The following is a 142368-nucleotide window of genomic DNA, read 5'->3' as shown; positions in this document are numbered from 1 at the left end:
GCTTGACCAGGCCTCTCTCTCCTGGCACAGGAGCTGGTGCCACCCCAGTTTCCCCCCATGCTCCCAGGGCAGGATCCCATGCAGCTGTGGGGCGGGGCTTCACTCCCCAGCTCCGGCTGTCATCGAGAAGCCCCCCGCTTTGGGGGCCCCTTCCGTGAGGGCTGGGCCTGGTTTCAGGCTGCTTCAGGAAGTGCTCTCACCCACAACTGTCCCGCCCCCCGTCTCTCAAGGCTGCTTAGGTGGGGACTGCAAAGGGACGGCCAGGGACATGTCGCCTCAGGAACGTGCAAGAGGTCTCTACCTCAACAGCTCAGACAGTAGGAAAAGGACTGCTTAAATACCACTGAATATTTTCATTCAACCTTAAAAAGCCACTACCAGAAAACTCACTTTGAAACACCAGCGAAGTCAATGGATCTTGGCGTAGAAGTGTGAGATGCAGCAGGGAGTTTCTATTGTCTCAGGTATCTCTTAACACTATTAACTAATTACAATGTGAAAAATGGTAACTTCACAAATCAGAAACCTGGCAGAAGTGATCAGAGTCGATCTCCCCGGTAATGGATCCCAAACCCCTGGCCCTGATGCGCTGCAGCAAGATGACAGCAAGAGCGGGGCATGCTTCTGGAAGGTTCCGCCCGAAGTGCAGACTCTGAATCCAGCCAGGAGGAAATGGCAAAGGCATGGGGACTGCCGGGCATTCTACAAGCTAACTGGCCTGACCTCTACAACAAGCTAATGTCATGAAACCAAAGCCAGACAGAAGGAAGAACTAGGAGAATGAAGAGACAGGAAAACAAAGTATGGCATCTGAGCTGGGAATTTCTTTTGCTGCAAGGCACGTTATTGAGACACAGGCAAAGTCACAATAAAGCACTTGAATCAGATAACGGCATTGCGCAGTGTGGACTTCCTGCTTGGGGTAAATACAGGCGGTTCTGTAAGAGGCTGCCCTTGTCTCTTGGAAATATACTCCAAAGTCTTTAGGGGCTGGGGGTTTTCATGTCTGCAAATTTGCTCTTGAGTGGGGGAAAAAATTGGAGCGGATAAAGCTGATATGGTACAATGTTAACATCTGAGAAAGCTGGAAAGTTAAAAAATAAATTATTGTCGGGTTATATCGCAATTAAGCAATTCCTGTCAAGACAAGAGACAAAATGGAATCATCAAAGGAGCAATGGCCTGGGGGTCAGGGCAGCACTGGGTGCTGGGCTGAGCTCCCGCTCACCTGCTCGGTGGCCAGACCCCTGCCAACCCCGCCGTTTCCAGGCTCTGGAAGGCGGGGCTACTGCCACCCTCTGCCAACAGGACAGCCCTCTTGCCAACCACAGAGGGCTGATGCCACATCTGCTGAAGTGAAAGTCTCAGCGCCCCCTCTTCCCCAATCAGAAGAAAAACGCACTCTTTTGGTACAAAAAATCCACACCCTCCCAGCAGGGGCGTGGCTGAGTGTCACTGTGGGACGCCAGGGGGCGGGGGGCCACCTAGGGACGCGCGCGTGTGTGTGCATGTGTGTGCAGACTCTCTCCAGCCATCTCTTCTCACTTGGTTGCGACTGGTTTTGCCCTCCAGTTAATTCAGTTTTAAAGATGGCTTTTTTTTTCCTCTTAAAAAGTAAGGCCGTTGGTGTCCAACATTAATGGTGGAGGACATTTTGGGGGGGCACTCTGTAACTTACGGCCCCTACCGTCGGACATTTAGGGTGCTTCCAGGATCTCACGACTGTAAGTGGTGCTGTCACAGACCTCTGTAGGTAAAGGTTTTGTATATATTTTGGGTTATCTCCGTAGACTAGGTCCCCAGAAACAGAATTACTGGATCCAAGGAGATGAACCAAATACTTTCTGCAAGGACTATTTCAATTTATAATAATGTAGGAAATAATAGCCAATAATAACGCAGGAAAATTTCACTCTCACTGGTATGTAGCATGTGAGCTTTCTACTTAGTATTATATTAGTATTACAATATAATGTATTTTCTTCTAATTTAATGAGAAAATGATGCCTCGTTATAATTAAAGTGTTTTGAGTATTAACAAGACTAAACTTTTTTCTCTATATGTTTAACAACTGCCATTACTATTTTGTCTGACTATCTCCTTTGCCCATTTATCAGGATAGTTATGGTGTTTTTAAACATTGATTTGTATGATATAACTTTTACAGTGCGACTGTGTGATTGTGAAAACCTCTGTGTCTGATGCTCCTTTTATCTAGGGTATGGACAGATGAGTAACAAATATGGATAAAAAATAAATAATGGGGGGGCCAAGGGTTAAAATAAGTTGGGTAAATAGTGGTCAATGAGGGGGGTGGGTATGGCATGTATGAGTTTTGTTTCTTCCTTTTTCTTTGTTCTGGAGTGATGCAAATGTTCAAAAAAACCAATCATAGTGACGAAGACATAACTATGTGACGATATCGTGAGTCATTAATTGTACACCATGTATGGAATGTTGTATGTGAAGAATGTATGTTAAATTTTATCAATAAAAATATTTTAAAAATTGATCTGTAAAAATTCTTTATAGAATAGAGACATGGCCTCTTGGGTTGGGCATATTTAAAATAAAAAGCAAAACTTTCCAAGAACGGATGGTTTGAAAAAGAGGACTGATTTTTCTTACACTAACAGGCCCTTTCAGCCACTACAGACTAATACTCCAAAGTAACACGTCCTTAGTAAGATCTTGAATACATTTTGGGAGGATGGAGGTCGGTAGGTGCACCTGTTATGCCCCAATTTCCTTTGACTAGTAAAGACTGGTTGTTGGCTTCTGAAAGAGAACTCCAAGGAATAAACTGTTAAATTCACTTTCCAGCTTGCATACAGGTAATTTTCTTTTCCTTTTTACCTTTTAAGAAGTGGGTGGGTCACATTCAGCAGGCAAGATGAACAATTTGCTTCTCTGTCAAGGCCAGAAAGGGACACGCAGACTTTTCTAGAAGGAGGCCGTTATTAAGCACCTGAAAATACTGCTAGGAACAGAAAGATCTCCCGACTCAGTTTTGTCAGGAAATCTGTCTTTTGCACAAGTAGTTGTACCAGGGTCTCTTTACCTCTCAAAAAATAAATCGCATTCACTATTTAAAAAAAGGGGATGGGGGTAGAGAAAAGGTTCTAGGAAAGAAAGGTCCGGTTCAGGGCTCCTTTTCCACTGCAAGGGACCTCCTGTGTGCCCGCTATTCCTGCCAGGCCGAGACCCCACCCCCTGGAGCAGACCTGAGGGGTCAGTGGGATTCCACAAGTGAGGACAGACTGGTCCCCGCGGCATCTGCGGCATGGCCTGAATGACCAAGTGGCCCTCTTGACTCAAGCAGCTGAGACGCAGGTCACTAAGCTTCCCGGGAAACAGCTGCTTGTGGGGGCTGGTGGCCAGGGACACTCGACACTTACAGGCTGTGGCCTCACCACTGGGACACCCGGGTGACCTGTCTCTCCCAAACTGCTGACTGTCCTGCCAGTCCCTTGGAAAGCACTCAAGACCTTAATAGAAAGGGCCTATAATTAGGGCAGTGTTTGGTGCACTTATCTGGGGCAGGGTGAACAGGCAACAAGCCCTAAATCTGGGGCCTGGGCTCTCAGGAGGGGATCCGGGAGCAACACACCCCTAGGTGGAGAGAAGCCTTCCTTGTGCCTCCCCTCAAGGCTTGTTTTCACTCTCTGGGCAGGCTGCAGGCTCTCCCGGACCAGCCCTCTGTCCCTAAGCTCAGGGCAAACAGGAAAGGCAGCCCCGTGGGAACTTCACAGCCGTGGGGGAGCTCAGCACCCCTGCAGGGGCCCGGTGCACCTGTGCCCCCACAGCACGGGGCGGGGCGGGGCAGGGGGTGGCGTGCATCGAGGTGGGGTTCTCTGCAGCTAGGGCAGCCACCGCCTCAACTCCCAGCCTAGGGCGCAGGCGCTGCTCCGATGGGTGAGGCCGGTACACAGTGAAGCAGGAGGGGTGGAGGGCACAGAGTGTCCTCGTCAGGTCACCGACTGCTTCCAAGTTACCAAGGCCGGGTCCCGAGGGCGCGCATTCGGCCCCCACCCTATAAGGGCCTGGGCTGAGGTGCCCACCTCGCCGCGGGAGGCGCCCCCTGCCGCCAAGCCCCGGACAGGTCCTCCTCTCCGGCAAGCCCAGCGCGTCCCGCGCCCAGGGCTGCCCTGGGGTCCCGGCGGACACCGCCGCTGGGCCCCGACCTCGGGGGCCACCATCACCTTTAGCCCCGGGAAGACGCGGCCGCGGGAAGAGGGGTCGAGGCAAAGCAGCGCCGCCGGCACCCACCTGGCGACGTGGAAGGCCCAGAGCAGGCCGCCGGGCCGGGGCCCGCGCGCGGAGCGCACGATGCTCAGGTACAGGTAGAGGGCGATGGCCACGGTCCAGAAGAAGGAGCTGGTGTTGGCGAAGGTGGAGAGCGCGCCCTGCAGCACGCAGTCCCACGAGGGGCCCGCGAAGTCCCGCAGCACCCCGTAGAAGTAGGAAACGGCCGAGAGCAGGTCGGCCAGCGACAGGAAGAGCAGCAGGCGCCGCGCCCGGCTGCGCAGGTCGGGCCACAGGGCGTGCGTGGCCACCAGCAGGCCCGAGCCGAGCGCCGACAGCGCGCACGACAGCAGCACCACGGCGCGCTCCGACGGCACCAGCTCGGTGGGCGGCGCGGGCGGCGGCATGGCCGGCGGGGGCCCGGGGCGGGGAGGGCGGGCCCCGCGAGCACAGAGTCCCGATCGCCCGCTGCGGCCGCGGCCAGCGCCGTCTGGGCTAGGAGGGGCCCGCGGCTCGCGTCCCCGCGCCGCCCCGCCCGCGTCCCCGCGCCCTGCCCCGCCCCCGCCCCGCGGCCCCACGCCCCCCGCCCCGCCCCGGCGGGCCCCGCCCCGCCCCGGCTGGCTCCCACCCCCCCGCGTCTCCCGCGTGCCGCCCCCACGCCCCAGCCCCGCGCGCCGCACCCGGGGCTCTCCTGCTTTTGCCACGCGGAGAGGACGCCCCGTCCTGGGCGGGAGGACAGGCATTTTTAGGGCTGACATTCCCTCGCCGCCTCTCGGCCAGCCAGAGGGCGCGTGGGGCCGGGGAGGGCGGGGACATTCCTTCCTCTGGCTGCGAAAAGGGCCGCCAGGTCCCCCAGCGGGGCCGCCGGCAGCGTTCGCGGGCGCGTCTCAGGTGGCAGTTCCTTGGGGGGGTGGGGGCGGGTGTTTCCAAGTTTTCTTACAACAAGCGTGTGCTATTTTGAAAATTAGGTTTGATTTTTTTAAATTAAGTATTAGTTCACAATTTACAGTTTTCTTTTAAAAATGCACATTTTAAATTGAGATATAATTCACATACAACTGAATTCCGCCTTTTAAATGTACAGTTCAGCGGATTGTTATATATTCACATAGCTGAATATACTAAATATTCTCATGTGCAACCATCACCACTAATTCTAGAATGTTCCCATCACCCTAAATGGAAACTGGTGGCCACTATCAGTCACTCTCCATTTCCCCCTTTCCTCTACCCCGGCAGCCATCAGTCTCTTTTCTGTCTCTCTGGAGTTGTTTGTTCCAGACATCAAGTATAAAAGGAATCATACAATATGTGAACTTTCGTGACTTTTTTTGTTTTTGTTTTTTTTAACCTAGCATGGAATTTTCAAGATTCATCTATGTTGGAACACGTGTTAGTACTTCATTCGTTTTTATTGTCTAATAATATTCTCTTGTATGGATTTTGGTTTGCTAATGCTGACGAAATGCAATATCCCAGAAATGGCTTGACTTTTACAAAGGGGATTTATTAACTTACAATTTACAGTTCTTAGGCCATGAAAAGGCATCAGTAGGAGGATACTTTCTCCAAAGACCAGTTAAAAGATGAGCTTGGGCTCCTCTGTCACATAGCAAAGCGCATGTCACATCTGCCTGTCGGTTTGTTTGCTTCCAGCTTCTGGCTTCACCAGCTTCCTCTCAGCTTCTCCGGGGCTTTTTCTGTGAGCTTCTCTTAATTTCGTCTCTTAGCTTCTGCGTGTGTTTTATCCTCTAGTAAAGGATTCTAGCAAGAAGATCAAGATCCACTCTGAATGAGGCACATCGCATCTTAATTGAAATACTTAATCGAAAGGTCCCACCCACAATAGGTCTGCACCCACAGGAATGGATTAAAGAACACAGCTTTTTCTGGAGTCCAGACAACTTCAAACCACCACATATGGATATACCCCTTTTAATTTTCCATTCATTAGATGATCGTCATTTGGATAATTTCCACTCAGTGGCTATTATGAACAGCTTTGCTGTGAACACTCACATACACAGGATGTGTTTTACATGGATGTGTTTTTTCAGTTCTCTTGGGTCTATCCCAGGAGTGGAATTGCTGGCTCATATGGCAACTCTTATTTTAACCTTTTATCAGACTGTTTTCTAAAGCAGCTACATCATTTTATGTTTCTGCCTGCAGTGAATGGGGGTTACAATTTCTGCACCCACTTAACAACACTTGTTATTATTTGTCTTTCTGATAGTAGCTTTCTAGTCGGTGTGGAATGGGGTCTTACCATGATTCTAATTTGCATTTCACTGATGATTAATGATGTTGAGCATCTTTTTCATGTGCTTATTGGCCATTTGCGCATCCTAATTGAAGAAATGTCTATTCAAATCCCTTGCCCATTTTAAAAATTGTGTTGTATTTTCATTAACGAGTTGTAAGAGTTCTTTTATGTATTCTAGATACCAGACTGTTACCAAATATTTAATTTAAAACTTCCTCCCATTGTGTTTTGAAACACAAAAATACAATTTTAATGATGTCCAATTTATTTCTTTTTCTTTTTTGATTTCTCATGCTTTTTAGGTGTATCTAAGAAACCACTGCCTAATCCAAAGTCATGAAGATTTATACCTAGGTTTTCTTCTAAGAGTTTTATGGTTTTAGCTCTTATAGTTACGTCTTTGATCCATTTGGAGTTAAATTTTGTATGTGGTACAGGGTAACAGTCCCACTTCATTCTTTTGCATCTGATCGTCCTGTTCCATTTGTTGAAAAGACTACCTCTTCTTTGTTGAATTGTCTTGACATCTTTGTTAAGCATCAGCTGACCATAAATTATGGGTGTATTTCTGTATTCTCAGTTATCTTCCAGTGATCCACTGATGGTCTGTCCTCATGCGGTACCAGACGGTCTTGATCACTGTCGCTTTGCAGTAAGTTTTTAAATTGGGAAGCACTCTGTTCTTTTTCAGGACTGTTTGGCTATTCTTGGTCCTTTCCACTTATATATGAATTTTAGGATCCACTTGTCAATTTTTACAAAAAGACCAGCTGGGGTTATGATAGAGGCTGTGCTGAAACTGTCGGTAAATTGGTGGTATATGTGATCTTGCTATTAGTAAATCTTATTCATGAACATTGGATGTCTTCCCATTTATTTAAATCTTTAATTTCTTTCAACAATGTTTTGTAGTTTTTGGTGTACGTTAGATTTGATTTTGCATTTATATATCTACCTTTTAAAAATTTTATAAAAATGAAAAGTGCATAAAATACAAATTATTATTTATTACTAATACATTTTATTAATTAATTTATATTAATATATTATTATTAAAATACATTTTTTAATGAGAAGTGCTAATTTATTTTCTACATGCATTATATATTTCCTTATTCATCAAGAAAAATCATCCTAAAAATCTTACTTGTATACCAATATTCACAGCATTATTCACAGTACCCATAAGGTGAAAGCAACTTAAGTGCCTACCAACAGATGAACGCACAAACAAAATGTGGTACATACATACATTGGAATGTTATTCAGCTGTTAAAAGAAATAAAGTTCTGGTATGTGTTACAACACAGAGGGAATCTTGAAGACTTCTTGTTGTGTGAAATGAGCCAGATACAATGAACAAATACTTTCATTCCACTTAGATGAAATATCTATATCAGGCAAATTCATAGACAAAGTTGATTAGAGGTTACCAGGGAGGTGCAGTGGAGAGGTATAATAAAAATAATAACCCATTTCTGATCCTATAACTCTGAATTATAGGTCAGTTAATCAAGGTGCTGCCCCGCTAGCCTTCAGACTTCATTGTCACCAGATTTATTGCCCATTATTTCTCTGGCTAGTTCTGCAAACTGAGGGTTTAGAGAAAGCACAGAAACGTCTTAAGCCGGGTACCCCTAAGCACCAATGCTCCCGGGGGTCGACATGGCCCTCAGAGTCTGAGCCCTGGGCATATAGTCAAATCAGTTTTTTTTTTTTAAAGTTTTTATTAAAGGTCTTTATAAAGCAATATCCAGGCTCTAGACCCAGCTGCCAAGGAAAGCCTGTTACGCAGTAGGGACTGGTCAAGGCATGACAGGCAGCTCTGGCTTCCCACACAAATGAACAATTTCATGAAAAATTATAAAGCAAAAAACCCAATCAGAGTAAGAAATACAATGTTGCCAGCACACCAGAAGTCTTCTCTCAGCCCCTTGGTAATTTTCTTGCTTTTCTTTTGAACCATCTATGTAATCATTCCTGAACAAAATAGCATGGATTGCCTGTCATCGAACTTTGTATAAATGGGATCGTATTCTGTGTTCCCTTCTGGGTCTTATTTTATGGTCCACATTATTTTTGTGAGATGTGTATTCTCACACATAGCTGTAGTTCATTCATTGTCACTGTTGCATAGTATTTCATCGTATAAATAATGTATTTATCCAGTCTACTGTTTTGGGACATTTGTATTGTTTCTAGGTCTTGTCTATTATAAACACAGTTTGAATGAACATATATTATTTTTTTATTCAGGAAAACACATTACTAAAAGAATTCTCGGCATCTTGAGCCAACATATTCATGGAGTTTGTTCTGCAGAGAACTGAAAACAGCTGCTTTCCTTCTGAGTCACTTCTAATCGTTCAGAAGTCCCCTGACCTTCTCTTGAGAGGAACACAGACCATAAATAGACCTCAGCTGGGAGTCCTGTTGTGAAGCCTCTCTGCTTTTTACTGGTATGAATGGTTTTAAGCTTGGATTTTGCATGACCCTGGGTTATTGCATGTGACTAGGCAAAAGCCTCGAATGGCCTCCTTCCCTGGATTATACATCATTTAATCCTCAGGTGTTTAGGGAGAAAGGGAGATACAGCTGATCTTCTGGAAACCTGCTTTGTGAACAGATCAAAACTCACTACATCTGTCTTGCTTTATTGAGGTTAAAGAGCTTGGCCTCCTCCCCAGGTGAGCAGTTGGCTATTTCATAGGTCAGAAGATTGCTTGGCTTTCTTTGCACTGGAAAACAGCTTTCAAAGAGTGTTCCTATTAAATGGGAAAGACATGCAGTGATAGAGCTTCAAGCTGCTTAGACCTAAGCTTGAAGCTAATTTCCCACAGTCCGAGCTCACTGATATTGCCCCGGTGGATCCAGGCATTAACCAGGAAGTGAGAATCATGACTCCCAAGCTGCTCCATGAGGCAAAGCCAGCTCAGCTCCCTCACCTTTGTCCGGAGGGACCACCCCCGAAGGGAGCCAGGACTCCTGACCCCAGCTCACGGCAGGATATCTGGGGCTCTTCAGTCTCGTACCCTGGCCTGACAAAGAGCACAGACCCAGATCAGCCCAGGCTCCAAGCTCCCTCCAATGGTTCCCACCCCATATGGAATGCAATGTCCCATTAACAACATTTTTTTGATTTCCGGAATTTGGATCCTTTTTCCTTCTGCTCACTGGGAGAATTGGTAAGAAACTCAGCTGGAGTTTGACCCTAAGACATTTCTCTAGCAACTGCACCTAGCCAGCTGGCAGTTGTCTTCTGCAACATGTCCAACGCCCAAAAGGGCTATGTCCAATGTCCAGATGCTTCATGACAGCCGCCTCTACACCCCAATGTCTGGCTGCAGAGCTCAGGGCCCAGACCTAGCCCCATAGCTGTGACTAGCTATGCTGCATTTTGCAATCCCCTCCCTTCATTCACCTCAGGAGCTGGCACAAGACGCTCTTCCTCTTGACAACTGCAAAAGCAGTGACAGCTTGACATCTTTAAGCTGGGGGAGCCCTCAACACTCTGCTGAGCTCAGCCTATGATCCAGCCATGTGATGTCTCAAGCTAGAGCACAAGAGGGACTTTGTCCTTGACTTTGGTAGAAACCCCGGCTGGCCACTACTCTCATTTCCCTGTTTGAAGGTGACTATGGTGCAGGCTTTGCCTTCAGCCGAAGCCCACTTCAGGGAGCTTGTCCCACCCTTTCCCATACCAGTGCCACGGAAGAGGAACTTGGCCCCGTGGGCCCCTCTCCATACCACCCACCTCCCAGAGCATGCCACAGGGAGTTTGTGCAACCACCGGGCATGTTCATGTGGCCGTTTGACCACACAGTCCATGTGCTGGTTTGAAACTATTGTGTACCCCAGAAAAGCCACGTTCTAGGGGTAAGGGGTATGGTATGTATGAGTTTTTTTCTTTTTATCTCTTTTTCTGGAGTGATGTAAATGTTCTGAGAGGTGATCATGGTGATGAATATACAACCATGTGATGATAGTGTGAGCCATTGATTGCACACAAAGTATGGAATGTTCATACGTTAAGAATGTTCGTGTTGTATGCTGATTGGTTTTATTAATAAAAATTTAAAAAAAAAGAAAAGCCATTTTCTTTAATCCCAATTCAATATTGTTGCATGGGATCGTTTTGATTCTTTCCACGAGATGTGACCCACCCAGTTGTGGGTAGGACCTTTTGATTAGGTGGTTTCTATGGAGCTGTATCTCCACCTATTCAAGGTGGGGACACTTACTGGAACCCTTTAAGAGGGAACCATTTTGGAAAAACCTTCACAGCTGACAAAGAGAGAGACCTTTGGAGATGCAGGAAAAAAAAAAAGCCCCAGGGAAGCCGTCTAAAGAAGTCAGGAGAGAAAGCTAGCATGTGCCTTCCCAGCTGACAGAGAAGCCCCAACCCATCAGCCTTTCTTGAGTCAAGGTATCTTTCCCTGGATGTCTTAGTATGGACATTTTGATGGCCTTAGAACTGTAAACTTGTAACTTTTGCATTTCCTTTTTAAAAACAGTTCCAGGAGGGCCACGGTGGTTCAGCAGGCAGAATTCTTGCCTGCCATGCCAAAGACTGGGGTTCGATTCCCGGTGCCTGCCCATGGGAAAAAAAAAGCCAAAAACAAGAAACAACTAAGAAAAGCAGTTCTATTTCTGTTATATTGACTTCTGGCAGTTTTAACAAGCCAAAACAGATTTTGGTAGCAGAGAAGTGGGGTGCTGCTGCAGTTTGCAAATACCAAACATGTTGGAATGGCTTTTTAAATGGGTAAGGGGAAGATTCAGGAAGAGTTGTGAGGAACTTGTTAGAGAAGGCCTAGAATGCTTTGAAGAGACTGTTGGAGAAATGAGGACTCTAAAGATACCTCTGATGAGGCTTTAGACAGAAATGAGGAATGTGTCATTGCAAACTGGAAGGAAGGTGACCCTTATTTTAAAATGGCAGATAGTTTGGCCAAATTGAATACTGCTGTTGGATGGAAGTCAAAATTGAAAAGGGGCAAACTAGGGTACTTAGTTGAAGAAATTTTCAAACTAAATGTGGAAATGCAACCTGGCTCTTCCTTGCAGCTTATAGTAAAATAAGACAGGAATGAGGTAAGTAGAGAACTGAACTCTTGAGTACAAAGAAAACAGAAATTGATGGTCTGGAAAATTGTGGGCTCCCAGAAAGTTAGACCTCCAGAGACTAGTGCCCCATGTGAGGATTTAACCAAACATGGAAGCAGCCAGCCATTACAGAAAAGCGAGAACTGGAGATGGAGTTATCCAGAAAGGATCTGTGGAAAGGCCAATTGTCTGATGGGCATGATCCCAGTATACTGCACAAAAAAACCAGTAAGAGTGTTGTGGGATCTGTATTAATGGAACCCCTGCCAGTCTAGACTAAAAGGGACAGAAAGCGGACAAATTGAAGGAGAAATGACTTCCAAAGCAAAACCATGGGAAGCTAAGGTCTGAAGCCAAGAAACCTCTGACCAGGAGAGCAGACACAGACGTGAAGAGAGTAAGTTTTCCCCAAAGGCAGAGAGTGGATCTTCTGCCTCAATGTTCAGGAAGAGTTTTGCCACTCCAGGCTTTGGAGAGGGTGGAGCACATAAACTGGGGGTTTGGGGGAGCCTGGCTGCCACCCCATTGTTCTGGAGAGGTTGAGTGTGTGCCCCAGAGATGCTAGAGATCCCAGGTGCTGCCCCGAGGCTTGGAGAAGGTGGAGCTGAGAGAAAGGTGTTTCTACCAGTGTGCCCCATGTTTCTCGCCCCAGCATGTGGAGAGAGCAGGGCCATTACGTAGGCCCTTGGAAAGGGTGGGATTGCTGCTTTCTAAAGCCCCAAGGATGAATGACTCTCAGACTTTGAAATCCAATGGAGTTTGTCTTGCAGGTTTTTGAAACTGTTTTGGCCAGGTGACCCCTGTTTACTTTTCAATTTCTCCCTGTGGCAATGGAAACATGTACCCTATGACTGTCCCTCCTTTGTGTATTGGCAGCAGATAACTTGTTGTGAGTTTTCACAGGTCCACGGCAAGAGGAGAACTTTGCCTTAGGACAGACCATGCCTGTAATTGACGTTGATGAAATGTTGTACTGTTTCTGACTTTGTGTTGTATTTGTATTGTTTCTGAAATGGTTTAAGACTTTGTAATATTGTAATGAATGAATGTATTTTGAATTTGGAAAGAACATGTCTTTTGGGGGTCCAGAGGGTGGAATGTGCTGGTTTGAAACTGATGTGTATCCCACAAAAGCCATGTTCTTTAATCCTGGTTCAATATTGTTGGGTGGGATCTTTTTGATTAAGTTGTTTCCATGAGATGTGACTTACCCAATTGTGGGTGGGACTTTTTGATTAGGTGGTTTCCATGGAGCTGTGTCTCCACCCATTCAAGGTTGGGACACTTAAAGGAATCCTTTAAAAGGGGATCATTTTGGAAAAAGCTTCAGAGTTGACACAGAGAGAAACCTTTGGAGATGCAGAATGAAAACACCCTGGGGAAGTTGTCTGATGAAGCCAGGAGAGAAAGCTAGCCATACGCCTTTCCAGCAGAAGCCCCAAACCTATCAGCCTTTCTTGAGTTAAGGTATCTTTCCCTGGATGCCTTAGGTTGGACATTTTGATGGCCTTAGAACTGTAAACTTGCAACTTAATAAATTCCCTTTTTAAAAGAAATTCCATTTCTGGTATATTTCATTCCAGCAGCTTTAGCAAACCAAAACAGCCCAGGAAAAGCCTAGCCTGCCACATCTCGGCGGGGCGGGGGGGGGGGGGGGGGGGTGGTTTGCTGCTGCATCTGCTTCAAGGAGCACCGTCCCATCATTTGGGCACAGTTTTCCACAGGAGAAGCTCTCTGGTCTCGGTAGGGGTGAACTCAAATTCTCCCCATTGCCTGGAACCTTCCCTCTCCCCATTCCGAGCTCTGCTGTGCTCTGGCTCTCCTGCCACATGCCCTCCAAGACCTGGTCCCACAGGGGTTCTCACACTGCAGCCACTTCTGGGGCAATGGCATGCCAGCTGCCTCTCTACAGCAAGGCTGGGCAAGTGGGGCAATGGCATGCCAGCTGCCTCTATACAACAGGGCTGGGCAAGTTAAAGGCTATGCCACTGAAGGGGAAAGGGCATTTTCCTTTATCCCCTACTCAGGGGATTGCTTTACAGGTAGGGCTGCAGAGGTCCTATCAGGAGATAGAAATCAGGAAGTCATCAGCATAGCACCAGTATTTTAAAGCCTAGACTTGCGAGCTCCCAGGGCCTGGGAATGGACAGGGACGTCCTGTTGAAGCCTGCGGCGCTGCAAGGGTCAGGGTGGGGGAGGTGGTCAGTGTAAGGGAGATGTCCAAGCAGTGACTCTTTACAGACGTGAGGAAACAAAGGACGTGCACCCCTCCCCCTGCCAGAGACCCTTCAGAACCTTCCAGAAGATGTGGTTTTTTTGTGTGTGTCTGTGCTGTATGGCGGGGTCACATTTTATTATTTTTCCACGTGAGTATCCCATTATTGCAGCACCATTTGTAGAATTTTTGATGGCTTGTTTTGCTTTTTTTTTGGAGAGGGGGAAGTGCATGTACCAGGAATCGAACCTGGGTCTCCCACATGGCAGGTGAGAATTCTACCACTGAACTATCCTTGCACCCCCTCCGAAGATGTTTTGTTTGCCTTTGCTTTATGAAAGTGGGCCATGGGCTTAAGCTTGGTTGAAAGCACTAAAGCAAATGGAATTAAAAGAAAACTCTCACCGTTTGGGGTGATGACAAATGTTGGTAAGGGATAGTGGTGATAGTAGCACAATATTGTAAATGTAATTCATGCTGCTAATTGTCCACTTAAAAATGGTTCAGATGGCACGTTTTATGTTACGTACATGTTACCACAATAAATGTTTCTAAAAAAGAAAGCTTTCAGTAAAAATCACTTATCAGTTATATCCAAAACATAGTAGGAACATCTTACATAAATTTTGAGCGTGTAGAATCTGTTCTGTATGGCTTGTTTCTAGTCTCTTCTGAAGGGCGTGTGCCTGATAAGGGCAGAGACCCCTGATGAAGGCTCTGTCAGCATCTTGGAATGAAAGATGAGATCATGCGGAAGCCAGAAGGCAGCCACCTGAGCTGAGAAGGGGGTGAGCAGCTTCCCTCCAGGCTCTCGGCCTGCAGTCAGCAACCTAGAGGGAGCCAAAATGGCATTTTTGTTTTCATGGACTTCCCAGTGGAATCTAGCATTTCCCTTATTCATAAATATAGACAACGAGTCTCAGTAGGTTTTTTTTTTTTAGCTGTCTGATTCTGTTTCCAGTAGAAATCACAGATATTTTCATGTCACTTTGCAACTGTTGCAGATTTCTCAAATATCATTTATGCCCACTGCTACTTTTAAATTATCATCCTCCTTAGACTAGCTGCTGCTAGACCTTACTCAATGTGCTAATAAGAAGCACGTGTACCACTCTTTAACCAATCTGATTTTTTTTCAGGTATTTTGATGGTTGTATTTCAGATTCATCAGTTTGCTTTGGAATCCCATTTATTTTATGCCTTTATTCTGGGGATCCATAGGCTTTGCTAGACAGGCAGGGGTCCAAGGTTAAGAGCCTGCCCTAAGGCTGGCCTTATGTCCCCTCCCACAGCCATCCCGGGCACCCTGGCTGTCCTGGTCCAGATCACATGCACACTCCAGGGCACTGCCCGTTTGCGCAAGCAGTGCACACGCTCGCCACTAGGAGGCGCTGCCTCCCCTGTGTCGGGGAGACCGGGGGCAGGTTTACAACTGCCTCCTCCCTCCTTTGTCCTAACCAGGAAGAGGCCTTGGAATCTCCGCGGAAGCATTTTTTAAAAGACTTTTTATGGTGGAAAATTCTGAACACATAGAAAAGTCTATGCACCGCCAGGGAGCCACCGCCAGTCTCTGCAAGCAGAGCCTCAGGACCAGTCTGCTTCTCCTGCATCCGGCCTGGGATGCGTTGCACGTGTGCAGATGCCTGGGCCCCACCCTAGGCTGGGGAACCCTAACGTGGGACCAACTCCCGGGGGATTAGGCCCGGCCCCGGCCTCCCGCGCTCCCAGGAGACGGAGCTCAGCCACCCGGAGGTTGCGGGCTCTCTGCCTGGCCGGCTCCCGGCTCTGACCCCAAACCTCCCGCTCACACTCATTTCCTCTTGCGCAGGGCCCCCCGGGAATTGGGGAAGAGCGGATGCCCGTTTTCTGAATACCGCTCTTCCTGCGTCCATCCGAAAACCAGTATTAGGTAACCCCAGGGCCTCACACGCTTGAGCAACCACCCCCAGCTGAAGCTGTGCGTCTCCTTGCAGCCCCAGGAGAAAGGCCCTGGGCCGACAGTTTCTGTTTTTCAAACCAGAGAGACATTCTTAAACAATGAAAGCTTCAATCTGAAGGACCCAGAAAAATCCCCAACTTGATACAATTCACAAAACTGAATCAATCCCTTCCTGGGTCCTGCTGAGGCACTGTACAAAGTTTCCCACCCAGGTGAGTGGCAATCCCAGAAAGAATGTGGGGCGGTGGCTCTCCAGCTGGAGGGAGGATGCGAACCCCACAGACAGCGCTTCCCCTGACCCTCTGCGTGAGTCTAATACCATCTCTTCACCCAGTGTCTGCTCAGGGCCAGGTCCTCCTGGGCGGTGGGCACCCACGGCCTGCCCCCGAGTGCTGGTGACCTGCAGCCTGAGGGCCTGTGGGAGGCAGGGCCGGCAGTCCAGCTCGCAGGGCCCAGGGCAAAATGAAAATGCAGGGCCCTTGGTCAAAAGTTATTAGGAATTTCAGGACAGCAACAAGCCCAGATGCAGGCAGCTTGTAAGCATGGGGCCCCAGAAGCCAGCCTGGGTCTTAAGAAACAGCAAACAGAGGCATTAGAAAGCCAGAGAGAGTTCAGAACACGGCGATGTCCAGAGCCGCTCATTCCACGGAGTTCTCTCGAGGGCCCCCTACGAGCTGGCTGGGCTCTGATGCTCACCCTGTGGATGCTTGTAGAATATTACGCGGAGGCTGATTCTACACCACTTGCATGCCTCATGGTTTCTTTCCTTCTTTCTGGATTCCACGTTCAAGAGCGGAGCAACTTCAAGTAGTGTAGAAAAAACCCAACTCCTCAAAATCACTAATTTAGAGGGTAATCCGTGACTTCAGTTTTAGCTATGAAAATTAGGAGGAGGCACGCTGTTTTGTTTTGGAATAATGTTAACAACAGTGATCCTGGGAAGGGGGGGTTGGCGGTACCAGCTGGGGCCCTGCTTGGAGGTACACAAAGCGCTTCCTGGCTAAAGAGTACAGAGGGAGGTTCTGTTGTTAGTGGACCTTGACATTTCCAGTTTGAACAAAGGATGAAGTGGCTTGTCCCAAGTGGCCACAGGCAAGGGGCAGCCTCGCAGGGTGATGGACACAGCTGGGGCACACAGGTGTGCAGGGGAGTCCTCCTCCCCCAACCCCTTCTCCACTCGGGGAAGGTGAACTCATCAGAGTCATACATTTCAGACAACAGACTAGACTCTGGCGAAGGTGAGCAAAGAGACGGTTATTGGAAGGACCAGGCAGCGCGGAGGGTGGCAGGAAACACTTGGGCAGTACAAGGGCGCGGCACTGGGGGCATCCAGCGGGCAGAGCAATAGAACCCCACTTTTTCAGGCACACGGTGTGGTGCGTCTTGTCTCATCGGGACCCAGGACTCATTCAATCAGGAAGAAGGTGGGGTCGTGGCTAGCCCTCGGCCGGGGAAGGGAGCGGGTCCCCAAAGTTCAGGCGGATACAACTGGCAACCACCATCTCGCAATGCCCGCCCGTACCTGGGCCCCCTGCCAAGCACCAGCACAGAGCAGGTGCTCAGTTGACACTACTGCTTGGCCTGGGTTCCCCACTCCACCACCAGTCTTAACCACTGATCTTGAAGGGAGCCCCCAGAGAGTGTAGCAAAGGCCACGCCTCCCCCACTTTTTAAAAACAACAGCTAGAGTTTCTGGATTATTCTGTACATCTGCAAGCACCTTGGACAACAGAAAAGTAAGAATTTGGTTTTAAATACTCTAGGAAACTGCAATCTGGATCGCATCAGGTCTCTCCTGCATCTCGGTTTCTGATCTGGAGAGTAGACTGGTTTTAGTTAATTCTTCCTAATGTGTGATTCATACAGGAAGGGTTCAGGGCTTCTCTTGAGTTTGAAGAACTCTGCAGGGTTCTCTCTGACCACCATCCAAATTAGGGAGCAAAATAGTTTGTCAAAAGGGCCCTTAATTATTGACCCATGCTAGAGGCAACACTTGCTGCCTTAGCTAAAGAAAGTGTTTTTTTAAAGGGCATCAGGTGCCTAAATAAGTTCAGATACAAACCCAACACAGTTGTGTGCATCACGCTTTGTTTTTAACAAGCTTTTCATTTTGGAATAATTTTAGAGTTGCAGAAACACTGCAAAGGATAGTACAGAGCTCCTTGAGAGCTTTCACCCAATTTCCCCCAATGCTATCTTATTCAACTATAGAACTTTTGTCAAATTAAGAAATGAACACTGGCAAATTACTTTTAACTACAGACTTTTTTGGAGTTCACCAGGTTGCACCTCACGCCTTTTGTTCTAGGATCCAATCCAGGATATACAATGTATTTAGTCAAGTATACATGTTAACGTATATGTTTTAACTTTTTATTTCAAAATAATCATAGATTCACAGGAAATTGCAAAAATCAACACAAGAACAAAAACACAGAGAGACCCCGTGATAGCATCTTATAGAACTACAGTACAACATCAAAACTGGAAATTGGTATCTGCAATCCACAGAGCTTGTTGTATACAATTTAAAATTTATTTTTGTGAGCAGTTGCAGATTTACAGAAAGATCATGCAGAAAGTGTGGAGTTCCCAAATATACCTCCCCCAACCTACTTTCCCTACTAACAACATTTTGCATTAGTGTGCTAACGTGTTACAATTAATGAACCAATATTATAATAATTATATTATTAACTAACACCCATAGTTTACATTAGGGCTCACTTAAAAAAATTAACACAAACGTATTTTTAATTGATTTTAAATGATGGCAGGAAAATCCAAGAGCAATTCCCACCAAAATGATAAAATAATACTTAACATTTATAGGGCTTTAGTATTTGTCAATCATTAAGCTAAATACTTCCCATACATTATATTCAAGTAAAATACACAAACATAGCAAAGCCTTAACCCCCGCTACCCTTGCTCATCACACTTTACAGGCACGTTCTTCTATACAGGGACCTGGAAAAAAAAGTCTCTGCTTAAGAAGCCCAGCGGGTTAGCACAGAGAGCTGCTATTATTATAAACCTTTAGTTCAATGATTTTCAACTCATGTGATGTGGTATGGGAGAGCTAGGAGATGTTGATATGGTTTGTAACAATATTCAGTATTTTAATTGCTGTGGTTTTTATTTTTAAAGTCACAGTATCTAATTTATTTCGAAATTTCAAATAACTGTTTTCCAAATTCTATGTACCATTTTACACTTCCACCAGCGATATGTGAGAATTCCAGTTGTTCCACACCTGTCAACACTTGGTACCAGGTTTCTTATTTTAGCCACACTAGCTGGTGTGTGTGGTATGCAACTGTGGTTAGAATGTGCATTTTCCTGATGACTCCAGATGTTGAACATCTTTGCATGTGTTCATTGGCCATCGGTGTGACTTTCTTTGTGATGTGTTAATTCAAATTATTTATCCCCTTTAAAATTCGTTTTCCATTACTGAATTGTATGGTGTTCTAGTTTGCTAGCTGCCGAATGCAATATATCAGAAACAGAATGGCTTTTTAAAAAGAGAATTTAATAAGTTGCTAGTTTACAGTTCTAAGACCAAGTAAATGTCCCAATTAAAGCAAGTCTATAGAAATGTCCAATCTAAGGCATCCAGGGAGTGATACCTTGGTTCAAGAAGGCCAATGAAGTTCAGGGTCTCTAAGTGAGAAGGCACATGGTGAACATAGTCAGGGCTTCTCTCTCAGCTGGAAGGGCGCATGGTGAACGCGGTGTCATCTGCTAGCTTCCTCTCCTGGCTTCCGGTTTCATGAAGCTCCCCAGGAGATGTTTTCCTTCTTCATCTCCAAAGGTTGCCGGCTCATGGACTCTCTGCTTTGTGGTGCTGCAGCATTCTCTGCTCTCTCCGAATCTCCCATTCTCCAAAATATTTCCTCTTTTATAGGATTCCAGTAAACCAATCAAGACCCACCCAAATGGGTGGAGACATGTTGTCACCTAATCCAGCTTAACAACCACTCTTGATTACATCACATCTCCAGGGAGATGATCTGATTAGTTTCAAACATACAATACTGAATAAGGATTAGAAGAAACAACTACCTTTACAAAATGGGATTAGGATTAAAACATGGCTTTTCTAGGGGACATACATCCTTTCAAACCAGCACATATGGTTTTTCATATAATCTGGATATAAATCCTTTATAGGATATTTGTATTGTGAATATATCTTCCCAATCTGTGGCTTGTTTTCTCATTTTCTTATCCATATCTTTAGAAGAGCAGATGTTTACAAACTTAATCTAAATTATCATTTTTTTTCTTCTGTAGGTGGTCATTTTGTGTCAAGAGATCTTTGTCGGCTCTAGGCCATGAAGACCTTCCATGTTTTCTTCTAAAGAGTTTTACCTCTGCTGTTTAGGTCTATGATGTGACTTAACTTTTGTATAGGGTGTGAGGTAAGGTTCAAGGTTCATTTTTTCCACATGGGTACAAGTATCCAGCAATTCCAGTCTTTCATCAGCAGTGTGCTCACATCCTAGTGACACTTCATTATTAGCAATATATATATATATATTCTTTTAATGAACAATCTTCATATCCTGATTCACACATCAGATTTATTTAAAAGATTGTGGCTTTTTGTATGTGTCTTTAGAAGTTTTGATTTTCAAATTGTCACTGTATTTGTGCTTTGTTTTATGCATTGGTCCCTGGTGAATGCTCAGATCCTGCAAAGCTGCAGATGTGTATTAAGTCCTTGGCCAACAGAATGCAATGTCTTCAGAGGCTTCTAGAAACACAACACTGGGCACTTCTCAGGGATCTATTAGGGGACCCCTATTTCTTTGGTTTGGGGACCTCCTTCTCTCACTTTGCCTTGACAGTTTCCATTCGCTGTTTAACAGGAAGGAAAACAAACTCTCCGCTAGGAATCAGGCATGTCTATGAATTGATTGAACTTTCAAGTTCTTTATCTCTTCTACTCTTTTCTGTTTATCTTCTCTGTGAGCCAGGACCTCTCTTCCTTTTCTCTCTTCCTCTTGGGAGAAAACCACAGGTGCTCTTTCTTTCTTTTTCTTCTTAGTTTTATAGCTTAAATATTTATTTCAGCTTATTCTTTCTGCCAATTTTTTAATTAGAGAATTTGTAAGTTTACGAAACATCATGCAGAAAGGTCAGAGATCCCATACTCTACCCGCCCCTACCCAGTTTTCCCTATTTTTAACACTTTGCATTAGAGTGGTAACCTCATTAAAACCGATGAAATAATATTATTATATTTATACTATAACTACAGCCCATAGTTTACATCAGGGTTCACTGTTTGTATTGTACAATTCTATGGTCTTTTAAAATTTTAATTCTTGTACCATATATATAACCTAAAATTTCCCATTTTTAACTACTTCCCATGTATACAACTCATTGCTGTTAATTACATTGACAGTGTTATGCTACTGTCACCACCATGCACTGTCAAACCCTTTCCATTGCCCCAAACAGAAACACTGCACCAATAAAGGATTACTCCCCATTCCCTACTCCGACCCCAGCCCCTATATTCGAATTCAATGAATTTGCATATTCTAATTATTTCATGTAAGGAAGATCATACAATAGTTGTCCTTTTGTGTCTGGCTTATTTCACTCAACTTGGTTTCATGGTTCATCCGTGCTGTTGAGTGTATCTGAACTTCATTCCTTTTCGTGGCTGAATAATTTGTATAGATACAGCACATTTTGTTTACCCATTCATCCACTGTTGGACATCAGAATGTATTTTTAAAATCTCACTTTGCTCCCAGTAATAGAACAGTTACCCCCAGAACATAAAATTTAGGTCTAACTCCATTGTCTTCATATTCAAGCCAAACATGAAAACCTCAAGCCCTCTTTCTAACTCACAGATTGCTGTCTAGAATCTATCCATACATCCCCAAGAGCAGAAGGGCATGCTGCCACAGGCAGGCTACTCTCAATTTACTGGACCTTGACCCCACCCCCCACCCCCGAACTCATGGCATCTGCGTGTGTGTGTGCGTGCGTGTGTGTGTGTGTGTGTGTGTGTGAGAGAGAGAGAAGTGGCCCCTCACTGTTCTAACCCATCGTAAAATCACCCATGGAGCCAACCCTGCTCCTCTCGTCTTCCAGAATTTCTAGAAAGACAAAAAGCCCAATAAAAAGAATGTATGAGTGTCTACTTTTCTTCTTCCACTGTCAGATATAAAAGTGACAAAAAAAATTCCTGGCTACTCTGAAGTCCACTACAGCAAATTAAATTACCACAGAGACATCAGTTTTATCAAAGACCCAAAATGAAACAAAGATTGTCTATTGTCTCCATTTCTTTATTTATTACCCAAGAACTTCTGCCAGTGAATTCTGAGAATGATAACTTCTCTTATTTTTATGGTGGCACAACTAAAAGCAAATCTAGATAGAAAAAGAGGTTATTAGCAAATTTTTTCACCTAAACCCAAATTTAATAGGCTAGTGAGATCATAAACCCAGTGAGTGGCCCCTTTAACTTAAAATTTCAGAACCCCAAATAAATCAGTGGTTTGGGGGATAAAGGATATTTTCACTTTTCCTGAAATTGGGAAAAATGTAAAGACTTCAGCTCTGAAGCAATCCTAAATGCTGCCTCAGAAAAAAAACTCAGGAAGGAATTCTCAGTGTTGATCTGTCATCCCAGCTGGCATTCCGGGCATTTCATCAGCCCCACTCCAGCCCACGCCTGGCTCCTGGGTCTGGGGAGCAGAAGGGACTTTACGTCCGACTGGGCCTGGCCAACCCGACATGCATCCCAGAGGGACCCTCTCTGAAGCGACCCCTTGGAGCTCCAGTTTATTGAGGACAACAGAACAATTCCAGTAGGGATCAGATTTTGCTGAAGGGGTTGGCTGCTCACCTTGCTCTCCAGTGGTAAGATAGAGGGAGAAGAGTCTGAGACTGGGGGAGAGGCCTGTCGGCCGGAGTGTGTCGAGGCCAAGGGTAGACTCCACATCCCAGAAAAACCTATGAAGGCACCTGTGCTGGTTGGAAAGGGTTACGTACCCTAGGAAAGCCATGTTTTAATCCTGATCCAATCTTGAGGGAGCAACTGCTTCTTTTAATTCCTATTTAGCACTCTAGGTCAGAAACTTGGTTAAATTATCTCCACAGAGATGTGCTTGCCCAATTGTGGGTATTAACATTGGATTAGAGGGAGATGTGACTCCACCCATTCCAGGTGGCTCGTGGTTAGTTTACTGGAGTCCTTTAAAAGAGAAAACATTTTGGAGACAACCAAGAAACCAGGAGAGCCCATTCAGCCGGAGACCTTTGGAAAACATCCCCAAGGGGAGCTTCTTGTAACAAGAAGCTTAAAAGGAAGCTAACAGACCTTGTCATGTCTACCATATGCCTTTCCAGTTGAGAGAGAAAAACCCTGAACGTCATCAGCCTTCTTGAACTAAGGTATCTCTCCCTGGATGCCTTAGATTGGACATTTCTATAGACTTGTTTTAATTGCAACACTTTCTCAGCCTTAGAACCGTGAACTAGCAACTTATTAAATGCCCCCTTTTAAAAGCCATTGGTTTCTGCTCTAGAGCATTCTGGCAGCTGGCACACTAGGACAGCGCATTCTGTCACACAGTGGTGAGAATGGAGGTAGCGCCTCTCCCCTTCAGAACTAGGCAGCATTGGCACAGCCAAGGCAGAGCGCAACGACGGGGTCCAGGCAGATGGGGTGGGCAGGGGAGGGGCCCGGGCAGCGGCTGGGCGGGGAGCAGTGTGTGGGCATGCCGGGGCCGGGGGTCACAGCATTGGCCCGTGTCCAGGTGCCGGAGGCCCCGTCACCTAAGTGCCACCACGTGGCCCTGGCAGCTGTCCTGGCTATCAGGGTAAGGGGAACAAGCCAATGGCCTTTGGCGCCACCTCTCAGGCTGAGATCAACTTCTGCAAATGCTAGGCTGGAGGACCGTGTTAAAAACAGTGGGATGGAGAAGTGGAGAGCCCTCGGCCCGATGCCACAGAGTGCCAAGAAGCTGACGGGAGAGGGGCAGGGACAGGGCTCCCCGAGGATCCCGGCACCTGGAGAACCACCACTGAGTCTTCAAGCTCCGCCCTCTGGGCTTGGGTGCAGCTCCCGTTGCCACGGCAACCCAGCTGGCCAAAACTGTGGTTGGGTGGACCTAAAGCTGTCATCTGTAGGTGGAGCTGGTGGGACCCAGGGAATTTAACCCTCGGAGGAAGCTTTCTTCCTGATCAGGGGGTAGAAAACACCACCAGCTTCTCACGCCCGCTGACATCCTGGGCTCGGCTTTGGCTGTGAAGAAGGGTCCTCCCCATGGCCTACTTCTCCCCTGCCCAGGCAGGGCCCGTCCCCCACCTAATGATCGCATTAGGATTTGTCTCACCGGACAGGTTCACATCCAAGTCAGGTCCAGCGGGGGCCACAGCCACCCAGGCCACTCTCTAACAGATTCTGGATTCAAATCCTGCCCCCTTCTCTACTCACTGCATCTGCAGTTACTTTTTCTCTTTGAGCCCCTGAGTTTGTCTCTGCAAGACAGGGTGAGAGACTCTAGCTCAGGAGACAATACGGTTTGAATGCTCAGAGCAGAGCTGCTAATGTAGAAAGTGTTCTGTGAAGGCTGGGAATTATCATCCCTATGGGCAAACGCTGCCCCAGCCGGAAGCCCCCCTACCCTTGCTGAGACCCCACGGCCCAGCCCCCATGCCTTTTTCCTTCGCCTGCCTGAGGCCCCCCCCCCCCCCCCCGGCCTGCACCCCCGGCAGCACTCACCAGCTGGCATCTGGGAGCAGAACTTCTCACGACGGCCCTGTCTTCCCTTGCCTTCTGCTTCCCTCTCGGGCCCATCAACGTGCCGCACTTCTAGGGCAGTATACTTGCTGATTGCTTCCTTCACTATGACTCACAACAACCAGCTAAGACACTGCCAAAGAAACACTCACAGCCGGCCCCGGCGCTGCCCTCTGGGCGGGAGCTCAGTGCAGCGAACTCATCTTGCCCCAGGATCTGGTGATAGGAAGGACATTTGGGGAGGAAAGAAAGGATGGAGGAGAAAGCCGAGGCTGTCAGGAGACCCAAACAGGGCTGGCCCACTGTGTGGTGACAAGGAGAGAAAGTCAGCAATTCCCTGGAAGAGAAAAAAATGAGAAAATGACAGTAGTCGCAAGCAGCACAGCCAGAGGGAAAGGTGGCGCCTGCTTTTAGATGCAGGAGATTAGTGCACTCTGCAAGTGGGAGGGCGTGTGAGGCATGTCCTCAGAGGGATAAAAACGACCCCTGCCCCAGCTCAGGAGGTCCCAGAAACCTGCATTCCAGGCAAGACGGGGCAGATAAAAGCAGCCTCAAGAGCCAGCCCAATCTCTTCACCAAAGAGGAGAAAGACCCACAGTATAGAGGGCACAAGAGGTCATTCTCTGCCAGGTACTATGAACTGTAAAAGAGGTTGTTGATGGCAATTTGCTCTAACCCAGTCCCCCTTCCCTAAACATGTGAACCTGCAATGCTCTGCTTGAAAAACAAGCCAGGCTGAACTTTAATTTTCATCTCTGAGTGGGAAAAAAATGGCCCAGACATGGCAAATGTTATCCCAGAGGCAAGCTCCAGTGGCTCATGTTTTATCAGGTTAGAGCAGTTGTCTTAGGCTTCCTGGGGCCACCACAGCAAAGTGCCCCAGACAGAGGCGCCAAGCATGGGGCATGTACCGTCTCCCCAACAGGGTATGGGCAGGGCCACGCTCTGAAACCTGTCGGGGAGACTCTCCTGGCCTCGCCACACCGCTGCTGTGCGCGGGACTCCATGGCTTCCTAGCATGTAGGTTCTGAGGCTGCTTCTTCATCCTCATGGGGCAATCTCTCCAGCATCTGTCTGTGTCCAGTTCTCCTCTTCTTACAAGAACACAGCAGATTGGCTTAAAGGCCCATTTTATCTTCGCCAATTCCATCTTCAAAGACCCTACTTCCAAATACAGTCCCATTTGTGGGTGCCAGCAATCGGGACTCTGACATGTTGCTTTGGGGGACACAATTCAACCCATAAGGGCAGCGGTTCCCCTACTTGACGGTGTAGGGGAATTTGTTAAAAATGAAGATTTCCAACTCCCAGACTCAGAATCACTGGGTCTGGGATGGAGCCAAAGGCGTTCTGTGTGGCCCTGTCCTCAGCCACTGTCCTCAAAGAATGCAGGGACATGTCAGAACCCAAATAAAGGTTCGATCGGTCCCTGGACCCCTGACGGAGCTGGACCAGGTAGAGGAGCCCTGACTACATAAACAGAGACAGACGTCACACAGTGGGGACATCGACGTGGGACAAAGTGGCCAGGCACGCCTGGGCCGTGAGCACAGAGTAAGTATTTGGGCCCGTTGGCTCATTCAGAACTGGGGGTGTGAGACGGACTCATGGGCTGAGGACAGTCACCAGCTCCGAACGGCAGGAGGTCAAGGCCAGGACTGGTTGGGAGAAGGGCATGTGCTCTTCCCAGGGGTGGGGCACCTGCAGTACCCCACCGAAGCCCCACGCATGCACAAATGCAGAGCCTGGGAAGACAGAGACCGGGGTACCAGCCGGGGCCTCCAAAATAGTCCCACGGAAAGGCTGGGTCAGAAAAGCAAGATGGCAGCTTGGGAGCACCCCAAGCCCGCCAGATGTAGCTCCTACCACCAAGCAGTCCCAGCCCCCAATTTCCATGCAGACTCACATTTTCTGAATCCAGGCAAGTGACCTGAAGGAAGGCAGGCCACTATGCGGGCTGATTGGACAGTTCTGGTGGCCAGAAAGGGTCGTCCCTGCCTGGGCTGAGTCCAGGGCTCTCCTCAGAGAGGGGAAACCAGGAATTCAGAGACACTTTTCCAGTCAGAGAGAGGAGGCCAGGGCTCAGGGCCAGGCTAAGCCTCAGTTCATTCCAAGGACGTCTTCAGACCCGCGCGCAGTCTAGAGGCCGGGCCGCCCTCGCTTCCTGCCCGGGTAGCGGGTGCTCCTGAGCCCCCGGCCCGACGCCTCTCACTGCAGAGAACAGGAGGAGCATGAGGAAGCCAGAAGCCACCTTGGCCAGGGGGGCTCTGAGCATCTAAGAATAAAAGAGCAGCTCAGGAAGAAGCTGATTCTGGTAGCGAGGTTCTGGACGGATGACTCCCAGGAGTGGGCAGTGACGGGCATCCCCTGTGGGAGCTCACTCTGGAAGTCTCCTCCTCAGATCCTGCAGCCTGAATCTAGCCCTTCACCCCTTCCCCACCCGCTGAGTGAGCGCTTCCGGGGAGCTGATGCTGGGCCGGGAGCTGAAACTGCAGCGGCAGGGACAAGCAGCCGTCCTCGGCCTTGGGGCCCACAGAGAGATGGGCAAGAAGCCACAGGTGTGCAAAATCACAGCTGTGGGGAGATCCACGGACACGGGAGGGTTGGTCCAGGGCAACTGGCCTCGTCTGGGAGGTTAGGGAAGGGCACATGGAGGGCAGGATGGGCAAAGGTGGGGCAAGGGGAGGAGGGGAGCAAGAGGGAGAGGCCGCAGAGATGAATCCTGAGCCAGACTTCATTTTTTAGGAGCAATGGAAGCCACGGCCTGCTTTAAGGGACAAAGGGATCTTGCCAGATTTGTTTCAAGATTCCTCCTGGCTGCAGAGTGGAGTGCAGGGAGAGCTGGTGGAGGCTGGTCTCGGTGATGATCTCTGGGAGATGCCTGCTGGGCCACGCGCCGGTGCCCCTGGCTTCCACAGGACCGAGGGCAGGGCAGGCTGAAACCCGGGCCTTCTCTCCTCTGCTCACCGGCAGCACTCAATGCAGCACGGGGCGCAGAGCAGACACCCCACACGTGATTAGACTCAAAGAATCCTCAGGGTGGGAAGAGCCCCTTCTCTTGGAGGTTGCCCAAAAGGCTGCCTTCTGCTCCAACATGGCACGGCCCAGAGATGGCACAACCTGCATGAGAAAATGCCGACTCTGACATCTCTCTGATCCCAGTGCAATGTGCCTGAATTAGACCAAAAGGGATGCACCCCGATGGCCCCGATGGCCTTGAATGAGGTGGAAGGACCAGCATGGCTGCGGCAGGGCCAGTCAATGGCCTTGAAAAGAAAAGTCACTTTCATGGAGAAAACTGTGTGACGCTGGGTGGTAATCTTCTCACTGGAAAATCTCTCCAAAGAGCCAAGACCTCTTTCGCTCTGCAGCAAAACCAAATGGTTGGATGTGACTCCCTTGGAGCCACGAGGACAAGGGCCTTTCGAGGGCCCATGTGGACGGAGAAGGACGGTGTGGAGGGGTGGAGCCCTCTGCCAAGCCCTGGAGGAAGCAGCAATGCTCCACACAGCCCAGAGCACCCTCTTACAGCTTGCAAGGCCGTCAAAAGCACGAAGGGATTTTCCTGCATTTGAACTCCCAGGGGTGAGGTTGGGGTAGAGGGTTGACAGTGGTGGAGAAGAACCTCAGAAACCCTGTTCAGATCTGCAGGTGACGTCCATCCAGGTGAGAGCTGAGGCAGAGACACGCCTACCTTGAGAGTGACCATCTCAGGAACAGGTGTCCTGAGCCTCAAAATGTGCCATCTGGACTGTGTCTAGTGGACTGTGCTGGTTTGAATCTTTTATGTACCCGAGAAAAGCCATGTTTTAATCCTGATCAAATATTGTGGGGGCAGTCGTTTCTTTTAATCCAGATTCAATGTTATAGGGCAGAAATTTAGATAATCTCCATGGAGATGTGACATACCCAATTGTGGGTGTGACCTTTTGATTAGATGGAGATGTGACTTCACCCATTCAGGGTGTGTCTTGATTAGTTTACTGGAATCCTTCAAAAGAGGAAACATTTTGGAGAGAACTCAGAATAGGGACACAGATGTCTGGAGATGCTTGGAGCCCAGCAGATGTTGCCATGAGTTGTCAAGCAAGTGAGAGCCTGGGGAGAGCCAAGGGAAGCCAAGAGATGAAAGCCAGCCCCAGAGAGGCAAAGTGAGGAGCCCCCACAGGGACAGAGGCTGGCAGCTGTTTGAAACCAGAAGCAAAAGACCCCAGTAGATGCCAGCCACACGCCGTCCTTGCTGACAGAGCTGTTTCAGACCCACTGGCCTTCCTAGAATTAAGGCATCTTTCCCTGGATGCCTTAGTTGGGACATTTTTATAGGCTTGAACTGTAAACTTGTAACTTATTAAATTCCCCTTTTAAAAGCCATTCCATTTCTGGCATATTGCATTTTGGCAGCTAGCAAACTAGAATATGGACCTAGCTTTCCCAGTGCAGTGGCCTCTGTCCTTACTGCCCCTAAGCTTCAGCAGTGCCTGTGCCTGCCCAGGAGAAAAGTGAAAACACCCCAAGTTCCCGGTAGGTGATGCTGGTGAAAACCTTTCCCTCTGATCACCGTGGCGTCCCTCGGTGAATGGCGGACACACCTGGTGGCCCTTTGGGGCTGCAACCCCAGGAGCTACCACCTCTGCCCTTTGCAGAGCTGGGGAGACTATGTTTACCTAATGCCTCTCAGTACTTATGAGCCCACTTTTCACTATTCTCATTCCCAGGGCTGAAGCCTTGGCCCGGCTGCCTCTGGGAGGCAGCAGGTTCAGCACGATGGAAAAGAACTCGGAAGAGTGACAGACCCCGGTCGGGTGCTTACTGGGGAGAGAGCCTCCCTGGAAGCGAAGTGCTGCGAGCAGATGCCACGACCAACTAAAACCATGCTTGCCTAAGGGACTTAGTTATAAAATGCATGCGTTTTAGGACCAAGAGTGATTGTATTACCCCTAATTAATTTAGGAATCTGAATTCGTTACAATTTTCCGACATAGCACACACTGCTGGTTGCCTGACCTGAATCCATTCCTCCTTTTCTCCTGCTGGCAGGTGATGACTTTGTTTGGATCTCTTCCTCCTTCTTCTCCTCCTCCTCCTCCTCCCAGCTATGTGCCTCACAAAGCCAGTCCTGGCGACCTATTCCTTTATCGGTTTGGGGCTGGACAGGAGAAATAATCCTGGCCAGTGAGACAAGAAGGAAGGTCAGCCAAGGGGTGGGGGAAAGCCCTTCTCCCTGATAAAGAGAGGCCCCCCCAAGGAGCCTGGCGGGGTGAGGCAACGCCGAGGGCGGGTGGGGGGGAGCCCAAGGAACTTGGTCCCCCGACATCACCAAACTAATGAGTTCAACCCCGTCGTGATGCTGCCTCCTCTCCGTGCTTCCTGTCTGATAAAATTCTTCATCCTCTGATTACTGAAGTCAATTTGAAATGGGTTTTTCTCTTTCTGGCAGCTGAAGGAATCTGAGCAGACAGACCCCCATAATGTAAGCAGTCTGGGTTTCACAAATAGCCTTGGATTAAAAAACAACAACAAAAAAAGGAGCAAACCACTGGAAGATTTCGGTCACAAAGTGTTCAAATACAGCAAAAACAATTTCCCAGTCCGCTTCTCACAAAACCTAAGTGCTGAGAGGACACGCGTTCGGGTGTGAGCCCAATGGTGACGGACATGCGACCGTGCCGGGGAGGGCTGTAAGTGTGTTTTAAATTCTGTCAAAACCACCAAGGCCGGCCCTGGTCTCACGCGGGGCGTCCAGATCTGCCCGTCAGCTGAACACACCCGGGCACCTTCCCAGCCTCAGCCCAGGAGCCCCTCAAAGGGACTGCCTGAGGGAGCACGGAGAGGCCAAGAAGCAGCAGGGGTGAGAATGCCCGAGGCAGGGTTTCTTAGTCAAGGAGTCTTAAGGAGAGGCAAAAATTTCAAACCAAATCCAGTCTGCCGGGTTGGAACACAAACGCGAGCTTTAGAGGAAGCCCAGGGCTTCTCACCCACCTGCCCTGAGACAGGACGGAGCTGCTATGACAGTGCCAGCCCCGCTGCTGGGGACAGCCCACCCCGCTCCTCCCCCACCTCGAGGGAAACAGCTCACCCAACTACCCTCAAGCCCCTCCCAGGCCTTTCACTTGTAGTTTCCAAAAAAACATCAAAACCCAAAAACTCCTGGTTTCAGATCCTTGCCTTATCAACCTGCCAGTAAGCATCCAGGTTCAGCAAGAAATTTGTTTTTCAGAACCAAGGACCTGAAAATTAGAAGTGCTTTTCTAAGGCCAAGGCCAAGTTCCTTATATATCAAAACAGGCAAACCTCTTTCCAAACAAATGCATGATCTCCCCCACCCCCAATCCAGAGGTCCTTTCCTCAAGCTGTAAATGCTCCCTGCAGTTGTCAGAGAACAAAACAAGCAGAAAAAAAGAGAAGGGTCAGTCACCTGCTCGGAGGGCTGAAGGAGGACGTCAGCTGAGCCCTCGGGCTGGCTCCACCTGTCGGACCTGCTGGGTTCACCGTGCCCCTGGGCCCCTCCGTGGGTGTGCACTCACCTGCCCGGACGCCGGCACACAGGTGCCCTCCCCTCTCGGCTTCCACCCAGCGACAGCCAATCAACTCTGGGCCATCTCTCCTCTGAGTCACTGGGACTCTAAACCTAAAACTGGCGGAGAGAAAGAACAAAAGGGAAGGGGAGGGCCGGAGGAGGAGAGAGGAAAAAACCCGAGACCCCACACCCACCTTGGTAGGCAGAAGTGAGCCTGGGTGGGGCCAGGAGAGAGGCGGGGCCCGCATTCCAGGCTGCTGGCTCCTGCGGGGCGGCTGTCTGGGGTCGGTAGGTCCACTCCAGTAGCCAACAGATTGGTCCCCACAGATGCTGGAATCCAGAAGGCTCTGAGCTCTGCCAAGCTCCAGCGCAGGTAAAGGCAGGGAACAGCCCCAGAGAGCAAATAGCAAGTTCCAGCTGCCATAGGCGCCTCCCAAACAGCTGTGAGCGCACACACACCTGCCCAGCCGTCACTCTGTCCCCTGGACCTTCAATAACGACTGCTGTGCACTTGGGGGACTGGCTGGTTTGGACAAGGAGGGTTTGCTGGGGCTATTAACCAGCTGGGCAGCTGGTGGAGCCGGTGGCACCAGGTCTGGTGGCGTCACCGGGCATTTCCCGCCATCCTGGTCTCCCAGCCCGTAGGCGAGCATCACCTGCAGAGTGCTGTCCAGGTGCAAGGTCACAGACGCTGCGCCTGGCATGGCGAGAGACCAGACTCTGGGGTCCCGGCCATGGCTCAGGCTCGGTCACCTGGTGCTTCTGAGCAGGCCAATTAAACTGAGCCTCTGAGCGTCTCCACAAAACAGAAACTGTGACGGCCCACGACAGGGGCTGTGGCCCAGTGGAGAGGGATCTTTCAGTAACGTGGATTTTCAAGTCCCAGGTGGGTGGTAAGATAGACTCCCCCCAGGAAGCCAGGCTCCATTCTCCAGAGGAGGCAGTGAGGCTGGGAATGAGCCCAGAGAGGAAGTGAGGGCAGGCACTGTGCGACCTCCCCCTCCCTGGTCACAGCCCCCCCGGTGGTGAAGTGGGGAGCTGGCCAGGGGGGAGGGGGGAGAAGGGTCTCCTGCTGCTGGGTGTGGCCAGAGCTCTTTGGCCAAGATGCTCGGGGTCAGGCCGGCTGGGCGCTGCCCGGCCTCTTCTCAACGCCAGCAGCTCGCGGAGATGCCCCGAATGATGGCAGTGCCACAGAAAAGAGACCCCTCTAACAGAACAAAAATCGTTTTTCTCTCTTCTTTGGCAAATTTGGGCAAATGGTCACCTTTGGTCTCCGGATATGTCCCAGACAGGTCCCTCTGCCCAGAGGGCCACTGGTGGTGGCATCTCCTCCCTGTGCTGAGGCCGGGTGGGCATGGGGTCAGCCCCTATGGGTGGGGGTGAGGGGGAGGGTCCACCCCCGGCCCTGCCTCCTTCCCCCAAAGAGCCCTTCCTTGGGCTCTCCTACCCCCTCCCCAGCCCCTTAAGAAAACCCCACAAGCACCAGCCAACTTCAGCCTCTGCCCGTCACCGGCCGGGACCCGCCCGAGGGTAAAGGACACCTGTCGTGGTGAGAATGGACGTGCACAGGCGCGCAGAACCAAGTAGCCAGCACCATGCCAGCGGGCCTGAGACACTCTCAGGAAGAAGTGGAGGATCTCTGCCTCCAGCTTGGTCGGAAAAGCTTTTTTAGAGATTTACATACCAAGTCAGATGACAAGTCATTGGGGATCCCCCAAAGTGGGAAGGCTGCTTGTGGTTAGAGCTGGGTGAGTCAACGCAACAAACAAATATGCCTGATGAGGTCAGCCATTTGGAAAGGAAACAAAGAGAACTGCCGAGAAGTGCGAGGGCCGCTTCCGATGCCAAGGCCTGGGCCACGTGAGCCCACTGCCGAGGCCTCTGGCTGCGCCCGTGGCCACGAGGTAATGTCTACGGACAGTTTTGATTGTCACGACTCGGACATCTAGTTGCTTTCAGGGCCACAGCATCCCGTCCCGGCCCCCCACGACCAAAATTCACCAGCCCCAAATGGCAGCAGGGCCACGGACGAGACTCCCCTATTACAGCAAAAATCATTCTTCTCTCTTCTCTGGCAAACTTGGACAGGTGGTCACCTCTGGTCTCTGGATCTGCCCCAGACAGGTCCCTCTGCCCAGAGGGCCCCTGTTGGTGGCACCTCCTCCCTGAACCGAGGCCCTGTGGGCATGGGCCCAGACCCTCTGCTCACAGCCCTCAGGTGGGCAGGTGGCCCCACAGATGCCCACCCGGCTCCAAGGCTTCCACCGACCCTCGCCAAGGCCTCCACGTCCTCCGAGCTCACCTCCCAGCTGCTCCTGCACCGAGGACCTCACAGAGAAGGCACGAGGAAAGGGCGAGGCCAGTTCTCACTGCCGCACAGTCAAGCACGGCACGTGCTCACGTGGGCAGGTGCTTCGCAGGTGACAACATGCTTTCACGTACTTAGTCCCATGTGAATAAATAAGAGCTTTGCTCGCTAAAGCAGTAGCTCTGCGCTCCTGACCTGCCAACCCCCTGGAACTCATGGGGACCCATGTCCCCCAGTGGGCAGGGTAGCGGGGAAGGGGGACCTTCCAATCTTGAATGCAGGCAGGGCAAGGAGGGAAGGGGGGTGCAGACCCACTCCACCCCAGGCACCTCCAAAGACCAGCCAAGGCAGGGGGGAGGGGCATGGTAAATACCAGGATTCTTGGAGTCACGCCAGCCTGGGGAGTCCCCAGACTCCAGAGGCCGAGCAGAGTGGCTGCAGCCTGTTTGCAGATCTGGGGTGAGCCTCACTCCCCACTGATCCCCCGCTGCCCCCCTCCAGACCCTGCAGGTTGAAGCATGGCCCTTGACCAGTGGACGGGCTCCGCCCGAGCCTGAGGTTCTAGGAACACACAGCGCTTGTTCCCTCTCTTGAGTCTGCTCTGACACGAGGCTTACCAAACATCCACGGAAACACCACTGAGAGCTGAGGGGACTAGGAGGGCATGGCCAGGCTGACAACGGCTGCTTTGGGGGAGGGGATGCAAAGTGTGCATGTGTGCGCATGCATGTGTGTGCATGTGTGCATGTGTATGCATGTGTGTGCATGTGTGCACCCACGTGTGTGCGTGCATGTGTAAGCATGTGTGTGCATTGCGTGTGTGTATGCATGTGTGTGCATAGGTGTATGCATGTGTGCGTGCATGTGTAAGCATGCGTGTGCATATGTGTATGTGTGCGTGTGTGTGCGTGCATGTGTATGTGTGTGCATGTGCGTAGGCATGAGTGCATGTGTATGCATGCGTGTGTGCGTGCATGTGTAAGCATGTGTGTGTGCATGTGTGTATGTGTATGCATGTGCAATGCTGAATTCTGTACCCTCGGTCTGCGTTCCAATGGGTGTGAACCCCCTGTAAACAGGCCTCTTGAAGGTGTTATTTCTAGTTAAAGTGTGACCCAACTGAACACGGTTGGGCCTACTCCAGATTGCTGGAGTCCATCATAAACAGAAGCAATTCAGACACAGGAGAGCAAGCCTCAGGGAGGAGCTAGCACTCAAGAGAAGAGAAAGGACAGGACATTGCCATGTGATGGGGACCCCAAGGCTGGCCAGCCAGAAGGCCACCCACCCGAGAGGAAGCAGGCTCCCAGCCTCGGAAACCGTGAGCCAGTCAATTCCCAGCACCGAACCCCATCGTACCGTATTAGTCAGAGCAGCCTCTTCGCTAAGACAACGCAGACACGCGGACACGTGGGTGTGGCCCGTGAACTTCATCTGCGTCTCAACTGTTTGACTCTTCATGAGAGTTATTTTTATTACTTTTATAATTTAAAAAGTACAGTAAATTTCCACACCTCTATTCCAGGAGATACACCTTCATCTGCTGGGGAAGCCCGTCTGCAGCTTGGCAGAGACTCGCCCTGCCCAAGGGGTTTTGCATGTGATGTCCATCTGGCTGAAGCCAAAAGAAGGAAGCTTTACTTTCTGGGGCTCAGCCGCCCCTCCTGGCCCATGGCAGGATCTGGGGTGCCAGTGGGGCACGCCCCCTGCTCACTGGGGCTGGGACTCTCCTACCCCCTCCAGCTTCACCTCCAGCCCTTGCTTGTCCTCCAGCCTCCGTCCAACCTTGCCTCCTAGGGAGGCCGGCTACACCCCCACTGTGGGATCCTAGGAGCTGCCCCCAGCATCGCACCTGTCCTGACTCCTTCCCCCCTCCTCACGAGACCAAGCGGAAGCTGCCCGTTTGCCCTCTCACACCTGGCACGGCCAATGCTAATGAAGGTCTGCCCAGCAAGGCAGGCCGGGAGGGAAGGGAGGGAGGCAAGGAGACAGGCCCGCTGGGTCCTTTGAGCTCCATGGGCCATCTCTAAAAGAGGAGGAAGAGTGGATGGGAAAGGGTTTGGGAAGCCGTAGACGTAAGGCACTGCGCTTATATTTGAGGACTGAGTTCACCTAGTGTGTCGGTTAACAGTGACTTGACTGTTCATTAGTCCATTTGTGAGTTGGCTGTTTGGAACTAGGAATGCCATGTCCCCAAGTGACGGAAATGTAAATGTGGGCAGGTTCGCTGACCCAGCCGTGGAAGTCCACTTGAAAGTGCTCAGCCTGGGGCCCAGACATCTGGAAACACAGGGAAGCACCTCCCTGCCCCACCCACCCCCCAACCGATTGGGAGCACAGCCCGGCCTCCCTTCGTTGGTGCACCCTCAGCCCCCAGTGTGACAGCTGGGTCAGGGTGGAGACTCAGGTGCTCAGAGAATGAGTGAATGAATAAGGGATAATTTAACAGTGATACCCGTTATGCATCAGGCCTGTACTAAACCTTCACTCACCGTGGCAGGCCGAGTGGCCCTCCAAAGGATATTCACCCCAGTTCCTGGACCTGTGGCTGTGACCTTATTGGAAAAAGGGTCCCTACAGATGTGAATGAGTTAAGGCTCTTGAGGTGAGGTCATCCTGGATTATCCGGGTGGCCCTAAACCCAATGACAAGAGTCCTTCTAAGAGCATGGCAGAGGGAGAACTGAGACAGGCAGGAGAGAAGACACAACCGAGCAGGGACAGTCGTGAGGAGACAGGGGCAGAGGCTGCAGGGATGCGGCCACAAGCCAAGGAGCACCTGGAGCCACGCAAAGCCGAAGAGGCGGGAACGGGGTTCCACCTGAGCCCCTGGAGGCAGCAAAGCTGGATTTTCGACTTCTGGCCTCCAGAGCTGAGACACTAAATGTCTGTTGTTTTAAGCCACCAAGTTTGTGTAATTTGTTATAGCAGCAACAGGAAACTACGAGCTGCCCGGAATCACAAGTCACTCATTCAACGCCTCCACCAGCAGCCAGGAAGTCAGGGGAAGAGGCCTCTGAGCAGCCCACGATCCTGACTTCCTCAGCATGTGCTAACTCCAGGCCTCTCCTGTTCTCTTAATTCACACTCTCCTTGGATAAACAATCTCCCCACTTCACAGTTAGCTGAAATCAAAAAGCAAGTACACCAGAGAACGAAGGATAATGGAAAACAACTCAAAGCACTGCTCCATTTTCAAAGGCCACCCGCTCCCTTACTCTGATATTGGGACAGGGCGAGCCTGCCCTTTAAATCCACTGGGTTGACTCACATCCGACCCCATACGAACCTGACATGGGATGGGCAAGTCTGACCCCAAGGGAATTCAGAAGCAGCAACTCGGGGGTGGGGGGAGAGGAAAAGGTTTGCTGAAATCAGATTCACTGACTGGACCAAGGAGAGCCAAACAGAGAGGTCGAGAATGATGTAAGAAACGGAAATACCATAAAAAACACTCGCCGACACAAGTCCCGCCGGCTTAGGGCTGCGGCCTCCCGCCGTTGGTCACACCACACAGCCAGCAACGAATGTTCTGAGTAATGACCTGCCTCGGCAGGAAAAGGTAAAATTACATTCATTCTATTTTAAGATGCCAAAGAAGCATGTGCTACATTCCAGAAAGTTCTCCAGCCAAAAATGGTAAAATTCAAAAGTTCTGATGATCCGGATGACCCCTCAGCTGTCTAAAACACTCAGGGTTTCCATGGGCCTGTCCTCTTGGTATTGGGTGTTCCATCCGGGAGCATCCTAAGCGCCCTCCCATTTTCCTAGTGAGGTGGGGGTACAGCACTCACTGCTTCCCACCTGCACCCTACCCACAGCCTTGCCAAGGTCCTCAGGGCTCCCCCCACCCCCACGTGCTGTCCCGGCCCCTGTACTCTTCTTACAGGCTGTCCCCCTTGTCTGCTCGTCCCCATAGTGACCTTCCTCCTGCTTGTTTCCCACAGAGCGAAGCTGCCCAGGATGTCCTAGGTGTAGGGACCCCCCCCCACCTCTGTAAATTTTGCTCTGGGGCATAAAGTCACAGTGAATTAGATACTTAGGGACATGCCTGTCCCCCTCCTTACCCGGTCACCACGTGCTCACGTTTGTGCCAGTGCCCAGTGCAGTATGGGGCAGAGAACAGAAGGAGCTCACTAACAACACCTGCTGGACTTGTGGACACACAAGTGCACGAATAAATAACACCTGCTTGCCAGAGACGTGCTCTGCTGGCTTTGAAGGGAGCAACGGGGGTGGGTGGGGGTGGGGGGTTGGGGAGGGAAAGAGGAGGCCTTGATTACAAGCTGGCAGGGGACCTGGCTGTGCCCCAGGGTGCCGGGTCTCCTGACCCAGAAAGCTGCGAGATAAGAGTTTTAGCTTGCTCCGTTTGCAGTAATTTGTTACACAGCCAGAGATAACAACTACAATAATTGCAGTTCTCCCAGCGCCTTCCCAGTGGTTTCAGGCCTCAGGGCACTGGGCCCTCCCCTCCCAGGGCCTGCCAGACCCCATCTCCATAGCACCCGGGGGGGTTATCATGCTGGACTTCACACATTCAAGTCTGGCACTGCTGCAGCCACGCTTGGACTTAGCCTTGGTGCAAATCACGTGCTCCCTCAAAGCCTCAGTCTCCCCATCTGTAAAACGGGGATGATCGTGGCCACCTCCCAGGGGGTGCTATAAGGATTAAAGACGATAATATTCATAAAGGGCTCAGCATGGTATGACACCCAGGCAGAGCTCGATAAATGCTTATTATTCACAGGAGGCAGAAATACCACAGGGAGAAGGAAAGGCCCATCTCACTGATCTGTGGTGACTCTGTGAGGCAGGCAGGCAGGCAGGGCCGGTATTATTTATCCCAAGATAAGAAAATGGGTCAAAAGATGTTAAATTCTTGCCCAGAACCACCGAGGAAATGAGACGTAGAACAGAGACCATCTCGGGCCCAGACAATGTTCTTTCTATTTCTTTGCTACTTTAACTACACCTTCTAACAGAGTTAATTTGACCCATATTTAACGACACACATAAGCATTATTCTCCAGTACAGTAATTAGGCTTAAACGGAAACAATTCACATAAATGAATCTAATTAGTGCTGTTACACACAGTCAAAGCACATAATCTGGAAGTGTTTGGGAGAAGGGGATTCTTTGGTGGAGGGGAGGAAAGGGGAAGGATTTGCTTTTTTAAAAATTCAGCATGGAATGATGAAGCTTATGAATGACTCTATGGGAATGGAAGTTTTGAAGTATTTTGGGATTACATGGTTTTTGGGGGATAGGGCAGTCTTGGTGGGTGCCAATGTGGAAGATTCTGGAAAGCTATGGGGCCCCGCCATGCAGGTGCAGAGGTGTGGGCCGGTGGATGAGGTGTTGTGCCCAAGCCTGAAAGGGAAGGGACCAAACATTTCTACTTGCTCTGAAACACTGCTCTGCCCCCCACCCACCCACCCTGGCAGGGCCTCTTTCCACCCCATCTCACACCCCCCCACTGTTTCTGCCCCAACCAGGGAGGCAGGAGCCTAGGGCAGGTATCTGAGTGCCGTTAGTTCAACACAGACCCCAGCTACCGAGAGCTCTTTCTCTGTCTCACGGGGATGGAGAGGAGGGATTTGAATTTGAGTTGGGGTGTGGGGAGTCAATTCCAAGAACTACCATCTTCCTGGTGGTGATACAATAAGGTCTCTACCGAATGGTTAGATTCGTGACCCGGGCTCTGCAAGTTGCTTCACGCATCATCGCTGATGGATTTTAGAATAAAAGGGGGTGACGGCAACTGCACGCGTATCCTTTTTTGCTCCAAGTGAATTTTGTTGTGAGATAATCTGTTAGCCCAAGAATATGGTTAATGCCAGGTTTAGGAATCAATTTGGCTCACCAAGTCAACCCCCACAGACCCGGGCTCCAGAAGCACTGGAGAGTTCAGTGACTTGCCTGACACTACTTTTCAAGGACGCTGTCCCTTCTGCCAGAAAAGATCCACGTCCATCACTAGTCAGCTTTCTTCTCAGTGCCTTAACCCTCCCCCACGAAAACAGCACCTCCTGCCTGGGGCTCGCTACCTGAAGTTGTTTAAAATATTTGTTTTGTTCTTTCACTGCCCGTCTCCTGCACCAGAAGGTAAGTTCCACAAAGGCAAGGCTTTTGCTTCCTATTCCCAGTGCTAAAATGATGCCGGTGCACAGCAAGGACTTGATAAATATCTGTGGAGTAAATGAATGAGTCCGACCCTGTTATTTTCCTGTGCATGTATGTCTGGTCTCCACCAAGCAGAGGGGCAGCCGCTGGCTCACCCGGCATCCTCCTACAGCAGATACAGTTCCTACAGCTCCCGCTTCCAGAGCCAGCCACAAGGACAGGTGAGGGCTGGGATGGCAACGGGGACACACGTGCGGTGCCAGCCCCGATCAATGGGAAATGGCTGATGGGAAGGACCCCGAGGTCTCTCCCTGTTTAGCATTATGGATCTGCAATGTGTGCCAAGGGCAGCAGGGGTGGGGGAGGAGCAAAAGTGCAGTCCTCGGGGCTGCCAAGTTAGTAAACCAAGAGATGCTTGGGGTCGGGAGGAAAGCTGGACTGGGAAGAGCAGGACTGTCCTGACCCGCCCTCAGGTTTGGGAGGTCAGGAGACAAGCCCCTGACCCACCCGACAGCCCATGCTGCTCGGCAGCGGCTCCCTCCACCCCCCACCCCCCACCCCCCCATCGATCTTCAAGGGGAAAAGACAAGCACAGCGGCCCCACCCTCCTCTTCCTCAGCTCACCTCACTCCATCATTACCGATGCCGAGCCCTTGCAGCGTGGGTGGGGGAGGGGGAGCCATTTGTTCTATAGATCTCTAGAACTGGGAGAGGTGCAGTGAGCCGTTCTGTCCCCCTCGCCGTGACTTTCGGCATTCCTAAAGGGACGCGCCACTGCCGGGCTCCACATGGCCAGCGTGGATCTAGCAGGACAGGGCGCAGGCTATGGTCTTTCTAGTTTCCACCCGGATACGGAGACCAGGGAACGCACCGCGGCACCTCCTCGGATCGGCGCTCAAGGCCATGGTCCTTCCACAAAGCCACGCGCAGCCGGTTGCCCGGCCCCGGCCCCGGCAGGTTTCCTGCCCTGCAGCTGCCAGCCCCGACCCGGCGCTGGCCGAGAGGGTGTGGGAGGGGGGCGCACCAGTCCACCATGAGGGCAGAAAGCCTGAACCCCACTCCCTGTCCTTTAAAAGGCAAGCAGGCAGAAGACTCGACCCCTTCCGTGCTTCTAATGCAGTGGCCGAAGCACTTTTGCCATCGCATGAGATTTTACACAACAGTCCTGGGTAGCTAGTGCCAAAGGCTCCACTTTAAAGGCACTCCCGTCCCACGTCTGGGAGAGAGAAGTGGCAGTAAAACTGGAGTTCCTTTTCCGGCTCCTAAGCCAGTGAGCCTCCTAGCCCTCACGATGCCGAGTTAAGAAAGAAAGAAATAGCCAGCTGGGCAAAACCCAAAAAAGGAATCCTTTCTCTCCAGAGATTATGAAATCAAAGAGCATTTTGTTGCTTCTGGGAAATTCTTCCCCTTCTCTGACTCGGAGGCGACACAATTCAACAGGATTTCCATTATTATTACTAAAGTAGGTGGTCTAGTCCCTCCCTCCTCCTTTGCAAACTTCCAGACAGACGGAGAAACACGCGGTTACCTGAGCTCACCCTTGGGCTGGGCGAGCAGGTCGTGCAGGCTTCCAGGCCCCTCCTGCCCCCGGGCTTGGCCGCAAGGCTCTCGGAAAAACCTCGAAATCCCCCCCGATCTGCCCGGTCACCGAGGGAAGGAGCCCCGGCCTGAACAAGCCCAGGCAAGCCCAGGCTCCTGGGTCCTCCCTCCTGCGCGCTCCTGGGTCCTCCCTCCTGCGCTCACCGCCCGGCCCCGGGGCGGGAGACGCGTCTCTCCAGCCGGGGAGCCGGGGAGCGTGGCCGGTCCCGAGCCCACGCGGCGGCGACTTCTCAGGCACCTCCAACGAAAAAGGGATCAAGTAGGGCCGGGAGGGGCGGGCGGGGGCGGCGCCGGCCCGCGGGGGACCCGGCGCGCTGCGCGTCGCGCTCACGTCGGGGGCCTGGGCGCAGGCGGAGGGCGGGGCGCGCGGCCGGGGCAGTGCGCGCAGCCGGGACGTGGGTCCGTCCGCCGCGACACGCGGTCAGGGTTCCGGGTCCCGTCCGCCGCTCCCGTCGCATCAGCCAGCGCTGCCCAAGCGAGAGCGCCGGGTCTGCGCCGCGCCCCCTGCCTGCACCCTCCCCACCCCCGCTCGAGCCGACGTCCCCAGCTCCACAGCCATCGCCACCGTTCCGGGGACTCCGCGTCCCTCTGCGGCGGGACGGAAGCCGGGGCAGGCCCAGGGCCGCGACGAGGTGGGCGGCGTGGGCGCCGTGAAGAAGCACACAGAGAGAATGGGGGCGCTCGCCGGGATGCCCGGCCCGCCGGCCTTTCACTGGGAAAGGGAAAGAAGAAACTCACCACCCGGGGCGGGGCGTCCTGGGCTCTGCGCGCGGGGTCTCCGCGACCCTGCCACCCCGGAATGCCCTAGGGTCTCACGCAGCCGCTGGTTCAGAGAGGCTGGAAAGGACCTGGAGTGCCAGGAACCCGCACCCCGCTCTCCCCACCCCCGCCCCAAGTTCCGACGCTGCCGGGGCAGGGATGTCTCGGCTCAGCTACCCGCCCAGTGAGCCGCCCCGGGAGGCAGTCCGGGGCGCGGCACTAGGCAGCCAGGGGTACGGGCTGGGGGCCATGGCGGGGGGCGGTGCACGGAGGGTGGGCTCGGCGCAGCGGGGTGCCAGGGTGCAGCCCCCCCCGCGCAAACTTTAACGGGTCCGTGAGGGGCGGGCTCGGCTCCCGGAGATGTAAACCCAGACGCGGGGTGATCGCTTGCAGGGTCCGGAGCGCGGAGCTGCGAGGAGGAGTCCCGGCAGCCTGCGAGGCGAGCACCTCCTTTTTCCCGCCGTGTCCACGGCTGTGCTGTCCTCGGGTGCGGCCGGGTTGGCGGAAAGGCACCAGCAAGGGCAGCCTCGAAAGCCCACTTCGCTGCGGGGAAGGGGCTGCTCCAGGCAGCACTTTGCCTCCAACCAGTGCGACTCTTGGGGACCCCAAGTCTCCACTCCCTGTGCACCTGCCATCTTGCCTGGGCTCAGTATAGATTCAGTAGATGTGGAATGAATGAATGACACACACCCCTGCCCCTGGGTTACTGTAGCCAGATTGTGCACAGAGAAACTGGCTCACAACTGCCAACTCATGAGTTCCAGCCTCTCTAACAAACCTCTTTGGAGTGCCCAAGGGGTTCTGGGCGCTGAGGAAGCCTCAGCTCTCTGTCACACACGTCCCCACCCAAGTCCCCTGCCGTGGCTGGCCCTTCTTTCTTGCTGTTCTTTCAGTCACCGAGATGTCTTGACCTGGCCACCTAACAATCTTATGATTACTTTGGAGATGCCAGGATCTGGCAACTACAGAGCTAAATTGAACCACTGCTTATGCGCGTGCCTTTCCATCCAGAGGCCAAACCATGTACAGTCCTTTTTAATTTTTTTTAAAAAGTATTTTAGAGTAAATGAGGACTGCTTTTAAAAGGCCTCTGTATATACCAAACTCTGTCACACTTCCGCCCGCCTGGCCAGGCATGTGGAGGGAGCCCCTCCCCATAGTTCCTCTAGAACACATCAGCACCTGGAGACGCATACACCTCTAACTTCCATGCTAAAGTAAAAGGGGGCTATGGAGAAATGGGGTGTGGCAGTGGCCTGGAAAATCCTCACATGCCCCTGACAACCCACGCACCTCCCCCCTCCTCCAATGCTGACTCCCAGCAGCCTGCCCAGGGGCCTTTGGACCTTGGATTAACCACAGAGGCCCAGGGTTGTGGGTGCTGCCTGCTCAGCCTCCCCTCTCAATGATCTTTCCCCTCCAATGAGAAAAACTGTCAGTAAATTCCTTTGAAAACATACAGCTCCAAGTCCATGGAAAAGCTAGGGAAGGAACCCAAGGAATTCTCATCCCCTGTCTGCTGAGGGTTCCATCTTGTCCACAAATACTAATTCTGAAAAGGAAAATGAAAATGTTCTGGGATTAGATCACGGTGATGGTTGCACAAGTTTGTGAAGATGCTCGAAACCACTGAATTGTAAACTCTAAAGAGGTGAAATTATATGTGAATTATGTACCCTAAAAAAGAAAGGACTCGCCTGTCTCCTCACTGGCTGAGAGTGCAGGACATGCACCCTCTGAGCGCCTGGGAGCCCCGGCACGCTTGTAACTACCAGCACCCCTAATTTAGAGGCTCTGATCTGGGTTATGGAAACACAGGAGGGTCCCACATCCCAAGGCCGCAGTGATTCTTGTCGGAGCCCTGGCTTGTGGTCCCAGGGACAAGAGGCCAAGGGGCCTGTCCCCTCTGTTTCTGCAGAAGAAAGGGGTCCCAGGAGGAGGGGCTTTCTTCACTGCAGCCCTGACGTCAGAGAATCGCTTGGTGGTGGTGATGGCGGGCAGGTGAGTGTGTGTAAAGGCGTGCATGTGTGTGCACACTCATGGCATGTGCATATCCACCTGTGGTGCATGAGGGTGGAATCCCTGGAGCTCACCAGTGTCGACAAGCACCATTTTTAGTGCCCCACATCTGAATAAGGAAGCCTAACTTGTGTCTTGCTGGGCTGGTGAAGAAATCTCAATCAGATTAAAAATAGCAAGTAAATGCAAGAAGCCAAAATACTATAAAAAGGCGCTGAATGAAGCTGAATGTGAGAATGATAGAGGTTGGAGGGAGGGGGCATAAATGAGATCAGAAGGAAAGATAGACGATAAAGACTGAGATGTATAATCTAGGAATGCCTAGAGTGTATAATGATAGTGACTAAATGTACAAATTTAAAAATGTTTTTTGCATGAGGAAGAACAAAGGAATGTCAATATTGCAGGGTATTGAAAATAGATGGTCATTCATATTTTAAAACTTTAACTTATGTGTGAGACTAAAGCAAAAAATGTTTATTTGGTACAAAATTTATGTTTTGACTAGTGCATTTCCTAATATAACTTATGTGGACAGTTTAATTGAACAACATAAGTACATGGAACCTTGAGTAGGGCATGAAATCCCAGAGTGATCTGAACAGTGAATAAAAAAGTATTTGCAAAGTTCTCTTGGGGGAATGGCCAGAAAGGGGGAAAATTCAACTTTCCCAAGTGGAGAGTTCCTGATATTCTCATAAGTAGTGGGGACAACCAAAGCAATAGGCTGAGCCAATCCTGGGGTTTGTTCATATGAAACTTAACCCCACAAAGGATAGGCTAGGCCTACTTAAAATTAGGCCTAAGAGTCACCCCCAGAGAACCTCTTTTGTTGCTCAGATCTGGCTTCTCTCTCTCAGCTAACACAAGAAGCAAACTCACCCCCCTCTACCTCTCCATGTGGGACATGACTCCCAGGGGTATAAACTTTCCCGGCAACATGGGACAGAAATCCGAGAATGAGCTGGGACTCAGCATCAAAGGATTGAGAAAACCTTCTCGATCAAAATGGGGTAGAGAGAAAAGAAACATAATAAAGTGTCAGTGGCTGAGAGATTTCAAACGGAGTCGAGAGGTTATCCTGGAGGTTATTCTTACACATTATATAGATATCCCCTTTTTAGGCTAAGGTGTATTAGAGAGGCTAGAAGGAATTGCCTGAAAATGTAGTGCTGTGTTCCAGCAGCCATGCTCCTTGAAGATGATTGTATAATGATAAAGCTTTCACAGTGTGACTGTGTGATTGTGAAAACCTTGTGTCTGATGCTCCTTTTATCTATGGTATGAACAGATGAGTAAAACATATGGATTAAAAATAAATAAGGGGGGGGGCACGGTGTCTCAATGGCAGAGTTCTCTCCTGCCATGCCGGAGACCCAGGTTCAATTCCTGGTGCCTGCCCAAGCAAAAAAATAATAAATAAATAAGGGGGAACAAATGTTAAAAAAAAGTACTGTACAAAGGGGAGAATTACTTTAAAGTGTTTACTCATCACTACGCTGACTGGGCATTTTAACTAAATATAGCTTTAGGTTTCTGATATTTTCTAGTTCCTACAGTTGTTCTTTGGCTTATGCATAAAATCAATCATTTTCCTAATTGAGGGCAGAGATCAACTTATCTTAGGAGGTATCTATCAATCCATAAATAGATAGTTACTAGATGTATATTATAAAGCTACTATTTATGTCATTATATATGTTACGAAGTGTGCTATGTGTTTTATACTTTACCTCATTTGCTCTCTCTAAAAAATCCCTAGTTTTATGCCCATTTAGCAGGTGATAAACTGAGTCTCAGAGCAGTTTAAGCTTAAGCCCCATGTCAAGGGAAGGTCATGTAGCTTGTAAGCGGCAGAGCTGGGATTTGAGCCTCTGCTGTCCACATGCAGGGCAGCTGACCTGTCCACTCCGTGGCCCTCGGAACACACGGCCCTATCTGACGACGGCATGGAGGAGACCCCTCCACTGTTATCGTGATGCATGAAAACCGCCTGACTTCCCAGGTCTGCCTGCTGCCAGCAGGTTTCCTGAATACGCGCAACTGCTACATCCCATTCCACCAGCTTGAAGGAGAGAGGGCCACACTCCTCCAACGCCTAAACTGCAAGGACTCCAAGCTCTCGCCCTAAGGACCGTGGGAAGGACCCCTGCTCCTTCCCAGGATCCCGCCCCCCCCCCAAAGTACCCAGAGGGCAGCAGGGCATAGGGTGGGGTGATGAAGGAGGGCCCCCCATCATGCTGCATCAGTAGGGTCCACCCAAAGCCCCCCACTTCTAGCTCTTCTGGGAGAGGGTTCTTTCCGACCCCCACTGTACTGATTATTGAACCACACGTACGCTGGGGGGGGGGGGGGCGTTCCGGGGTGGGGGTGGGAGGGCTCAGGCCTGAGCGCCTGGGGCCATTTGCATTATCCTCAAAGCCCATTAGCTGGCTTTGTGGTGAAAGGCTTTCAGCCTTCAACTAATTCAAAGGACAATTTGGTGGCCAAAGGTATTACCAGGTCTTCCCTCAGAGTAACGGGGTATTACCTCCTGTCTTATGACAGATAAAGAAACCGAGGTCGGACAGGTTAGAAGACTTGCCCCAGAGTGTGGCTGGGGTGTGAGCCCAGGTGGTTTGGCTCCAGTCTGTCCCCCCACGGGTCAGGCTGCCTGGCTGGGCCACCACGGGTGCCGGGTGCCAGGGCGCCGAGCCCTTCTCTAAGACTTCCTGGTCCCTGAGTCAGCGTCAGATGACTCGTTTCCCAGACTTCTTGACCTCTGGGGTGCGTTCCTTCCTGTCGGCTGACCTTACTGGGTTCCTTCCAGTTCATCCCAGATGATGGAAAGGTCTGGGCCCCCTCCCCGTCCTGCCTCCCTCCCCCTCTACCCCCCCAGCCCCCCTCCCCACGGAAAGGTTTACTGGCCCCAGTGCAAGTCTCCAATCACTTGCCACCGCACCTCATGCTCCAGCAGGTAGAGGAGACCCACCTCCACCTGGCTCCAGCCCTTTCTAAGACAAAGTTTCCAGTCTGCCCTGTGCCCGGAACTCAGTGGCACAGGAACCCTTGAGGGAATCTTGTTCCTGGGACAAAGAGCGCTGCTCTGAAACAGCTTCATGTCCCCACTGCCAGAAACAGAAGCACTGACATCTTTTAAAGAGCACTTCCTCCTTAAATGAAAAAGTGAGTTCTGCCTTACCTGGTGCAACTTCACAGCATATATGAATATATATATAGATAGGTATACACACACATAAAATGTCATATTACATATACATATATGTTATTTATATTATATTATCCATTTCTCCAGATTGATAGTTCTGAACCTTTTTTGGGTTACAAAATCCTTTGAGAATCTGATGAAAGCTATTAACCCTTTTCCAAGGTGAGAAACACAACCTACATGGCCCAGACTTTTACTTACAACTTCAGAAGCTTCCTTGACTGCTTTCTCCCTCTCTCTTCTTCCCTGTGAACTTCTGTGCTAACAGAAAAGTTCTGTATCTTGGCTGTCCAATATCATTGCCACTAGCCACATTTAAAATTTAAATTATTTTTTTAATTAAGTAAAATGTTAAACCCAGTCCCTCAGTGGCATGAGCACATGTTTGCACAGCTCCAAAGTCGGTCCTGCAAGAAGCCAGAGCCTCGGGAAGTTGCAAACCTGGGCTGCCACCCGCATGGGTTTGCTGCCTCAGGCTTGTTCTGAGGGGCCTTTGGAGAAAGCGTGTCCCCCACCCCCGGCACTTGCTCGCAGGATCTTGTCAAGGTGATGACCATTACGTGAAGCATGTTAGGTGCTGTTCTCCATGGTGATCCACTTTTGGGGACTGAGATCCCCAGACAAAGGCAACTCTGCAAGGAGACGTTTCTCTGGTCACCAAATTGTCCTCTGAATTAGTTGAAGGCTGACGCCTTTCACTATAAAGCCAGCTATGTGCTTTATAGCACATATGTGCACTATCATTTGAGGATAGTGCAGCACTCTGAATGTGAGCACAAGCGTGCTGTTTGAACGGTAGGAGTGGGATGAGTTTTAGCAAAATATTTGAAAAGGTCTGATGGGTCATTTGTGCTGGGCAGTCTGACGCCAAATACCTGGCAGCTCATGATGGGACCAGAGCTGGATCCAGTCAGCCCCATTGACTAAGGGCCTGCGGGCGTCTCTCTGTGACCATCAGAGACAAGACGACAGGGTTGCCCCGCGGTGCAGGTGCACCTGCTGGGAACTACGGTAGAAGGACAGCTATCCCTGGGCAGGTGAAGTCCTCAGGACGTGCAGGCTGCCTGGTCAGTGCTCACACCCTTGCAGCCATGTGCCTCGGTTTGAGAGAGCCTCCCCTTTCTTGCCACTGAGTCTAGGAGGGCGACTGGAAAGCTTTCCTTTGTTCTACTCATATCTTGTCAAGGTCACAAATGACCTCCGTGTTGCTAAGTCCAGGGGCGAATTCCGAGCCCTGACTGCTCGACCCATCAGCATCGTTTAACACAGCTGACGCCTCCTTCACCTTTGAAACATTTTTTTTCCATTTGAATACTAATCTACCACTCTCTCTTGGTTCTCACTAACCTCACCGGCCATGCCTTTCCAGTCTCTTCTGCTGTACTGGGGAGCCCAAGGCTTGTTCCTTGCACCCCTTTGGTACCGACATTCCCTCCTGGGTGATCTCATCCAGGCACTCACTGAGTCGTGTCCACTGATGACTTCCGCATTGCCTGTCTGCCACCGTCCTGTCCCCTGACACTCCCATAGCCAATGTCCAGGTCAGTCTCGTGGGTGTGAAGTAGGAATCTCCAACATGATATCCTAAACGAAAGCCCTGATTCACCCTCCCTCTCCGGATTGCTCCTCCAAAGTCTTTCCCATCTCCATAAACGGCAACGCCATCCTTCCAGTGCTTGGGCCAGTAACTTCCCTTTTGCTCTTGTCTCCTCTCTCTCGTACCCCGCATCCCATCCACCAGCAGAACCTACTGGCTCCACCTTAAAAATATATCCAGAGGGCGGTGCAATGGTGGCTCAGTGGCAGAATTCTCACCTGCCATGCCAGAGATTCGGGTTTGATTTCTGGTGCCATATATATATATATATATCTCCAGAATCCAACCACTTTTCTCCTTTTTCTCATTGCATTAATTGTTTCTTTCCACTCTTGTCCAGGCCACCATCATCTCTTGCCTACATAGTGCTACTGCCTCCTAATTGGCTTCATTTGCCCCTTTCTCCCCAAAGTCCATTCTCAACACAGCATCCAAGAGCAATCAATTTAGGACAAAGTCAGATCGCATCACTCCTCTGACCAAAACCCTCTAATAGCTCCTTATCTCAGCCACACTAAAAGCCAAAGTCCTTTTCGTGGTTTAAAAGGCTCAAATAAACTGGCTCTTGCTTACACTGTTGCAGCCACACCAGCCTCCTTGCGTATCTTGAACACACTCTGCACACAGCTGCCTCAGGGCCTTTGCACTTGCCATACCCTTTGCCTGGATTGCTGTCATGCTGGATGTCCACATGGTTTGCTTCCTACCTCTTTTGGGTTTCTGATGGATGAGGCCTTCCCATATTACTCCTCACTCCACTCTCTTGCTTTATGATTTACCCATGTATTCACCATCTGACATTCTATTCATTTGCATCTTGGTTTGTTGTCCATCTTCTCTAACCATCACTAGAATGTAAGCTCCATGCAAACGGGGACATTGTTGTGTTCACTTCTGTATCTGCAGCTTCTAAAACAGTGTCTAGCATACAGTAAGTGCTTAATAAGTGTTTGTTGAAACGGATAAACCAGCGCAGGCTACCGACCTCATGCATCTGCTCAGATTATCCCTCCATCTGAAAGGCTCTCCTTGCTGAGCCATATCCTGCCAGCTCCTGTCAGGAGTCAAAAAATATTCCATCCATCTCATACGGCCAAAGGGAAGAGTGTAGGCTTCATGTTTAATTTCAGTGCCTGCCAAAGCCATGGTTCTTTCTAAGGAAAAGAAGCCCTTCCTGTTGAAAGGGGATCCCTGTCATGTGTCCAGCCTCCATCCCATGTCATTGGGCCAGGGTTAGCACCTGTCTATAGGTGCTTGCACCTGTCTAATGGGAATGATGCTGTCACTGGTGGGAGCTGCAGCCACACAGATTGTGAGGTAGAGAGGCTGGTGGGTCATGGTGGGCCTAAATTAGGCCAAAGTTAAGGGTCAGCCAAAGTTGGGTGCAAGCAGATCTAGGAGGGAGAGAAAAGACACTGTCTAAAGAGTAAGGAAGCTTACTTAAGTGTCCTTACTTCCTCCAGTAAGTGTCTGGAGGAAGAGAACTGGACCAAGACAGCAGACCTGGGGGGAGCTGAGCCCCAATGATGGTGGAACAAACACATGAGGACCCAGATGCGACCACGGCTGTGGAGGATGGCAGCCCTGCCGTGGGCTCCAAAGGCCAGCTTCTGGTTTCTGGAGGCTGGCTCTTCTCCTTCCCAGGCCCGCTGCTTGGCTTCTTGTTCCTGGAACTTGCCGGGAAGGCCACTTCCCCTCACTGAAGCCAAAGGAACCAACCACATTGGGCACTTGGGGACAACCTTCGCCATCATCTTCATCGATGGGAAGTAAGAACCGAAGGTTGTGAGAGTTCAGTGAGTTTCCATCCTGGGTCCCCAGACGTGGAGAGGCAGCTCAGGGGTTGGGATGATGCAGCTAAGGGGAGCCTGGCCTGTGGTTGCGATACTCATTTTTTATAGCCAAAGGGTCATGGAAGGAAAATGTAACAATTCTTTCCTAATTCAGAGAAGAGTAATATCAGCACTTTATTTCTGGTACAGGTAACTACATTATTCTCCTGATTCATCACTTAAAAAAAAAGGAAAAGTAATTCCCTGCCAGTGGGTGGGAAATATGGGCTGTTCTTTAGCAGAGAAGGCCATCCCTGGAAGGGTGGGTTAAATATAATTCCCCATGTATGTGTTGAGATTGTGGAATGGGGAATGCTGGGGATGTGCTGAGAGCAGGTGGAACTCTTGCTGAACAGAGCTGAAGTTCAAGAAGCATGGTAATCGATGGGATTTAAAGGACAGCCAGGGTCAACTAAGAAACAGCAGAAAGAAAGACACCCCAGATCCTAGAATAAATAAATCCTTCAAACGTGTAGTCCATGGGTACAAGTCTCATAAATGGATGCAGAAAATTATCTTAGCAGAACCTCTTCTTCTCTACCCAGCCACACCTAACACTCTCAGTCCTTTTGGCGGATAATGAAAATTATGTATTTGCTGTTGTCACCACTTAGTTGCTATGGTTAGTGTGGGGTTAGCACAGCCGTGTCTTTCTGTGAATAGTGAGAATGCTCAGCACAGCCCTCAGAAGACTGTCTATTGAAAGCATAAGGATTCCTGGCTAGAGGAGAGAAGTCCACTCGTAGTACTTCTCTGCCGGGTCTGTGTTTTCCCCATGCGCCTTGAAGGAACACCTTGGGAACGCAGCCACTGTCAGCCTCTGGGGACCCAATGAAGCAAGAGGCAAAGCGGTTACAAGAACCAACTCCATTCCAGGTCCAGGCGCACATCACAGCAGGGAACCTGGAAGGTCTGCTCAGTCTCCTCATCCATCATTTCTCCAAAGAGTGGTTTTATTACTAGGGACCCCCTCCTTTGAGTTAAGGCATTGCATTTTCAGGAATCCCCGGGGAGATGCAAACTCCCTTGAGAGACCTGGGCCTTCCCAAAGGCTTGTGTGTGCTAGTTTTCCCCAGCAGACTGCAGACTTTTAAGGGAGAAGAGAGAGGTGGGTCAGACAACACGAACATGCTGCTCAGGCCATCAAGCTCCTTGGCGGCCTGGGGTCCCTCTGGGCCTCTGGGGGTGGCCTGTGGGGGGTAGAGGCAGGCAGGAAGGGAGCATGAAGGCTAGCTTGGCTTATTGCACAATTTCATCCTGAACTTGCTCTCTTACCCCACCTGTTTTGAAGAAAACCCAAATCTGCATTCTTTGTGTGTGTGGTTTTTTCAACCATGTACGTCCACCCCCTATTGTGAAATAAGTGCATTTATCACACAGTGGAAGCTTGATATCTCTGAGACCTTAAACAGTCTATTTGCCATATTTAGGCTGCAAGACAAAGTGACCTCCAGGCCACAAAGAGGCAACATCTTGAGTGTGGCAAGGTAGAGCTTTCAGAGGACAAAAGACACCATGTATTGGGGACCTGGGATTCTACAAAAGGAAGAAATGTTGAAACAGAATTAGAGAAAGGGGCATTTTAAGCATTTAAAAGTGCAAAAACAGGATTTTTTAAAAAACATACACATTAACCGAATACCATTTAATGTGCCGTTTACTAGAAGTGAGAGAAAAAACCTGAGGACCCTCATTGAACACGAAGGCCAGGCCACACCCCACTCCCTGGCCTGCAGCGGGCAGACCCTGCAGTCAGATGCACCCAGCAGACCAGCAATGGGCCCTGCCTCGGGCGCTGAAATAGGAATCTGAACCGCAGGGCTGGATAGTCAACCAGCGATGCTGCTGAACCCAAACGATTTCGCACACTGGCAAAATCCCTAAATTCCCACCCTCAATCCTGATTTGGGTCAAGAAGGAAGGAGGAAAAGGGAGACACTAAGCTGTCAACTTTAGCTCTGAGACAGGCCCCCTGTCCCCGGCGCTTTGCCACCCTATTGCCGTGAGATGAAATGCAATGCTGTTCTTTCAAGACAGAGATCTGCTTTCTACATAGTCCTAGCACCAACCTCAGTTAGTAGATGCTCAATAATTACTTGGTGGGTTGACCTGAATTATCAAGAAAGTGACATCAGGGATTCTTTGATCTTAGATATTTTGCGCCAACAGAGGGTCAAAGAAAGTCTGTTTTGCTCTTGGTCCCATATGAGACGGCTCTAGTCAGCTTTCTCTGCCTCTGACAAGTCGACCTGAACACCTCCGAGATCCTACACGGGCAGCCTCCATGAACTGTGCAGCCGTGAATGCCCCCAACACAGAGTCTTCCACTAGCCCTAAACTGGAGAACTAAGAAGTTGCCACTGGGGTATGATAACAAGCAATCCGCAAGAACATGTTTCCCCAAAGAGAAGAGGGGCGATGGAAGGCACAGCAAGGCCGGCTTTCCATGTAACTGCAGTCATTCACCTCCGAGCAGTGGGCTGAAGGTCACAAATAGGCCACATTTCCGTTTCCGGGTGTTCCGATTGGTCTTATTCACTGCTCCAGATGAGCGTGAAGCTTTCAGGAGGAAAGTGAAAACTCACTGGGCACGAGAGAGAGACACCCAAGCTGTCAGGTGGAGCCCAAGACTCTGAGTCGATGCCCCAAGCAGGGCCTGAAGGATCCCCCAGAGAGAGGCTGGTGGAAAAGGCCTGACACCACCCTCCAGGGGCCGGTTCCCGTGGACTCTTGTCGGGTTCGTTACTGTCATTCCGTGACATTCCCCAAACCAGTGGCAGACACCAGGCCTGCCCTGAAATGCCAGGAGAGCTTGCGCTAGGCCAGGCGTTCCATCAGCATTACCCGTTTTCAACCTCTCCTTTGCACCTCAAGGACAGGGAACGCCGTTAAACGTCCTCAAATAACAGATGTACCGACGACGACTGGTCAGGCCCACCACGAAATAAGAACCAACAACAAAAACCACACCTCTCTACAGAGTCTGAGAATGCGTTGGGGGATGGCCTAAGAGACGACATAGATCCAGAATGGCAGGAAACTTTCTTAGTAAACTTTCGGTATTAGTCAACACCAAAATCCTGAAAACTTTTCTGCCTAGATCCAAGGACCCCCACCCCCACCCCCCACCCCCAATTCTGCAACCCAATCCCCAGCCCAGCCGGAGCAGCTGGGTTTCCTTCCAGTGTCCTCGGGGGACCTCTGCTGGAGGAAGCCTAAATGACAGCACAAATACCCCGGCAGGGAGCAGCCAGGCTCAAGGGACCCTGATTCTCCAGAATTGGAAAGAGGAGGAACATATAAGAAGCTTGGTACCTTCTCCCCCCATACCCAGACCCAGTGAAAGCTCTAAGCCAGAGGCCTTGCAAACCCACTCAAAGGTAGCGTCCAGTTCCCTGCCAGCCCTGCCTGGGGTCCAGCGAGTTTTGCCTATGGTTCTCAGGCCCCTAGGTGCATGTCACCTCCCCGTCCCCGAATTCTTTACCTGAGCCAGGCACCTGATGGGTCCAGCGCTGATGAGCTCATCCTCGCCCCCCACGCCAGGTGAGACGCGTCCTGGAGTCCCCTTGCTCTGCTCTGAGCTGCCATGTCCTTGGCCAAATCAGAAAACGAGCTCAGGTCCTCATTTCCAAGTGAGGGGTCAGGCCAGATGGTGTCTAACCATCTTCCAGCTCCGACTACAGCAGCTGTGAGCTTACAGCACCTCAGGCAGCCAGGGTTAGGGTATAAATGCATAGAAGCAAAGATGGTTTCTGATCCTTAGATCTGCAGAAGCTGCTGACTCTGCACCGGTGAAAGGATTTGGTCCTAGAGTCCTGGGATCCCAGCAGCACCCTGGAGCCCCGATTTCTTTACCTGCCTCCCTGGGTCGTGCCCTCTTCTCAGCCTGTGCTTGGCCTCCTTGCCAGGTGGGCACCACCAACAGCCCATTGCCAGTTGAAAACCAGGCCTGCTATTTGTGCACATGGCCCCCCACCCCCTCTCTTTAGACCTTAGCCCCAGGAGGAGCTGCATGTACCTGGCCACTTGGCTCTGCCTGGAGGGTGCAGGCAGTCCCCAGGGGCCCTCCTCGCCCGGCATCCTTGGCAGGGCACACTGGAGCTGCAGTGCTGTGCCCATCCCAGGCCAAGAGAGATGGCTCCCGATGGCTGGCTGGGGTGCCCACAGGCCTGAGCAGTGCCCAAACGGATGGCCTCAGCACTGCCAAGAGTCTGCAGGCTCCTCTTCCCCTGCCTCCTCCCCCACCTCCATCCTCTCCCCCATCAGCGCAATGCAGGACTCCAAGGGCAGGCTCCAAGGTGGAGACACTCAAACGAAAACCCGGGGATGGGAAAGAGCAGCCAACAGAGCTGAGGCTCTTCCAGCAGAAGTTTAGGGTTCTGGGCATAGACTCCAAACTGTCTCACAGCCTGGAATATCCCCAGAAAAGCAGGTTCGTGTGCGCAGTGTGACATCACTTCCCAGCTTGCCAGGAGACAGGGCTCCACCAAGGCCAGGCCCCTGGGGACTAGTCAGGCAGGATGCATGTGCTGCTGGCATAGATAGAGCCCTGCACCCGGACTGCTGCCTGGGCCAAAGGTGCTGTGTGGGCCTGGGGCTGCTGTCTCACCTCCCGGACCCCCAGCTCCTGCCCTCTGAGCCCAGCATGTTGCCCACCTGCATTTATTGGCTCAGCTTTCCTCTGCGGAAGGGCTGGTCTGGCCCCTCTGTCTACGTAGCCTTCACATGCAAGTTCAACCTTCTTACAACGAACTACATGATAATGAAAAAATAATAATAATAATAAACCCCACAAAACTCTTCCACTGCTCAGGTGTCTCGATTTGTCGCCAGAGGACGTCTGAGAAATCACAACATGGAGAATTCAAGAACACGATCAGAGAAGGTCACTGAGCCCTCGTCGCCCAGGAGGAATCCTGAGTTGGGGCTCCCTTCCTTACACCCCAAGTGGAAGGCAGACTTGCATTCCAAACTCGCGTCCAGGACTCAGAGTGGGAGGTGCAAAGCTTCAGATTGTGGGGTTCAGAACCCCCTGGGCTCATCTCAAAGCCTTAACTCCTCTGATACCTCCCAGGTATGGCACTTCTCATGCTGCTGTGGAGTTTCCCACAGCACACCCGGCACTCTGTGGGTGCTGGAGACCCAGGGAGGATGATGGTGGGGCCACGAAATGCTTCATCCAAGGATGCTCAAAGCCAGTCGGTCCAAGAGCCCAGAAGCAGAGTCCCCCCATTTTCCATCCCTCCCCTCAGGGGGTGGGCAGCTGGCTCCTGCCCACCATCCTCAACTCCAATAAAGTATAGTTGTCCAGAAAAGGTTGCATAAATAAAGCCCGAAGCTCACTCACTGCACCAATCAGCGACGCCAGTCCTGTCTCAGCTCTGGCTGCGCGCAGCCGCCATGAGGTGGCCACGGGGCCCGACGCGGGCCGGGGCGCCGCCCGCCCGCCCGAGCAGTGGTGCAGGGGAGCCGCAGCGCCCCGGGCTGCTGCAGCCCCGCGCCGGGCACTGCTGACTCGGCCGCGCGGCGGGGGCGGGGCGGGGCGGCTGCAGCCGCGTGGGAGCCGCGAACCGGGCTGGCTGGCCGAGGCAGGGCACTCAGTGGGGGTGGAGGAGGTGCGCGGGAGACAGGCCCTGAGTCAGCACCAGTGCGTTCGTGTCCAGGCGTCCCGGGGAGCCCTGTCCCCGCCGCGTCCTCGGACCTCTGGCCAGAATGCACGGGCCTCTGTCCCCTTCCATCCACACCTCCCCTCTGCCTCCGGGACCAGCTCTAGCCTCCCTCACCAATTCCTGCAGTATACTGCGCCCTGCTCTAAGTACCGTGGGGGAAGGAAAGGCGGAAAATTATTTGTAAAGACCAGCCCAGGCCCATACAACCCCTTAGACATTACTCTGGGGTCAAGCCCCAGAGCCAGGGGCATGTGACACATGGACAGGGTCAAGGGGCGTCTTTTCCTCACTCCTGCCATGCTGCAGTCCCACAGCCAGTAGGTCTCAGGAGGAGTGACGGGGTCCCGGGGTAGCCACCACTTGTGTTGGATTCTCTGCCCCAGAAAACCTGGGAAACATGGCTCCTCACTGCCCTGGATCAGCTACTCAGCAGCTGGCTGGAAGAGGGCGTCCAGGGGTCCAGAGGGGCTGAGCCCTGCCCTGTTCACCCCTGAGGGTCTTGTGTGGCTGCCCCTCCTCTTTCCCAACTGCCTCTATGCCTTCACTGGCCAAGACACCACCTGCCTGGGGGAAGGAGGCCTCTTGCAGAGAAGGTTGTAGAAGCCAGGGCAGCCTACTGCACATGCCTGGCCCATTCTTTGCTGGCGGGGTGCGTAAGCCGTCCCACGGGCCCCCGCGATGTCAGGATGCACACACAGGGGACCGGAGAGAAGCAGACATGCAGGGAATGCTGGGACCCAAGGGTAGCATTTGCTCTGCGGCTATTGCCAAAAGGCCTTGCCCTTGGCTAATTCCAGAATCAAAAGGATGCTGCTTGCCACCTGGGGACAGAGTGCTTTTCCTTTGTCCCTGCAGAGGCATTGCAACTAGCACATGGGGTGGGGGTGGGGGGCTTGTTTTGGTGCCCAGCTCATTCTCTCACTCTCCCAGGGTGGTGAGGCAGCCGGTGCCTGCATCCCATTGTGAAGGAAAACTGCAAGATCGGATAGAAACAGCCCATCCTAGCCATATCCAGAGGGTGGGACAAGCTCTGCCCGCCACACAAGTGAGGCTCTGTCTGCAGCAGCACACGAGGCTGACCTCAGAGGACCCTGGTGCTTGGGACCCAGTGACCGCTGGGGTGTATCAGACTCTAAGCCATTCAGATCCGAGGACCTCAGTCGGGAAAATTAAAGTTACTGCATACGGCTTAGGGATTTCTGCAAACACACACTACAGCTTTGGGGGCAAAGGTCAGAGGTGGCTTTAGATTTATGGGGTGTGTGTTAGAAAATGGGTGAAATAAGAAAAGGGCTGTGAGGCTGTGGGGATTGAGAAAGTCGCAAGTAGAAAGAGATTCCCAATTGGCAGATGGGGTGCTTTCAGCCTGGAGAGCACTTTTCTGGTCTAGGTAACAGTGGGGTTCAAAACTCTATAAAATATTTATTTTTCTATGAGTCCCTGTTTCCCCAAATGCCGACAGAAGGGTTGATGTGAGTGCCTGGCATGTCCCAAGGAGCCTCAACCTCACGGCCTCTGCCACAGCAGGCAGTGTCCTGGCGGCGACCCCTGGGCCTCCCATCTGCCTGTCACAAGAGCCAGGACCCATGGAGGCCACTACCCCATTGCTGTTTCAGTGGCTGGCCTGGGTAATTTATAAGTGAGAGGCTCCCTGCCCATCCTTTGAGCTCCTTTAAGACCTAAAGTTTTTTTTTTCTTTGTCAAAAGACATCTTTCTGCTTTGGGAGGAATCACAAGGAGCACAGACCTACTGGCACCTGGGACCACCTTGGCAGATGCCTGTGCTGGCACGACATCACCCCCCAAGCAGAACCACCGCATGTCCGGGAACGCCGCGCCAGCCGTGCCAGCCGGGACCCCCTGCAGCCGGCACACACCGCGGCAGCAGCTGACTTCGGGAGGCCTTTGGGCTGGGTGCAGGGGAGTCTGGATTCCAGAGCCCAGAGCTCAGGCACTTCGAGCTACTCGTGCATTTCCCTGGAAGGAGCCCCTGCCCGAAGGGTGCCTTCCTCCTGGCTCTGAACAACCGCTCACGGAGCCCTCCCCACTGCCTCATATATCATCACTCAGCACCCACTACTACTAAGAAAGGGACTCAGCCCTATTCTTAAATGCTGCAGCCCCTGCCCCTGCGGACACATATCCTTCCATTCCGAGTTTCCCTCCAAAGCTCAGCTCAGCTCAGTAAACCCGAAAGAATAAAACCTCCGTGCCCAATTCACAAGGCATTGAAAGCTGCATCTGGCTTCCTAGGGTTCAAGCCAGGCTGGAGAAAGATCACAATAGAAGTCAGACTTGCCTTTTCCAGCCCAATTCCACATGGCTCAAAGAGCCGGTAAAGCAGACACGAGGCAGCAAGACACGTGCCGAGACAAGGACTAAGCTTAAACTCCTCAGCCGCCCGAGCGAGTCCGCGGTGCCCCCCAACCCCTGCTTCCCCAACCCCCCAGGGCGTGGGAGAGAGAAACCAACCCGAAGTGCAGGTCCCAATTGTGCTTTGGATTTTGCCCGAGGCTGAGTGCTCCCCAGTCCGAGGCACCCGACCGACTGGCCGGAGAGTGGGCACCCCCTGTCCTCCCTCCTCCTCCCGCCGCCGTCGCCGCCGCGGCTGCTGCAGTTCTGCAGTCACTTGAAGGAGAAAGATTTCGCAGTACGGCATTCTTAAAGCTGCAGTGTCCAGATTCTCCTTCAAACCCCAACTGCCACCGGCGGCAGCTCACTTACCGGGGTCCTTTGCAGGGGATGGGTAGCAAAGAGATGGGGGACAGGGCTTAGAGAAGACAGGCAGGGAGCGGGGCTGGGGGTGGGGGGTGGCGTGGAACCAGAGACTCGGGCTCTGCAAGGGTAAAGAGGAGAGGCAGACGGTCCCACGGTAGCCTCTGCAGTTAAGCCAGGTTGCTGGGACTGCACCAGGACTGCAATGGAGCAGAACATTTTTTTTGTCTTAATCGTGTAAAACCCCTACCCCAGATTCCTCCTCCCCAAACTTACATTCTTTAAGGCTTAATTAAAACACAAGGTGCAATATGAAACCGACGAGAGAAGGAAACCCAATTTGAAGAATTCAAACAGCATTTTAAAATCACTTTTTAAAAATGTTCGGTTCACAAGCAACTGACTCAGCTGGAAAGCCACGCAGGAAGGGACCTAGTTGGAGTTCTCGGATCTGAACCCGGAGTTTCTTTCTGCAAAGTGCAGGGAGAGGGCTCCAGCTTCTCGGGGGAGGAAGCTTTTTAAAAACCTAAAGGAAAGGGAATCTTTCTGCCGACTGTCTGAGGAGAGTGGGAAAGAGCTGATCCAGAACCAAGAAGCCCACATACCCCTCCCGGAAAGTTACCTCTCTCTCCTCGGCTCCGCGACTGCCGTCCTGCCCACACGCCGGCAAGTTGCAGACTGCTGCTGGCGAGGCAGGTCCCCAAATAAGAAGTGTCAGCTGGGTCCCTGCACCGAAATGATGCCGAGAGTCGACGCTGCAGGCGGCGGGGATGGTCTGCCCCCCTCCCCCGGTTTAATTTAAACTCCTGACACTGCAAAATGCCCGCACATCTCCACAGAGCCTCCTCCCTCCCCGAATTTCCTTCCCCCCACCCCCGACCAGCCATTTCTCCACCTCCCAGATTTGTTCACCTGAAGATGCTTTTCTTGCAACAACAACAAAAAAGAAGACCGGGACTCTGCAGAATCCTTCATGCCCTCCTTTCTGTGACCACATTTTGGAGAAGATGGAACTTGTTCAGAAGTTTGAGAATTGCAGCCTGACGCCCAGAAAGGACTGAAGGGAAGACCCACCGACTGCTTTGCTTTAGACACGTTAACACGATCATTTGACTGATAAAGGACAGAGGTAGACCCAGGGTGAAAAAAGAATAGGAAAATTCCTTTCAGTCTGCTGGTAGATTTTCCACAGTTTGGGAAATCTCTCTCTCTCTCTTTTTTTTCCTTTTGCTTTCCTTCAAAAAACCCCATTTAAAACTTTGCACACCCGTGATATGTACAAAGATGGCCACAAAGTGTAAATTTTGTTCTTGACAAGTCTGTAATTCTTAAAGTGTGTGCTCCTGCTTCTGGGCAAGTTAATATCATTTAAAAAGATTCATTTGGGGAAATTCCAGGAGAGAGCACTTTAAATGCAGACCTAAAGACACACTTTAAATACTGCTTTCTAATATAATTTACAAGGGCCTATGCAGAACAGACACACCAAGAGGTAGAAGAGGGTAAGGGGAGAAGTAGATATTCATGGGTTTTGAATGTATTGTAAACTGAGAATCTGGGAAAAGACAATAAAGGAAAAAGTGGGGGGGGGATGGGGGGCTACTAAGACTCCCTTCCTAAATAAATCATTCAGAAGGGCCAATTGCATCCATTCCATGTACGTGCCGTTGCTGAAGTGCGTGATTTATTTCTAAACGGACTGGGAGGGAGGCTCTGCTGCCTGCATCCCGCCTGGGACACAGTGACACTGCTGCAGCGTACCGCGGCAACTGTGGGTGTCGTGTGGCCCCCCACCTTCCCCGCGCCGTCTTGGTGGGACAGGTAAGGCTGTTCAGCGTGTGCTGTGCAAGTGGGCAGAGCCCAGGACCCCTCCTTCTCCCACTGGGGTGACAACAGACTCAGGGATGGTCCTAGCTGGAAGGATTGCCCCCACAGCATGTCGCCCAATCCCTGCATTTCACAGATGGGTAAACTGAGACCCAGGAAGTGGCGGGGCCTCACCCAAGGGCCAGGAAACGCAGCACCTGGATTAGAATTTGGGGCTACGGATTCTTCATCCCGCCCTCTGTCCACGGGACCAATCGTCACACTTCCTCCTGCGACCTTAGTCGCGGCCTCCCTGCTCTGGGGCTCAGTTTCTCTCCCATAGTTGATATACAGACCTAGCCCAGGTAGCTTCAGCTCTCTGAAAGTGGAAGAAACGTCCAGTAGTTTTCTTGTAGCTGGAGGCAAGGTCCTACACGAGACTCAGAATCCAGAGGAAACTTTTCTTCAGTCCTGTACAGTTCTGAAACCCCAAATGTCATCCGCATTAGAGTCTTAGGGCCTGTAACAAATCACCACGAGCAAAGGGAGGCTTAAGACAACAGAAATTTATCTCTCCCAGTTCTGGAGCCCAGGAGTCTGAAGTCAAGCTGTCAGCTGGGTTGGCTTTTTCTGGAACCTCTGAGGGGAAAACGGTGTCATTCCTTTCTCCTGGCCCTCCCCGGGCCCCTTGGCTGTGGCTGCATCACTCCAACCTCTGCCTCCGTCTTCACATAGTCTTCTCCTCTGTGGGTCTTCTCCCCTTCTCTTCTCGTCCTTTAAAAGGACACCTGTCGTCATTATAGAGGATGAGCTCAACTAAGATCTTTCATTTCACTTCTTCTGCAAAGACCCTTTTTCCAAATAAGGTCATGGTCACAGGTTCCACGTGGACACACCTCTTGGGAGGCACCAGTCAATCCATGACGTCCTGTGATGGAAGTTTCCACACGCGAGCCTCCAGCACGCTGTTCTCACACGAATGCGGTGCCGCTCGCCTCCTCTCAGTCTCGGCCGTGACACGGACCCCTGAGGTTTCAGAAGCCAACAGCTACATCTACAGAATGCCGGCATGGGCCTGGGCTTGCTCTAAATGTTTACAGGAGTTGATTCCTTCAATTCTTACAACAGCCTGGGGGGGCAGTGTCAAGGAAACTGAGGCACAAGAGGTTTAGATCTCACAGCTGGTGAGGGGCAGGATTTAGGCCATCTGACTCCAGAATACATGCTCTTAATCATACTTCCGCTCAGTTGTGCTGGAGCTGCAGGTTCTTTCCTCCTTCCATTTGAGGCCATTGATTTTCTACCCAACCCAGGTCTCTGATTCGTTTCTCTTCCATTTATAGGGTATTTTGGGTGCATGTACCTTTGGCATCACCTTTGGGCATCGTCCTTGATCACCCTACCAGGGACACCTCTTTCTGCCCTAGACACATGGTGAGACTATAATTTGTGAGAACAGTGCATAGCTCCATTCCAAGAATGGAGGGGAGATGTCACTGCCTACCCCATCACCCCAACTTCTTTGCTAGTGATTAATGAAACACCTGTCAGTTCAAGAATTAACAAGAAATGAGCATATAGAGAGTTTTCCCTTCTGTTAACATTTTGCGTTGGTGTGGTACATTTGTTACAATAGGTGAGCCAATATTATTATAAATATATTATTAACTAAAACCCATAGTTTATAGTAGGGTTCACCCTTTGTGTTGCACGGTTCTGTGAACTTTTTAAGATTTTAATTTTATTGTGGTAATATGTATACAACATAAAACTTCCCATTTTAACCACCTTCAAGTATACAATTCTGTGCTGTTAATTATATTCACGTTGTGCTCCTGTCATCACTATCCATTACCAAAACTTTTCCAGCACCCTAAACAGAAACTCTTTACCAATTAAGCATAAACTCCTTAATTCCTACCCCAATCCCTACACCTGCCAAACTGTACTCTAATTTCTGACTCTATGAATTTGCATATTCCAATTATTTCATATAAGTGAAAGCATACAGTATTTGTCCTTTTCCAGCTGGCTTATTTCAGTCAACATGATGGCTTCACGGTTCATCCCTGTTGCAGAATGTATTAGAAGTGCATTCTTATTTATAACTTTATAATATCTCATTGTAGGTATACATACCACATTTTGTTTATCCATTCATCGGTTGATGGACTCTTGGGTTGCTTCTGCTTTTTGGCTATCGTGAATAAATGCTGTGATGAACATGGGTGTATAAGAACCTGTTTGAGTCCCTGCTTCCAATGCTCCAGGGTCTATGCTCGAAAATGGGATTGCCAAGTCATATGGTAACTCTACGCTTAACTTTCTGAGGAACCAGCATGCATTTTTTAAAGCTTTTTTTTAATTGTAAAAATAACATATATACAAAGCAAAAAAAGTAAAAAACAATACTTTTCAAAGCACACTTTAACGAGAAGTTACAGGACACATCTCAAAGTCTATCATGGGCTGTCAGATTTTTCCTTCTAGCTGCTCCAAAACACTGGAGGCTGGAAGAAATATGAATACAGCGATTCAGCAGCCATGCTTGTTTGTTAAATCCCATTTTCTCTGTTATACTTCCTCCTTCTCCCAATCTATAGGGATCTCATTTTTAAAATCAAAGGATGCTTAGAAACAATGGTGGTCTTTTGGACATTGCCTGCGTCGTGGGCCCCTTTCCCTTGCGTGTTTTGAGAAATCTGGGCAATCCTTTCCCTTCCTCCGAGAGCCGGTGCCAGCATATAGGATTTCTTCTTGCAGCCCCTGAACCCTGGCGGCTTTGGCACACACATGGCCGCGTGGACTCTCAGGACTTGGGCCATGAAAGCCTCGTGCTGTCTGCTTCCTATGGGCTATCCCCATGGGCTGTCCCCGCGGCGGTGAGCAGTTCGCACGCAGGCGCAGGGATCACAGCCGAGGTCTCATCGGTGCCCTCGGTGGGCCCAGCCTCAGCCGCCTTCCAGTCTCTTGCATTTTCAGCACAGCGGGAGAAAGCTAGGCTAACCCCAGGGAAAGTGATCTGTCCTGGGGGGCTTCTAAGACACCATCTATCTCTAGCGCTGATCTCGAGATCTTTCCCTTCTCCCAGGAGGCCAGGGCTTTCCCGAAAAGCCCGAGGTTGCCGTCCTATGCGGAAGATTCCTGCGCCTTAAATCACAGAAAGTTCCTCGACCTTCAGAGGGCAAGACATCTGGACTGGGATGGGAGAAAGGTGACGGCATCACGGGGACTTTTCTTTGTTCCGGATGAGTAAAGTCTTCTCTGATGACCTCAACGCGCTTGGCCTTTCCTGTGCCAACACAAAACCGCAGGGGCCCGGGATGGGGAGGAGGGGGCGGGGGCAGCTCCCATCTTCACTTCAAGACAAAGGCTTGTCCAGCCTTGAATTTCCAGGTGCCTGATGCTACTGCACTGGGGGGTGGGGGGTTCGTCCACTCCAAGCAGTTCCCTGTGAGGCCTCGATGACGACAGGGCCGAATGTCCGTGCACTGTACACTTAGGAAGACCCCTGCCACCCAGGGCGCCTGCGGCCTTTTTCCCTCCTCCCTCCTCAGCTGCGGGATGCCCACTCTCTACCCTCCCCACTGACCTTTGGCCTATCTCAACAGAGCCCTAAGTGCTCAAATATAAGAGCTGCCGGTTTCCATCCACACTTTATAGGGCTTCTCACTCGTTCACTCGCCATGTATTTGCTGAGCACATACTGTGCGCAGGGCAGCGGAGAGAGACAGTCTGTCCACGTGGACAGTCCTTGCTGCCTTCCCCCTTGCCCTGAGCCAAAGCCCAGTGTAGCTGGCAGTCCACCGACGGTCACCACGTCCTCGCGGAGGTGTGGCAGCTAAACCAGCTGAAGCTGAGCTTCTTCCCATGGGCGTTTGTGTTTAACACAACAGTTTGTGTTTAGCAGAAGCTTCAACTGCAAAGAAATGACCTTGCAGCCGAACGAAAAATATTTGCAGTTCAGGGGAGGCCTCCCGGGGTCCCTTAAATGACCACGTTAGGACAGGAGCTCCTTCCACTCTGCCCTTCCCGGAGCGATTTCTTTAAACAGCCCCCAGCATCCGCCCTCATCACCCTGTCCCCTCATTTGCTTCTGTTTTTCCTTCTTAGCACTTCTACAGTGCCTGCCCCTGTACCCGTATTTACTGATGAATACTGTGATTCTCTGCACGAGAATGTAAGCTCCCCTGAAGCAGAGAAGCAGCTGTTTCCTCACTGCTGGGCCCCAGCTCTCAGGACGGTGCCTGGTATACAGCAGGAGCTCCATCAATGCCTGTATGGGAATGAATGAATGAACCGGAGAAAGGCCACATCCCACTGGAACTTCTCACTAATCTTAGGCAAACCTATGACCTCCATCGTTCGGGGACTCCTATTTCCTCCCCTAAGTGAAATCTGCCTCCCGAGAGCCCTCTTAGAGCTCATTAGATTGAGACCCCCGGAAGTCTCCTCCTGACATCCCCCAAATGCACTGGTTGGGAGGAAGGGCTGGCTTTATGGCCCCTCAGTGCTGCCCCCCATCTTAGAATAGGTGCACACGACTCCCCAAGACCTGCGAAGGCTCCCTGGCCCAGCGCCAGCGGACTCCCAGCCTCCTCCGGGCTGCCTTCTCTGTCACTCACTCGGACCTGCCCTTCCGGGCCTCCTCTGCGTTCTTTAAAAGGCCCCTTGCGGTTGCCTCTCCTTGGCACTCTTCCCCCGCCTGACCCTTTCTTATCCTTGGGGGGGTCAGCAGAAATGCTGACCTGGGAGAGGCCCCCTTCGCCGCCTGCTCGGAGGGGCCCCTCCCCCAGGCCCTCCCCAGCCGCCGCCGTCTGCGCCCCAGGTCTGGCCTTCACGTGGCTCACCTGGACAGGAAGTCGCTGACGCCAGGGCTTTCTCGCTTTGTCCATCACTGGCCTCCTAGGCCTGCCATTCCTATCTGTGGGGGTCGCACCTTCCCGAGACCCCCGTAGCAAATGTCCACAAACTCAGTGGCTTAAAATGACGGTTCTGGAGGCTGAAAGTCCAAAGCCAAGTTGTCAGCCAAGGTGTGCTCCCTCCACAGGCTCCCAGAGGCTCCTTCCTGGTCTCTTCCAGTGGCTAGGAGTTCCGGCATCCGAGACTGGTGGCCGCAGCACCCCCAATCTCCGCCTCCACCTTTGCATGGCCATCTTCTCTCCATGTCCCCTCTCTGTGTCCACATTTCCTAATTCTCATAAGAACACCAGTCACATTGGACCCCGGGCCCACCCTCATCCGCTATGAGCCCCTCCTAACTTGGTTACATCTGCAAAGACCCTATTTTCAAATGAGGTTGCATTCATAGGTCTGGGGATTAAGACTTGAACACATCTTTTTGGGGGACACAACTCAACCCGCAGTTGGATAAAGGGGTGAATGTCTTGCACAGCCTTCTGCTTTGTCATCCCTGCTATCCCCTCAGATCACCCGCTCGCCCTCGATGACGTGCAGGGCACTGTCCCACTGTCCTCTCTGGGGGCCCAGCTCCCAGCCCCCAGCTTCCTTACCCCCCTTCCCCCGCCCCCGCCCCCAGTTCCTCTGAACAACCTCAACATCCTATTGCTCATGCTTTACTCATAAAAGATTTTCCTTGGATCCTTGTTTACCCGGTTGGGCTATCCGGTGGCTAAGCCTACTCCAGGGTAATTGTTCCCATTTGCTGAGTGCTTCCCAAGGCGCCTGGTGCCCTTTCCACACTGCACACACATTTAACCCTTGCAAACCCCATTAGGTGGCTCTGACTACCCCATTATATCGGGGAACCTAAACTCAGGCGGGTTAGATGACTTGTCCAAGGACATAGAGCTAAAATGGGGAGACCCGGAGTTGAATCCAGCTGTCCAGACCTGGGCCTGTGCTCTGAACACTGTTCATTCATTTATAAATGTTACAGAGCCCTACTGTGTGCCTCATAAAATGTGCAATTTATGAGGGAATCCAGGTGGTCGGATTCCCTCATAGATTGCACATATTCCATCTGATGTAGGAAGAGGGGCAAAATTGCAGGCAGGCACACTTACAGCAGCAAAAGGACAGCAAAACAAACAAAGAACAACAGCAAAAAACAACAAGAAAGAGACAGAAACATCATGAAGAGTGGAATACGAATTAAAAGAACTAAAAGCACCCCATGTGCCTCAATAGGCCCCAGACATATATCATCACTGAGCTTGGCACGTGGGTCAAAGCAGAAAAAGAGTTTGCTCTGGTAGGGCTGCCAGATTTAACACAAGAAAATACAGGACGCCCTGTTAAATTTGAATTCCAGATAAACAATAAATTATTTTTTAGTATAAGTATGTCCCATGCAGCATTTGGGATATACTTTTACTAAAATTTAGTAAATTTATCTGAAAGTCCAGTTTAATTGGACTTCCTGTATTTTATCTAGTAACTATATGATGAGTGTCTGGTTGGCATAAGAAAGTACACAATGAATTCCAGAGAGATTTCCTTCCAAAGTTCTTTAAATAAAAACATTGGTGCTGGGCGCATGGATAGCTCAGTGGTAGAATTCTTGCCTGCCACGTGGGAAATCCGGGTTTGATTCCTGGCCCATGCACGCCCCCCCCCCCCAAAAAAAAACCCACCAAACATTCAACAAATGGTTCTGCAATAATGGGATATTCACATGGAAAAAAATGAAATTTGACCCCCACTGCACAGCATACCAAAAAAAAATTGGTGCTGAAGTGATCCTTTTAGTAGACACAACAAATAAGACCTGTGTAAATGACAGAAGCTGTAAAAAAAAGAGTCTTAAACAAAATAGAAGTTTACTTCTCTCACACATTAAAAAGACAATTTTAGAATTTTGTGGTTTGGGGATGTTATGGTGGCTCCACAGGGTCCCCAGCGACCTGGGTTGCTTCTACTTTTCTCTTTTCCCATGGTGGTGGGGGTGGAGATGGTGCCTCCACAGTTACTTCATGAGCCAGAAGTGTTGCCGGAGCTCTGGCTGTCACATCAGCATTCCAGGCAAGAAGCAAGAGGAAGGTGGGGAGGGGGGGAGAAGAATATGAGAAAAACTCATGCTGGCTGTCCGACCCCCTTTTCATAAATTCTATCCAACAACTTCTGCTTACATTTTGTTAGCTAGAACTTAGTCATGTGGTCCTATTTAGCTGCAAGAGAAGCTTGGAAATGTAGTGCTAAAACTACACATCACCATACTGACTACAATCAAGGGTTTGCTATTAATGAAAAAGGAGAGAATGAACATTGGGTAGAGAAGTAGCCTTGTTAGAACGCTATGTCCTCCTACCTTTAAGACGAGGAAACCTGGCCTTTTTCTCTTGGAGGATATTAGGAGCCCACTTTATTCAAATATATGCAATTTTAATGTGCCTGCTACATTGTTTTAGATTTCATTCATTACTATTCTAAGCCACCAAGGGCACAATTAAATGTAAGAGAAAATGAAATAAAACCACAGAGTTTTTAATATCTAAAACTCTAATTTAAAAGAATGTTTTTAAGTAGAAGAGTGAACCTCCAATCTCTGTGGACCTCCCCACGTCATCCTTAGGCTGTAACTCAGTGTAGGTGCTGCCTGGATGCCCCATGTGTCCCAGAGGATAAGACGGTAGGTGAGGGGCGCCTGCCCACCGCGTGGAGAAGTGTACGCTGCCATGGCTTGAGTAGGTGCCTGACTTCGCACAATTGGGTTGGGTAAGAGACTACACCTGCCTAGGTGCAATACCTAGGAAGGGGGCAGGGGGCGCCCATGAGCTCTTCAATATTTCTGACCAAATTCATCCAACTGCAGAATTCCAGCTCCCTGATGCTCCATGTGTGCCAGAAAGACCTTCATCAGCTCGTGGAACTTCTTCTCATGACCCATGGTTTTAAGCCATTTTCTGGGCCTCCTGAAGCCACTCGTGGTTCACAAGGATTCCTTCTGTTCTGCTGAGAATCTTCCACCTGTTCCAAGGTTTAGTATTAAGCAAAATTCTTAAGATCTTTTTTTTTTTTTAAAAACGTTATTCGTTTGCACTCAATATTTTGGTGGTTAAAAGCATGTGTAGGGCAGGCCACAGTGGCTCAGCAGGCAGAGTTCTTGTCTGCCATGCTGGAGACCCAGGTTTGCTTCCCAGTGCCTGCCCATGCAAAAAAAAAAAAAGCACATGTAGATTGGTGGTTCCTCAAAAAAGTTAAGCATGGGGTGCAAGGGTAGTTCATCCTGTGATGCAGGAGGTGCGGGTTTGAGTCTCGGTCCATGTACTTCCCAAAAAACAAACAAAAAATTCGACAATGGTGCTGCAATAACAGGATATTCACATGGAAAAAGAATGAAATGTGATCCTGGCTATGAAGCATCCAAAAAAAGATAAGTTAAGTATGGAATTACCATGTATTAGTCAAGGTTTGCTAGAGAGACAGAACCAACAGACAGGAGAGATCTGTAATATGAAATTCATAAAGGTGTTTCATGCAGCTATGGGAATGGAAGTGTCCAAAATCTGTAGGGCAGGCTGTGAAGCTGGTGGCTCTGATGACGGGTCTGGACGAACCGCACAGGAGAGGCTTCCTGAATGAAGAAACAGTGAAAGAATCTCTCTTCTCCCTTAAAAGTCTTTGCTGATTGGATGAACTCGTTGTGGGAGGACCGCCTTCATTGATGAAGATGTAATCAGCCACAGCTGCAATCCACTGACTGATGATTGAATTCTCCAGCCTCTGGTTTATCAACCAGCCATGAAATATCCTTGCAGCAATGGTTTAGCTGGTGCTTGCCTGAGGAGACCAATGGGCATCATCACTTGGCCAAGTTGGCACCAGAACCCAACCATCACCTGCTGCATGACCCAGCAATCCCACTCCTAGGTACAGACCCCAGAGAAATGAGAAAAGGTTCTCCCCACAGCAAATTCATGTCCATGCATGTTCATAGCAGCACTATTCCCAATAGCTGGAAGGTGGAGACACTGGATGAATACACACATTGTGATATATCCATACAATGGAATGTTAATTGGTCATAAAGAGGAAAGTTCCCATACATGCTACAGCATGAATGAGCCTTGGAAACACTGTGCTAGTGAAAGGGGTCAGTCACAAAAGATCACATACTGTATGATTCCATTCATATGAATTGTCCAGAATTGGAAAATCCATAGAAAGCAGATGGGAGATGTGCCAGGGGTTGGGGGGAGAGGGAATGGGGAGTGACTGGGTACAGGGGTTTATTATTTATTTATTAATTATTTTTTTGGAGGACACTTTTTTAAAAACATATTTTTATTGAGACATCTTCAAACACATACATTCCATACATAGCGTATGATCAATGGCTCACAATATCATCACGTAGCTGTGTATTCATCACCATGATCATTTTTTTCAAACATTCGCATCACTCCAGGAAAAGAAAAAGAAAAAAAAAAATCCATACATGCCATACACCTTGCCCCTTCCTCTCATTGATCACTAGTATTTCCGTCTACCCAATTTATCAGGGGTTTTACTGGAGTGACAGAAATGATTTGGAACTAGGTAAGAGGTGGTGGCAGCACAACATTGTGAATGTACTACATGCCACTGAATTGGTCACTTAAAAATGGTGAATTTTAGGTTATGTGAGTATAACTTCAATTAAAAAAAAAGCGCAGGTCATGAAACTTTAGTTAAAATGGGACTCAGTCTCCATTTCTATCAAGGGCTCTGTTCTAGTTTGCTAGCTGCCGGAATGCAACACACCAGAGACGGATTGGCTTTTAATAAAAGGGGATTTATTTTGTTAGTTCTTCAGAGGAAAGGCAGCTAACTTTCCACTGAGGTTCTTTCTCATGTGGGAAGGCACAGATGGTCTCTGCTGGCCTTCTCTCCAGGCCTCTGGGTTTCAACAACTTTCCCCAGGATGATTCCTTTCTGCATGTCCAAAGGCCTGGGCTGAACTGGGAGTGCTGAGATGAGGAATGCTGAGCTGCTTGGGCTGTGCTACATTGTGCTCTCTCATTTAAACACCAGCCAATTAAGTCAAACATCATTCATTGCAGGGGACACACCTCCTAGCCACTGCAGATGTAATCAGCAACAGATGAGGTTCACATACCATTGGCTCATGTTCACAGCAACAGAACTAGGTGCCTTCACCTGGCCAAGTTGACAACTGAATCTAACTAACATAAGCTCCAACTATCCGCAGTTCTGGAGTGACATGAGGATGACCAGTCAAATGTCAAGGAAAGGAGGTGGTCAAATAACAGCTTGGCATCCATTACAAAAATTACTTTGAGGAAGAAAAAAAGGTCAAAACGAATTTGAGGTTTGGGAAAGAATGTTTTCCAAGGAAGCTGGGCGTCAGCATCGTGCCCTTGGTGGGGTGGCAGTGGTTGCTTGTCCCTCTCCTCGAGCTTAGAGAGTGGCTTTATGGAGACAGCTCGGACAGCAGCCACATGTCCCTGGAGCCTGGGGTGCAATGGCTTGGGATGCAACCCCCACCTGAGAAATCTACTCGGGGGCCCTGGCTAAATCAGCCCCTGGTAGTAACCTTGTTTCACTGACATCTGGTCCAAGGTGAATGCTTCCTGTGGACCAGGTGTGGGTCTGGGGTTTGTAGATTTCCCAACGGAACCACTTGGAGGGGAAAGAAACCAGAAAATTCAGGGGACAAGGTCTGGGGTTTATAAACCAATACCCAGAGGCTGAAGGTGGAGTCACAAAAGGAGATGTTTAACCTGGAGTTCCCCGTGTGTGAGATTCTCAGTGTAGAGTCTCCAAAGACTCTCCAAAATGTCCCAAGAGATAAGCCATAAATACGTGCCCAACCCGGGGGTAGGATGCCCACCCATTGCCTACCAGCCCAGTAAAACCTCACCTGTCCCCTTCCTGTGTCTTTGTCCTTGCCCACTGCAATGCCACAGGAAGCAAGGACTGCATCTAGCAAGCGGGCGTGGGGTGCCCCAGTGGGAAAAACAGAGGAGAAGCCCTCTGGGGAAGCAGTTTCCCTCTCAGCAGTTTCCTGCCAGGAGCTGGGGGAGGGGAGAAGCCTTAACCTTCAAGTTTTGACAATTACGTGGGACTAGATGGACATTTTGCATTCTGACTTGAAGCAATTGGAGAGAGAGAGAGAGGCCAGGAAAGTCACGGGGCTTGGCCCAGATTTCACCCAAGGGGCGTTGGGGAGTGGGCAAGAGCGCGAGCAGGTTTGAACCAGCAGTGTCGAGACAAACAAGTTGCTTTTCATTGCACCCAACGAGTCCAACGTACCAGTCGCACGCAAAAGCTTCAAAATGTACGTCTGGGTTAATCCCCCAATTACAGAGAAGCACAATTAGCACACGCATTAATTAGAGCTCCATTTGCACGTCTAGCCTCATCTCTAAATGTGTGTTTATTTGGAGCTAGTTCTCCGAATGGCAGCACTCATTAGTGTTCTATTTGTAATTCAGATTTCTGCAAGTACCTGGGAGCCCCACGTGGCTTCCTGGAACTCAGTACAGGTAAACTCATTTTGGGCTTCAACCACCCGGTTAGGGGGCTTAATACCAGAAGGCACGGGAGAACACCATTATCGTGTTTCCCTATTGCACGGACCCTGGGAACAAAGCTTTTAAGAGACCTTGGCATTTGTTTGAATTTCATAGGCCTTTTCTTTTTTTTTTATTATTATTATTTTTTTATTAATTAAAAAAATTAACTAACACAACATTTAGAAATCATTCCATTCTACATATGCAATCAGTAATTCTTAGTATCATCACATAGATGTATGATCATCATTTCTTAGTACATATGCATCGATTTAGAAAAAGAAATAGCAAGACAACATAAAAAGAAATAAAATGATAATATAGAGAAAAAATAAAAATAAAAATAAAAAATCCAAAAATATATAAGGAAAAAAAACTATAGCTCAGATGCAGCTTCATTCAGTGTTTTAACATAATTACATTACAATTAGGTAGTATTGTGCTGTCCATTTTTTTTTTTAGAAATCATACCATTCTACATATGCAATCAGCAATTCTTAACATCATCACATAGATGCATGATCATCGTTTCTTAGTACATTTGCATCGGTTTAGAAGAACTAGCAATATAACCAAAAAAGATATAGAATGTTAATATAGAGAAAAAAATAAAAGTAATAATAGTAAGAACAAAACAAAACAAAAACCTATAGCTCGGATGCAGCTTCATTCAGTGTTTTAACATGATTACTTTACAATTAGGTATTATTGTGCTGTCCATTTTTGAGTTTTTGTATCTAGTCCTATTGCACTGTCTGTATCCCATCAGCTCCAATTACCCATTATCTTACCCTGTTTCTAACTCCTGCTGAACTCTGTTACCAATGACATATTCCAAGTTTATTCTCGAGTGTCGATTCACATCATTGGGACCATACAGTATTTGTCTTTTAGTTTCTGGCTAGACTCACTCAGCATAATGTTCTCTAGGTCCATCCATGTTATTACATGTTTCATAAGTTTATCCTGTCTTAAAGCTGCATAATATTCCATCGTATGTATATACCACAGTTTGTTTAGCCACTCGTCTGTTGATGGACATTTTGGCTGTTTCCATCTCTTTGCAATTGTAAATAATGCTGCTATAAACATTGGTGTGCAAATGTCCGTTTGAGTTTTTGCCCTTAAGTCCTTTGAGTAGATTCCCAGCAATGGTATTGCTGGGTCGTATGGCAATTCTATATTCAGCTTTTTGAGGAACCGCCAAACTGCCTTCCACAGTGGTTGCACCATTGACATTCCCACCAACAGTGGATAAGTGTGCCTCTTTCACCGCATCCTCTCCAGCACTTGTCATTTTCTGTTTTGTTGATAATGGCCATTCTGGTGGGTGTGAGATGATATCTCATTGTGGTTTTGATTTGCATTTCTCTAATGGCCAGGGACATTGAGCATCTCGTCATGTGCCTTTTGGCCATTTGTATTTCCTCCTCTGAGAGGTGTCTATTCAAGTCTTTTTCCCATTTTGTAATTGGGTTGGCTGTGTTTTTGTTGTTGAGTTGAACAATCTCATTATAAATTCTGGATACTAGACCTTTATCTGATATGTCGTTTCCAAATATTGATTCCCATTGTGTAGGCTGTCTTTCTACTTTCTTGATGAAGTTCTTTGATGCACAAAAGTGTTTAATTTTGAGGAGTTCCCATTTATTTATTTCCTTCTTCAGTGCTCTTGCTTTAGGTTTAAGGTCCATAAAACCGCCTCCAATTGTAAGTTTCATAAGATATCTCCCTACATTTTCCTCTAACTGTTTTATGGTCTTAGACCTAATGTTTAGATCTTTGATCCATTTTGAGTTAACTTTTGTATAGGGTGTGAGATATGGGTCTTCTTTCATTCTTTTGCATATGGATATCCAGTTCTCTAGGCACCATTTATTGAAGAGACTGCTCTGTCCCAGGTGAGTTGGCTTGACTGCCTTATCAAAGATCAAATGTCCATAGATGAGAGGGTCTATATCTGAGCACTCTATTCGATTCCATTGGTCGATATATCTATCTTTATGCCAACACCATGCTGTTTTGACCACTGTGGCTTCATAATATGCCTTAAAGTCAGGCAGTGCAAGAGGCCTTTTCTTTTGTAACAAGTACTCAAATGCATGCAACATTGTCCCACCCTGGACTCGTCAATGGGCAAAATGACTGACTTAAGCCCCTACACAGGAGTTACTCGTTACAGGTAATTACAAGCGGGACAGGCATTGTTGGGCGTCATGAGAGATACAAGATAAATGGGGGGCGCGGTCTGGGCCCTTGAGGAGGCGCCTGTTATTGGCGCAGGGACCGGCTTTGGCCCTGGTTGGTGTCAGCTGCGGGAAACACCTCCACCTGTCCAGCCCTCCCCATACACAGGTAGAAGGATGACCAGCCACTCCAGAGTGGACTCATCCTAACCCAACCCACAGGGAAGCCCGTGTACATCTAGATTCAGGGAACCCCATCAGCCAAGTCTCAGATCCTGCTCCCTCCACACATGTGGCTTTTTGTATATGTAAAGACAACACAGACGATCTGACAAACATCTGCCAGCTACATGCCATGATATATTAATTAACTCACCCACTTCACCGCCAAGCATGCATTAAGGAGGGCACTGCACTTGGGGACGGGAAGGGGTATATATTCATCAGCAACTGCCGGACAACTGCATCCACAAATGGGTGTTGTCCAGGTGACAAGATGCTCCCCACACAGCAGAAAGGCGGAAGGAGAGGAATGACGCATGCTTGCGGGTGCCGCGTGGTCATTTCAAAATCGTGCATTCCAGGAAATGTTGAAGGGAGAGCTCAAAGGAGGTGGGGTCAGGGAAAACCCCACAACGTCGCCACCTGCCCCAAACCTCAAGGCCAGATTTCTCACCAGCGATAGGTACGTCCATCCACGTGGGAGGGGCTGTTACATCTAACATGCAGAGACTCAGAACTTGAACTTTGGGGCCCCTCTCCAGGTCAGGTGTGCTCCAGGGAGGGAGGTCCTTTTTTGCTTTGCCCTAGATGTGAAGGCATCAGCGGACCTGCCCTGCGTGAAAACAGATCATGTAAAGAAGTTTTTATTGAGCATCTGTTTTGTTAATTATGATTTTGTAATAATAACAACTGCAGCATCTATTTACTGTTATATGTAATTCAAGTTAATGGAATAAGATTTTACAAAGCAAAAAAGTCAGAAAGCCATTATTTAAGTGGTCAAAAGATTCTAAAATGTTTGAGAGGCTTTGCCTGAAATTCCTACAAAGGAGATTCCTGAACACAGCGAAGATGGGTTTCTGGAAGCATTAATTTCCGGACTACAGCAACAGACCTTCTCCAGGGAAGGGTCCTGGGAATCAGACCGGTGGAGACCAACCAAAATCATGGCTGCAACCAAATAAGTCCCTAGGGAAAAGGTGATTTCTAAACAGTAAATATGAATTTTTGCTTTATGCACTACTTTAAAAAAATATTTTTATTGAGAAATATCCACAGATGTACAGTCAAACCATATTATGCAATCAGTGGCTCACAATACATCACTTAGTTGTGTGTTCTTCATGATCATTTTTAGAACATTTGCATCACTCCAGAAAAACAAATTAAAAAAAACAACTCATACCTCCCTCCCTCTTGACTCACAGTACTGCAATCTACTTAATTTTTACCCTTTCTCTCCCCCTATTATTTATTTATTTTTATTCTTTTTTTTTTTTTTTTTAACTCATCTGCCCATACCCTATTTAAGAGAAGCATCAGACACAGGGTTTTCTTGATCACACAGTCACATTGTAAAAGCTGTATAGTTACGCAGTCTTCTTCAAGAATCGAGGCTACTGGAACACAGCTCAACAGTTTCAGGTACTTCCCTCTGGCCACTCCAATACACCATAAACTAGAAAGGGATATTTATATAACGGATGAGAATAACCTCCAGGATAACCTCTGGACTCTGAAATCTCTCAGCCACTGAAACTTTGTTTTCTCTCATTCCTCTCTTCCCCCTTTTGGTCTAGAAGGCCCTTTTATTCCCATGATGCCAGGTCCCAGTTCATCCCCGGGAGTCCTGTCCCACATTGGCAGGGAGACTTACACCCCTGGGAGTCATGTCTCAAATAGGGGGAGGGCAGTGAGTTCACCTGCCAAGATGACTTAGAGAGCAAGATCACATCTGAGCAACAAAAGAGGCTTCCCAGGGGTGACTCCCAGGCATAATTATCAGTAGGTTTAGCTTCTCCTTTGCAGGAGCAAGCTCTATCTGGATGAGCCCCAAGATTGAGAGCCCAGCCTATTGAATTTGTTGTCCACATTGCTTGTGAGAATATCAGGGAATTCCCCAGATGAGGAAGTTGAATATTTCCTCCTTTCTCCCTAGTTCCCCAAGGGGACTTTGCAAATACTTTTTTATTCTCTGCCCAAATTACTCTGGGATATATTGGGGGCATCACATCAACCTGTATAAACCAACAAGATCTCACACCCTATTCAAGATTCCATGTAATTATGGTGTTCAAGTAAATGGACCATACCAGTTAAATTAGAGAATGTGCTAACCAAAAATATAAATTTTGCACCAAACAAACATCTCTCCCTTTGGTCTTGCACAGAGGTTGAAGTCTGAAAATATGGGCTGTATCATCCTTTACCCAGGACTCTGATTTACCTTAGTCCTATCCAGATCAACTTTATTCATATCTCTAGCCAAAGTCTGATCACTTTTTCAGCTTTCTAAACACTTGCTGAATGGGGTCCTGCCGACTTTCATAGCTTCAGAGCTCTAACTCTGAGTCTCAGGTGTCACATAAATACCCAAAGTTTCAGGGAGCGACCAGGTTATATACAAATAGTTCAGTATCTCAGAATTTAGAAATTTCAGTTACAACTCCTAAATATATGTGACTACTGTAAGAGCTTACAATCTAGGAACCTTTACAATAGACCCCAATCCGTTAACCCATGCTCTCAACTTCAATTCTCTGAGTTTGTATACTATAGTTAATTCATATGAGTAAAGCATGATAATATTTGTCTTTTTGTTTCTGGTATTTTATTCAACAAACTGTCCTTAAAGTTCATTCACCTAGTTGCATGCCTAACAACTTCATTCCTTCTTGCAGCTGCTCAGTAGTCCCGTATATGTAAACACCACAGTTCCCCCTTCCATTCCTCAGTTGTTGTACCCTTAGGCAACCTCTCTCCATTGCAAATTGGGAACACTGCCACCATAAACACCATAAACAAATGTCAACTCCTGTCCCCACTCTCAGTTCCTCAAGGTATATAACTAGCAAGGGGTTGCAGGATCATATGGCAACCCCACCCCTAGCCTCCTGTGGAACCACCACGCTGCCTTCCAAGGGGCTGCACCTCTCAGTTCCCCCACGACAGGAAATAGGTGCATCTTTTTCTCTGTGTTCATTTATTTTCTCTGTTCATTTTTAAACCATTTTATTCTCACATCATACAATCCAACCTAAGTGACTAGATATGCCTTCGCCACCATAATCTTTATTAAGACATTTCCTTTACTTCTGCCTAAAATCCATACCCCTCCCTCATGTCCACCCCACCCCCCACCCCCGCCCCGCCCTGGCTTCCTTTGTTACATTATGCCTTTGTTACATTCATTGGAAGCATATTACAATGTTACTTTTGACTATAGACTGTAGCTTGCATTGACTGTACCTTTTCCTGTACACCATCCATTTTCAACCCCTTGCAATGTGGACATTCAATTGTTCTCCCTCATGCAAAAATGTTTTTATATTTGTACATTTAATCACCATCATTGTCCACTTTGGGCATTCCTAAGTTATACAGTCTCAGTATTTATCCTCTGTCTTTCCTTCTGGTTTCATCCGTGCCCCCAGCCCTTCTCCTTCTATCATACTCGCATTCAGCTTCATTCAGTGTGCTTATATTATTGAATGCACTACTTTTAAAATTATTACTAATATATTATATATTCACATACCATGTAATCATCCAAAGTGTCTTCAGAGTGTCATCAGAGTCTTCTAGCTGCTCTAAGATACCGGAAACTAAAAGAAATATCAATATAATGATTCAGAAATCATATTCATTTGTTAAATTCTACCTTCTCTGTATGTATGCACTACTTTTTAAAATGCGATTTTATTGAGATATATTCACACACCATGCAGTCCATCCAAAGTGTATAATCAGTGGCTCACAGCATCATCACATTATGCAATACTTTTTTTTTTAGCACCAAATCTGCTATTTAAAGCAAGGTAGGCTTGTACTTCAGGGATTCTGGTGCCACTGCCTTGCTGACTTCCTCTACTCGAAGCTGGGCTCCCCTATGAGGATTTAAGCTCCCCAAGAGGAACATCTCCAGGCCCCCCAAAGACTTGCTTAGGGGGTGAGGTGATCCAACTGTGTAAGCCACAAGTCCAGGCAGCAACTTCGATTCTCTCTCCTCCTGCACCACCTATATTTAATCCATCATCACGTCTTGTCCGTTTGCTCTCCCAAATCTTCCTCTACAGAGTCCAGGCACCCCCTGGGGTGGGCATCTCAGCCTGCCCGGACCCTAAAATAACCTCCCACCCACAAGCCAGAATGACTTTCCTGGAATGAAAACTCATCACATCACTCTTTAATGAAAAAAAAAAATCCCCAGAGTCTTCCCTGTTACAAATTAGAACAAATCCCCACAGTTCTTACTGTGGCCCCACAAGAACCACCTCCACAGCCTGCTACCTCTTACTCAGTGCCCTGGCTGCACTGGCCTCTTTTCAGTCCTTTCTGGACGCCAAGTTGGTTCCTGCCCCAGGGCCTTTGTACCTGCTGTTCTCGTTGCCAGGAACACCGTTCCTCCACCTTTGGCATGGCTAGCCTCTCTTCCTGTAGTCTCAGAGCAAGTGTCAGGTTTTGATGAATCCTTCCTTAACTACCTACCCATCGGGCACGTAAGTAATTACCCTCCCCCACCCCCACTCACATTAGTACATAAGCCCAGCCTTGGGTGAATGCATGAGAAGCACCTTACCTGTATTTTCCAAACTGGAAAGCCGAGGACAGGGGTGGAAGGGACTGATGAGTGCAGAGGAGTCCCCTGCCGTGACCCGTAGCCACTTGGTTGCTGCCGGCTCACCAGAGGCTCCTCACCCCTTGGCCCCAGACCAGACCACTGCAGGGCTGGGAAAGGCTGACAGCACCAGCTTCCTTGAGAAGCAAGCAGGCAGCTGCCTGTGCCTCATGAAGTCCTGCTGACTGTCACATTTCCCCCTGCAAGGGTGCCCTGTCCTTCCCCGGACCCTGGGCTCATCCATCACCTGCTCAGGAAGCTAGGCTGTCCCCAGGCTGCGTCTCCACTTGGCCCGAACGATGCGATGCAGCTTTTACTGGTGCAGAGGTGTCTGGGGCTGCTGCCAGACTTTTATCTTCTCATTTTGTCTGCCGGTTGAGAGCTTTTCCCTGCTTTTCTCTCTTGGAGCTTAAGGCAAGAAATGTCCACCTTGAGTGCAGGTGCCACTAGCTTAATTATTCAAGGTCCCCTGCCCTGGGTCACAGCCAGGCCAGCTGTTTTGTTTTGTTGTTGTTTGTTTTGTTTTGTCTCATCTCTCTCCTTTTCCCTTGACCTCTCTCTGGCCCAGGCAACCCCCAAGCACAATTTGGGATTTTTTTCCCCTCTGATATCTGGCTCAGGCAATAATGACACTGGTAGTTTGCCCTTTTGCCCAAGGACACCATATACACCTCTGCAAACTGCAGCTAAGTGACCATCTGGAGAAAACCTTCTCAGGGTCACTCAGAGCCAGGTGGAGTGCAAAGGGGGACCCTGGGGCCTGCATTGGAGGCTCTGGCTCCCCAGCCTGCAGCATATTCCTTTAACTTTTTTTGAGGTTGTATTATTAGCCAGGCATTGGTCTTCTGAGGTCTTATGGAGATTTTGATACTGTCAGTGCTGCATGTGTATCTAAGCAGATATGTCTTGAACATGACATTATGTGATGGTTCAACAAAAAGTGCTGGAACGACAGAACAGCCTCACGTAAAGGAATGAAGTTGGACCCCCTACCTCACACCATAGACCAAAATAAGCTCAAGACGGATTGAAGACCTAAAAGCAAGCTAAAGCTATTGAACTGTTAGAAGAAAACATGGGGGTGAATCTTCATGATGTTGAACTTCTTAGATGTGGCACCAAAAGCACAGCCACAAAAGGAAACAGCGATAAACTGGACATCATCAAAATTTAAAACTTTTATGATTCCAAGGACACTATCAAGATAGGGAAAAAGACAACCCACAGAAGGGCAGAAAATTTTTGCATATCATATACCTGAAAAGGGACTTGTATCTAGAATATAAGGAGACCACTTACAAGCCAATTTTTTTTAAGAAAGGATTTTATTTGCTAATCCCCAAAAAAGCAAAAGTCAGAAAATAGCCACCCACTGCTAGAACAGTTCTATTAAAAAAAAAACATTTAAAATCGTCCTTTCCTTTCTTCCCAAGGTGTGCTCTTCTATGTATATCACATTTTAGAGCAGACTGATGTACAGAAACACTGCGTGAAGGACAAATGGCACTTGTTATAGGAGCTGCCACTTTCTGGTGCACCTTTTCTGTTTTCTGTAACTCCTCCTTTTATTGCAAATTTTGATATAAATTTATTGCAAAATTTTCTTTTCTTTATAGCAAAATATTTTAAAAACCCCTCCTCTCACTGTTCCCACTTGAGTTGGAAAAGTACAGAACTGAAAAGTTCCCCTGTCCCAAGCTGTGGTTAAAACACTGAATATTGAAGAATATTTGGATTACTCTAAGTTCTTGGGTTATATACTTGGGCATTTTACAGAGAACGTTGACTTGGAAGTCCTTTTCCTCGCCAAGATGGATAACAGAACAGAGGATTTGCTCGGGACAGCTGAAAAGCTGAGCCATTCTATGATGCAACAAAACAGGCCTTTTCAACCCTCAGCGATCGATACTTACACTTGCTGATCACAAACCCTGAGGTGAGATTCCAGCCCCAAATAGAGAAAATATTTCAGAGACCCAGCAGAGGGCTGAGACATAGGGACAGAACAGAGAGCTGGTGGAAGGCACACAGTAAAGAATCCCAAGAGATTTAGAGTTCCATTTTCATTTAATAAGCGAGTAGTACAGCAACTTAAAGACTTTGGCTGTGATCACACTAGGATGTTTTTATGGAGTTGCTGCAGGAAAACGTGAGTAGCAGGCGGCAACCTCTGAGTCACTGTGCTAAGTGAGCAGCTCCAGCGTCAACTTCCCAGAGAGACTTAGGGCTGGGGAGTGCAGGGGAGGGATTTCTCTCCAGATGGGAGCTCTTAGGTGAAGACTCCTTTAGGGAAAAGTTTTTTGGCTTCTTCTTCAGGGATGGCTGGAAGGACCATCACACTGTCTCCATCCTTACAATTAGCTGGGATAGCAACCCTCTTTTCTGCTGTCAGCTGGAGAGAGAAAACTACTCTGAGAATCTCATCAAAGTTCCTTCCAGTGGTAGCTGGATAGAGGATAGACAGCTTCAGTTTCTTATTAAGGCCAAAAATAAATAATACCGCACGCGCCATCCCAGGCATGCCCTTTTCGTCCTTCTCTGCTGGGTTTAGCATGCCCAGCCGGTTGGCAAGGTCCCGATTCCTACCATCGATGATGGGAAGAGGTCACGCTTTGTTGGACACATCACCATTGTACGTATCGATCTCCATGCTCCAGGCAGGATGCTCCTCACCACTGTCTACTGAAAGGACAATCATCTTAATATACCTCTTGGCAAATTCTGGTGCCAGATTTGCAGCTCTGCCAAGCTCCGTGGTGCACACGGGGATAAAGTCCTGACGGTGGGAGAAAAAAATGCCCCATAAATCTCCCAGATAGTCAGAAACTGATAGAGTCAGTGGTGGTCTTGGCCTTGAAATTGGGGGCCTGCTCCCCAGAAGCAGCCCTCCAGGCATGGTGGCAGAGGTGAAGCCGTAGGGTGAGGGGATACAGGTGTCACAGCCCCTCCTGCTGGCTCTGGCAGAGAGACAACTCAATTTTGAAAAGACAAATAACCCAATTTAAAACTGGGCAAAGAATCTGAATAGACATTTCTCCAGAGAAGATATACACAAGTGGACAATACATACTTAAAAAGATGCTCGATGTTATTAGCCAGCAGGGAAATGTAAATCAAAACCACAATGAAATACCACCACACCCACGAGGATGGCTATCATCAAAAGAGCATATAATAAGTGTTGGTGAAGATGTGGATAAATTGGAAGCCTCACATAACTGCTGGTGGGAATGAAAAATGGTGCAGCTACTTCAGAAAGCAATTTAGCAGTTCCTCAAAAAGTTAAACATAGAGTTTATCACGTGACCCAGCAATTTCACTCTTAGGTATGAACCCAAGAGAAGTGAAAATACGTGTCCACACATAAAAACTTGTACAAGAATATTCATAGTAGCATTATTTATCCAGCATTATTCAAAATAGCCAAATTGGGAACAACCAAATGTTGATCAACTGATGAATGGACAAAAAAAAAATGTAGCATAATACAATTAGAATAGTATTCAGCAATAAAAAGAAATAAAGTTCTGATACATGTTACAATGTGGATAAACCCTGAAAACATGCTAAGCGAAAGGAGTCAGTCAGAAAAGACCATATATTATATGATTCCATTTATACGAAATGCCCAGAATAGTCAAGTCTATAGACACAGAAAGTAGATTAGTGGTTGCCTGGGGCGGGGAGGTTGGGGGGAGACGGAGGGACGGCTAATGGGTACCCGGTATCCTGTCGGAATGATAAAAATATTCTAAAATGGGTTGTGGCGATGATTACACAACCCTATGAACATACTAAACACTATGGAATTGTGTACTTTAAATGGGTGAATTGTGTGTTCTGTATATTATAGCACAATAAATCTACTATTAAACAATTTTTGTGACAAAGATCCTAGGCAATCACGAGGGTTTGAGAATCTGCAAACTTACGACAGGTAGGCAGGGTAAGGGCCCCTAAAGGTGCCCAGCCCCTGTTCCCCGGAACCTGTGGACACAGCACATGATCTGGCAAAAGTGACGTTGCAGATGCAATTAAGGGTGTGGAACTTGTGGAGGGAAGTTATGCAGTGGCCCCGATCTACTCATGTGAGTTCGTAAAAGTAGACGTCTTCCCCTGCTGGCTCAGAGGCGTGACCCAGAAGGAGGAGGAGAGATTGAAAGCACTTGACCCAGCACTGTTGGCTTTGAAGGGGAGGAAGGAAGCAAAGGCGAGGAGTGGGGGGGGCCGCTAGCATCGGGAATGGCCCTCGGCTTACAGTCAACAGAGAAATGGGAATCTCAGTTCTAGTTTGCTAGCTGCCGGAATGCAACACACCAGAGACGGATTGGCTTTTAATAAAAGGGGATTTATTTCATTAGTTCTTCAGAGGAAAGGCAGCTAACTTTCCACTGAGGTTCTTTCTTATGTGGGAAGGCAGAGTGATCTCTGCTGGCCTTCACTCCAGGCTCCTGGGTTCCAACAACTTTCCCCAGGGTGATTCCTTTCTGCATCTCCAAAGGCCTGGGCTGAGCTGTGAGTGCTGAGATGAGGTATGCTGAGCTGCTTGGGCTGTGCTACGTTGAGCTCTCTCATTTAAGCACCAGCCAATTCAATCAAACATCATTCATTGCAGCAGGCACGCCTCCTAGTCGACTGCAGATGTAAATAAGGAACAGATGAGGTTCATGTACCATTGGTTCATGTCCACAGCAACAGAACTAGGTGCCTTCACCTGGCCAAGTTGACAACTGAATCTAACTACCACATCAGTCCTGCAACTGCAAGGACCCAAATTCTGCCAACCACCCAAATGAGCAAGAAAACAGCACCCCAGAAAGGAACGCGGCCCTGCTGATACCTTGATTTTAGCCAGAAGTGAGAATTCTGACTTTCAGAACTGTAAAATAATACAGTTGTATCATTAAGCCACTAAATTTGTGGTGATTTTGTTGTGGCAGCAATAGAAAACTAATACACAACTACAGACTTTGTGAAGTCAATCTTAAGAAAAAAAAAATCCAGCTTGTGTAGTTTCTCACGTCAGAGGATGAAAAGATCTATAGCTACTGGTGGCTGAAAATCCAGAACCTCTGCTCTCCCCTCCCCTCCCTTGCAAAAAGAAAAGCATGAACAACTAGAGCGGACTTAGTGAGTGGAACCAGAAAGACAGAGACTGCGAAGTGACTTTATTTCTAACTGCACAGACGCCTCTCTGGGTCTCACCTTCCGTGTCCGTAAAGCAGGCTGGGTTGACCCTCATTTCTGCCTCCCCCTCCGCTTAAGGACCAGGAAGATTAAAAAATCAGCTTCGGGATCCAAGATGGCGTCTTAGTAAGGTACATGCGTCTTAGTTCCTCCGACTCCAAATCAACTAATAGGTGAACAGAAACAGTACAGAACAGCTCCCGGGGCTACAGCAGGGAATGGACACACAGCGTAACCAAGTCTGGGCTGGTTAGTCTGACTGCGAAACTCAGCTGCGGTGAGTGAGATCCCCGAGCGGCGGGCGATTTCCCGAGCAGCCGCAGCTGCGGCGGTCCGAGCTAATCCCTCCCTCCTTCCGGGGCTGGCTGAGAGACTCGGAGAGACAAGCTTCCCAGCCAAGGCGGCCGGCGCCACACTTTTGCGGGCGGCTTCGAGTCCGCGACTACAAGTCTCGGATCAGAGGGCTATTCAAAGTCTGGGCTGGCAAGTCTGATTCCGAGTCTTGGCTGCGGCGAGACCCCCGAGCGGCCGCAGCTGCGGCGGTCCGAGCTAATCCCTCCCTCCTTCCCGGGCCGGCTGAGAGTATCGGAGAAGTAAGTTCCCCAAGCCGAGGCAGGCGGCGCCCTTCTTTTGCGGGCGGCTTCGAGTCTCGGCTTTAAGTTCGCGGCTACGAGTCCCGGATCAGAGGGCTATCCAAAGTCTGGGCTGGCTAGACTGACTGCGAGACTCGGCTGCAGTGAGACCCCCGAGCGGCATGCGATCTCCCGATCAGCGGCAGCTGCGGTGGTCCGAGCTACTCCCTCCCCCCTTTCCGGGCCTGCTGAGAGTATTGGAGAAGCAAGTTTCCCAAGCCGAGGCAGGTGGCACCCCTCTTTTGCGGGCGGCTTCGAGTCTCTGCTTCGAGTCCGCGGATACGAGTCTCAGATAGGAGGGCTATCCAAGCCGCGGAAGCCCCCCCCCCCGACGGGAGGCTTCCTGGTCCGGTGGGGAATCCCCCAGGCCCGCTGCGGCCCGCAACCAGCCACAGGGTCCCCTCAAGCCGCGGCAGCTGACGCCCCCACCACGCGCGGCCCCTGAACCAACGGAGAGATTTGGATCCGAAAGCCCCAGGCCACGGAGATCGGTGACTGGGGGAGACCCATTCCAAACACTTGAGACAAACGTGTGCCACGTGCGCCACGTACTGGGCAAGATAAGAAAAACAGATCCCAGAGATTTCACAGAAAAATCTTACAACCTTGCTGGGTCCAACACCCAGAGAAATCTGAATAAATGCCCAGACGCCAGCAGCAGAAGATAACTGTCCACGCTCAAAAGATTGAGACTATGGCCCAGTCAAAGGAACAAACCAATAGCTCAAATGAGACACAAGAGCTGAGACAACTAATCCTGAATATACGAACAGAAATGGAAAACCTCTTCAAAAATGAAATCGATAAATTGAGGGAGGACATGAAGAGGACATGGGCTGAACATAAAGAAGAAATAGAAAAACTGAAAAAACAAATCGCAGAACTTATGGAAGTGAAGGATAAAGTAGCAAACATAGAAAAAATAATGGATAGTTACAATGATAGATTTAAAGAGACAGAAGATAGAATTAGTGATTTGGAGGATGGAACATCTGAATTCCAAAAAGAAACAGAAACTATAGGGAAAAGAATGGAGAAATTTGAACAGGGTATCAGGGAACTCAAGGACAATATGAACCGCACAAATATACGTGTTGTGGGTGTCCCAGAAGGAGAAGAGAAGGGAAAAGGAGGAGAAAAACTAATGGAAGAAATTTTCACTGAAAATTTCCCAACTCTTATGAAAGACCTAAAATTACAGATCCAAGAAGTGCAGCGCACCCCAAAGAGATTAGACCCAAATAGGCGTTCTCCAAGACACTTACTAGTTAGAATGTCAGAGGTCAATGAGAAAGAGAGGATCTTGAAAGCAGCAAGAGAAAAACAATCCATCACATACAAGGGAAACCCAATAAGACTATGTGTAGATTTCTCAGCAGAAACCATGGAAGCTAGAAGACAGTGGGATGATATATTTAAAATACTAAAAGAGAAAAACTGCCAACCAAGACTCCTATATCCAGCAAAATTATCCTTCAAAAATGAGGGAGAAATTAAAACATTCTCAGACAAAAAGTCACTGAAAGAATTCGTGACCAAGAGACCAGCTCTGCAAGAAATACTAAAGGGAGCATTAGAGTCAGATACAAAAAGACAGAAGAGAGAGATATGGAAAAGAGTGTAGAAAGAAGGAAAATCAGATATGATATATATAATACAAAAGGCAAAATGTTAGAGGAAAATATTATCCAAACAGTAATAACACTAAATGTCAATGGACTGAATTCCCCAATCAAAAGACATAGATTGGCAGAATGGATTAAAAAACAGGATCCTTCTATATGCTGTCTACAGGAAACACATCTTAGACCCAAAGATAAACATAGGTTGAAAGTGAAAGGTTGGGAAAAGATATTTCATGCAAATAACAACCAGAAAAGAGCAGGAGTGGCTATACTAATATCCAACAAATTAGACTTCAAATGTAAAGCAGTTAAAAGAGACAAAGAAGGACACTATATACTAATAAAAGGAACAATTAAACAAGAAGACATAACAATCATAAATATTTACGCACCGAACCAGAATGCCCCAAAATACGTGAGGAATACACTGCAAACACTGAAAAGGGAAATAGACTCATATACTATAATAGTTGGAGACTTCAACTCACCACTCTCATCAAGGGACAGAACATCTAGACAGAAGATCAACAAAGAAATAGAGAATCTGAATATTACTATAAATGAACTAGACTTAATAGACATTTATAGGACATTACATCCCACAACAGCAGGATACACCTTTTTCTCAAGTGCTCATGGATCATTCTCAAAAATAGACCATATGCTGGGTCACAAAGCAAGTCTTAACAAATTTAAAAAGATTGAAATCTTACACAACACTTTCTCGAACCATAAAGGAATGATGTTGGAAATCAATAATAGGCAGAGTGCCAGAAAATTCACAAATACGTGGAGGCTCAACAACACACTCCTAAACAACGAGTGGGTCAAAGAAGAAATTGCTAGAGAAATTAGCAAATACCTCGAGGCGAATGAAAATGAAAACACAACATATCAAAACTTATGGGACGCAGCAAAGGCAGTGCTAAGAGGGAAATTTATTGCTCTAAATGCCTATATCAGAAAAGAAGAAAAGGCAAAAATTCAGGAATTAACTATCCATTTGGAAGAACTGGAGAAAGAACAGCAAGCTAACCCCAAAGCAAGCAAAAGGAAAGAAATAACAAAGATTAGAGCACAAATAAATGAAATTGAAAACATGAAAACAATAGAGAAAATCAATAAGGCCAGAAGTTGGTTCTATGAGAAAATCAATAAGATTGATGGGCCCTTAGCAAGATTGACAAAAAGAAGAAGAGAGAGGATGCAAATAAATAAGATCAGAAATGGAAGAGGAGACATAACTACTGACCTCACAGAAATAAAGGAGGTAATAACAGGATACTATGAACAACTTTACGCTAATAAATACAACAATTTAGAGGAAATGGACGGGTTCCTGGAAAGACATGAACAACCAACTTTGACTCAAGAAGAGATAGATGATCTCAACAAACCAATCACAAGTAAAGAAATCGAAGCAGTCATTCAAAAGCTTCCTAAAAAGAAAAGTCCAGGACCAGATGGCTTCACATGTGAATTCTATCAAACATTCCAGAAAGAATTAGTACCAACTCTCTTCAAACTCTTCAAAAAAATCGAAGTGGAGGGAAAACTACCTAACTCATTCTATGAAGCCAACATTACCCTCATACCAAAACCAGGCAAAGATATTACAAGAAAAGAAAACTACAGGCCGATCTCTCTAATGAATATTGATGCAAAAATCCTCAATAAAATTCTAGCAAATCGTATCCAACAACACATTAAAAGAATTATTCATCATGACCAAGTAGGATTCATCCCAGGTATGCAAGGATGGTTCAACATAAGAAAATCAATTAATGTAATACACCATATCAACAAATTAAAGCAGAAAAATCACATGATCATCTCAATTGATGCAGAGAAGGCATTTGACAAGATTCAACATCCTTTCCTGTTGAAAACACTTCAAAGGATAGGAATACAAGGGAACTTCCTTAAAATGATAGAGGGAATATATGAAAAACCCACAGCTAATATCATCCTTAATGGGGAAAAATTGAAAATGTTCCCCCTAAGATCAGGAACAAGACAAGGATGTCCACTATCACCACTATTATTCAACATTGTGTTGGAGGTTCTAGCCAGAGCAATTAGACAAGAAAAAGAAATACAAGGCATCAAAATTGGAAAGGAAGAAGTAAAACTATCACTGTTTGCAGACGATATGATACTATACGTCGAAAACCCGGAAAAATCCACAACAAAACTACTAGAGCTAATAAATGAGTACAGCAAAGTAGCAGGTTACAAGATCAACATTCAAAAATCTGTAGCATTTCTATACACTAGCAATGAACAAGCAGAGGGGGAAATCAAGAAACGAATCCCATTTACAATTGCAACTAAAAGAATAAAATACCTAGGAATAAATTTAACTAAAGAGACAAAAGACCTATACAAAGAAAACTACAAAAAACTGCTAAAAGAAATCACAGAAGACCTAAACAGATGGAAGGGCATACCGTGTTCATGGATTGGAAGACTAAATATAGTTAAGATGTCAATCCTACCTAAATTGATTTACAGATTCAATGCAATACCAATCAAAATCCCAACAACTTATTCTTCAGAAATAGAAAAACCAATAAGCAAATTTATCTGGAAGGGCAGGGTGCCCCGAATTGCTAAAAACATCTTGAGGAAAAAAAACGAAGCTGGAGGTCTTGCGCTGCCAGACTTTAAGGCATATTATGAAGCCACAGTGGTCAAAACAGCATGGTATTGGCATAAAGATAGATATATCGACCAATGGAATCGAATAGAGTGCTCCGATATAGACCCTCTCATCTATGGTCATTTGATCTTTGATAAGGGAGTCAAGCCAACTCACCTGGGACAGAACAGTCTCTTCAATAAATGGTGCCTAGAGAACTGGATATCCATATGCAAAAGAATGAAAGAAGACCCGTATCTCACACCCTATACAAAAGTTAACTCAAAATGGATCAAAGATCTAAACATTAGGTCTAAGACCATAGAACAGTTAGAGGAAAATGTAGGGAGATATCTTATGAATCTTACAATTGGAGGCGGTTTTATGGACCTTACACCTAAAGCAAGAGCACTGAAGAAGGAAATAAATAAATGGGAACTCCTCAAAATTAAACACTTTTGTGCATCAAAGAACTTCATCAAGAAAGTAGAAAGACAGCCTACACAATGGGAATCAATATTTGGAAACGACATATCAGATAAAGGTCTAGTATCCAGAATTTATAATGAGATTGTTCAACTCAACAACAAAAAGATAGCCAACCCAATTACAAAATGGGAAAAAGACTTGAATAGACACCTCTCAGAGGAGGAAATACAAATGGCCAAAAGACACATGAAGAGATGCTCAATGTCCCTGGCCATTAGAGAAATGCAAATCAAAACCACAATGAGATATCATCTCACACCCACCAGAATGGCCATTATCAACAAAACAGAAAATGACAAGTGCTGGAGAGGATGCGGAGAAAGAGGCACACTTATCCACTGTTGGTGGGAATGTCAATGGTGCAACCACTGTGGAAAACAGTTTGGCGGTTCCTCAAAAAGCTGAATATAGAATTGCCATACGATCCAGCAATACCATTGCTGGGAATCTACTCAAAGGAATTAAGGGCAAAAACTCAAACAGACATTTGCACACCAATGTTTATAGCAGCGTTATTTACAATTGCAAAGAGATGGAAACAGCCAAAATGTCCATCAACAGACGAGTGGCTAAACAAACTGTGGTATATACGTACGATGGAATATTATGCAGCGTTAAGACAGGATAAACTTATGAAGCATGTAATAACATGGATGGACCTAGAAAACATTATGCTGAGTGAGTCTAGCCAAAAGCTAAAAGACAAATACTGTATGGTCCCAATGATGTGAATCGACACTCGAGAATAAACTTGGAATATGTCATTGGTAACAGAGTTCAGCAGGAGTTAGAAACAGGGTAAGATAATGGGTAATCGGAGCTGATGGAATACAGACGGTGCAACAGGACTAGATACAAAAACTCAAAAATGGACAGTACAATAATACCTAATTGTAAAGTAATCATGTTAAAATACTGAACGAAGCTGCATCCGAGCTATAGGTTTTTGTTTTGTTTTGTTTTGTTTGTTTTGTTCTTATTATTATTACTTTTATTTTTTTTCTCTATATTAACATTCTATATCTTTTTCTGTTATAATGCTAGTTCTTCTAAACCGATGCAAATGTACTAAGAAACGATGATCATGCATCTATGTGATGATGTTAAGAATTACTGATTGCATATGTAGAATGGTATGACGTCTAAAAAAAAAAAATGGTCAGCACAATACTGCCTAATTGTAATGTAATTATCTTGGAACGCTGAATGAAGCTGCATCTGATCTATAGTTTTTTTTTGTTTGTTTTTTTTTTTTTTCTCTTATATATTTTTGTACTTTTTATTTTTATTTGTGTTTTCTCTCTGTGTTATCACTTTATTTCTTTTTCTGTTGTAGTGCTATTTCTTTCTCTAAATCGATGCATATGTACTGAGAAATGATGACCATACACCTATGTGATGATATTAAGAATTACTGATTGCATATGTAGAATGGATTGATTTCTATTGTTGTGTTAGTTAATTTTTTTAATTAATTAAAAAAAAAATCAGCTTCGAAGAATATGAATGCTGAATCAATAACCTGATATCTCTTTTAGGCTCCAGTATCTTAGAGCAGCTACAAGTAAAAACCTAAAATTGTGGAATTGTAACCATGTCCAACTCTGAAATATGTTCTACAACAAATCTTGGTGCTGTGCTTTCAAATTTATTGCTTTTTTGTATATATGTTATTTCCCACCCTCCCCCAAAAAAGAGGGAAAAAAAGTCAATTGTGATGATAAAAAAATATTTAAGCCTTCCAGCCTCCTATATTCTGGAGCAGTTAGAAGGAAAAATCTGAGATGATGGTATGTTAACCCATGACAAACTCTGGGATCTGTCCTGTAACTACGTGTTGAAGAGTGCTTTGAAAACTATTGCTTTTTTTATTCCTTTGCTCTGTATAAATGTTATGCTATACAATAAAAAAAAGTTTTAAAAAAATCAGCTTTACCAATAATCCCCCTGGGTACTCCTTGCCAGTACGGGGTGCCCAAGGACCCAGTGAGGACAGAGGACTCCCCCGAGGTGTCCCTCCTTTCTCAGGGGGCTTTGGGCACATCTGGTCCCTGGCCAGGGCTGCTACTTGTGAGCTCGGAAATTAGCACAGCCTTGGGGAGGCCACCATGCTGGCGAGGATCTCAAGGCTCAAACTGACAAGGCTTTAGATGTGTGGCCTGGGGCGGGGGTGGGGGTGGGGCAGATACTCTCACACCCGGACACTGGGGGTTTGGCACGATCAGAGAAGGCAAAGCCATCGCGCAGACCAGCCCACAGGGTACAGAAGCGAAGAAGCAGAGAAATGCAAACCTCTCAAAGTTGTGGGCCAGTGGAAGTACCAGCGGGCAGGGCCCTTGTGTCACCCCAGGCTCATTTCATGTCACTCCTCAGACCCCGCCTCCCTGACACCTAGTTGGACGCACACATTTTCTTCATGAGCTGCCTACCGCGGGGCGTGGTTGAGGATATGTTTAAAGATGAGCTGGAGCCCTCCCTTCTGATCAGTGCACCGAGATCTGGGGAGTGTCCCCTCGGTGTGTCCGCTTTCTGGGCACCTGCCTCGTCCCCTCTGCACCGCCCCCAGCCCTGGCTCTGGTTTTCATAGCCACGTGGGTGCAGGGCACTCCTGGGTTTCTGGAACACAGGAAGGGCCTCTAGGTCAAGGGCCCTGGTGTTACCCGAGCCTGGTTTGACTGGCCCCTGCTGAGACCCACCTGCCCACATCCAGCTTCGGAGGCAGCCCAGAGGGTGCCCGGCTCCTCGACACCCTCCCCCCACCCCCGCCCCTAGGCCCTCACCCCACTCGGTGTGGCCCAACTCCTTCCTGAGGCCTGGCCACCTACTTCCTGCAGGCCCCAGGTGGCCCATGGCTTGGTGACAGCAGGGCCCAGCCTTCCTGGGCCCAACTGTCCAACACCCTGTGTGCTAATCACGCTCGTTGGCCCCCTCGGTCCTGCTGGCCGTGCCAGGTGTCCTCTGCTAGTTCCCAACACTCCCACCTCTAACGGAACCTTCAGGAAATAAAAAAACACTACAAAGAGGTCGGAATCCCCCTCCTGGGCTGGCCCCTGCGCCTCAGCACAGGTGGCCCTGCGCTGTCCTGTCTCTGGGGCAGGAAGAAGGTGGGTCTGAGGAAGGCACGGAGCTGAGATGTTCTGGGGGTGGGGACGGGGAACCCAGGCCCAGGAGGTGGTCCGGGGCGAGGGGGGGGGGTGTCCGGCTGGCCAGGGTAGCAGCCACCCAGCTGTAGAAGCCTGAGCTCACTGGGCTCTGCTGGCCACAACCGAAAGGAAAAGCTGACTCTCCAGTGGCCGGGGCCGCATGGGGGCAGGAACCCCAACTGAGGGGTTTGGGGGACCGTGGGCATGAGGCACAGCAGGGTGAGGGTCACCTATTGCAGGACCGTGGGGGGGGGGGGGGGTAGGGCAGGGAGGCAGCGAATTACCGGTCATTGGGTCCCGCGAGAGGCAGCTGTCCTTGTCTTAAACACCTCAGAGCCACCCTGCAGAGAAGGCCTTATTATTTCCCTGTACAGATAAAGGAGACGGAGGCTGTGCTTCCTGAAGCCCCCAAGTGCCCTTAGGTACCATTCATTGACCACTGCCCCGTGCCGGGCGGCCTGGGGCAGCGGGAGGCTCTCTCATCCCCACCGGACAGAGGAAGACTCCGAGGCCCAGGTGCGTGCCCTCAGGGTCCCGCGGGTGGCAGGGTGGAGGCTGAGCTTTGAAGCTGTCCCCTGCAGGGCACTGTCGCCCCCTGACCCCTAAATCACTACTGGTGGTTGTGAACATCCGAGGCACCGAGCCGCGCCTTCTACAGCTGGGGAAAGCGAGGCCTGGGGAGGACCGCGACCCGTGCGAGGTCCCGAGCGGGTGCCAGGTCGTGGGGGGGGAGCAGGAAGCCGGCTCCCGGGCTGCCTCCACGGCACAACCATCTGCCGTGGTCAAGTCTGGGGCACGCGCGCGTGTCAGCCGCAGGGACGCGGGGCCCGCCCTCAGGCCGCGGCCGGCGAACCACGGGGCCACCCCCGAGGCCCCGCCCCCGCCGCCCCGTGGGCGTGGTCTCCCCCACGCCTCCGCCTCCGCCGCCTGCGCGCCCTCGCCCGGGGTCCCGGTGCGCGCGCGCGTCCGTTCCCGGGATCCCAGGTGCGCGCGGGGCGGGGAGCGAGGTGCGGGTCCCCGTGAGCCGAGGCCCGGCACTCCCGGGCGTCTCGGGGTGGGGGAGGGAGGGGGAGCGCGGGGCAGGGAAGGGGCGGCGGCCTCCGCTTGGGCAGTCCCGGGCTCCGCGGGCCAAATCCAAGCAGGCCGCCGGGCGCGGGGCCGCGTGACGCGCGCACCTGTGGGAGCAGGCCCGGTCCTCGTCCTGGGCGGCCCCTGCCCCCCGGTCCCGGTCCCCGGCCCGCCTCTGTCCCGGGCGCCCCTGGCCCTGGCCCGCCCCCGTTGAAGGAGGACTCGCGGGGCCCGGGTCTCGGACCCCGGCGGCCGCCCCCGGCTTCCCCGGAGCAGCGCCCGGCTGTGGCGAGCGAGGTGAAGTAAGCTGCAGACCCCGCCTTTTCTCTCGGGCTGGCTGCGGCGGAAGGCGTTGTTTATAGCCGGGCCGCGTCGGCCGAGCTGGCCCAGGGCCCAGCAGACAGGTCCGGGCTCAGCCGGCCCGGGAGGCCGACCGCGCGCGGTCAAGTCCTCGGGCATTTTGTGCGCGGGAGCCCCGCGGCGCCGCCCACCCGCCTGCCTTGTCCGCCCCGCAGCCCGCCCTCCGCGGCAGATGCGGTCCCCACTTCCGCCTCTGCTGTGTCGTTGGGTGGCGGGTCCCGGGTTCGAGAGGGGCGGGCGGGAGTGGGGCGCAGTCCTTTTTCCTGGATCTCCTTGGCCTTTGCCCTCAGCCGCTCGGGTTCCAATCGCCGGTTCCCCTGCACCGTTCCAAAGAATGGTTTGCTACAGGTAAACCTCTCTGGATGTCAGAAAATCAGCACACTCCTCCGGGAACGTTTGATCAGGAATGAGAATTTAGGGAGAGGACGCCTGCCCCCCCCGCCCCCCCCCAAGCCCCTCCCCAGGTTCCTGGCTCACGAAAGGCAGCAGGCAGGGGAACCTGCAGTTAGAAGGGGCATTTCTTCCGATACGTTCCACGTTCTTGGTAGCAGTGGATGACTGAAACAGTTACTGAGCTTATGAAGCCAGTCTTGTGCGTTTCAGAGATCAGGTGTTCCGTGGCTGGCATGACGGCTTTTTCTGTAACTGTTTCTTTGAGGTAAATGCTCAACAGATAACCCCTCCAGGCAAACAGAGTCAATTTGTTTTTATCCAGACTGTGGAGTGTATTAAGTAACTGTTCCTGTCAGAATGGTTTGGGGCCACTTAAGAGGGAAAAAGCTAACTGTGAGGAAATAAAGGGGAACTAAGAGGTGCCTCTGATCACTTGTGGCCCAGTCGCTTGTCACTTTATTTATGGCATTTGACCAAAGCAAAATGTTGTTGCTGGTTGCCTGACTGCACCGCGGAAGCCCCCAGGCCCCAACTTGGGGACTCCATCTGTAGCCAGAGCAGGAAGTCAAACTTTCTTCTTTGGTACCCTGAGTTGGGAGTCAGATGGCCTTTGGGAGATTTCTTACCAACATACCCTCCCAAAAGGTCTTCACAGCCACAATTGGGGAATGTGTGTGTGTGTGTGTGTGTGTGTGTGTTTCGGCCAGACCTTAAGATGAAGTAGGTCACTCCCATTTACAGCTGGAGAATAAGAGGCTAGATTATAAATCCGTCCAAGCCTGTGGGGAACTTTTAACCAAGTCACCATCCCAGCATTATATCCCTTTAAGGTTTCATCAGATCATGATGAGCTGTGGATGAGCTGTTCCTTGGCATTTTGTCTTCCTGTTGAAAGGATGCTTGATTGGTTTTATAGCAATCCCAAGAAGCTAGCAAGAAAAGCCCCTTCCCTGATGATTTATTGATTGATTGACGTTGTTTTAATAATGAAAGAAGATGACATTTCTGGAGTGCTTACTGTGTGTCAAGGATCATGCTACATGCTTTACAAGGGTGATGTTTTGTGCTGCTAGTCAACCAGTTTTCCCACTCTGTGTTCAAGGCACAGAGAAGTTAAATAAGTAGTCTAAGGTCACACAGCCACCAGGTAGAAGAGCAGGTATTTGAATCCAAAGTTCAAGCACTTAACCATTTTCCAGAAACTAGCCCCAAGGACCTCCCAGGCCTCCACAGAGCAACTCAGCCTTAAGCCTGATGCCTTAAACATGATGTCAGGAGGAAGGAGAATGAGTCACTGTCAGGCAGAAGTAGACATGTGAGACCAGGAGCATTTCATGTTGATGGCAAGTTGACCTCAGAGCGGAGCTGTCTACCAGCTTGGGTGGTTTAAGTGGGAGAAATAGTCTTTCTGGTTTACACCTCTGTTGTTATGGTCTTTTTCAGGGGAGCAGAACCAGTGTCTGCACCAGTACAGTGTTTAAATTTAGCTAGTGGAAGCAATAGTTACACATTTTATAATTAGGTGGGATGGGTAAGCCCTGGAGCCGGACTGCCTGTATTCAGATCCTGCTACCTCAGAGCTTTCTGACCTTCTGTAAGTTAATTTACCTCCCTGTGCCCTAATTTCCTCTCTACTCACAGCTAAAAATGGGGTTAATAATGGTACCCACGCATAGAGTTGTGGCAAGAATGGAATGGCTAATATTACACTGTTAGCCTAGTATTTGGCATAGAGTTAAATACTCTATAAACATCTCTTTTACTATAAATAGTATTGTTGCACGTAGTAAGGTGCTGCTGTTGCTGCGTGCTGGATCATGGTGCTTGAAAGTCACCATCAGAGACTTATTCCTTTGAACCGTCATTCAAATACAGGTACCCCCAGAAGGATCATGTATGCTGGTGACTGTCGTACGAATGGGATTATTTATTTATTCATTCAGCAGATATTTATAGAATGCCTTCTGTGTGCCAGGTCCTGTTTTGGATACTGGAGATGCTGCAGTGAACAAAACAGACAAACATCCCTGCCCTCTTTGGCATTTGCACTCCTGGGGGGGGAGGATGACAGATGGTAAGCATAATAAATATAGTTGTCACACAGTGTATTACATGCGACACTTACTAGGGAGAGAAATAAAGCAGGGGCGGGGAACAGAGTGTGTGGGATGGGGGTGGCAGGTTTACCGTTTTACATGGAGTGGTCTAAGAAAGTATCACTGGGGAGGTGACATTCAGCAAAGATGTGAAGCTGGGGAAGGAGTGAACCATGTGGATGTCTGCAGGGAAAAGTGGGCCAGGCAGAGAGAACAGCAAGTACAAAGGCCCTGAGGCAGGAGGATGGGTGGCTGGAGCAGAACAGTGAGAGTAGAGGTCAAAGAGTTCATAGGTGGGAGGCCGGAATGCACAGGCCCTGTGGGCCTCTGAACAGGGAAACGACCCCTGCTCTAAAGTCACTCTGCTATGCCGAGGCTCAGCTACAAAAGGGGCAACAGCAAGAGCAGGAGGCCAGTTAGGAGTTTCCTACTGTAACCCTGACAGAGACCAGGGTGCCAATTGCTGTTGTGTAAATACCCACCATGGCCAGTTTCAAGCAGAGCGTTATAGAGCATCTTCACCATACAGACCCAAAGGGCATAAGTAATGTCAAGAGGATAGATAATAGTAAAATAAATAGGAATGGGTGAATTTGGACTGTTTATTACCTTTGTTCTTACTATAATTTATTTAAGTATAAGTTTATGCAATTCAAGTTTTAATAATGACTGCATTTTATAACTGACTTGAAACATTCTTGAAAATTTAGCAGTCAGATCTCAGGTGCAGGTACAAGCCAGCTCCAGCACATCACTGATACTGGGACCCAAGAGTGCTACCTAAAGAGGTGGTGAGAATGAGGGTTCTCTGAGATTAGGGAGGAATAAGGGCCCCAGAGCCTGGTCTCCCTACTTTTGTCCCTTGCCTAGCCTTGAGGGCAGTGAGCACAGACCAGAGTTCATTGACAGATCTGACTTGCATTTGCAGAGATGCGTTTGGCACAGATGGGCCAGGTCAAGGCAAGAGTGCAGGAAAAATGCTTGAATTGGCTTTTGAAACAGGGCCTGGGCGTACTACCTTGTACTTTGGTTAAAAACGATCGTTAGTATGATTTCTTGTTTTACCCCCACACATTCTTTTAAAAATTCCATACTCGTGGGCTGTGATTATCAGAAAATGTCCCTTCTTCCCTTTCTAGGCAGCAAACAGAAGGTAGCGGTCAAGGACGTCAGAGTGGTGTCGGGAAAGCAAACTGGCAGAGCAGCCGCTGACCTTTGCCTCCCTGCGCCTTTCTCCCGCCCCCTTTCTGCTGGGAATAGGGGACTGGAACTGCTTCCTCCTGTGGTTTACCAGGAACCGCCCTGCTGCCAGAGCTCCAGCGTAAGAAGGCTGGGTGCTGGAACTGATCAGGGGCGGCCGCGTGGTTCCTGACCATGTCTGCCTCTTTGGCGTGGGTGAAAACAAGGACTGGAACCCTAATTCTGACCCAAACCCTCTGGCTGGCCAAGCCAGTGCTCACCCCTTTTGGGATGTTAGCAGAGCCCTTCTTTAAAAGGTAAGTCTCTCCCAGGATCACCCACCTGTGGGAACCTTTTGGGTGAAGGGTTGGGGCAGTGACGAGGGCCCTGGTCTGTGCCCGGCTGCCCACGTTCCCTATCCACGAGGAAAAAGGTCTTTTGCACCTATCCAGAGTGACCCCGAACCCTGCACTTTCTGGTACAATGTGTTTCTGGCAAATATCTTGAAGCAGTGAAATTGCATCCTCTATGCACTTAAGGTATAGCTTTAAAGAGATTTTTTCTTAACTTCTGAATGATCTGCAGTCATTAGCTCAACGTCTTAATTTAGTTCTGTATCTTCCTGCCCTGCTGCACAGGTCTGCAACTCTAAGCGCTTCATTGCCTGATCTCCCCTGATAACAGGTTGCTTATCTCCTTTTCTTGGAAAACATAGAACTTAGGAACTGTAACATTTGTAGAGCTGTTTTCAGACCCTTTGTTCCATAGAGGAGGAAACTGAGGCCTGGTGGGTGAAACAAATAGTTCAGAGATATGTAGTGGTTTAGAGGCAGGGCCTGGACAAGAACCCCCATATATTCCGATCCCCAATCTAATACACCATCCTTCCTAGCCTACAGCTTTTAAAACTTTGCACTGAGGGTTTCCTTATTTATTTATTTTATTAGAAATGAAATTCACGGAAGGATCATCTGTTGTGTGGTTACTTCCCGTGGTTTTTGGTTAAGTTCAGAAATGTCATTTAAAAAGATTTCTTTTGTAGCCTATCCCTCTAGCACAGACAAGGAGGTAGGAGGAGAAAGTGCTTCAGGAACCTTCCAAAGTAGAAGCTCCCCAGCATGTGGGAGGCTCAGCCACGGGTGGCATGTTGGAGCCAGAACTCCCATCCCCTCCCCTCTGCTCCAGGGTCTAGGCTGCTTTTCCTGTCTGGGGTTAACTGGGCTTCGCTGGGCCTGTTGACCTCCCTGTCTGGGCAGCTGAACAGCCTTCCCTCTGCGGGAGGGCGGGTGTGGGGCCCAGGGCAGGGCAGTGCCTCGTGAGTACCACAGTTTGTCCTGAACTCCTGGGCTCTGTGGCCTCTGGAGATGAGAGCCCGGCACCCCGGGGGGGGGGGTTTACTGACAGCAATGACATCAGACCTCCCTTGGGGCCAGGAGGCACTTTACATGAAATCACTACCATTCATAGGGCTTCTGTGAAGCGTACCACCTCATTTACTTTTCCCAACCCTCCAGTTAGGTTGTGGGATTAGCCCTGATAGATGAGGAAAGGAGGCCCCAGATGTATCAGGTGTAATGCAGGCATTCTGCTGGGATGGTCTCCATCCCGGGTCCTTTCACCCAGATATCCTGGTCTTCTACTTCATAGGAAGCTATTTAGCCTAGCAATTGGGGGCTTTGCCACTCGGCAGTTTATTTCAGCTCCCGGTTTCCTCACCTGTAGGAGGAGAACCTCCCTCGCAGTGCGCTTACATTCTCGTCCGGTGATGCACACAATACCTTGGCAAGCTTAGGTGGCTTTAGGCTCCCAGCGGACGGCACTTATCTCGGTGGTCAGCACATAGTTTCTGCAGGGGGTGAAATACTCATGTGTGGCATCCTGGACCTCCCTTGCTGGAGGAAGTAGACTAGGTATGTACATTTTGGAAAACCCTCCAGTTTATTTTTTTTTCATTTTTAAACCATTTTATTCGCACATCATACAGTCCAGCCTATAAATAGCCATACCTTTGCCAGCATAACCTATGTGAAGACATTTCCTTTTCTTCCGCATAGAATCCATACCCCTCCCCCATGGCCCTCGCTTGCTGTCCTTTAATTTTGGCATATGCCTTTGTTACAGTCAGTGGAAGCATATTTCAGTGTTACTGTCGACTGTTGACCTGAGCTTGCATTGATTGTACCTTTTCCTGTCTACCATCCATCTTCAACCTTCCGGTTGATTCTGATTCACTCCTCTAATTGAAAACCATTGTTCTGAGCTTCACTGATCAGTATTCAAGAGTCTGGCTGCCGAGTGTGGTCTTTGAACCAGCTGTCAGCACTTCAGTCCCTTCCCCAGAACTTCTGAACCAGAATCTGCATTTTGAAAAGATCCCCAGGAGATTTGTGGGCACACTAAGTTTGAGAAACAGTGTTAAGGTTTAAAAACATGGTAATTAAACACACACACACACACACACACAAATGCTTGCTCACCACCTCTCCCCACCCCACCCCCTACCCCCAGCTTTGGAAAGAGTAAACAGCTATGTTGAAATATCTCATGTCTCTGATTTGTATTTGTTTAAAGAGAGTGCTGGGAACATAAGCAAGAGATAAGGGAGGCTGATCTGAGAACTGGGAACTGAGAGCAGGGCCAGTCAGGGAGGACTGCAGCACGACTTGACGTCAGAACAGGATTAAATAGAGGTCAGGAGGCAGTTCAGGCCAGGGAGCCATCCTTCCCCGCTTGTCTGCAGTCTTCTGGGCTGGGGGTCCCCCACCTGCCCATCCAGTGCTCTGAGGCCCATGGGCTCCTCCCCTTGTACCAGGCACATCCAGAACCCTGGCTCCCAGGATCGGATCAGGAGCGCTGAGATGCAGTTGCCAGCTGGCGGCTCCTCCTTCTCCAGGCTGTTCTCTGGGCTTCAGATTTCCCCCTGCCTGTCTCCTGCACTGACCTTGCAGCTTTTCCTTCCCTGCAGACAGGAGCAATTGCTGGTTAAGAAAGAAACGCTTGAAGGGCCAAGGACAGGGATTGAAAAGCAGGAGAAAAAGGTAGAATGGTCCTGCGGCCCGTCTTTGTATTTCGGGGTGCGTGCAGATAGAGAGGTCGGGGGCCCACTCCGTGCTTCCTTGATCCTCCACTTAAAGCTCCGAATGATGAAAGAGTTGACAAGCAGATATCTGGTGCCTCGACACTGGCACAAGCGCCATTGTTGGGTTTGCATCTGGTTTTGGCTATTCGCTTACTTGGGTATGGAGCTCAAGAGAGAGAAGGAGGCAAAGAGTAAAGTATGGAGAGGGGGTCTGATGTAAGAGTGAAGGAGCAGATCTGGTCCCTCAGTGGGGAAGGGCTGAGTGGGAGGGTGAGCTGACAGTTTTTGCAGACCCTGGGTATCAGGGCCTTTTACAAGCCATTGTACCTCTTCAAACCTCCGTTTTTCTATTTATGTAAACAGATTACAGCCTCATAAGTTTGTGGGCAAATGCTTGGCACGTGGGAGATGCCAAGTCGGGTATGGGGATCCTTCTTTGTTATTCCCGCCCCAGGCGGAGCCCCCTTTCCCAACTCTCTCTGATTGTCAGTGATGCTGACCACACCCCTCACGTCCTGCTACCCGCCCCTCCAGGCACCAGCCATAGTGGGAAACTGGAGAGCTGGAGGGAGGCCATGGATGGAGTCAGTGCATTAAGCCCTGCAGCCTTGGTCAGAATAGAAGACCAGAAAATATAAATCTCCTGGTGTCATAGGGCTCTGGCCTTTCACACGTATTGGCTACTTCTGATTAAGCTGAAAAGCAGCCGAGACCTAAGCCTTACCTTGGGGAGGCCACAGCACATGGTCACTGCATATTCCGCCCAGAAGCAGGGAGCCTGGTGTCAGGTTCTGGCTTCCCCATTTTCTCACTGTATGACCTTTACCTACCTCAGTTTTTCCATCTACAAAAGGGGGTGATTCTTTCCAGGACTCTTGTCTGGACTCAATGAGAGCAAATGCACATCAGTACTTAGCTCAGTGCTCAGCCTTGTTTGCTGCTATTAATAATATTCCATAATAATAGCTGCTGCTTATAGAGTATGCAGCAGGCCCTAAGCACACTGTAAATATTAACTCATGTAATTCTGATAACAACCCTATTCTGTAGGTAACACTATTATTCCCATTTCAGGTGAGGAAACTTAGAGGTTAAATAATTTGCCCAAAGTCAAACAACTGGGAAGGGGTTAGTTGGGAGGTGAGTCAGGCAGTTGGTTCCAGAGTCTGTGTTTTTCATCAATTTTTGCTGTGTCCAAGCAATTGCTGTGAATCCTTTGGTGCTTGGAGCCCAGAAGGCATGGCAGAAAGCAGAGAGAGAAGTGAGGGGAGCTGGCAGATCCTCTGGCAGTCCAGCAGTGCTCTTAGACCTCCTCGCAGTCCTGGGCTGGAGGTGCTCTGACTGTCCAGGTCCCCTGTGCCCATGGACAGGGCCAGTGTGGCTGCAGAGTGGGCAGCTCTGACCCTGTGCTCCCCCAGCAGTGCCGTGAGCCTGCCTGGTGGCTCATGCCACTTCCTCCAAACTCCTGGCAGCAGAGTGGTCCATTCTGGACCTAGTAGGTGGCCCCAGGCCTTTCCGGCCAAAGTCCCTGCTTGCTGGGCAGATTCCCTACCTGCCGGTATCCTGGACAGCTGCCAGGTTTCTGAGGCGGGAGGGGGGAAGCTGTGGGGCTGTAATGTTTTCCTAAGAAACCCTTGGGTTTTCTTGCCAGGCAGGAAATGTTTGATACCTCAGAGATGTGTTTCCTTCCACATCACAGCCACCTGGCCCATGTCTGATCCTTCCTTGTTCCTTGTCTGCTGTGTCTCCAGGCAACCAGGCTTTTGGAAGGTGCTCACAGTGGCAACCTGCATGGCTGTGCTGGGCTGCCTGCAGGCCCAGGAGCCCCAGGGACATGTCTCCATAATCCTGTTGGGAGCAACTGGGGACCTGGCGAAAAAGTACTTGTGGCAGGGACTGTTCCAGCTATACCTGGACGAGGTGGGGAAGGGCCACAGTTTTAGCTTCCATGGCGCTGCTCTGACGGACCCCCAGAAGGGCCAGCAGCTCATGGCCAAGGCCCTGGAGACCCTCTCCTGCCCTGCGGACATGGTGCCCAGTCACTGTGCTGAACGCAAGGACCAGTTCCTGCAGCTGAGCCAGTACCGTCAGCTGAAGACAGCTGCAGACTACAGCGCTCTGAGCAGGGACATCGAGGCACATGTGCAACACAAAGGCCTCCGGGAGGCCGGCAGGATTTTCTACTTCTCAGTGCCACCCTTTGCCTACGCAGACATTGCCCGCAACATCAACAGCAGCTGCCGCCCAGGCCCAGGTGCCTGGCTGCGGGTTGCCCTGGAGAAACCCTTTGGCCAGGACTACCGCTCAGCCCAGGAGCTGGCCACAGAACTTGGGAGCTTTTTCCAAGAAGAGGAGATGTACCGTGTGGACCATTACCTGGGCAAGCAGGTGAGCTTCAACCAGGGGCCTGCCCAGCTTGGGGGAAGTTGGGTTCTGGTAGACCTGTCAGTGAGGCCACACTGCTCATAGAGGAATTGAACCTGAAGGCCTTGTGAAATCTGAGCACCCACAGACTTCTTGGAGGTGGGCAGGAGGTGGAAGGCAAAGGAAAATCAGTGGTTAACCAGGCCAGGACTGTCCGGTTCTTGTCTATGTGTCCAGCGTCACTGGTGGAGTCTTGTGTTCTTTCATGCGTCCCCCTGGGGTACGGGCCCTGGTTTCGTGGTGTTCCTGTGCTTCCTTGGTGGCTTGGGGACTGGTTCCACATCAGGCTCCAGCTGCGTGTGATGTGGGAATTAGGATTAGCCTTCTTCCTTCTTTCCTTCCTGCATTCTGTTTTGAACCAGAAGGCGTGTAACAAGATCTTAAGACTGAATAGGAGGCAAGCAGAGACCTAAGGCCATGCTTCTCAGCCAGGAGTGTGGGCTGGCCTGGATGATACCTGTCAGCTGGCCAGTTCACTCTGAATGTGCCCTCGGAGCCCTCGGGGCGTCCATTCCCAGAAACCCCAGCAGAGAGCACACCAGCACCAGCCTCCCCTGGGCCTGTCCAGGCGGGTGAAGCGGGGCCAGTGGGCAGGCACCTACGGTGGATTCCACCAGAAGATCTAGGACAGGCCTGAGGCAGTCATCAGACCCAGGTCATCATTTGGCTTTGCCGAGCAGCTGTCACTTGGCCTCTCTTGATTTCTGTTGCCTGTTCATCGCGTTGCAGTGATGATAGCTCTCTTCTTACTAAGAAGTAGTGGTGTGAGGATGCTCCGGGGGCACTGCCTGGCAGAGTACAAGGTGGCAAGTGCAGGGAAGGCAGTGTCCAGATGATACCTAGAACAGAGGGACTTCTTTTCAACCTTGTTTGGAGTTGCCCAGAGCTACGACTTCCTAATGGCCCTCAGACCGGTACCTGTCCTGGTGAAGTTTTCACTCATTCAAGGCAGGAGTAAAAATACTGACCATTTGCAATTTGAAGGTTTTCTTGCTACGGTTTGGTGCCGAGTCTTTTCCCTGTATTAAAAGTTGTTGGTGATAGAGAATAGATGATTTTAAGTATTTTCTTTCTTGGCAAAATGAGACACTGGTAACCTTGTGGAGGCCACGTAAAATGTTTTGGAGCATTTTCTAGGCTGTGTGAAGCCCCGAAGTCCAGGAACTCCTGCCCAGAGGGCGTCTTCTCTCGGCGGGGACGGGGAGGTCTGGGCCCTTGCTCTCAGAGGGTTCCTTCTTCACCCGAGAGGAACTTAGGGCACAACCAGCCTTTTCCCTGCCAGGCCGTGGCTCAGATCCTGCCTTTCCGAGACCAGAACCGACAGGCCTTGGACCGCCTGTGGGACCGGCACCACGTGGAGCGGGTGGAGATTGTCATGAAGGAGACGGTGGATGCAGAAGGTGGGTGAGGCCCAGGACCCTGCCAGCTCCTAGCCCTCGCTTGCCCCCGCACCTGTGTCAAGGACCCCGCCTCCTCACGGGGAGCCTTCTGGTATGGGGTCTCCTCTGGGGTCTGCCCAGCTCCCGGACTGCTGAGCCCCAGGGCACCTGCAGCGTGGTCCATTGGAGTAAACCTAGCACCAGTGCTTGAAACATTGGGCAGGTGGAAAACACTGGAAATTCACTTGGAGGTTACCTAAGCATGGAGGTCACGGGAGGTGGATGAGGTGGGGATGGGGGGGCAGGGGGTAGGAGAAGGAAGGCAGCCATTTAACCAGTCTGGAGAGGGCTGGAGCTGGGCTGGGGAGAAGGAGAAAGGAGGTGGTCCCAGGCAGAAAAGAGGCCCAGGAAGGCTTGAGGAGAGGAGGCCTGGAGATGCTATTGGTGCTTGTCAGACTGGCACCGGCCAAGATCTAACCCCAGGCAGCAAGAGGCTTAAGACTGTCCCAGGGGCCTCCAGGGACTTGGGAGGTAGTGGGGCCAATGACTCATTGGCTTCTCATTGCTGTCCTCTCTGGCTTCACCCTGACCAGGTTCCCATTGCTTGCTGTGCCCTCGCTCATTGGCTTCTCCGTCTCCTGTGCTTTGCATGTGCAGTGCCCTCTGCCAGGAAGGCTCCTCCTGGCCCCTGTTCACCTTCCTGTGCCCTGCTCAGCTCCGTCGTCCCCTTCCCAGCAAAGCTGTTGCTGACCACCTTGGCGAGACCACCCACCTTTAGCGTCTTCATAGCACCGCGTACTTCCCTTGTTAGCCCCGTCATAATGTCAGACTTCTGCATCCTTGCTCATTCTGCCTCTCCCACTGGATATAGGCTTCTCTCGGGACCGGGCATGCCCTTGGGAGTGCTGAGCCAGTGCTGGGTGGACAGCCCTGACCTGGGGGTCAGGGGCCCCAGCTGGAGCCTGTCTCTACCTTTTGGTGCGTGACCGTGGGTGACAGGCAGCTCCTGTAAATGATGAGAGCTGCGTTCCCTTTGAGCTCTGGCTTTCTGTGATTTCATCAGATTTTCAAAGTATTGGCTATATATATCCAAAGCATTGGTTCATACCCGATAATGGAAAAGCAATTTCTTATTGTGTGTTCAACCGTCCCCACCCCACCCCCCTCATTTGAGGAAGGCGCTGTTCTTAGCTTCCTCTTACAGAGAGTTCTAGGAGCCTCCCAAGGTCACAGGCCGTGGGTGGCGGCGCCTGGGTTCTCGGGGCGGTGTCTGGCTCCAGCGCCAGGCTCTGTGCCGTCGCGCTGTGCTGCCTAAGTGGCATTAGCAGCAGCTTGTCCTGGGACTGTCTTCTGCAGCTGGTCGGAGCGCCGAGGCCACTGTCCCCACCCCTGCCCCCCAGTGTATGCAGCCAGACCTGGGGGGACAGAGGGGGCACCCAGACCCTTATCTCTGGGTAGGGAACCAGAAGTCTGTTTCTTTTTTGTACCTCCTGATCTTGTTCTTTCTCCTTGCCTGTTCTTTTTCTTACTCTTTCTTCTCTCCTTCCCTCTCTGAATGTGTATTTAGTGCTAGAAGCTCTGAGCAGAGGCTGTACTGCTATAGGGAGGTGTGAGACTCAGCCTCTGTCCACTGGGGACATAATATAATCACACCGACCCAAATGAGTGCGCCTGTGGGAGGCGGGGAGGGGGAGGCCACGATGGGTGGAGAGATCAGGCAGCATTAGGCCTCGAAGGGTGTTCCTGTCCTTGAGAAGGAGCTGGGCTTCTCCACTCTGGAATCCACATCAGAAAAGATGCCTAGTGGGCCTTGGAGAATCTGTCTTCCAAATTTCTGCTCCTGGTGTTCAGCCAGGGCTCAGGTGTGGGTCTCCTCCTGTGCCTGCGGGGGGTAGGTTCAAAGGGGAGGGTCGGGCTGCTTCTTTACCCAGAGCAGAATGCTTTTCCACTCAGCTGGGCTCTGTGCCACCAGCCAGGAGGCAGCGGGAGACAGAAGCAAATCAGATAGCCAGTTCCACTGTCCTGAGAGGCTTGTAACCTTTTGGGTGCAGCTGGGAGCAGGACTAGTTCAGCCCGCTGGCCTTGGCAGGGTAGCCAGCAGGACCGCAACTGTCCTGGGGTTGGGGCTTCCTGGGTGGCTTGTGCCTGCCAGTTCCATGCACAGGCCGAGAACAGTGGGTCACAGGGAATGACTCCTTGCTACAGTGCTCACTGGGGCCTCTGGATGGGGGGTGTCTCGGCCCTCCCTCTCTCCCTCTTCAGCTGTGCGCCTTGAGTACCCTCTTGCCAAAGGATGAGCATTCTCTGCTGCAGCCCTGGGGGCTCAAGCACCTATCCATGCTACCCTCTGGGCCCTGCTTTGGTGCCTGTCCCTCAGGTGGCTCCTTACAGACTAGAATTCAGGCTGGAGAGAGAGGTCCTGGGTTGTGGACTCTGCAGCCCATCCCTTGGCAAGTAGCCCTTTGACCAGCGCCTGGAGGCCTGGGCTGCTGTCGCCCCGTGGGTTGGGAGTGGGAGGCAGGGGGAGAAAAGGCTGCCCTCCTGCTGGCGTTTATCAAGCTCAGTAGTGAGTCGCTCACAGTGGGACTGCATGTGGCTGGGAAGTTTCCCGGGCAGAATTGGAAAACCAGAAGTTCAGACTGGGGTCCCAAGGACAGGGTATGGCAGGTCATCCTCCCTCACCCCTCCACTGCCCCTTGCCTGGCATTTCCGTGGGTCCCTCAGCACTTTCTTCTTTCCCACTGCAGCTGTGCAGCCTGAGCTGACTCCTGTGCCAGAGTGGTGCTTATGACCTAGCACCTGGTGGTAGCCCTGATGGCCAGGCTGAGCTCTGGAGCAGGAGGGCTGCAGGCTGGCGTGGGAATGGAGCTCGCTCAGCTAGAGCTGCTGCAGGCCCTGGGGAAGGGACTTCTGAGCTGCAAGGTCACTTGGATGTCCCCCCTCCCCACGCACTGCATATCCAGACATGGAGGCAGGCGTCCCGGCTCCCTCCCCTCCACCACTGGGTGTGAGCGGGCTTTTTCCTTCTGCCGCAGCCTCTGGCCCTGAGGAGTCTGCTGCAGAGTGGAGGCAGCTGCCCAGGCAGGAGGAGAGAGATGGGGGAGGAAAGGAAGAAGCAGGCCTTCAGCCAGCTGGCCCTTCTCAGCCTGGCCTGAGGTGCTCCTCTGAGAGTCGCACTTCCCTGGGAGCCCTGGCCGGCCCAGGCTGTGGAAGGGTGACCTTGGCCAAGTCACTTAGCCCCTATGCGGAGGTGGTCTGGGTGCCCTCGTGACCATTGGGTCAGGCCCTGCCAGCAGGAGGCTGTTTCATTATTGGGTGAGGCTCAGCTGGCCAGGCGGGGCTGCCTCTTCCTCTGGGAGTTTGAACCGAGGTCCGTGCCCCTTGGAACCTAAGCTGCTAACCACTGCTGTCCGACCCGGCGGCTGCTCAGGACCCGTCTCCCGGCTGCACAGCTCCCCTCTGCGGGAAGGCTTTTCTGGTGGGGGGGTGGGAGGGTACTTCCCAGCTGGCCTGGCTGCCCTGTCCCCAGGGGCTGTGGTGCCTCTCACCTGGGACCAGGCCGGCCCGTGTGGCCAGAGGAGACTGGAGCTGACCCCCAGGGCTGACCCCCAGTCCTTCTGCAAGGTGAGCCCAAAGCAGCCTGCCCCCTAAGTAGTCCTTCCTCCTCCTTCCTCGTAATGCCCAGGTGGTGGGGATCGCAGCTGGCTTTTAGTTATGTGGGGGGACAGGGCCGGCTCTATAGGCTGTGACCTCCAGGGCCACCTCTTGCCTGGGGCGGTGTGAGGACTAGATCAGATGATGTGCAGAGAGTCCTCACAGGCGTCATGTGCTCCTCCAAGCTTTGCCAGGAGAGGAGGAAGCATTGCTGTCGGTCTCTCGACCCGCCATTCACTGCCCGTGTGATGTGTGACTTCGAGACCCGTGTTCGTGCCCATTATTCACCTCACATTAGTACTGTCTCACTCACCCATGTGTGTACTTAAATTTCCATGTATCAACAGTCAGCTAGTGCATACCTTTTACTACCTTTATATTTCTGTTCAATTCTGTGTACACCACAGAATAGACATTGTTCTAATATGAGGCATTTTGGGTCTTCCCACTTTTTGCTATTTTAAATAATTTATGAGATTTCTTATTGAGATATAAATCACTACTGAGATAAGCCTCACCCTTTTAGAGTGTATAATTCAGTGGGTTTTAGATGCTCATAAAGTTGTGCAGCTGTCACCACTTTCTTATGCCAGACCTTTTCTTTAGGAGCATTTGAAAAAAAATTTTCCTTTAAGGATACTTCTGAAGTGGAATTACTAAGTCAAAGGGTAAAACTACTGTATAGTTGTTAGCACATCTTTTTTTGTGTGTGAAACAGATCAGTTTTAATTCTAGCACCTGAAACTATACAAGGGTATGCTGTATAAACTCTGTGGGATTGTTGTACACTTTCAATAAAGTGACAGCTCTGCAGATACCACTTAGTATCTCAAAATCAGGAAAAATGTAACTTTGGTAATGTTTAAACACAATCCATGGAATTAGAAACAAAATCAGAAGCCATCCACAGTTACACTAATTGCCAATTAAAAGTTTTACATGTAATCCCTTATATAACAGTCAATGAGGAGTAGGCGATAGTGAAAAAATGATTTTAGCTTCTCATCCTGTAAGTTGTCTTCTCTTGGGAAGCCTTATTGTGACTGGCCTAAGGTGGGACCAGAACAGCAAGTAAAGTTCTGCCACACTTCCTGTAACTTCCATTTTTTAAAATTCTTTCAGTTAAAAGTGAACTGTGAGGGCGGTGCAATGGTGGCACAGTGGCAGAGTTCTCACCTGCCATGCCAGAGACCTGGGTTTGGTTCCCAGTGCCTGCCGATGCAAAAGAAAAAAAAGTGAACAGTGAGAATTAAATACTTATCTTTACATATACACAAGTTATGCTGTGAAAACATATTTGCTTACAAACATATAAAAAATACTTGTTAACTAGTTTGATAAGAAAACAGTGTATAGGAAAAGCATTAATCATCTCGCACCCCGGAAAGATCAATTCCATATTTTATATTACATCAAACAAAAAAGCTCAGATGTTAGGGAAAAAAAAAGCTATAGTTTTTTTTAGTCCCTTATCCAGAAACACTTGAAAAAGAAGACAGACTTTATTTCTGTCCTCAATATGGCTGCGAAAAGCGTTAAATTTAAAAAACTAAGAACAATGAAATGCTTAAGCCCAAAATGAACCCAAATATCTGGCCACATAGACTATTCTTTTCTAGAGTTGGAGTTATAATAAAGACCTTCTAAGTGGGTTTGAATCCATAAATACAACAGACATTTCAGTATTTTGGCCACTGGAAAACAAAAGCTGTAGCATCAGTAAAGGTCTGAAATGTCTCACTTTTGTAGACTCAGTTCAGAGTATCTAAGGTTAACTAATGCTGACATCAAAATTTTTTAAGATGAACAAAAACTCACATGAAGAAAACCTAAGTTTCTATTTAGAGGAACACTAAGCAATATGATTCCAGAAATTAAAAATTATTTCACATCCCAAGACTGAAGCTTGGCAAACAACTTGGTCTCAAAAAGTGTTTATCCCTATTAAAATGTAAGCCCTTAAAAATGCATGTGTGTATGTAAATAAATATTTTTAAGGAGAAAGGTTATCTTAGGAGCAGCATTGGGGTTTCCTTTGAATCTATCTTGAAATGACCATATATTATCTTCACAGAAGGGATTGGCCAGCTGCTTGGTCTATGGCTAAGATGGAGAACATTTGTCAGACTTGGTTGTCTAAGGTATCAACAAGGTACCAACAAGATGTGAACTTTTAGGAGAGACTTTTTAGAACTTTTAAGATGTGAACTTTTTAGAAAACGACACAGTGGCAGTCTTTCCTGTCTTTTTCTTTCTGTGTTGGGTCTGGTAGAGGAGGGCATTCCTGCTCCTGAAATGTCCTTCTCACCTGGACAAGTGCATGGAGTGCTTGGTCCCTGGCCATCCTGAGCTCTGCTGCAGCCTCCGTGTGTCTTGCCTTGAGTTGTTGTGCTGACTGCTGTCCTTCCTGTGTTACCTGTCTTTATCCAGATCTGCTTTGTTACCAATTAAAACCATCGGGAATTCATCACGGTCCTTTCCTCTGAGAGTCTATTCTTGAAACGGCCTCTAGCTGGGACTGAAAAGGCCAACAGGAAGCCTGCCAGACCTCATGTGCTGCCCTGCCATAGCTCCACACGCTTCTTGTCCTGCTGTGTCCAGAATATCAAGCCGGGCCGCTCTGTCATCATCACGTGCTGCTTTGTATAGGCATCTTCAGTGGTTGGATCATAACCCATTACAAAATAGGATGGGATGGACTAGCTCGGGAGTGCTGACTTGCCCCCACTGCCCCGCCGACCACCATGAGCTGGTACTTTTCCTGGCCTGAGTCTCCCACCCCAGGACGGGCTCCCAGGACGTGTGCGGCCGGAGGGCTGCAGATGCGCAGCCGGACGGGGGTCTTGGGCGGGGGTCCCGGGTGCCGGGAGCTGCTAGGAGGATCAGTCCATGTGTACACCCAAGGTGTGGGGAAGGGGGTCCCCGTGGGCAGGGGGCGGCAGTGGGCAGAAGGGGTGCAGCTCCTCTACCTGCCTCCTCTGTGCCAGCTGAGAGCTGCCACCAGTGCCACTACCCACTAAAACGTTTCCAGAAAATCTGCCACTGCGGTGTGTGTATATATGTGATAAATTCCTACAACTTGGCCAGCACTGGGCGTGACTGCTTCCTTCCCTTCTGGTAGGTTGGTAGAGGCCCTTTGCAGGCATGTGCGCACATCTCTTGCCTTCCACGGGATGCTCTCCCGGGAGGTGTTGAGGGGCAGTGTCCCGGGGGCATATGATGGGTCTGCCCTGCCTGGTGACCTGCGATCTTGGACAGGCTCTGGACTGGTAGTGAATGGGGGACAGGTGTGAAGGTCTCTCTTCCAGCTGTCCACTTGGCTGTGCCTTTTTCTACCCTAGTTTGTAAATGGATGGGTTTTAACCCTCATTTTCAGTCCAGGAAAGGATAGCAGCAGTAATATAGGTCATGGAAGCTAGAAAACCGCATGCTGGGCTCCACCGAGGCCCCCCAACCCCCTGTCCTTGCGCTGAGCTTTGTGTTCTCTGCAGGTCGTGGTCTGGTCCCCGCACTTAAACTCTGAAAAGACAGAGCTGGCCAAGGTGGAATCGACAGCCATAAATCTATAGGCTGTATAACTGTGGCACACCCTCTGAAGCTTGAAATTAAGAAATAAAGGAAGCCCTTTCTTTCACAGCAGGCAGTAAACCTGGGGGCTGCATTCTCTCCGCAAACTGAGATAGGATAAAAATAGGAAAAGGGTCACTTAGGGATTTGCTGAACTAATGACTAGTGAGCAGATGACGGGCTTTTAAAGACTCTGCTGCATCTCCAGACTCCCCATCAAAAATGCGTCTATTCTTAAAGCTTTAATTATCCTCGTTGCACTCTTAAATCTACTCTAATCCACTTATTCTAAGACACCTTTGATCATTTTGTACACCTCTGAACTGTGTGTGTCTCACCATCAGTGGGGTGGCCTAGTGAACCGTAGCTCCTTTCTTCCTCGGTGGTTGTGAGATGACGGTGCTTTCACCACGTGGCATGCTAGAGGTGAGCCCTGGGATTCCTCCAGCCTATCGCTGGCCCTGCCCCTCCACCTCCACCTCTCAGGAATTTCCATGGATGTCAACTCATCACTTCCGACTCAGGAGATTTGGAAGTAAAACCATCATTGTATTTTTTCTCATCAAGTACTGGCTACTTTTTCTCATGTCTCTCTTTCCAAATGGTAACGTTGCCCTGAGTTGATGTCTGGCAGCCCTCCCTGATAGCTGTAGAATAAACCCACTTCCAGCCTTTATCCATGCTTCCCGGGTGCCAGGCACCGTCCTGAGCCCAGCGTCTGGGAAAGCATCAGTCCTCCCCACCCCACCCCTGCAGGGGCTCGTGGCTGTTCGTGTTCTGTGCACGAGTGGCCTCACCTGCCCGGACCCCAGGCCAGCAGCTGCCAGAGCCAGGGCCAGAGCCCGGACGCCTGGCCTCGGGCCAGACTCCTGCCACTCACCGTTGCTCGGTGCCCAGCTGGTTGTTGTTCATCCACTAAAAGGTCTTGTGTTTTCCCTGTTACTGCTTCAGCTGTGGCCCTGTTGCTTCCTCCATCGCGGGAGAGGCTGCCTCGACCTCCCCACCGACAGCCCCGTCTCCTGCCAGCTTGTCTTACTGGTTGGAGACAGCTGACCTTCTGGGTTCCACTTCCTTGCTCAAGAACTTTTTAACCAGCTTTACTGAGATGTACTTCACCTGCCACACACCACCCAGTTCTCCCATGGAAAGGATATAGCTCAGCGGCTTTTATCTGTTCACAGAGCTGTGCATCCATCACCCCAGAAAGAAACCTTGTACCCTTTGGCAGTCACCCCCCACTCCATTTCTCCCCAACGTCCCCAGCCCCTGGGGATCTGCTTTCTGTCTCTACGGATTTGCCTATTTCAGGACTTTCATAAACGTGAAATCATGCAATGTTTGGTCCTTTGTAACTGGCTTCTTTCACTTAGCACAGTGCTTTCTAGCCTCATCCACTTGGTCACGTGTATCAGAACTTCATTTCTTTTTTTTTTTGTTAAACTTTTTATTGTTACACAATTTAAAATCTGCCAACTTGACGTCTCCACCTGGGTGTCTAGAGCTGAAACTCCCCTAAAACAGAAGCCACACTTTCCCCCCACCAAATGTTCTTCTCCCTGTCTTCTGTCTCTGTAGACGGCATCACCGCCCATCCTGCTGCTTAGGCCAGAATTGTAGGAGCTCTCTCAGGTTCCTCCATTTCTCATGCTTACCCCTCCCCCTCAGCAGGTGCACCCAGTTCTGTCTCCAGAATACACTGTGGCTCTTCACCCACTCCATCTCCTTTAGCACCACCTGAGTCCAAAGCCCCAGTCTCTCCTCTGGGCAACTGCATAGCCTTTTCCTTGGTTTCCTTGCTTCTAGATACTTGCTCTCCCAGCAGGCCAGGGGTGGATCCCAAATATGGGCCTTTCCTACACAGACCCTCCCTGGCTTCCCCCTGGAACTTAGAATAAACTCCAGCCTCCTTACCTGGTCTGCAAGACCGTACCCCTCTCCAGCCTCAGTCCCCTCCTCTTCCTCTCACTCACCTTCATTGAGCCCCCCTAGCATGCTAAGGTCTTTCCTGTTGCAGGATCTTTAAAAAAATTTTTTTTTATCACATAGTTGTTTATTCATCATCCTGATCATTTCTTAGAATATTTGCATCAATTCAGAAAAAGAAATGAAAAGAGAAAAAAAAAATCATGCCTACCATACCCCTTACCCCTCCCTTTCATTGATCACTAGCATTTCAATCTACTAAATTTATTTTAGCATTTGTTCCCCCTATTATTTATTTATTTTTCATCCATATGTTTTACTCGTCTATCCATAAGGTAGATAAAAGAAGCATCAGACACAAGGTTTTCACAATCACACAGTCACACTGTGAAAGCTATATCATTATTCAATCATCTTCAAGAAACATGGCTGCTGGAACACAGCTCTACATTTTCAGGCAGTTCCCTCCAGCCTCTCCATTACACCTTAACTAAAAAGTGGTATCTATTTAATGTGTAAGAAAAAACCTCCAGGATAACCTCTCAACTCTGTTTGGAATCACTCAGCCATTGACACTTTATTTTGTCTCATTTTGCTCTTCCCCCTTTTGGGTCGAGAAGGTTTTCTCAATCCCTTGATGCTGAGTCCCAGCTCATTTTAGGATTTCTGTCCCACGTTGCCAGGAAGGTCCACACCGCTGGGAGTCATGTCCTACGTAGAGAGGGGGAAGGCAGTGAGTTTGCTTGCTGTGTTGGCTGGAGAGAGAGGCCACATCTGAGCAACAAAAGAGGTTCTCTTGGGGGTGACTCTTAGGCCTAAGTATAAGTAGGCTTAGCCTATCCTTTGTGGGGTTAAGTTTCATATGAAAAAATCCCAAGATTGGGGGCTCAGCCTATTGCTTTGGCTGTCCCTACTGCTTGTGAGAATGTCAAGAATTCTGCACTTGGGGAAGTTGAATTTTCCCTTTCTCACCATTCCCCCAAGGGGACTTTGTGCTGCAGGTATCTTGCACTTAAAGTACATTTCATCCGAAATACTCTCTGCTGGTTCTGTGCAGAGCTGACGTTCCCCATCTTTCAGGTCTCAGAGGGGACTTCCCAGATTAGTCTATATAAAGTTGCTCCCCACTGCCCCCCAGTTACACTCTGTCATAAGCTCTATTTATTATGTATTCGTTAGTTACTTACTTTCTCCCTCCTGCCCTTCCTCTCTTCCTTTTCAGCGTAAGCTGAGAGTACCAGGCCTGTGTGGGCATTTGGCAGTAGAGTGGCACTTTTAGCCCCATTTAATGGCAAGATGCAGAAACAGAGACTCAGAGGTCCAGGAACTTGTCCAGGATCACACAGTAGTAAATGGCAGGCAGACGCCAAAGCCCAAATCGTAACCATGACCCTGCAGCCTCCTGCCGGGTGGCCCACACCAAGGAGGGGGCCGCGCAAAAGGCCAGCCGGATACCTGCACGAGCCGTCTGATCCTGGCTGGCCCAGAGCCTTCCCAGGCAGATTGCTGGAGGCGCCTGAGTTTGACACCTCTTAGAAGGGTCCTCGTGAAGGGAGGCGGCTTGCAGGTGCCTCTTCTCTGCTGAGGTCTTTAATAGGCGCTTTGGACTGGGAATGAAGGAGTTAGGCCACGCAGTGCGGGGTGGAGGTCTTGGCACTGCCGGGAACATCAGACCCCCTGGCCACTCTTTCCCTCCTCTCTCCCCGCCTCCTGCCCAGGCCGCACAAGCTTCTACGAGGAGTACGGCGTCATTCGCGACGTCCTGCAGAACCACCTGACGGAGATCCTCACCCTGGTGGCCATGGAGCTGCCCCGCCAGGTCAGCAGCGTGGAGGCTGTGCTGCAACACAAGCTGCAGACTTTCCAGGCTCTGCGGGTCCTGCAGAGGACCAGCGCCGTGGTGGGCCAGTACCAGGCCTACGGCGAGCAGGTGCGCCGGGAGCTGCAGAAGCCCGGGAGCTTCCAGAGCCTGACGCCAACCTTCGCAGGTGGGCCCTGGGGCCGGGCCTGGCAGCCGGGTCGCCTGCCCTGCCGAAAGCCGCTTTCCAAACCCGGAAGCCTTTTGGTTTGGGTCGGAAAGGACAATAGGTGGGGACTTTCACAAGCGTGGTTGCTGGCAAATGTGCAATTCCCCTGCAGTCTCTGGCTGACTGCTTAAAGGGCCAGCTCACTCGGTGGCCACCACTGGGCAAAGGACAGCCTTATGGCCAAGTTAGGCCAAGTCCACAGATGCCTTCCGAGGGCTCGCCCTGCCGGCTCAGGCACGAATCCTGCCCTCGGGGAGCTTATGTCTGACCTCGCAGATGAGACTGTGCCTGAAATCAGCCAGACCCCAAGGGTAAGGGCAGATCCTCCAGACTGCCACGTCTGCCCAAACACTCAGGGTCCAAATCTGGAGGGAGAGGGAGGGTCCTCACAAGACAACCCTCATTTCTGACACCCACGGCATGGATGGGGTGGGGGTCCCCAAACACCTTCAGGTTGGCCAGTTCACTGGAAAGAGTAGCAGGACTCACCGACGCCTATTCTACGCAGGGTCACGGTCACGTTTATTCCAGGGAAAGGTCCAAATGAAAAGGAACCAGCTGAGGGAAGAGATGCAGGGCAAGGTTGGGGTGGGTCCCAAACATGAACCATCTGTTGTCCAGGGGAAGCGTTGTCCCCCGGACCGGTGTCTGGCAGTGTGCGCACAGAGTACTGCCAACCCGGGAGCCCACCCGAGCTTTGCTGTCCAGAGCTGCTGTGGGGGTTTTACCATGGGCATAACTGACCAGTCTGCTCACGTGGGTGAACTCGATCTCCAGCCCCCACTCCCTCTCCAGGGCTCGGGGCTGATGCCCCATGGCTCAAAGCCCCTATTTGCGGACCACGTGGTGAGACTTTCTGCTCAGCTCCAGCCAGAGACACGTCCCGTGGGCAAGACCCAGGCTGGTTGGGCAGGTGCTCACGAGAGCCCATCTCGGGCAGTTGCTGAGGTTCAGCTCCTGCTAATAACCCCCCACCAAGAGCGACAGCTATTCACGTGCACTAGCCATGTGCCGGGCTCTGTATGCACATCATCCCATTTAACCTGCACACGCGGCCACGAGAAGGTGCGTCACTGTCCCCGTCGCATAGACGAGGACTGGCGAAGCCCCAGGTCGCGAAGAGGTGGTGCGTGGGAACGCCAGGTGGGCACCATAGGCCCAGGGCCTTCAGACTCTGGCTCGCCCCGCATGTCGCTCCCTCCCCCTGCAGACCCCCTGAACGTGCCCCTCCTCCACCCCTTCACCTGCCTTTGCTTCAGGCACAGGAGTTGGGAAGCACCCAGAGTCAGGGCCTGCCCCCCACTGCCGGCACAGTGAGACGTCCCCTTTTAGAGTCTCGAGGTGGGAGACTCAGCCCAGCCCCCCTTCTCTGGGGACCGACTTTAAGGGGTTTCTCAAGGGAGGCAGATGGCAAAGCACCGTGCAGGCCCCGAGGCTGGGAGGAGAGAGAATGGAAGGGGTGAGTGTAGCAAGGCAGATCAGAAGGCAGTGGGGAGCCCCCGGGAGGGGCTCAGAGGGCAGCAGGGCTGGCAGGAAGAGAAAGGTGGGATAAGCCCATTCTCTGTGCTGGAGTGTCACCTGTGCTGTTCCCCTGCCACCCAGGCGTCCTCGTTTATATCGACAACCCGCGCTGGGAAGGCGTCCCGTTCATCCTTCTGTCCGGCAAGGCCTTGGACGAGCGAGTGGGCTACGTGCGGGTCTTGTTCAGGAACCAGGCGCACTGCGTTCAGAGCGAGACGCACTGGGCGGCCAGCCGCAGCCAGTGCCTGCCTCGGCAGGTGATCTTCTACATCGGCCACGGGGCCCTGGGCAGCCCTGCCGTGCTGGTCAGCAGGAACCTCTTCAGCCCCTCTCTGCCCTCTGAGAGCTGGCAGGAGCTGCAGGGCCAGCCCGGGCTCCGCCTTTTTGGCCGTCCCCTCTCCGACTTCTACGCCTACCGCCCTGTGAAGGAGCTGGACGCCTACTCCATCCTCATTTCTCACCTCTTCCACCACCGGAAGGATTCCTTCATCACCACGGAGAACCTGCTGGCCTCCTGGCTCTTCTGGACCCCCTTGCTGGACAGCCTGGCCCACGAGGCCCCACGCGTCTACCCGGGAGGAGCTGAGAATGGGCATCTGCTGGACTTTGAGTTCAGTGGCGGCCAGTTGTCCTTCTCCCAGCAGCAGCCGGAGCAGCTGGTGCCCGGGCCAGGCTCTGCCCCCATGCCCAGTGACTTCCAGGTTTTCAGGTCCAAGTACCGGGACAGCCCGCTGATCTCGGCCTGGCCCGATGAGCTGATCTCTAAGCTGGCCAGCGACATCGAGGCCTCTGCCGTGCGGGCAGTGCAGCGCTCCGGCGAGTTCCACCTGGCACTCTCAGGGGGCTCGAGCCCCATCGCCCTGTTCCAGCAGCTCGCCCACGGCCACTACAGCTTCCCCTGGGCCCACACGCACCTGTGGCTGGTGGACGAGCGCTGCGTCCCGCTCTCAGACCCCGAGTCCAACTTTCAGGGCCTGCAGGTACATCTGCTGCCACGCGTCCGGGTGCCCCACTACAATGTCCACCCCATGCCCGTGCAGCTGCGCCGGCGGCTCTGTGCTGAGGAGGACCAGGGCGCCCAGCTCTACGCCGCCGAGATCTCAGCCCTCGTGACCAACAGCAGCTTCGACCTGGTGGTGCTGGGCATGGGTATAGACGGACACACGGCCTCGCTCTTCCCCCAGTCGCCTGCTGGCCTGGACGGCGAGCAGCTGGTGGTGATGACCAGGAGCCCCTCCCAGCCCCATGACCGCATGAGCCTCAGCCTGCCTCTCATCAACCGTGCCAAGAGGGTGGCCGTCCTGGTCATGGGCAAGATGAAGCGGGAGATCACCCTGCTGGTCAGCCGCGTGGGCCGTGAGCCCAGGAAATGGCCCATCTCAGGCGTCCTGCCCAGCTCCGGCCAGCTGGTCTGGTACATGGACTACGAGGCCTTCCTGGGGTGAAAGTGCCTTTGCCTTTGGCTCGCCCCTGTGCTCCTTACACCTGTCCCCTCCCTTCCCCTCCTCGTCCCCCCGCCTGCTCCACGTGCCCCAGCTGGTCCCTTGGAATCTGATGCCTGGCGTCAAGCCCCCGAAGAGGGAAGGACGTGGCCCTATCTCAACCTCTTTGACCGTCAGTCCCCGTCTTGTTGTGTTGGGAAGACTCAGAGACTGGGACGAAATGGGCTGTCTGGGAAAGAAGAGCAGGGATAGGGAGAGAGGAGGGCGAAGGCCTCCACAGATGTGGAGCCCGGTGCAAAGCCGGATGCCGGGAACTATTCAGAGACCTCGAGAAGGGCCAACCTCTGCTTCCTCCACCGCCCCTGTCTTCCTGGGCCTCTGCACGCCCAGCCTTCTCTCCTTTCCTCCTTGGGCTCCTCCTCAACCCTGACTATGGGGTAGGTCTTCCCACCCACCCCCCCTTTTCTTTGTGTCCTTCAGAAACAGTCCGCCTACCCGCCATTTACAGAGTTTGCTATTGCTCGTTCAGAGAGACAAAGAGCCATTATGGTATTGGCAGCAAATGCTGGGAAGTTGCAAAGGTTCCAGAAATCTTAAGGCTGCTTGCTTTGTGTGGGTGGAGAGGGGTCTGGTCCCCCCAGCTCCCTCAAGGAGGACCCCACGCCCCACCCTCACTCCTTTCGCTGGCCAGACTCCATGAACACACTCGGTGCAGATGATCAGTCCATTCCAGGGACCCTGAATTTAAAAGGGTCACTTACATCTCAGGGGAATCCCTGGTGGGTGTTTCCACTCTCAGCAGCCTCTCTCCTTTTACCAGGAAGGATCCAGGTGAGCCCTTCCCTGGTGGTGACAGCTCAGCGTGGGGAGGGGACATGATGCCCAGGGATGCTGGGCCACCCATGCTGCTCTGATCTGGCAGGACAGGAGCCTTCCTGGAGGGGGCGGCTGCGGCTCACAGGTGCTGGTGCTCAGGCCATGGCCGATGGTGGTGGTGGAGCAGGGACAGGCTGCAGCCAGCTCTCTTCCTGCCTCTTGCCGCAGCTGAGCCTCCCACTTCCTGTCTGCTGGCCCCTGCTGCCACTCTCACTTCACCACGGGCACACTGCTTAAGGCTCTGAGAGATGAAAAGGCTGGGCGTTCTGCTCTTGAGAAGCCAGGGCCAGTAATGCCTGTTTTTCTGAAACCTCCAAGGGATCTCTGAAATTCTTTAAAACAAAACCTCTCAGGATGCATTTAATTTTCATTTCAACTTCCCACATAGTTATGTCCCCAAGGTCTGACTATAGAGAAGTAAGATTTTGCTGTGACTTTCCCTATAGTTGCACGTTCCCTATAGCAAGGCAGATACCTAGTCTGGATGTCCTGCAGGATTTTTTAAGAGGGCTTTCATTTCATGAGTAGGAACATCACAGTCTAGTGCTCTACTTTCGATTGTTTACACCTGTCTTCAAGGGTACGGATTTAAAAGGATTCTGGCTTTCCTTTGAGATATGTGCTTCGAGGGGGTTGGAGAGCCTGGGGCTCGTTTGTGAAAGGCACTCTTGTTAATTTCTGCTTTCCTTTGGGCTCCAACGGCCCGGTCCGAAGAGAACATCACCACCTGGAGGGCTGACCATGGCGCCCCGGGAGGTGCGTTTTCTTTCGCATCGGGGGTGGGGGGCGCAGGGGCTGGGCGGGGTTTCCCAGAGCGCACGGGCGGTTGCGGCCGCGGCCACGCGGGGGCGCCCGTGCTCCACGCTGCTTCGAGGCGCCTGGCGAGGCGGGCCCCCTGTGCGGCGGGCCCGGGAGGTGCATTTCTTTGCTTTTCCATATGGTCTTGCCGACCCTTGGCAGCCCTGCCCCACCTGTCTTTTCGGGATCGTGACCCTGCGACTGAACCACTAGAGAAAGGGCCTTCGCGGGCATAGGCCTCGCTCCCGGCCAAAGGGCAAGTGGGCTCCTGATGTCACCTCCTCTGCAGAAGAGTGAGGCAGTTGTTACCCAGAAATGTGACTTGCCTCAGAACGCTCCCTTTTATCTGGAAGGGCGTGCGAAGGGTCCTCCGGGTGGAGGTGAAAACGCCACTGGCTCCCTCCCAGAATCAAGGGCATCCCCGAAAGCACGTTGGAAAGGCCCCACCCAGAGGCCTGGTCACGCCACTCGCTCCCCCTTCCTTCCCCGCCCCGCGCTGGGGGAGGGGTCCTCGCCCCCCCACCCCCGGCTGCTGGCTTCAAGCTCTGTGGACCATGATCTGCGGCAGGAAGCGCTCTTTGCGTGGCTCGTGGACCTTCACAGCCTGTCATGTGCGTCAGGAAGGCATTCTCACCCTCAGAACCGGGAATCCCTCCATTTTCTGTTTATCTTTTAACATCAGGTGCTTGCAACCCCCTAAATTGAGTTGAAACATAGTTTGAAAATACTGTCCTGATCGGACTTTCTACCCAGATGGGGAGACTCCGAGGGGGGCCTGTGCCCCACCCCCACCTCACGCCTTGGGGGTGCACTGGGCTGGGCCCTGGGCTCCTTCTCCTGGCAGCTCCCTGCGTGGGGCTCACCCCCACCCAGGCTGCCGGCTCAGGCCGTTGGGGGAACCCCGGCAGCAACTTCAGCCCCTGGACCCAGTGGTCCACCCGAAGGAGGGGAGGAGAGGGGTGGGGAGACGCGCTGGCCGGAAGCCTGGAGCGTGCCTGTTTAATCCTCTGACAGCCCTGACCCTTCGGGCTGGGTCCTCACATAGGAAGATTTGGAAACTGCAGCTCAGGCTGAGGACCCGCTGTCTAGTGATGGACGGCGGCCAGTGGGGCAGCCGAGCTGGGAACCCAGGTTTAGGATTCCAGAGCCGTGCCCCTGGCTGCCCTGGGGAGCCCCTTCCTTCCCAGGGAGCCCCAAGGTCTCGGTGCAGGGGCGGCTGCCCCAGCCCAGGTGCCCTGACAGCAGCACTGATCCCACCCGTAAATGGTGGCCCCTCCCTCCTGAGGTTTCGCCAACAAATCTGCATCTCTAGAGCAAACACGATTGCCATTTGTTGGGGAGAAAGAATTGAGGAACTTTCCAGGTGGTTGTAAGGTAGATTCAGATTTTGAATCTGGGGGCAAGTTTTTCTGCTAACCTCAAGTTAAAATAGTCTCATCTTGCTGATGTTCCCTCAGCTTTCTGTGATCCTGCAGACGGCCAGTGCTTTCTGCCCACTCCCAGGCCCCACGTTAGCACAGCTAAGCTCCCACAAACCCGGCAGCGCTCAGGATTTCCCTTCGCATGCTTTCAAGCCCAAATTCCAGTTTCCTTTCCCTTCACATGGGTTTCTCCCTCAGAGACAACCCCCAGGACAACTTTGGAATGGAATGACAGGTGAAGGAAAGGGTAAGCTTTAGCAATTATGCTGAAAAGCAAAGCTTCAGTAGAACCTGAAGAGATTATTTCCTACATTTAGTTTTGCAGAAAAAATATTTTTGCTCCTGAAAACATAGGCAGCCTTCCTCAAGCAGCCTCCTTGGAACAGCTTTAATTTTGTCTAAAGCACACGTGGTCCTTGCAGACTCCCATCCGGGGGTAGAAAAGCTGCCTGGCAGTGTCTGGGGTCAGAGAACTAATGAGTCCCGGGGAAGGTCAGTAGAGCCAAGGGCGAGGGGCTGCTGCCTCCGAACGCTGCCAGCCTGTGGGGTGTGCTCGGGGCCATTCACCCCCTGCCCTGGCCCTGCTGAGCTGAAAACCCGCTGTCTTTTCAGGGGCTGCCCGTCCGGAGTACTTGCTGCACCCTTGCTGCACACTTGCTCAGCCTCGGCCTCCCCTCCCAGGAGAGGCTGCAGCCTGGGGGCGGCACCTGATGAGGCACTAATCACCTAGGGACCCTGCAGGAGGGAGGAGGGAGGTCCTCCAAGAGATCACCTGGACAGATGAGGGCATAAGACCATCTGGGTGGGTCCAGCTCGGCCCTGGGAGGCATGGAGCCCTTGGGTTACAGTCACTAAAATGGGCTGGCCCCACCTCCTAGAAACGCAACCTCCCCTGCTGCGGCCCTGCCTGCTCTGTCTCCTGCCCAGTGCCCCCGAGGGTGCTGAGGGTGCTGGGCCCACTCCCACCCGCTCCCACCTGGCAGTGGCTGATGCCCCTTCCGCTCAGGAGGACCCCCCCACCCCCATCTCCCGGCCTCTTCCTTCCAGAACATGTCTTCACGGAAATCACAGGGGAACCCACATCAGCGCATGTTCTTGGAAGCTATCCGAGAGCAGATGGGCCCCGGGAAGCACACCAGCCTCTCTCCCCCAGACGCCCCCGGGCCCCAGGCGCGAGGTGGACTGGGAGACAGGACCCCAAGGCCCTGTGCTCACTGCCAGGCAAGGTGCAAACCTGCTGCTGCAGCTGTCAGCACAGGACAGGGAGCCAAAGGTGTTTTCTGAACGTGTGGCAACCCTTGGGGCAGATGGTCCCTTTGATGAACTGTCCTCTCCAGCCAACTTTTTGGAGAACATCTGTTGGCAAAGCGGGCCGTGGGGCATGCGCTTGCGTGTGTCCCATGCAGAAACATTTGATGAATTAGGTCTTGGCCTATTCTTTTATTACCAGGGATGCTCTTGGCTGAAACCTCTCACCCTGCTCTCAGGTGTTTGAAGGGAAGCCTCTGCATCTTTCCTGTCTCTCTGAGGTGGGGGGGCAGGGGGGACGCACACTACCGTTTGCTGACATCTGTCCAGTCTGTCTAACTGGCTGGGGGCTGGCCTTGAGAGTTGAATTCTAAACAGACGTTGCATACGTTTGTCAGTTTGGGTTCTTAGGGTCCCCCACAGGTGTCAGTTATAAAACCTTCCGAGGTGCATGAGGGTCGGAGAGCAGACCGCTGGCTGAGCAGAGCCCGGTGGCATCCGTTTTCCTGGGTTGCGGCCCTTGCACCCTCCTCCACTCTGTCGGTGTGTTTGAAAGAGCCAGCCCTGGGAGCCAGGGAGCAGCCTCTGCTGCGGTGCGATGACTTGAGATGGCTGATGTTTGCGGCTGGAAAAGTTTACATGGGTGCCATCCTTCACGGGCCGCTCCCACAGGAGGCCTGCGTGGGTGCGGGCAGCCCCTGGCTTCCCGACATGTTGCCGTCTGAGTCGCGTCAACACATCCTACAGCTCGGCATCCGGGCTTCTGTGGGGCAAGGAGAAGAGGGAGAGGGAAGCCCCTCCTAGAGGAACTGTCTGCCCCACTGCAGGGGACAGGGGCCGTGGAAGCCCTTAAGCTGGGGCCGGGCCTGGGCTCGAGGGCGTCTGTCTGTTGGGGAGGAGGTGCTGGCCGCAGCAGCATGGCCGGTGCCGCCGTTTGTTTCCTCTCTGCCCCCGGCCTGCTTCCCGCCTCCCCTGTGTCATACTCCCGGGAGGTTGAGGTCTGGGGAGGGTCCAGGGGCCCGAGGTCTGTTCAGGAGCCGGAGAGCTGCTGGTGGTCACCAACAGCAGGGAGGACAGGAGTGGTGACAGGGCCCATCCCAGAGAGGTGAGCCCGGCAGGGGCGGCTGCAGAGGTGAGGGGAGTGGGGGAAGCCGCGGGCTGGCAGAGGAGCACGTGCAGTCCTGTCCCCCAGCCTGGGAACACACGGGGAGGAGACAGGCGTCCCGAAGGCAGCACTGGGGGCGGGTGGGGGCATTTGATGTTTGCCTCCCCTCCCCGCAACCTTTCCCCCCCTTGGAGAACGCACCTCGATTTTCGTTGAGAAGCCACCATGTCCTTGTATTGTGGGGGTTGTGACTGCAAGGGTGGTGGCCGGTTTGGGCAGCACATGCCCATGGCTGCAGCCTGCGGCTCAGGGGCGGGCCTGGGAGGGGGGCCGGGTGCCTCCTTCTCCGGGCCTTCACCCTCAGGGTTTGCAGCGGGGGGCTGCCCAGGGAGCGACCAGAGCCCAAGACCAGCAGTTCTGAGACGTCCCCTAGGACCCGGACCCGGCCTGCCTGAAGGTGGGGGTGGGTGGGCACGGAGTTTTCACTTAACAGGCGCTAATTGAGTCCTTTTCTTGCTTCAGCTAGTTAAAGTGGGGCTGTAACGTGTAATAGGAAAACCTAACTGATATCGCACCAGGGGCTTTGCTAAGTGTTCCAGAAAGCGCAATAGAAACTGGCCACAGAGTCCGCGGTGCAGGCCCAGGGTGGGGCCAGGGCTTCGCCAGCTCCGCGTGGTGACACCAGCTGGCCGAGTGCTGAATAAGTCTGGCTGTTTTCTTATTGCTTAATTTGCACCATTTACCTGATAGGACAAAAGTTTCAGAAGCCAGGGCAGCTGGAAGGGCAAGAGGGAATGAGCGGCAGAATTACAAGGAGTCCTCAGAGGAGACGAGTTCAGGAACAGCTGGCTCAAGCCGGCCTTCTGCAGCTCCTGGAGCCCAGTGCTCGAGCCCTGCAGTGTGTCTGCCTGCTGGCCCTGCTCCCCACAGAAGGGCCATGTGGCTGTGGCTGCCTTCTGCACCCCTCCATCCCCACCCCCAGGTGCCCACTCACCTGTTCATCTGCTTACCTGAGGATCAAGACTAAGTACAAATGATGCATGTTCACTATAAATGAATTGAAACAGTGCGGAAAAGTGAACAAATGAATGTAAAGTCCCATCTCCCAGAAATAAGCCACAGTAATATTAGGCACATACAAAGAGAAGGGATAGAAATTTATAAATTTATAAAACCAGGATCCTTCTCTTGATGCTATTTTTAATTTTTGTAACACATTGATAATTTTACTTGAAACTCAGGGAACTGCTATTTTCCAAATAAATATTTTGTCATGCAATAAATAGCATTTTCAAAAAGATCTCTTTAAAGTTAGAAATGTATAAAAGCATAAAGAGGCTGGAGTCTGTATGGTTTTTAACATGTGTTTTAACTCCATGTTTCAATTTTGATTTGGGGCTGTACCAGTTTGAAAGGATGTATTTTACCCCTAGAAAAGCCATGTTTTAATCCTAATCCCATTTTGTAAAGGCAGCCATTTCTTCTAAGGCCTATTCAGTATTGTATGTTTGAAACCTTAATTAGATCATCTCCCGGGAGATGTGACTCAATCAAGAGTGGGTATTAAACTTGATTAAGATGTGACTCCACCCATTCCGGTGGGTCTTGATTAGTTTACTGGAATCCTATAAAAGAGGAAACATTTGGGAGAATGTGGGAGATTCTGAGAGAGCAGAACAAAACAGCCACGAGAAGCAGAGAGTCCACCAGCCAGTGAGCTTTGGAAATGAAGAAGGAAAACGTCTCCCAGGGAGCTTCATAAAACAGGAAGCCAGGAGAGAAAGCTAGCAGATGACGCCGTGTTCGCCATGTGCCCTTCCAGGTGGGAGAGGAACCCTGACTGTGTTCACCATGTGCCTTCTCACTTGAGAGAGAAACCCTGAACTTCATCAGCCTTCTTGAACCAAGGTATCTTTCCCTGGATGCCTTACATTGGACATTTCTATAGACTTGCTTTAATTTGGATATTTCCACAGCTTTGAAACTGTTAACTTGCAACTTATTAAATTCCCTTTTTAAAAGCCATTCCATTTCTGGTACATTGCATCCTGGCAATGAGCAAACTAGGCCATGGGCTCTCTTGACTTTGGCAGGTGGAGACACTGACTCCCCCAGAGCTTCCCACGCAACAGCCTCCCAACGCTGGAGTCTTGCAGGTTATGAGTTATTTTTATCTTGTCATTGTCCAAAGTCCTTAATCCTTTCTTCCTTGTTGGTTCTCGTTTCTATGCTTGGGCTGCTGGTTTTCTTTCCTCTTTGTTTATCCTTCTTATATTATAATTTTAGTTATAGGGGCCGCAAAGCTGAGGTTTGGCCCCTTCTCATTTCCAAACAAGAGAGAAGGCTGGTTGTAAAAGGTAACTTTCTCCACTCTGGATTTCTATGTATGTATAAATACACCATAATGTATAACCTGATATCTTCCTGGAACTTTGGGTGCCTTAGACTCAGAGTTGAGTTTCATAGCCCTGAAAGTCAGCATTGCTGCATGCAGCAATTGTTAAAGAAACTGAAAAAGAGATCAGGCTTAATTTAGAGATAAGGATGAAGCTGATTGGGTCAGGACTGAGATGAATCAGAATAAGGAGGACATGGGAGGGAATGAGGGCTTGTGATTCTATATAGCTAAGGTAATACCTGGATACATCCCAGAGTATGTTGGGTAGTTAATTTAAAAGTATTGGCATATTTGCAAAGTCCCCTTGGGGGAATGGTGAGAAAGGGGGAGAATTCAACTTCCCCAAATGTAGAATTCTTAACACTCTCACAAGCAGTGGGAACAACCAAAGCAATAGGCTGAGCCCCCAATCTTGGGGTTTGTTCATATGAAACTTAACCCCACAAAGGATAGGCTAAGCTTACTTAAAATGAGTCACCCCCAGAGAACCTCTTTTATTGCTCAGATGTGGCCTCTCTCTCAGTGAACATGACAAGTAAACTCACTGCCCTCCCCTTCTTTACATGGGACATGACTCCAAGGGGTATGGACCTTCCTAGCAACGTGGGACAGAAATCCTAGAATGAGCTGGGACTCAGCATCAAGGGATTGAGAAAACCTTCTCGACCAAAAGGGGGAAGAGAGAAATGAGACAAAATCAAGTTTCAATGGCTGAGAGTTTCCAAACAGAGTTGAGAGGTTATCCCGGAGGTTATTCTTACACATTAAATAGGTATCACCTTTTTAGTTAAGGAGTAATGGAGAGGCTGGAGGGAACTGCCTGAAAATGTAGAGCTGTGTTCCAGTAGCCATATTTCTTGAAGATGATTGTATAATGATATAGCTTTTGCAGTGTGACTGTGTGATTATGAAAATCTTGTGTGTCTGATGCTCCTTATATCTCCCTTTTTGGCAGATGAGTAAAACATAACATATGAATTAAAAATAAATAGTAGGAGGAACAAATGTTAAAATGAATTTAGTATATTGAAATACTAGTGGTCAATGAATGGGGGTAAGGGATACGGTATGTATGAAATTTTGTGTTTTCTTTTTATTTCTTTTTCTGAATTGATGCAAATGTTCTCAGAAATGATCATGATGATGAATATACAACTATGTGATGATATTGTGAATTACTGATTTTATATGTGAATGGAATGATTAAAAAAAAAAATATTGGCAAAGCCCCTTGAGGGATGGGAGAAAAAATATGGAACTATTAAGCTTTACCGTGGAGAAACCCCTGATACTGTCTCAAGCATTATGGTTTCCCAAGTCAATAGGCCAAGCCCTTGATCTTGAGGCTGGTCCTCATGAAACATTTCCGTAATGGAAAAGCTAAGCTTACCTGTAGTAATGCCCAAGAGTTACTTCCAGAGATCATCTTTTGTTGCTCAGGTGTGGCCTCGCTCTCTCTCTAAGCCCAACTCTACAAAAAAAATCATTGCCCTCCCTGCTATGTGGGACATGACGTCCAGGGGTGAAAGTCTCCCTGGCAATTTGGGACATGACTCCCAGGGATGAGGTTGGCCCTGGCACTGTGGGATCAACAATGCCATCCTGACCAAAAGGGGGAAAAGAAATGTAAAAATTAAGGTATCAGTGGCTAAGAGAGTTCAAACAGAGTCTGGAGGCTATTCTGGAGGCTACTTTTATGCAAGCTTTAGCTGGATATTGCTATTTACCATGGTTTGCCAAACCCCAACCAAAACCATTCCTATTAACCCTAAAGAATACCTAGGGCTCTATCTGAGATTCTACAAAAGTTGCATGTACTAAGATTATTTTCCAGAAAACTTCAATGTCCAGATGGGTTCCTAGGCCAGATAAGTCCTGAAACCCAGAGGGGCCAGCCTCTCCAAGAACATTAGCTAATTCTATCCCACATCCTATTATTATCAACACCCCTTTCCAACATGAAAAAGTTAGAATGGGCATAACCCAAAGATCCCTAAAGATTGGGAGAAGGATCAAAGGAGAAAGAGGAGCTACAACAGAGAAGGTAGGATTTCCTGAAGAGTATGACTGCTGACATTATAATGATATTTCGTTGAGTGTCTTGAAGTAGCTAGAAGGAAAAACCTAAAATTGTAAAACTGTAACCCATACCAAACTCTGAGAACTGTTCCATAACTACTTGTTACAAGGTACTTTGAAATTTATTACTTTTTTGTATATATGTTATATTTCACAATAAAAAATGTTTATAAGAAAAATAAAATAACCAAATAAATTAATAGCACATAAAAACCAAGATGATGCCGGAGATCTGGGTTCGATTCCCGGTGCCTGCCCGTGCAAAAAAACCAAAAACAAAAGCAAAAAAAATGAAGGAGAAATTACCCTGCCATGTTCAGCAGTTCCCCCCACCCCTGCCCCGTCCTTGGAAGCTTTATTTTATTAGCAGTTTACTTATTAGCAGTTTCTGTTGACACCCAGTTTTGTATTTGGCTTCAGTTTATTTATATTTTCTCATGAACGTTTTCCATGGCCCCATATTGTCTTCCTGTGACAGTTTCACAGCTTGTATCATGGCTTGGAGAGTGACAACACCCTAATGAGCTTCCAGTGCCTTGGGGCTGAGCATTTAGAGCATTTTGAACATCTGGCTGGTGGAGAGAAGACTGCAACGAGAGGTCCTTGGAGCGTGAACAAAACTTCTTGATTCTTTTAAAATGATGGGAATAGAAGGTTTAAAATGACCCAGTAAACGTGAATTACTTTGTAATCAGAAAACCAATGCGGTATGATCATAATTAGAAGCACAACAGCTAAGGAGAGTTTAGAAGCCGCGATGTGTCCAGCGTAGGAGGAGGCCCGGGAGAGTGCCAGGGCAGGGGAGAGGGCCGGAGGGTCCAAGTGGGCCTCAGGCCTGGAAAGGAGGCAGGAGGAGGCGGCGCTGGGCTGGGGGCCAGGCAGTAGGGCCAGATACCCTCCCTCCAGGAGTCCTTGAGCCCCTGCCCTCACTTTGGGTTTCCAAGCCCCTGGACTTCCACATGCCACCTATTAATTTGTTCCTGAACTTTGGCCATCAACCAGGACTCTGGGTTGCAAGTGACAGAAACCCATGAAAACTACATTAAAATAAAAATAGTAACAGAAAATGTCCTGGCTCCTTTCCTTGAAATTCCAGAGGTGGAAGCAGCTTCAGCATGGAGCACGAGCAGCATTTCCAGAAACTTCCTTGCATTAGGGTGGCCAGATTTAGCAAATAGACAGGATATCCAGTTAAGTTTGAATTTCAAATAAACAACAAATAACTTTTGTTAGGATAAGTATATCCCAGATGTTGCCTGGGACATACTTATACTGTAAAACTTACTTGTTCTGTACCTGAAATTCAGTTTAACTGGGCATCCTGCATTTTATCTGGCAACCCTCCTTTTGTATGGTCTCGTTCTTCCCTCCTGCAGACAGCTTCTCCTGCGAGGGGACGTGGCTGCAGGCAGGACCGGCTCGCAGCGTCTCCGTGTTCTGGAGAGGGCACAGGCTCCGTGGCTCTGCCCGAGACATCCTGGGGGCACATGACTCGGCCCGCCAGGGCCTGCTCTAGTGGCACCGCCAGGGGAAGCCCGGTCAGCATCAGCCCCCCATCCCCCCACCCCCCCAAAAAGCGGAGATCTTTGTATCAACGTTTTTGCAAACAAAAGCACCAAGGCAGCTTAGAGGCAAATACCCTGTCCTTTTTCCTGGTCCTGCTTCTGCCCGTAAGCTGCCTTTGATGGAGATTCTGGCCGGGCCAGTCTCTGCGTCAGTCACTGGGTCGGGGTGAGGGCTGCCCACCCTGGGGCAGCTGCTCCCCAAAGCGGAAGACCCAGACACAGCCCCACGCCCCGGGCGTGAAAGCACAGGGGAGAGCATCGGCCTGTTCCATTAAACGCCTCCTGCTGGAACAGGCAGGGGCGGGCCGGTAGTAGGAACAACCTTTTTAGCAGTTGTTCTTCTGTGCTCAGAGTATGGAGCATCCACCCAAAAGTTTTTCTAATCCTGAACTTATTTCAGAAGCAAGTACTCCCTCAGGAAATCCAAGTTGAGGGGCGTGTTTACGGTTGAAGTTTTGCAGGCAGTCTGTGGGGTGGGCCACCCTGCTTGAGGGCCGAGGTCAGAGGCGTGTGGACGGGAGGGGAGCCGGCCCGACAGGCGCTGGGGCGCTCGGACGGAAGCGTGGGCTCCAAGGCTGGTCTCGGCTCCCTGGAGCCCGCCGCTCCAGCACCCGGGAGTGCCTCGAATCTTCCAAGGCCTCCCAGCTGCCCCTTCTTAGTTGCACTTTGATTCCTGACATGTTGTGCTGGGTGGGGGGTTCTCACAAAGTCCCAAGAAGCCGTGTGGAGGAGCGGGGCTGGGGAGTGGGGGCTGGAGGTAGGGGGAGGGTCCCATGGCCCATTTCTTGAACGCAGACCTCATTCCAAGCTGGCCTGGACGCCCGTGGGCCCCCTTTGAGCTGGGTGCAGACCCCACTGCAGGGAGCAAGGGTTCCAGGTGACTAGAGGACCTGGGCGAGCATCCAGCCCCAGTGTCCCCTCCTAGAGCCAGTTCTCCACGTCCTGCCTGACACAGTCACCCTGCCCACCCCCACCCCAGGGGCAGCTCCTTGGTGGGGTTTCCTGAGCTGGGACTCTCCTGTGACTCTTTCAAGAGATTGGCCGGAGTTTCCACAAAAGGACCCCTTTCTCCCAGTTCCGTCTCCACCACAGTCTTCCTACCAAGGTGCTCAGCTCCAGGGATGCCTGTGCCCCCGGCAGACCCCCAGAGCCTCCTCGGCAGCTCCCTGGGAGATGCCTGCTCCCCTGGCTCGGTCCCGCCCGGCAGGGGCTGCAGGAAGGCCTGGGGGTGGGTGCAGGTTGGTGCACTGTGCTCAGGGAAGTAGGTGGGGGTAGGGAGGCATGGTTCCCTTGCCGTCTGGAGAGGCCATGCTTCAGCGCCTGTGCTCCTGGACAGTTGGTTCTAGAAACGTGTTCATTGCCCCAGGGAAGTGACTGAATACACCTGTGCCAGGTGTGCCCAGTACACAAGACTTTGCCACACATCATTCATTCAGCAAACACTTATCCACACTGAACTCCAGAGAGAAAGAAGGACTCCCCCATGATCTCTGAGCCTCTGGAGCTTATGGTTTGCAGGGGACTGGGAAAGGTGTAGCGCCTTTGCAATGATCTTCTCAGCACCCCTGTCCTCCTCTGATTACAGCTCCCACCCCTTCTCCAAGGGGGCAGTTTCCTAAGGCCAGGCCCATGGGAGACTAATCTCCTGGCCAACAGTGAGGTCCAAGGAGAGATGGGGAGGAAGAGGGCCACTTGGGCCTTCTGCTACGTCTTCTATGGACCTGCCAGCTCCTCCCTCCTCCCTTATTCACCCTGGTCTGTGCTCCAGGAAGCTAGGCAGCATTGTCACTCCCATTGGATTCAGCCACTAGGAGGAGAGGGCCGATCAACAGGGTGAGAAGAAGGTAAAGGGTGAGTGACCTCGGGCCGGCCATGTCCAGAAAGAAGGTCCTATTCCCACGCAGGCAGCCCTCTTCCCTGTGCCTAGCTCCATCCTTTAGGGTTCCAGTACCTTCCCTCCTCCCTGGTACTTCAGGCCCAGGAGTGAAAGCGGGCCCCCCATGGGTCAGCAGCCTCAGGGAAGTATCAGCCCGTGGGTTCCCTGCCCAGTGGCCATACTCTTGTAAAGAGGCCTTTTCTGAATCCTCTTCAAGTCATCCCAGTTTGTGGGTGCCGTCTGTTTTCATGCAACCTGGACTCACATGCCTGCCCTGGAATTTTTCTACGTGGAGCTGGTGGATAAAGAACATTTTCCTCTTTTACTTCGGAACTGTTTGTGTGTCTGCCTAGTGTGTTGGCCAGCCAGGCCTCCTGCCTCCCGGGAAAGCTGGTCCCATAGAACAAAGCCAGTGAGACAAGAGCATGGGGCCTCCTTTCCAGTAATCCCAGAGGCTGGCACCACCCTTGCCTGCCCCTGTTACAGGAACCACTCAATCCCACCTTTAGTTTCCAATTTATACCAAATTAAATTGGATTTTTGTCACTCACAAAGAGTCCTGGATAGTAGAGTGGACAGGTCTGAGACTCTGAAATGTAATACAGTATTAGATGTCTGACAGAGGGTGTGATGGAAGCCCAGCCCCGAGGGCTTCCTGGAGGAGGAGGTGCTGCGTTGTGTCTTGAGCAATGAGTAGATGCCAGCAAGGAGGTGATGGGGGTGAAAGAGGGGAACACCAGGCAGGGGGCCCAAAGTGTCCTGAATTGGGGGGCGGGGGAGAGGAGGTCTGAGGTGGGCAGTAGCAGATGTTTTTTTGGGTCAGTTCCAGTCTCTCAGAGAGTGGGAGGGCCTGAAGGCCCAGGGAAAATAAGGCTTTATCTCATCAAACAAAAGCTGTTCTCCAAGATTTGAAAGAAAAAGTTGTTATTTTTATGCTAAAATAAAACTGGAGCAGAATGCAAAATTCCACCCCTTTCAAATAGAAAGCACTGAACATCAAAGATATTCCCACTTTTGGGGGGGGGGGTTGGGGTAGTTTGGGGAGAAAGTTTGAGAATTGCTTCATGGAGCATGGGGAATTATCAAAGGGTTTTTAACAGGGGAGGGGACCAGTCCCATCAGGCTGCTGTGTGAACACTCAGCTGCCAAGCTATCCCACCACTGGGCTCATTCGTTCATTCATTCATTTATTATTCATTCGACAAACAACTATTGATGGCAGCACTGCTCCAGGTTCTGGGGACATAGCCGTGAACGAGGGAGGTGACGTCCTGCCTTTTCCACACCAAACTGTAATGTGTCTGTCGTCCAGCTCTTCCCATGAGCCGGCAAGGAGAATTCATCCCTCTGACCCCACTGCCTGGTATACAGTCGGTGCTCAGTAAGTGCTCACTGTTTGAGTCGGGACTGAGTCGGCAGTGGTTTTGCAGGGCTCCGGTCAAAGGAAAGTCGGTGCTGCACCGCGGGTGCCCTGCTGTGCGGGAGTCGCCTTCCCCTGGGGTGCCCTTCAGCGGCCCCGGCGACGGCAGTCCTGGCCCCAGTGCTGGCTGGACCCCAGAACGCGACCCCATCCCCGCGCCCCCCGCCCCCGCGCCCCAGCACGGGGCCCCCCAGGCATGGCCCGCGCCAATCCGTCCAGGCAGCAGCTTCCTTTCAGAACCGCGGCCTGTCCAGCACCCGCGGGCAAGGCTTTGCCTGTCACTCTGCAGGATGCACGAGCAAATGGGCTCCCTATTGTCTTTGGCCTTTCGAGGACCCCTGTGAGGTTCAAGTGGGCCATGGAGCCAGAAGGAGGTGGGTTCGAATCCCCCCCTGCTGCTTAGCTGTCAAGTGGCACGAGGCGACTTTGCCGCTGGGAGCTTGGGTTTCCTCCCCTGGAAACTGAGTTAACCCTGCTTTCCGGGAAGGAGCACCGAGCCGGGGCTTCAGCTTGCCCCTCCCTCCCAGGACCCTGAGTGGGAGACCCCTGGCCACCACTCGGGGGGCTTGGGCACGTGTGTGACGTCACCTGTTCATCCGGCAATTGCAGGCCCTCGAGTGCCAGGCATTTGTCTTAGACAAGGGTGACCTGGACCCGCCCTGCACTCAGGAACGACGGTCTAGCCAGAGACTGGAACACCCCGCAGGGGGCATGCTCTGTGTTCAGAGAGGGTGCGGGAAGGGAAGCCGCAGTGCTGGGGGGGGGTGAGCAGTGCTGGGGGGGGAGGTGAGCAGTGCTGGGGGGAGGTGAGCAGTGTTGGGGGGAGGTGAGCAGTGCTGGGGGGAGGTGAGCAGTGCTGGGGGGGAGGTGAGCAGTGCTGGGGGGGAGGTGAGCAGTGCTGGGGGGAGGTGAGCAGTGCTGGGGGGAGATGAGCAGTGCTAGGGGGAGCAGAGAGTCAGGAGGGAATGCCATCAACTTGGTAGTCACAAATCAGGTATTCAGTCCATGCTTATACACTGATTTCACATCTCTCCACAACTTGTTGCAGAGTACCTACTGGGATACGGAGTGCCCTATATCGGGGTAAACCAGGAATGTACAGAAAGCACTCTACCCCAGGACTCCCAATCTGGAGGGGGAAATAGGCAATCACAACCCAGCCAGGCCAGAGCCTGGAACACATCACGGAAGGCTTCCGCGTCAGCTTCAGCTGAAAGCTGACAGATTAAGAGAGCTGTGCTGTGTGACATAGGGCCAGCCTCTTCTCCTCTCTGGTCCTTGGTCTCAGCACCCACAAGTCAAGGAGGCTGGTGCTGCGGCTCTCTGAGGTCTGGCAGGCTCTGATGTGCTATAACCTCCAAGGTGCTCATGGCGGGGGTGGGTGGGGGAATCAACTCCCCCTTAATGACCAAGGAGCCTTTCTGAAAGCACAGTAACTTCTCAGAGTGCTCTTTTAACAGTAGGAATCACAGCACATGCAGACTGATTTGTAGCAAAGCTGCCCAGCCCCAGCCCAGCCCCAGCGGCCTGCCCCACTTGGCTTCCTCCTGATTCGCCTTGCAGCCCAGGTCTGCACAACTGCATGCTCACCTCCCCTGCCGGAGCCCGAAGCGTCCCCCTGAGCTTTGTCTACAGCTCCCTGTGCCCTTCCCGGATGACCGGCCAGACAGACCCAGCCCAGCCGAGCCGCGGGAGCGCTCCCCACCCCGCCCTCCGCCTTCCCTTCTGAGGCCTCCGGTGCCCCGATGGTGCAGGTTGTCGATCACGCAGCCGGCGGCCCTGGCTTTGGGCTTCGGTTGCAAAGCATCTCCCAGGCAGAGCTCAGCCTGCTCCTGGCGAGTGCCAGCCGCCTGGGTGGTCTCCTATTGGAATGAAATCCAGAGGCCAGAAGGAGCCCGGGTTCAAATTGCCACCAATTTCCTGAAAGCTCCTTCCAGAGCTCCAGGCAAATCCGCTGGTTGAGTGGGGGGAGAAACAGACCCTCACTTAAACCAGATGTCAGCATCTGTCCCGAACCAGCCCCAGGAGACGAGAGGCCCCTGCTCCCTCCTCCCTGCCAGGCCCTAATTCTGCAGACCGGGTCAGGCGATAAAGAGCCTTGCACAAAGGAAGCGACTTCTTAGCTGGCACCTAAAAATATTTATTTTGTGATTTTTCTTTAAATTGAAAGGAAATTCAGCCCACTCCACCCAGGCCTCTTCTTTCTGGGTTCTGCACAGGCACTCTGGGGACCTCACCCAAACACTGAGTGGTGTGGCCCTCGGGGGATGGGGCAGGGATGGGTGGAGGATGGGAGGGGGGCTGGGGAAGGAGGGAGGGGACTGGGGAAGGAGGGAGGGGGCTGGGGAAAGAGGGAGGGGGCTGGGGAAGGAGGGAACCTGGCTGGCATCTGGCAGACCCAATACCCCAAGTCGCCATCCAGAGATGGTCCTTGATGAGAGCTCGGGGCGTCTCTGTGCCCACGTCACCAGGGCTCGCAGACAACCCATGAGCCAAGAGGGGACCAGGGATGCTGTGGTGCCTGGGCCGGCCTGGGAGGCTGCTGGGCCTCTCCCACGACTCCCTGCTTTACTAACCTTGCCTGTGCCCGCACCCTCCACTGGGTCTACCCCAGGCAGGAGTGTCGCGGGGCTCTGAGCTCTGCCAGGGAAAAGAGACCTCTGGGGACACTCACAGGGGCCCCTGCAGCTGGGAAGACCCTGCCTGGTTCTGAGCCCTGTCTGTGCAGTGGAACTCGAGAGGGAGACCCATGAGCTCTGATGGGAACCCTCTCCAGCTCAGACCATGGGGAAGGAAACAAGGGGGGAGAAGCAAAGGGGAGCCCGGGGAGTTCAGCACCCCATCTGCATTAGGCCCTCAGGGACTGGTGAGGGAGTCTGTCTCTGAGGAAAGCACTAGGGATTCCTTTTCTACTATTTGAATTTCCTTTTCTCACTTTGGCTTTAATTTTAATCAAAATAATGCATACAGCCGGCCCGCCGCGCGGCGCCCACGCCCCACAGCAGCCGAGCCGCCCGCCATCCTTCTCCCCTCTCTTTCTCAGCCAGCCCGCCGCGCGGCGCCCATGCCCCGCAGCAGCCGAGCCGCCCGCCATCCTTCTCCCCTCTCTTTCTCCGCCGGCCCGCTGCGCGGCGCCCACGCCCCGCAGCAGCCGAGCCGCCCGCCATCCTTCTCCCCCCTCCTCCCCCTCCTGCTCCGGCTGCTCTCCAACCACCACGGTGCCCTCTTCCCCCGCCTTCACCGTGCTCCTCCGCCACCAGCCTCGACAGCCTTGCCGCCCTCACCTTTCCTCCTCCAGAACAGCTACTGGGGGAGTGGAGATAATACAGAGCAGCTCCCAGAGCCACGAGGGAGATCAAAGGGACAGCGTACCCCATCCTGGAATGGCTGACTATCTGGGAGAACCAGCTCCGGTGAGATCACCAAGGGGCACGGGCTTTCCTGGGTGGGACGGCAAGCGACCGGAGTCCCTCCCTTCCACCTTCCCAGGCCAGCTGGTAGAATTGGACAGGCGGTCCCCTTAGGCCACGGCGGCTGGTGCCCCCACCACACGAGACCCCCCGGAACAACTGAGCTAGTTGGGTCGGAAATCCCCAGACTGCGGAGAACAGTGACCGGGGGATCCCTTCCAAACACGTGACTCCCCCGTCGGCTGGGAACAGTGCACTCTCCCGGGCTGCGACAGCTGGCGCCCTCCCGCCATGCTTGGTGCCCCGGGCCGACTGGCTAATTTGGCTGGACGCTCTCCTGTGCTACGACGGCCGGCGACCCTCCCCGCGTTTGGAACCCCGGGCCGGCTGGCATTCTTCCAAGACGCTTCGGCTGCCGAACCTCCCCTACGGCGAGAGTTTTCCAGAGTTGAGGGACCCACAGCAACTTTCGCTGGTGGAACCCACAGACAGGCGTGTGCCACGAGCGCCACCTACTGGGCAGGATAGGAAGAACAGAACCCAGAGATTGCACAGAAAAATCTTTCAACCTGTGGGGTCGAACACCCGGGGAAATCTGACTAAATGCCCAGACGCCAGCAGAAGATAATGGATCACGCTCAGAAAATTGAACATATGGCCCAGTCAAACGAAGAAACTAATAGTTCAAATGAGATACAGGAGCTGAAACAACTAATGCTGAATATACGAACAGAAATGGAAAACCTCTTCAAAAACGAAATCGATAAATTGAGGGAGGACATGAAGAAGACATGGGCTGAACATAAAGAAGAAATAGAAAAACTGAAAAAACAAATCACAGAACTTATGGAAGTGAAGGACAAAGTAGAAAAGATGGAAAAAACAATGGATACCTACAATGACAGATTTAAAGAGACAGAAGATAGAATTAGTGATTTGGAGGATGGAACATCTGAATTTCAAAAAGAAACAGAAACTATCCAGAAAAGAATGGAAAAATTTGAACAGGGTATCAGGGAACTCAAGGACAATGAGAACCATACAAATATACGTGTTGTGGGTGTCCCAGAAGGAGAAGAGAAGGGAAAAGGAGGAGAAAAACTAATGGAAGAAATTATCACTGAAAATTTCCCAACTCTTATGAAAGACCTAAAATTACAGATCCAAGAAGTGCAGCGCACCCCAAAGAGATTAGACACAAATAGGCGTTCCCCAAGACACTTACTAGTTAGAATGTCAGAGGTCAAAGAGAAAGAGAGGATCTTGAAGGCAGCGAGAGAAAAACAATCCATCACATACAAGGGAAACCCAATAAGACTATGTGTAGATTTCTCAGCAGAAACCATGGAAGCTAGAAGACAGTGGGATGATATATTTAAGTTACTAAAAGAGAAAAACTGCCAGCCAAGACTCCTATATCCAGCAAAATTGTCCTTCAAAAATGAGGGAGAAATTAAAACATTCTCAGACAAAAAGTCACTAAGAGAATTTGTGACCAAGAGACCAGCTCTGCAAGAAATACTAAAGGAAGCACTAGAGTCAGAACCGAAAAGACAGAAGAGAGAGACATGGAGAAAAGTGTAGAAAGAAGGAAAGTCAGATATGATATATATAATACAAAAGGCAAAATGGTAGAGGAAAATATTATCCAAACAGTAATAACTCTAAATGTCAATGGACTGAATTCCCCAATTAAAAGACATAGACTGGCAGAATGGATTAAAAAACAGGATCCTTCTATATGCTGTCTACAGGAAACACATCTTAGACCCAAAGATAAATATAGGTTGAAAGTGAAAGGTTGGGAAAAGATATTTCATGCAAACAACAACCAGAAAAGAGCAGGAGTGGCTATACTAATATCCAACAAATTAGACTTCAAATGTAAAACAGTTAAAAGAGACAAAGAAGGACACTATATACTATTAAAAGGAACAATTAAGCAAGAAGACATAACAATCATAAATATTTACGCACTGAACCAGAATGCCCCAAAATACGTGAGGAATACACTGCAAACACTGAAGAGGGAAATAGACACATGTACCATAATAGTTGGAGACTTCAATTCACCACTCTCATCAATGGACAGAACATCTACACAGAGGATCAATAAAGAAATAGAGAACCTGAATATTACTATAAATGAACTTGACTTAACAGACATTTATAGGACATTACATCCCACAACAGCAGGATACACCTTTTTTTCAAGTGCTCATGGATCATTCTCAAAGATAGACCATATGCTGGGTCACAAAGCAAGTCTTAACAAATTTAAAAATATTGAAATCATACACAACACTTTCTCGGATCATAAAGGAATGAAGTTGGAAATCAATAATAGGCGGAGTGCCAGAAAATTCATAAATACATGGAGGCTCAACAACACACTCTTAAACAACAAGTGGGTCAAAGAAGAAATTGCAAGAGAAATTAGAAAATACCTAGAGGCAAATGAAAATGAAGATACAACATATCAAAACTTATGGGACGCAGCAAAGGCAGTGTTAAGAGGGAAATTTATTGCCCTAAATGCCTTTATCAGAAAAGAAGAAAAGGCAAAAATGCAGGAATTAACTGTCCACTTGGAAGAACTGGAGAAAGAACAGCAAACTAATCCCAAAGCAAGCAAAAGGAAAGAAATAACAAAGATTAGAGCACAAATAAATGAAATTGAAAACATGAAAACAAAAGAGAAAATCAATAAGACCAGAAGTTGGTTCTATGAGAAAATCAACAAGATTGATGGGCCCTTAGCAAGATTGACAAAAAGAAGAAGAGAGAGGATGCAAATAAATAAGATTAGAAATGAAAGAGGAGACATAACTACTGACCTCACAGAAATAAAGGAGGTAATAACAGGATACTATGAACAACTTTACGCTAATAAATACAACAATTTAGAAGAAATGGACAGGTTCCTGGAAAGACATGAACAACCAACTTTGACTCAAGAAGAAATAGACGACCTCAACAAACCAATCACAAGTAAAGAGATTGAATTAGTTATTCAAAAGCTCCCTAAAAAGAAAACTCCAGGACCAGACGGCTTCACATGTGAATTCTATCAAACATTCCAGAAAGAATTAGTACCTACTCTCCTCAAACTCTTCAACATAATCGAAGTGGAGGGAAAACTACCTAATTCATTCTATGAAGCCAACATCACCCTCATACCAAAACCAGGCAAAGATATTACAAAAAAAGAAAACTACAGACCAATCTCTCTAATGAATACAGATGCAAAAATCCTCAATAAAATTCTAGCAAATCGTATCCAACAACACATTAAAAGAATTATACATCATGACCAAGTAGGATTCATCCCAGGTATGCAAGGATGGTTCAACATAAGAAAATCAATTAATGTAATACACCATATCAACAAATCAAAGCAGAAAAATCACATGATCATCTCAATTGATGCAGAGAAGGCATTTGACAAGATTCAACATCCTTTCCTGCTGAAAACACTTCAAAAGATAGGAATACAAGGGAACTTCCTTAAAATGATAGAGGGAATATATGAAAAACCCACAGCTAATATCATCCTCAATGGGGAAAAATTGAAAACTTTCCCCCTAAGATCAGGAACAAGACAAGGATGTCCACTATCACCACTATTATTCAACATTGTGTTAGAAGTTCTAGCCAGAGCAATTAGGCAAGAAAAAGAAATACAAGGCATCAAAATTGGAAAGGAAGAAGTAAAACTATCACTGTTTGCAGACGATATGATACTATATGTAGAAAACCCAGAAAAATCCACAACAAAATTACTAGAGCTAATAAATGAGTACAGCAAAGTAGCAGGCTACAAGATCAACATTCAAAAATCTGTAGCTTTTCTATACACTAGTAATGAACAAGCTGAGGTGGAAATCAAGAAACGAATCCCATTTACAATTGCAACTAAAAGAATAAAATACCTAGGAATAAATTTAACAAAAGAGACAAAAAACCTATATAAAGAAAACTACAAAAAACTGTTAAAAGAAATCACAGAAGACCTAAATAGATGGAAGGGCATACCGTGTTCATGGATTGGAAGACTAAATATAGTTAAGATGTCAATCCTACCTAAATTGATTTACAGATTCAATGCAATACCAATCAAAATCCCAACAACTTATTTTTCAGAAATAGAAAAAACAATAAGCAAATTTATCTGGAAGGGCAGGGTACCCCAAATTGCTAAAAGCATCTTGAGGAAAAAAAACGAAGCTGGAGGTCTCGCGCTGCCTGACTTTAAGGCATATTATGAAGCCACAGTGGTCAAAACAGCATGGTATTGGCATAAAGATAGATATATCGACCAATGGAATCGAATAGAGTGCTCAGATATAGACCCTCTCATCTATGGACATCTGATCTTTGATAAGGCAGTCAAGCCAACTCACCTGGGACAGAACAGTCTCTTCAATAAATGGTACCTAGAGAACTGGATATCCATATGCAAAAGAATGAAAGAAGACCCATGTCTCACACCCTATACAAAAATTAACTCAAAATGGATCAAAGATCTAAACATTAGGTCTAAGACCATAAAACAGTTAGAGGAAAATGTTGGGAGATATCTTATGGATCTTACAACTGGAGGTGGTTTTATGGACCTTAAACCTAAAGCAAGAACACTGAAGAAGGAAATAAATAAATGGGAGCTCCTCAAAATTAAACACTTTTGTGCATCAGAGAACTTCATCAAGAAAGTAGAAAGACAGCCTACACAATGGGAGACAATATTTGGAAACGACATATCAGATAAAGGTCTAGTATCCAGAATTTATAGATTATTCAACTCAACAACAAAAAGACAGCCAACCCAATTACAAAATGGGAAAAAGACTTAAACAGACACCTACCAGAAGAAGAAATACGGATGGCCAAGAGGCACATGAAGAGATGCTCAATGTCCCTGGCCATTAGAGAAATGCAAATCAAAACCACAATGAGATATCATCTCACACCCACCAGAATGGCCATTATCAACAAAACAGACAATGACAAGTGCTGGAGAGGATGCGGAGAAAGAGGCACACTTATCCACTGTTGGTGGGAATGTCAAAGGGTGCAACCACTGTGGAAGGCAGTTTGGCGGTTCCTCAAAAAGCTGAATATAGAATTGCC

General features: G+C 50.1%; 2 protein-coding genes, 1 long non-coding RNA gene and 2 pseudogenes across 6 annotated transcripts in view; 1 reads left to right on the top strand and 4 right to left on the bottom strand.

Moving 5' to 3' along the window:
• Nucleotides 1–4653, bottom strand: part of GPR157 (G protein-coupled receptor 157) — a 16857-nt gene extending 12204 nt beyond the window's left edge. Inside the window, exon 1 of the mRNA XM_077151403.1 lies at nt 4271–4653. Coding sequence (XP_077007518.1) covers nt 4271–4653 — 383 coding nt within the window. The remainder of the gene's footprint in view (nt 1–4270) is intronic.
• A 76781-nt stretch (nt 4654–81434) lies between these two features.
• On the bottom strand, nt 81435–82109 carry LOC143664663 (peroxiredoxin-6 pseudogene; annotated as a pseudogene).
• A 1443-nt stretch (nt 82110–83552) lies between these two features.
• LOC143674960 (uncharacterized) lies at nt 83553–94280 on the bottom strand. Its single transcript, XR_013171298.1, has 3 exons — nt 94106–94280; nt 93215–93271; nt 83553–83848 (listed from the first exon to the last, which is right to left on the bottom strand). It is a non-coding gene; the product is annotated as an uncharacterized LOC143674960 (long non-coding RNA).
• H6PD (hexose-6-phosphate dehydrogenase/glucose 1-dehydrogenase) lies at nt 93835–129206 on the top strand. 4 transcript variants are annotated; one of them, XM_077151399.1, is made up of 6 exons: nt 93835–93914; nt 97987–98343; nt 102857–103493; nt 104812–104929; nt 115771–116040; nt 117682–129205. In XM_077151399.1, the coding sequence occupies exons 2-6, from the start codon at nt 98222–98224 to the stop codon at nt 119043–119045; spliced, it is 2511 nt and encodes an 836-aa protein (XP_077007514.1). In that variant the 5' UTR covers nt 93835–93914; nt 97987–98221; the 3' UTR covers nt 119046–129205. The 4 variants fall into 4 exon arrangements, with proteins under 4 accessions (XP_077007514.1, XP_077007515.1, XP_077007516.1 ...); XM_077151400.1 differs by lacking the exon at nt 93835–93914 and adding an exon at nt 94268–94300; XM_077151401.1 differs by lacking the exon at nt 93835–93914 and adding an exon at nt 94840–95016.
• Nucleotides 110772–113041, bottom strand: LOC143655183 (ras-related protein R-Ras2 pseudogene; annotated as a pseudogene).
• Nucleotides 129207–142368: the final 13162 nt, after the last annotated feature.

This window comes from Tamandua tetradactyla, chromosome 2 (genome assembly GCF_023851605.1).
Source record: "Tamandua tetradactyla isolate mTamTet1 chromosome 2, mTamTet1.pri, whole genome shotgun sequence".
NCBI classification, from domain to species: Eukaryota; Metazoa; Chordata; class Mammalia; order Pilosa; family Myrmecophagidae; genus Tamandua; species Tamandua tetradactyla.
This window is presented reverse-complemented; position numbering and strand designations above follow the sequence as displayed.

What these genes read in the sequence shown, in the direction of transcription:
- H6PD (XM_077151399.1), top strand. Translation starts at nt 98,222, where the DNA reads ATGTCTGCCTCTTTGGCGTGGGTGAAAACAAGGACTGGAACCCTAATT. An exon ending in GGAGACGGTGGATGCAGAAG is followed by an intron (nt 104,930 to 115,770) that starts GTGGGTGAGGCC and finishes CCTCCTGCCCAG; the next exon opens with GCCGCACAAGCTTCTACGAG. An exon ending in CCTGACGCCAACCTTCGCAG is followed by an intron (nt 116,041 to 117,681) that starts GTGGGCCCTGGG and finishes CCTGCCACCCAG; the next exon opens with GCGTCCTCGTTTATATCGAC.